Here is a 143,586-nt window from a genome sequence, read left to right on the forward strand (position 1 = left end):
TTTTGTTACTTCTAGGTTAGACTACTGCAATGCTTTACTTTCCGGCTACCCGGATAAAGCACTAAATAAACTTAAGTGCTAAATACGGCTGCTAGAATTCTGACTAGAACCAAAAAATGTGATCATATTACTCCAGTGCTAGCCTCCCTACACTGGCTTCTAGTTAAGGCAAGGGCTGATTTCAAGGTTTAACTGCCAACCTACAAAGCATTACATGGGCTTGCTCCTACTTATCTTTCTGATTTGGTCCTGCCGTACATACCTACACGTACGCTACGGTCACAAGACGCAGGCCTCCTAATTGTCCCTAGAATTTCTAAGCAAACAGCTGGAGGCAGGGCTTTCTCTTATAGAGCTCCATTTGTATGGAATGGTCTGCCTACCCATGTGAGAGACGTAGACTCAGTCTCAACCTCTCAGTGTTCTTTACTGAAGACTCATCTCTTCAGTGGGTCATATGATTGAGTGTAGTCTGGCCCAGGAGTGTGAACGTGAACGGGAAGGCTCTGGAGCAACGCACCGCCCTTGCTGTCTCTGCCTGGCCGGTTCCCCTCTCTCCACTGGGATTCTCTGCTTCTAACCCTATTACAGGGGCTGAGTCACTGGCTTACTGGTGCTCTTTCATGCCATCCCTAGGAGGGGTGCGTCACTTAAGTGGGTTGAGTCATTGATGTGATCTTCCTGTCTGGGTTGGCGCCCCCCCCTTGGGTTGTGCCGTGCCGGAGATCTTTGTGGGCTATTCTCGGCCTTGTCTGTTAAGGGAATTTTTATCAATGATGACTAATTATGTATACATTTCAATCAGGACTGACTAATCCGAATACTAGTATGTTACTATACATGTACTAATCAGAATACTAAATGTTACTGTATGTGTGTGTGTGTGAACGTGGGCAAAAGTTAGAACAATGATGGTCTGTTCCTTGGTACAAATGAATGAACTATCTCCAGACTGTCTAGAATGCTTATCTACACTAACTGACCTTGGCTCTAGGCGAGGAGGGAAGGCTTGAGAGCTATACGGCCTTTCTACCAGTGTCAAGAAGAGACGGAACATTTAGAAAACGCTGACGTCATTTTCAGTTTATAACCTGTGGTAAAATGTGTATGAACTCAGTACTCTCTTGAATAAAGGCTGTTACTTGACTTTTAAGACCGGACTCTGTCCATTCCTATAAAATAAGGGTCTTACAAATCGTTATGAATTGACAGTGTTTAATTTAATTGGGTATTAAAACAGAGGAATTAAATTCCTCTCTCCACTGGGATTCTCTGCTTCTAACCCTATTACAGGGGCTGAGTCACTGGCTTACTGGTGCTCTTTCATGCCGTCCCTAGGAGGGGTGCGTCACTTAAGTGGGTTGAGTCATTGATGTGATCTTCCTGTCTGGGTTGGCGCCCCCCCTTGGGTTGTGCCGTGGCGGAGATCTTTGTGGGCTATACTCGGCCTTGTCTCAGGATGGTAAGTTGGTGGTTGAAGATATCCCTGTAGTGGTGTGGGGGCTGTGCTTTGGAAAAGTGGGTGGGGTTATATCCTTCCTGTTTGGCCCTGTCCGGGGGTATCATCGGATGGGGCCACAGTGTCTCCTGACCCCTCCTGTCTCAGCCTCCAGTATTTATGCTGCAGTAGTTTGTGTCGGGGGTCTAGGGTCAGTTTGTTTTATCTGGAGTACTTCTCCTGTCTTATCCGGTGTCCTGTGTGAATTTAAGTATGCTCTCTCTCTTTCTCTCTTTCTCTCTTTCTTTCTCTCTCTTGGAGGACCTGAGCCCTAGGACCATGCCTCAGGACTACCTGTCACGGTCGTCCTCCTCTTCATCTGAAGAGGAGAGGCGAGAAGGATCGGACCAAAATGCAGCGTCGTAAGTGTCCATGGTAAATCTTTAATACCGAAAGTACTGACACTGTATACAAAACAATAAACAAATGACGACCGTGAAGCTACAACATAGACAATCACCCACAAACAAACAGTGCAACCCAGGCTACCTAAGTATGATTCTCAATCAGAGACAACTAATGACACCTGCCTCTGATTGAGAACCATACTAGGCCGAAACATAGAAATACCCAAATCATAGAAAAACAAACATAGACTGCCCACCCAACTCACGCCCTGACCATACTAAATAAATACAAAACAAAGGAAATAAAGGTCAGAACGTGACACTACCTGGCATGATGACTCCTTGCTGTCCCCAGTCCACCTGGCCGTGCTGCTGCTCCAGTTTCAACTGTTCTGCCTGCGGCTATGGAACCCTGACCTGTTCACCGGACGTGCTACCTGTCCCATAAAAATACTCTTAATGATCGGCTATGAAAAGCCAACTGACATTTACTCCTGAGGTGCTGACTTGCTGCACCCTCAACAACTACTGTGATTATTATTATTTGACCATGCTGGTCATTTATGAACATTTGAACATCTTGGCCATGTTCTGTTATAATCTCCACCCGGCACAGCCAGAAGAGGACTGGCCACCCCTCATAGCCTGGTTCCTCTAGGTTTCTTCCTAGGTTTTGGCCTTTCTAGGGAGTTTTTCCTAGCCACCGTGCTTCTACACCTGCATTGCTGTCACGTTCTGACCTTTATTTCCGTTGTTTTGTCATTATTTAGTATGGTCAGGGCGTGAGTTGGGGTGGGCAGTCTACAGTATGTTTGTTTTTCTATGATTTTGGGATTTGTATGTTTCGGCTGAGGAATACCTGTCGGTATACCTGTCGCAAGACCCACTGGTTGATGCTTATTTATAAAACCCTCTTAGGCCTCACTCCCCCCTATCTGAGATATCTACTGCAGCCCTCATCCTCCACATACAACACCTGTTCTGCCTGGGGCGGCAGGGTAGCCTAGTGGTTAGAGCATTGGACTAGTAACTGAAAGGTTGCAAGTTCAAATCTGTCGTTCTGCTCCTGAACAGGCAGTTAACCCACTGTTCCTAGGCCGTCATTGAAAATAAGAATTTGTTCTTAACTGACTTGCCTAGTTAAATAAAGGTAAAATAAATAAAATAAAAAATAGATTTGGAAGCACTCCAAAACCAGTCAGGCCATCATGCACCCTCAACAGAATTCAATATTGGTTAGAGCAGCCAGCTTGTACCACCTTTCAACGAAAAGGAGGCGCACATAGATTTTACTCTGTTGGAGCGGATTGCAACATTCCTAAAATGGCTGTGCGATACCTGGTCACTGCTCCTCCAAAGTGTTCTTATGGGAAAAGCTCAGAAAGTGTACGTTGCTATCCTTCGGAATTTCGAGTGTGTCCCCGAGGCATACAGACAACAATTCCCTAAATTACGGGAAAAAAAGATTGCAAAGTAATGTTGAATTCGCAAGGGGAAAAGCATGTCTATTTGATCGGTGGTGTGGTTCCCAAGAGATCAAGGACCTTGAAGATTTAAAGACATTCATACTGTGGAAAAGCCCACTGTTGATCGGCACGTGTTTTAGGCAATCACCGTTTGCACACGGCCCTGCACGCCCTCTCGTGGTTTTACGGACTTGAGTTTTAATACAAGCCTGCATCTGTCCACAGCTCCAAATCGACTCAGGAAACTACGCGTATGTCGCTCGTCCAGTGGTGACCTGTCATTCAGGGTAGGTGAGCCCCCCACCCTTTTTGAGCCCCACATTTTTTTTGAAAAACTCAATGATATTTTGGCATTAACACATATCCGTTTGCAAACAATGTAAAAATAAAAAATATATATCATTAAGTTAATAAAGCCGCATATGGACATGGTCTCTTTTTTGTTTTCTTGAGTAAGGCAGATCCAAAATACAGGTGTATCGGCCTAGCTCAGTGCTTTCTGTGGTGGTGGGGCAAACCAGCAGAAAATACGGAGCGTTGCACCGTGATTGACTCAGTGTTCTGTCAGTCATGGGGACACTAGCTCACCGCCAAGTCTAAGGTTAGACCTCGAAAATTCTAGCCCCCTGGGTGCTGCCATAGAGTTACATTAGAAATGCCGATCCAAGAAGGCTCAAGGTCATTGGCCATAGATAAAATGATGCCAAATCACGTTATATGTACAGTAGCTTAGATTGGACTGATCATGTCAACATCATACTTCCAAAATCTTAGCTAGCAGTCATCATTATGAATCAAGTCGACAATCTACTGGCAAATCCTTTTTAATCATTGTCATATGAAGAGAAATTATAGAGAAAATGTATCGGTGCTCATCGGCCATTGGACATTAACATTACACAACAAGTTGGAAATTGCAAATGTGGCCTGTGTGGTTCCAAATCTGGGATTAAGGGGCTCTTTTCCAACATTGGCCATGCTGTCAATGAAGCATGATTTGTGCCACTCACAAAACAACGGTTAACTCGGCACTGCAAAAACCTGACTTCAGTGAGTTCAAGACAACTGGGAAATTGGGAATAAACAAGCTCCGACTGGGAAAATAAGTTTTGAATGGTCATACAAATTGGAATTGTAAATCCGGCCACTTTCTAGAGCTTTGACCTGAAGATCAATGACGTCATTGTGATTGGACCTTGTTTTTAGTTCCCAGTTGTTTTGAAAGCACCATAAATCCAGACAATGCCAGACATTGACACAATTTGCCCACGAAGAACCACCGCATCACCTTCCTGTTCAAGTGAGCACAGCACAAAAAGGTGAATCCAAAAATGTATTGTATGCTACTTGTCGTGGAAATTTCCTGTGTTACCAAATCATGAGAGAGCAAACCACACACAAGTCAGAGTTATCATAAAGTCCATCTTTAATTATATGAGCTTCACCATAGCCCTGTGACTCTCAGATCAATTCAGTGTCTAGAAATGAATTCACTGAGAGTGCTCACAAAACAGTTCTTAGTATAATTTATAGCCAAGACACACCCATCTCAACTCACATGACGAATAACAGATCTTAGGAACATTACACAAAGGAATATTTACTTGAAAGAGGAGTATCCCATAGCTAGATAGCATTAGCTATAAATTATTGTTCAGTTTGGTCTCCTAAACAAAATTCTTATCTCGTTCTTGGTACCACTTAGGACCAAAACATTACCTCGTCCAATGGCATATATCAATAGTCAATTCTAGATACTCCCATCTTAAATATACCCCCTCCTGGACAAGATCAGAAAAGACAGTGAGCCTCCTAGGCCATATACTAAATCAAGATAAGGGCAACCTCAGAGGGGACATGTAATAGTAGAAGACAAGCCTGACATCTCCCCTCTCTGGGGCCCAAGAAACTTTTCCCACATAAGCATTATTATGTAAATAAAACATCTTATTTATCAATGTTAACTAACTAATTCTGATTCTGCTACCACATACTGCATAAATTATGTAATATGCCAGGAAGTTACAGTTGAAGTCGGAAGTTTACATACATTTAGGTTGGAGTCATTAAAACTTGTTTTTCAACCACTCCACCAATTTCTTGTTAACAAACTATAGTTTTGGCAAGTCAGTTCGGACATCTACTTTGTGCATGACACAAGTCATTTTTCAAACAATTGTTTACAGACAGATTATTTCACTTATAATTCCCTGTATCACAATTCCAGTGGGTCAGAAGTTTACATACGCTAAGTTGACTGTGCCTTTAAACAGCTTGGAAAGTTCCAGAATATGATGGCATGGTTTTAGAAGCTTCCGATAGGCTAATTGACATAATTTGAGTGAATTGGAGGTGTACCTGTGGATGTATTTCAAGGCCTACCTTCAAACTCACTGCCTCCTTGCTTGACATCATGGGAAAATCAAAAGAAATCAGCCAAGACCTCAGAAAAAAATGTAGACCTCCACATGTCTGGTTCATCCTTGGGAGTAATTTCCAAATGCCTGAAGGTATCACGTTCATCTGTACAAACAATAGTACGCAAGTATAAACAACATGGGACCACACAGCCGTCATACCGCTCAGGAAGGAGACGCATTCTGTCTCCTAGAGATGAACGTACTTTTGGTGAGGAAAGTGCAAATCAATCCCAGAACAACAGCAAAGGACCTTGTGAAGATCCTGGAGGAAACAGGTACAAAGTATCTATATCCACAGTAAAACGAGTCCTATATCGACATAACCTGAAAGGCTGCTCAGCAAGGAAGTGCCTCTTTGCTTGACATCATGGGAAAATCAAAAGAAATCAGCCAAGACCTGCAGACCTCCACAAGTCTGGTTCATCCTTGGGAGCAATTTCCAAATGCCTGAATGTACCACGTTCATCTGTACAAACAATAGTGCACAAGTATAAACACAATGGGACCACACAGCCATCATACCATTCAGGAAGGAGACACGGTCTGTCTCCTAGAGATGAACGTACTTTTGTACTTTTTTGTTAACAAAAATAAAACTGTTTGGCCATAATGACCATTGTTATGTTTGTAGTAAAAAGGGAGGCTTGCAAGCCAAAAAACACCATCCCAACCGTGAAGCACGGGGGTGGCAGCCTCATGTTGTGGGGGTGCTTTGCTGCAGGAGGGACTGGTGCACTTCAAAAATAGATGGCATCATGAGGCAAGAAAATGATGTGGATATATTGAAGCAACATCTCAAGACATCAGTCAGGAAGATAAAGCTTGGTCACAAATGGGTCTTCCAAATGGACAATGACCCCATGCACACTTCCAAAGTTGTGACAAAATGGCTTAAGGACAACAAAGTCAAGGTATTGGAGTGGCCATCATCAGGCCCTGACTTCAATCCTATATAAACTTTGTGGGCAGAACTGAAAAAGCATCTGCGAGCAAGAAGGCCTACAAACCTGACTCAGTTACACCAGCTCTGTCAGGAGGAATGGGCCAAAATTCACCCAACTTATTGTGGGGAGCTTGTGGAAGGCTACCTGTAACATTTGACCCAAGTTAAACAATTTAATGGCAATGCTACCAAATACTAATTGAGTGTATGTAAACTTCTGAAATAAAAGCTGAAATAAATCATAATCTCTACTATTATTCTGACATTTCACATTCTTAAAATAAAGTGGTGATCCTAACTGACCTAAGACAGGGAATTTTTACTCTGATTCAATGTCAGGAATTGTGAAAAACTGAGTTTAAATGTTTTTGGCTAAGATGTATGTACACTTCTGACTTCAACTGTATTTGTACTGTAGCTAAGAAAGTAATACTAAGTGTATATCGTGTAGTAAGATGTTAGTAGCCCATGTGGCTCACCCTAATAATTTGGCATATTTACCCCTCTTAATTTCGCCTTCTGTACTAACTTGGTGGTGCACATTTACTGTAGCCTATAACCTGTTTTAGAGAGATGTAGTCATTGAATAATATAAGAGCTGTCATTGTCTGTTCATATTCCCCCTTTATTTATCTTACTGTTCTGACTTGGTGTACAGGGCGAACACTGTAAGAACGGCCCATATTCTGAATTCTGTCGCTGTACATTTAAAAAGTGCCCATCCTAGCTCGCTTGTTAATGTCTTAATCGAAATTATGGATTGCCACTTATGCACTTGTCCTCGTGCGCCATAGTTTGTACATCTCAATTGTCATTAGAAACCACATTTGTTTAAGTAAGTTAGCCATATCAGCTATGTTTTTTTTTAAAGGCAGTAAATGAGGCTGAATTAACTGTTTCGCTGCCAGACAAGGCTCAGCTGATAGCCAGGTGTAGCAGTGGTAAGATGTTGGGACTGCTATTGGGACAGCTTTATGTAGGCCCTATTGTTCAGTGTTATTTTTTTGCACCACCAAGATTAACATGCTAAAATCGCCACTGCACGCATCACTACTTCACAGGAGTAGAATTTGAACTTAAACATTTTTTTAAATAAACATTTATTTTTGGGCAGAAATGCCTTCTGGAACATGTGAACTGTCACGTACGTGCCTTACTAACAAACTTGTATGCCATCTGTAAATACGAATAAAATTAAAAAGTTAAATTACGAGTATAGTTGGTTTAGCCACAGAAACAGACAGGAACCTTCCCACTGACATGCCGAGGGATGAATTTGGATTGGTATGCCATGTAGCACATGTCTGTCTATAACAACATGAGCTGCTCAGTATGTGTAGGTAATCCTTTCTAACGCAGCTTGTTTGAAAGATATCACAAAGAACTGCAAAAGTGTTGCTAATGCTCTTCACTTTCTGGAGGACTGAGTTTTGAAATCAGTGGAATGCCCGGTGGAAGCAGAGTATAATAGTTAATGAGATGAAGAAAATATAGGGGTTTGATTGTAAATATGAGGAGGGAGTCGAAGAGAACACACTGAAGGCTGTTGTATAAAACACGTCTCCCAGGATTACATCTTCAAACTAAGGGCAACCATGGCATCCGTGACAGAGAGGGAGAAGCGTTCATAAATGTATACAGTTAAGAGAGTCTAGCTAGCTATATTTTCAGATATTATACATTTGAATTTTTGTCAGTCATTTTCATTGCAAGTTGAAGAGTATTGTTAGCTAGCTAACGTTAGCTGGCCAGCTGGCTCTCTAGCTAACGTTATGTGTATGATCTGTATAGTAATATTATTTGTATCTCAGAGCCATTTGCATTGCTAGTTGTAGCCTAATGTTAGCTAGCTAGTAAACATTGAACCTAGTTGGTTAGCTTTAGCTACCTGTAGATTCATGCAGGGTAGTAACGCTATGTGTTGAGATTATGGTTCATTGTTTAGCTAGCTAGGTACATGTCTAAACAAGACTCCACTATGAGCAAACCGGTGAGGGCCCAAAAACGTGAAAATGCAGGTTTTAACTAATTAAACAACAAAGAATATGATTCACATGATCAGTCTGTGTGTAAAATAAAAAAAAGTGGTTAATGTGAACCTAACCCACAGCAAAAAAATGAAAGAAAGCAATCCAATGTCAAGTTCAACACAAACAAAAGCAATAGTTTTGGGCTACACTGCACATTATTACATTGTACACTTTCTACAATGTGCCAGCAAAGGTGAGAAAGAGGGAAAGTGTGTGATGTTCCTTTCACTTCTATAGTGGCATCCAGCTTTAGCCAGGCCCAGCTCCAGCTACACTTGATCCCTGAATCCACTTGTTAAACAAGCAACGCCTCATTTACACCTAATTCTCTCATTCTGAAAATTAATCACATACTGCAGAGGGAAAACATTAGTTAATAGATAGTGGTTAGTTCGTTAGCTAGTTAATATTTCACACAGATTGCCATGGTCCAGTAAGCAACTAATGTGTTATAACTTGAACGGCGAGGAGTCCAGTTAATACCAGTTAATACTATAGCGAATTGGTTAAGTTACTAATGTTAGCTCATCTGATGTTGTAACGTTAGCTAGCTGTCTGACTTTATTAGCAAGCAAATCTTCACACCATAAACTCAATTATTTGATCAGATAAGTTGGCTAATGTTGCTCAGCATTTCTCTGGCTAGCTAACGAAGAATTCGATGCTCTTCACTTTCTGGAGGACAAGATACTTAACAATGCTAATACTTGTTCCACCACACTTTCTCCCTCACCTCAAACTTTCAAAATGGCAGTAGTTTTTCGGTTACAGCTCATGAAGTACGCTTCATCACCTTCTCACCCCCGTCTCCTCGGTCAGGCTTCTCACCTAATGTTATCTCTTCGTTATCGTTCAGGGGACGCGCTGCTGTAACTGGCAAGCTACCTTTCCAGAACACGTGCTAATGCTGTAACAAGTAAGTTGATTCTCTTCTTTCTTCAGTCTCGTATTATCGGATGTACATGAATCAAGTAGGTCACCTATTTTGGATTCAAAATGCCAAATTTCGTCAAAAGGTGACTAGTTTGCATCCCTGCACGATGCAAGTAACCATTTCACTGTACTGTTTACACTGTCTGTATACTGTGCATGTGACAAATAAACATAGATTTTATTTGATATAGTGTGTGTTTACCAGAGATGGTAATGTGAAGAACAACATGACCAAAGTCAAATTAGGATATAACGTTAGGCCAACGAGACAGAGTCCAAGTTCAAAAATTCTCTGCAAGAAAGGCCTGCTTTTATTTCTTCGCAATTTTCTGTAATTAGCTTGCCATTAACTTGTAAATAATTTAGAGGTTTTGGATTATGTCAAATTGATTGTCTGCTGTTAATGTATTTTCTGGCCCTGCAAGAGAAATGTAAGATGTCTTTTTAATCATATGAAATGTATTGCATTTATTTCTATCAATCAAGGTGAGACTGAATGTCGACACGGTCCAGGAGAAACAGGAGAGCTACCGGAGGAGAATCAAGACCAAGTGCTATGACATCCGGGCGAATTACTTGGTTTGTAAGAAGGACCAAAGAATGGTGAGACCTGGGAAACCTTGCTGCTCTTTATCTCCTAGCTGGGGTCACCATCTATTAAATGAAGGTAAATATTAAAATCTCAGATAATAACTATTTGCACACAAAATTACCTGAAGCTAGTTTTAGTTTTCCTAACTCTTTATGTGGTATCCTTTCTTTTTTTTCTATGCCATTAAAATGATTGCATGGCTAATTAAAGACTTTGTTTAAATTAAATCAATCAATAACTGTATTTTTACCTGTAACCTGTGTGTTTGCATCTCTGTCTCTTCCCCTTTAACTCTGCTCCTATTCTCCAGGAGCTAGGGGTTCAGCCTAACACCCAGATGCAGATCCACCTGATGTCCCCCATTACCAACCACCCTCCAACTTTTCATTATATAATCTACAGCTACTCTTATTGGCATTATCTGCTAAGAAAGCTGGCTTGCTTTATCATACTGGGCATATCATACAGTATGTGAGATACACAGATGCACTAAAAACACTAGCACTGCAAACACTCAGAACGAAGAGAGCAGCAGTGCCTGGACTTCAAAGTCTCCTTCTTCAAGTCCTCCTACCAAGACTGGCTGCCTGTGGAGAACAAGTGACAGGCAGAACCACCCACACAGCACCACCCACCCACCCACACAGCACCCTACTCCTCTCTATTCCACACACCATAATTGAGTGTTTGAGTATATGATTGCCATGTGAGTGTAAGAAAAAATCTGCACAAAAATATCAAAGTTTATATTCAGTATTTAAATCTTAAATATTGCCAGCTGTTTCACAAGGTGTCCATTGTTGTTGTTGTATCCTAGGACCTGAAATAGGCAGAGGGGGAGGGGGACGTTTTCTCAAGTGGACATTATTTGGCATGACATGCCCGGGGCCGGGTCTTTTTTTACTGAGTCCAAATAGTTTTTAATAGTTTGCAGCTCAAACTATCTATGAAAAGATGAGACTCACAAACACAAACATGTTTTTCTCTATGGCGCTCACAAGCTACACAAGAGTCATTAGAAGGTGACCGGGAGTTGCATAGGGTGGCACATAATTGGCCCAGCATTGTCCGGTGGGGCTTTACTAGGCTCACCGCGCTCCAGTGACTCCTTGTGGTGGGCCGGACAACTGCAGGCTGACTACGGTCGTCAGTTGAACGGTGTTTCCTCTGACACATTGGAGCGTCTGGCTTCCGGGTTAAGCAGGCGGGTTTTAAGAAGCGCGTTTTGGCGGGTCATGTTTCGGAGGACGGATGACTCGACCTTCACCCCACCCAAGCCCGTTGGGGAGTTGCAGCATTGAGAAAATATTGTAATTGGATCACAATTGGAAATCACGAAATTGGGGAGCAAAAGGAGGTAAAAATAACATTTGGAAATAGAAGGTTAAGTGTTCTTCTACAAAGGAAATCCAAGGACAATAGTGTCTATAATACTATAATGAGCTCACAGTTGCTGTCACAAACTCCAAACAGTTTTTAAGTTTTATATTAATTTCCCATTGAGCAAACAATTTATGTACTTACAGCAGTCAAATACATTTTTTAATTTTTTATTACGTTTTCGCTTTGGTGGACCTTATTTTTGTGTTGTTGACATTTGTCAATAACACTCTCAAATGCAACTGTTTATGGTTGTCCTGACAATAAAATGATAAAACACTTCATTGTGAGGCTAAATATAAGCGCTGGACATTTAGATAAATAATGTGTCTAGTCAGTGAGATAATTTTTATAACTGGATGAATTGCGGAGCTGTGCCTCAGCACCACCATTTTTGCCCACCATTTGTGGATGAAATGACAAAGACTGTAGTCTACATGAAATGTTGGAGTATTTAGAAATCATAACGTGATTCACTTCACCTGTTTTTCCACAGAAAATTCTGTACTACTTATTAATTGTTGTTTGTGACTGTCTTTCTGCTGCTATTGACAAGCCTATTAAAAAGATTAAAATAAACTGTTATTGGTATTCTGGTAAACTTTGGTAAACTTTCATTGATCGTCTGCAACCACAGAGCTTAATGTTAACTTTTCTTGCACTGAACATTCCACATTCAATCCATTTAAAATGGAAGTGGAACTACACTTTTACATGTCTTTAAAATTGGATTGTATTGGAACCAAAACTGTAAACCATCTATAACTGACAGACAATGTAATTTTTGCCTGGATTAAGCAAAATAAAAACGGAAGTGCTAATCCACTGTGGGCTCTGCCGCCTCAAACATACTGTCAATCAATCATCAATTCATCCACTCCTATTTTCTGTATAGGGGCAGTTTCTTGGACACATATTAAGCCTAATCCTAGACTCAATTTCACTTTTAAACCGGACTGCCTGAAATTGCATTTCTTAGACATGTTTTTAATTTTCAATTGAACCTTTATTTAACCAGGAAGGGCTCATTGAGATTTAAAATCTCTTTTTCAAGAGCGTCCTGGCCAAGATAGGCAGCACCAAGTCATTACAAAAATTAAAGACAAAACAACATGAAAAACTAAAAGTAATCTAGTAAAAACCATAAAATTCACAAGAGTACAACAAAATCAAAAACAGCTCATTAAAAACATTGACAGGTCAGGGAATCAGTCTCAAGATCATTCATCAGTGATTTAAAAATACCAATCGGGACAAGTTCTTCCAGTTTAAAAGTATTTTGTAAGGCGTTCCAATAAATGTACAAAGTGTGTGCACTCCCAATTTGCAGTTCTCCAACATTGTTGCACATTGTAAAGGTGGAACTCATGCCTCAAGGATTTTCCAAAAATCCGCTTTGTATGCTCAGGTTGGAGGAGGACAACATAGTGGAATCATACTTGGTGACAGTGGGTATGCACAGACCAACTTCTTGTTCACCCCATGTTTTCATGCAATAGGACCTGAGCAACAACGATTACAACCAAGCTCACTACCAGAGGTGTAGTGGAGCATGTGTTTCTCTCCTCCTTCATAGCCAACTCAACATGAAGGATGAGCATCTTCATATCATGCTCTACCTTTAAATACATTAGTTTTCACTAATGAAATTCCATGGACAGTTTTTTTGGTGATACGCACAATTAATATTAGCAGCACAGATGTGCAGCACAGCTCTGTTAAGCAGTGGGAAGGACGTGCCACACCCGGCACACACAGCCTACATCAGCTGGTGAGCTACGGGGGAGCAAGCGATGAGTGTGGGCAGACAGCCACACTCTGTCTGCTGGCTCCGCATCGCGCAGGCGACTCTCTTGCTTCCCTGTAGCTAACCAGTCACCATCAGCCTTTTTGAATTTGTAGACTCAGTCAACCCTCCCAATTTCCTCACTGCATTTCATAGACAGGTTCTGTAGCCAATGTTACCCAGTCTCCCTCTTTTGCTCAGAGAATGCGGCTTGATTCTAACCCTTACTGTTCAAAAGATATGACCCATAATGGCTAAGTTTGTTTCTATCTTGCGACCTCAGGAGGTTGAAGAAATGTGGCTTGTCACCCAAAACCCTGACAAACATTTATAGATGCACAATCGAGAGCATCCTGTCGGGCTGTATCACAGCCTGGTTTGGTAACTGCACCTCCCTCAACCGCAAGGCTCTCCAGGGGGCGGTGCGGTCTGCAAAACTCATCACCGCGGGCAAACTACCTGCCTTCCATGACACCTACAGCACCTGATCTCACAGGAAGGCCAAAAAGATCATCAAGGACAATAACCACCCGAGCCACTGTCTGTTCACACCGCTATCATCCAGAAGGCGAGGTCAGTGCAGGTCCATCAAAGCTGGGACCGAGAGATTGAAAAACAGCTTCTATCTCAAGGCCATCAGACTGCTCTCCAGGGGGCGGTGCGGTCTGCAAAACTCATCACCGCGGGCAAACTACCTGCCCTACATGACACCTACAGCACCTGATCTCACAGGAAGGCCAAAAAGATCATCAAAGACAATAACCACCCGAGCCACTGTCTGTTCACACCACTATCATCCAGAAGGCGAGGTCAATGCAGGTCCATCAAATCTGGGACCGAGAGATTGAAAAACAGCTTCTATCTCAAGGCCATCAGACTGCTAAACAGCAATCACTAACTCAGAGAGGCTGCTGCCTACAATGAGACCCAATCATTGGACACTTCAATAAATGGATCACTAGTCACTTTAAACAATGGCAATTTAAATAATGCCACTTTAATATTGTTTACATATCTTACATTACTCATATCACACAATACTAACACAATACTTATTTTCCACCATAATTTGCAAAGAAATTCATAAAAAATCCTACAATGTGATTTTCTGGATAGTTTTTTCTCATTTTGTCTGTCATAGTTGAAGTGTACCTATGATGAAAATTACAGGCCTCTCTCATCTTTTTAAGTGGGAGAACTTGCACAATTGGTGGCTGACTAAATACTTTTTTGCCCCACTGTACATACTGTATTTTATACCATCTATTGCACCTTGCCTATGCCGCTCGGCCATCGCTCATCCATATACTTATATGTACGCATTCTCATTCACCCCTTTAGATTTGTGTGTTTTAGGTGGTTGTTGGGGAATTGTTAGATTACTTGTTACATATTACTGCACTGTCGGAACTAGAAACATACGTTTTTCACTATTCTCACATTAGCGTCTGCTAGCCATGTGTATGTGACCAATAGAATTTGATTTGATTTGGCTTGGAAAGACAGTACCGTGCAATATCGAAGAGCCCTTACTGCTGCTCAATCAGCCTATTCTTCCAATCTAATTTCTTTTTGATACTGTTGAAAAGCTAACCAAAAAGCAGCATCAAACCAGTTAGATAGAACTGTTTTTTATTGGACGGAAACGTGCATGTGAGAGTAATAAATTATACATTTAATAAAAACTGTTGCACCTACAAACTTAGTCCTCCTAAATGTTTAAAGTCCAATGGTCACTTTATGGACGCTATAGTCTTGTTTTAATCCAACGTCTAGAATTTGAGCGAGGTAGGCGGTGAAAATACTCTGAAAACTAAATTGGTAACAACCCTGTTAAAAAATCTGCTATGACGTTCTCGGCAATGTCTGGACGGATCACCAAGGAGTGTGTTGTATACCTCCAATGAAGTTGATAAATACACATAATATGCTAGGGGAATGATTACGATTGTATGTATTGTAGACTAGGGGCCACACTATTATTAGTGTGATTATTAGACCTTGGCCAGTGCACTGAGGGTTAGTCCTGCTACAGTTTGATTTATGACTTCCGTGAGTCAAGGCCTGGCTGAAGCCACATGTCAGCACTCGTCATCCCGAGATGGGTGAATTGGGATCTATAGTACTTGGACTAGAGGGAGGATGCCCTCTACTGGCTTCTCAACACCACTTCCTGCATTACGTGTACTTTATTAATGCCAGTCAGTGTAAGTCTACCACAGACAGAATCCACGAGAGAAAACGGAGCATGACATTAACATGGTTCTTAATATCCATTTGACAAAGATGTTTATTTGACATACATTGACGTGGGGTTCTGATCAAAGACGTCATACCCATAGGATGTCTTTCTTCCAGATGTTAAATTAATGACTAAACTTAAGTTATCACAATTATTTATAAAAATATCTCTCAACAGTATTTTGCGGAGGGGTCACACTGACTGGACCAGGCAAAGTCCCCCCCCCCCCCCCCCTCCCCCATTCTCCCTAGTAAGTGGTTTCTTCCAAGGTGCACAATGGGGCAAAGATATGCTAGGCAGAATGCTAGATACTCCAGTGCATGCAGACAGTATCGCCGGGGGAGTAGGAGATCCGGTGATAGGCAGGTCTTGCAGGAGGTATGTTTGTACATTTAGTTTTGATAAAGCTATGTAGCCTATTGATTCCTTCTTGATGAACAAATCAAATGAAAATGTTTTGTTTCCTTGTAATACTAGCCACCTAGCAATTTTATAAAGTTGGTTTAAGCCAGCCAGCTAGGTTCCCAACCTCATAACTAAGCAACCAAGCCATTTCAGGCTATCAATCAAGTAGTAGCTTGTCTAACTATCTTAGCCGGCATGCCTGTTGGCAAGGTTGCTAGACTTTAGAAAAGCAAGCAATTACTAAATGCACAGAATAAGGCTCATATTCCTTTCAATCTATTACCCCGATTTTAGCAACGATGCAGAGAAGCCTATTTTGTTTCTTTTAAAAAAGAACCACCAGTCAGGAGGATACAGACAGCTCAAGAGGTATGCTTAGATATGCAGAAAAATACTTGGTTTAAATGTTATCTGGCACCTTATAATATCATGATATTTGTGTATCAATTATGATGCCATGATATGTGCCTGTATTGATGATGCGTGTTATTATCCCATGTACTGTGTTGTAATTAGGATGTAATATTCTAAGCATGTTAGTGCATTATATTGAGATGTGTGATTTACAACAGTCAGAATGACACTGTCATTAAAATGACCTATGCAGAATTATATTTATGTATTTATACATAGAAATAGGCAAAATGATTATGGCTCTAGATTGCAGGAAAAAACTGTTTCAGGTGTTTAAGAAAATGTCAAATTCTTCAACCTCATATACTTTGTGCCCCCTCTAAAATAATGCATGCATGACACCCCTGGTTCTGATGAATTGAAACCGGTTGTGCCTTCAATTCAATACAACTATCAATCCCAGTAAGAGCATTACCCGCATGGCCACACACTGGTTGAATCAGCGTTGTTTCCACGTCATTTCAATAAAATGAAGTTGAACCAATGTGGAATAGACATTGAATTGACATCTGTGCCCAGTGGGTAAGCATACATAGCATGAATAAGTCTACACACAAGTCTATAAGTCTACACATAGCATGAATAAGTCTACACACAACTCAAACCTACTCATACAACTCAAATTCTTTAAGGTTTAAAATTTTTAAAATTATATATATTTTCAACCCTTTCCTGCCCTAAAGTTTTATATCTATAGAAGTCATTTGATCAAATCATCAGATTTTTTTGGTTACACAACTGACGTGGTATTTCTTGTCAAAGCATGTTTTAACCCTTCTGACACACCTGTGGCTTATCTGTATTGTGTCATCCCTTAGTGACATGCCCTTACTTGTCAGTCAAAGTTGTTTCCAAGTAACTATTAAGTAAATATGACTATTTTAGCCTTTTGGTCATAAATTAAAGGTACACAAATACATTTGAAATACTTTTTACAAAAATTGGTCAAATCCACCTCGCAGGGATCAGTGTTACGCCACTGCTTTTAACTATAAGTTGCGTATAACTATAAAGAAAATCTAAGATGTGTCAAATAAATGACATCCAACTCAGGACTCCAGCTATGCATTTGGTTTGTTAACTTGCTAGCTAAGTGGCTTATGTCAAGCTCAAGCTTCTTGGTTACAGCAGAGACATTCAAATCCCTCCTGGATCAAGATCCCTGTTGCCTAAATTGTTTTGTGCATCAATTTTTTTTGCTGTTGAAGTAGTGCCCCTTGTGTGCACTTCCGGTAATACTGTAAACCCCAGTATGGAAAAGAAATGGTATGACGGTATGAAAATCTGGTACTGTCCAACCCTAGTATGAGTAAAGACCTTAAAGCAGTAACTATAGAATAGTGAGAATTCACTATTCATGTGAGCAAAGAATGACCTCACATTGATTACATTCCTTCCTGGTAAAGGAAACAATATTTATCTGCAAAGCCAACCCCCAGGTGTGGTGGACAGTATCTCAACAGTTCATGTTCTAAGAAATCTATGCTCTATTTTCACCTTTTGTGAAACCTATGTTCTAGGTTTAATTTCTGAAAAAACTGACAAAGGAAGTGTAGTGTCATTGTTGCTAGGTAACGATCTAGTGGCTGTTGATCCACAGCATAAATACTGCAGCAGCACTTCCTGAAATGCCCACACAACACTGTGACTGACGTGTAGCACACTAGATGTGAGACACACCACAATGGTTTGGTCATTTTATACGGTGGGATCCATAACATGCAATACATGTGTTGGTGTCATCATTGCATGGGTGGGTAAGTGTGAAATATTGATTTGCAAAGTCAAACAGAAGGGATTCAGGGACTTTGTGGTAATCAAATCAAAATCAAATCAATTTATATAGCCCTTCGTACATCAGCTGATATCTCAAAGTGCTGTACAGAAACGCAGCCTAAAACCCCAAACAGCAAGCAATGCAGGTGTAGAAGCACGGTGGCTAGGAAAAACTCCCTAGAAAGGCCAAAACCTAGGAAGAAACCTAGAGAGGAACCAGGCTATGTGGGGTGGCCAGTCCTCTTCTGGCTGTGCCGGGTGGAGATTATAACAGATCATGGCCAAGATGTTCAAATGTTCATAAATGACCAGCATGGTCGAATAATAATAAGGCAGAACAGTTGAAACTGGAGCAGCAGCACGGCCAGGTGGAATGGGGACAGCAAGGAGTCATCATGTCAGGTAGTCCTGGGGCATGGTCATAGGGCTCAGGTCCGCCGAGAGAGAGAAAGAAAGAAGGAGAGAATTAGAGAACGCACACTTAGATTCACACAGGACACCGAATAGGACAGGAGAAGTACTCCAGATATAACAAACTGACCCTAGCCCCCCGACACATAAACTACTGCAGCATAAATACTGAAGGCTGAGACAGGAGGGGTCAGGAGACACTGTGGCCCCATCCGAGGACACACCCGGACAGGGCCAAACAGGAAGGATATAACCCCACCCACTCTGCCAAAGCACAGCCCCCACACCACTAGAGGGATATCTTCAACCACCAACTTACCATCCTGAGACAAGGCTGAGTATAGCCCACAAAGATCTCCGCCATGGCACAACCCAAGGGGGGGCGCCAACCCAGACAGGATGACCACATCAGTGAATCAACCCACTCAGGTGACATAATCAAGCAAGTGAAGTGAAATGGAATCCACAGTGGCAAGAAAAAGTATGAGAACCCTTTGAAATTACCTGGATTTCTGCATATATTGGTCATAACATTTGATCTGATCTTCATCTAAGTCACAACAATAGAAGAACACGGTATGTTTAAACTAATAACACACACACACAATTATACGCTTTCATGTCTTTTTTGAACACACTGTGTAAACATTCACAGTGCAGGGTGGGAAAAGTATGCGAACCCTTGGATTTAATAACTGGTTGACCCTCCTTTGGGAGCAATAACCTCAACCAAATGTTTTCTGTAGTTGTGGATCAGACTTTCACAACAGTCAGGAAGAATTTTGGACCACCTCTTTACAAAACTGTTTGGGTTCAGCAATATCCTTGGGATGTCTGGTGTGAACCGCTCTCTTGAGGTCATGCCACAGCATCTCAATCGGGTTGAGGTCAGGACTCTGACTGGGCCACTCCAGAAGGCGTATTTTCTTCTGTTGAAGCCATTCTGTTGTTGATTTACTTCAGTGTTTTGGGTCGTTGTCCTGTTGCATCACACAACTTCTGTTGAGCTTCAATTGGCAGACAGCCTTACATTCTCCTGCAAAATGTCTTGATAAATTTGGGAATTCGTTTTTTCCATTGATCATAGCAATCTGTCCAGGTCCTGAGGCAGCCCCAAACGATAATGCTCCCTCCACCATACTTTACAGTTGGAATAGGTTTTTGATGTTGGTGTGCTGTGCCTTTTTTCTCCACAGTGTTGTGTGTTCCTTGCAAACAACTCAACTGTAGTTTCATCTGCCCACAGAATATTTTGCTAGTAGAGCTGTGAAAAATCCAGGTGCACTTTTGCAAATTTCAGACGTGCAGCAATGTGTTTTTTTGACAGCAGTGGCTTCTTCCGTGGTGTCCTCCCATGAACACCATTCTTATTTAGTGTTTTACATATAGTAGACTCGTCAACAGAGATGTTACCATGTTCCAGAGAATTCTGTAAGTCTTTAGCTGACACTCTAGGATTCTTCTTAACTTCATTGAGCATTCTGCGCTGTGCTCTTGCAGTCATCTTTGCCTTACGGCCACTCCTAGGGAGAGTTGCAAAAGTGCTGAACTTTCTCCATTTATAGACAATGTCTTACTGTGGACTGATGAACATCAAGGCTTAGGTCTTCTCAGATCTCTTTTGTTCGAGGCATGGTTCACATCAGTCAACCTTTCTTGTGAGTAGCAAACTCAAATTTTGTGAGTGTTTTTTATAGAGCTAGGCAGCTCTAACCAACACCTCCAATCTCATCTCATTGATTGGACTCCAGGTTAGCTGACTCCTGACTCCAATTAGCTTTTGGAGAAGTCATTAGCCTAGGGGTTCACATACTTTTCCCAACCTACACTGTGAATGTCTAAATTATGTATTCAATAGGACAAGAAAACTACAATAATTTGTGTTTAGTTTAAGCACACTGTGTTTGTCTATTATTGTGACTTAGATGATCAGATCAAATAGTATGACAAATTTATGCAGAAATCCAGGTAATTCCAAAGGATTCGCATACTTTTTCTTGCAACTATGTTAGGAAGCGACAGTAGACCACCACCCCTTGTGCTCAGTCCAATGTTTAGAAACGCATGCATTTGTGTAAGGTCTGTAATAAGAGATTGGTGGCCAAATCAGATTTACACCCTGGAACAGATAATGTAATAACACCGCATACCATAACAACTTGGCATAATGTAATAACTTTTATAATATAATCAAACTGGTTAATGTAAAACATTGACGGATAACGTAGTAAACGTGAACAGATAATGTAATAACTTATTACATTTTCCGGTGGGTATTACATTCAGGTGAGTCCATTTTTTGGTGAATAAACAAACCACAGATAACGTAATACCATCCTCCACCCTGGTGACAAGGGTTTGAATATCCTCCTTTCATGTCTGTTTTCCTCTCTTCATGTGTAACCCACTCTACTTTCCTAGTTTTGTAAAAAACTAAAATATGAATAAAGGAAATGGAATTTTGATGTGATTAATAGAAAGCAGCTGACTTTCTTTACATTTCTTCACCACACTAACATCTAAAAGCGAAACAACAAGTCAAACAAAAGTGTCAACTGTTTATTACATCTTCATAATGTCATTCAAATAGGCTTTCAGCCTGATCATTGGAGATACTTTGCATACGTCACCAGGTTAGACAGAGTAAAAAGAGGGAGGATGCCGCTGGGGACACACCTATTCCCTAAATAGGGAATAGTGTTCCATTTGGGACTCGACTGTACACATACCACACACACACGCAATTTCAAACTATAAAACTAGTATTTAAACAGGTCCTGTCAATGAAAGGGAAGTCATTTATATATCGTTGACCCTCTGTACAATTCCATTATATGTAGCATCTTTGCATAATATAAATAACAACTCAAGGTTGTGCCAAGGTTCATCCTCTTACTTAAAAAAAAAAAAAAACTCAAGCATTGGAATGAAAAGTAAAATAATCCATATCAATTTGATTCTTATGATCTAAAAGGAAAAGTTGATACTAGATCAGCACCCTACTCTGGGACGCTTTATGAAGACGGATTATACTACTGAAGGGAAACAGAGGTACTTGAGCCAGATAAAACCTTTATCGACTTGACACTGTTATGCTTAAATCAGAATGCCTCAAAAAGCATTTCACCCAAATCAGAGTACATATCCAAATAACATACAATAATCAATAGTTTCCCAATTGTTTACCCCTGATGCTAAGCTGTATCTGAAAAATAGACTTGAGTTCACAGCACCCACTCAAATAGGATGAGAGAGAGAGAGAGAGAAGTTCATTGCCAGGGCATGGATAGAATCGATCTCGGTTTCTGAAAGTCACAATGTAGCAAAATGGGCGCCTGGGTCGTATTCAACAGGGCAGAACGTAGAAAAATCTTTTAAAGCATATTTCAACTGAAAATTATTTTTATTGGACTGGCAGTCTAAGTAGTCCCTTCTTGTTTCAGTACGTTTTCTACCATTTGGTGCCTAATGAATAGGACCCGGTTTCAGGAGCCCTAGTGGGGAAGCCATGGCTTGCTCTATGTGATGTCCTTCAGTCTCGGTGGCCGGTGAATGTTTCTGATGACGCACTTCACCATCCACTCGATGCCTTCGTTAACGCCCTGCCTGAGAGAAAACTCATTATGAGCAAAAAGTACTGCTTTTCTTAAAGCAAAGATGACAAATAGTAAATTTCACATTTCTCTCTCTCTCTCTCACACACACACACAAAGGAGTTCTCTCAGACCAGATGCACAACAGAGAGTAAAGTGGAATAGAAGACTGTTCTTACCCTGTTAGGGCTGTGCAAGGCTGCACCAGACAATCTCGTTTACCGATCTTTGGAGCGCAGTCGCTAAAAGCGGTTTTGATGTCCGGCACAGACATACAGTTCTACCAAAAAAACACAAAGAAATATGCCTAAATGGATACGATCTTAGAGATTTTCAAAGAGACAGAATTGACCTAGCAAAGGGATAGCTGTATGTGGTGGAAATTGTCAATCACATTTATTTCAAGAGTAAAATAACACCGCATTAAGGTGAGCTTGAACACTGAGTATACCAAACATTAGGTACATCTTCCTAATATTGAGTTGCACCCCCCTCCCCACCTTTTGCCCTCAGAACAGACTCAATTTGTCAGGTTATCCACAAGTTGGGATGCTGGCCCATGTTAACTCCAATGTTTCCCAAAGTTGTGTCAATTTGGCTGGATGTCCTTTGGGTGGCGGACCATTCTTGATACTCACGGGAAACTGTAGAGCGTGAAAAACCCAGCAGCGATGCAGTCCTTGACACAAACCGCTGCGCCTGGCACCTAATACCATCCCCCGTTCAAAGACACCTACATTTTTTGTATTGCCCATTCACCCTCTGAATGGCACACATACACAATCCACGTCTCAAGGCTTAAAAATTCTTCTTTCATCCGTTTCCTCCCATTTCATCTATACTGATTGAAGTGGATTGAAGTGAAATAAACAAGGGATCACAGCTTTCACCTGGTCAGTCTGTCATGGAAAGAGCAGGTGTTCTTCATGTTTTGTACACTCAGTGTATAGTACGGGTATGGTGTAACATATAACACAGAGTCATCTACGAAAAGTATGCATGAGGGATGGAGGACTACTTTGTTGTATTATATATATATATCATATTATAGGCCAAACAACTTCTGCTGGCAACAGGCCTTGTCATATTTTAGTTTATACAAGGCATGGTTAGTTTAGACTTCTTTTCAAAACAACCCCAGACTGGATTATATAGGCCTACCTCCACATCCTGCTTGTTGGCGAGCACCAGGAGAGGCACACCTTCCAACACCTCACTGCTGATCATTTTCTCTGAAAAAAAAAAAAAATGGAACCGTCAGTCCAAGCTATGGTTCAATACTAGATTGACTGGATTTGCTGACTCCCTCTCATGAGATGCTAAAACACAACATCACCGTTTTTGCTTTGTACTGCTCGATCTTGAAAACTTGACTGCTGACATGCACAATTAGGGTCGCTGCATTGCATTGTGTAGGATTAGGCTAGATTTGGCAGCCGGTTATAGTGGCACTTTGGTAATTGGCTGCCCCAGTCAGGCATCCCTCATCGGCTACTACACAGCCAATGGCGCCCCAGCCATCAGCTCATAGCCGTTGCTCATAGCCGCCCCCACCCCATTCCCGCTTCCCTCGAAGTTCACAACCACTAGCTATGGTGATGTGTTTTTTTGTGATTATCCAATTGTGAATCTCACACTCTCTCTGATTGTATTAACAGTGAATAAAATACTAAACGATTGAATGAACTATCCCTTTAAAGTCGTTATATTGGTGCAAGCAGGGGCTAGGGAGTTTCCACCATATTTCTCACACCAGTATATTCCTTTTACATCCATAATGTGGAGTGTACATTCAGTTAGTCCATCAGACTGTAGCCCATGACAAATACCACTCTATGTGCCCTGTTGACGTTTGGCATTCTTCTCTAAATGCTTCTGGCAAGCTAGTGAGGAACTCACCAAATGCCTCTTTTGATTCTGCTAGTCGCTCCTCATCGGTGGAGTCTATAACATAGATCACACCGTGGGACTCGGCGTAGTACTGTGGATTCACAAAGCCATGTTTCAGTAGTCAACCTCAAATCATTGTACTTGAATGACAAAAACAGACATGACATCTAGCTAGATATGGTGTGTGTGTGTGTGTGTGTGTGTGTGTGTAATTTGTCGGTGCTGCTCACTTTGTCCCATAGCGACTGAAGCTCCTCTTGACCACCAAGGTCCCAGAACATTAGACGAGCTTTGCCCACATCGATTGTGCCGACTGCGTGAAGGAAGCAGTCAGAAGAACATATTAGAATGGCATGGACTCCTGAAAACCAATGTGCTACAATTGAATGCAACACAACAAGCTCAGTCTTACTGGTTGGCTATACTTACTGTTAAGTCCAACTGTAGTGGTGATCTTGGACAAATTCATTCCCTTGTAGTTCTTACTGAACTTGGTCTTGGTCTGTTCCAAAAAGGTCTGTGTGTAGAACATACATGACTAAATCAAACAAGCAGCAGCAGTTCATCCAACAGAAACAAACAAGGGCAATGCGCGGTGCTCAGTGTGCTCTTCCAACGAGAGAAAACTGCTATGAGACACACTTACGGTTTTTCCTGCATTGTCAAGTCCTAGGATCAAGATGCAGTATTCGTCCTTCTGGAACGCGTATTTGTACAGACCAGATAATAAGGTGTACATCTTGGAATTGTAAAAAAATATATATATATATATATACAAAAAATAAACACGCTGATGATGCGCAAGGCAATAGACAACTCACATTGTGGAAATATTCAGCTGTGTGGCTAGCTACGTTAGCAAGTCAAGTTAGCTAGCTGTTGTTATGACTAGCTATTTGCCTGTGGTTTGAGGCAAGCAAGCTAACATTACCTGTCCGTAATCGATACTAGCTAGCTGACTTACTGCCACCAAATACTAAAGTGAAATATAATGCGCCAATCAAGGCACACATACCTGGCTAGCTACAGTGCAGTAGCTTGCTAATGCTAGCCAACGTTAGTTAACTGTCTAGCTCAAGTTAGTGCTGCTGCGTGTAAAACGAGATTTGCGAGCAGACAACCTTCAGCAACTTACAAACTGCGTAAGGAAATCAAGCTAAAAGGATGAGCTATGTCGACAAAATGTCATCTAGCTACCTTGACAGATGGATATTATTTTATCTCAACTAATTTGGATGTAAACACGGTGGCCATCAGTATTTAGGAAGTAGCTGGTAAAGCAATGCACTGTGGTACTTCTTCTTCGATGGGGTTTAACTGCGGTTGGCATCCAATGTTAATGATCCATTACCGCCGGCAGCTGGACGAGGCATTGAACAAGAAACAACAAAAAAACATTCCGGGAAAGGGGTAAAACGACTTCAAACAAAATAAAACACGTTAACAAAAAATTGTTTAAATAAAATAAAACATCATACTTCAATCACTGTCCACTCCAAAATACATCCCTACACAGGCTCAGGGGCCTGTGATGGGGCTACATTCACCGACAGAATTTATTGCACAGACCCAAAAACGTTCAGCGGCATTCTTTTCCGCTTGTGTTGTACAGTTTATGACCATTCAAATGAATAATACAAAGTCCCCTTTTTTAACATGCAGCATTTCACTATCCCTCGGTTGATGAGAAACCTTGTAGTGGTGGTGGCTCTACTACCTTTGCTTCTTCCCCGCCCCTCGTTACTTCAAATTTCATCACCGCCTCCAGATAGGAGACACGCTGAACACATGTTTTTTTTCCTTTCTCACCAGATATGAGTGTTTTGTCACATCCTGTCAGTATCATTTGTTTTCATTCATTTAGCGCGTTGGGCCAGTAACCGAGAGGTTGCTAGATCAAATCCCGAGCTGACAAGGTAAAAATCTGTTGTTCTGCCCCTGAACAAGGCAGTTAACCCACTGTTCCTAGGCAGTCATTGTAAATAAGAATTTGTTCTTAACTGACTTGCATATTTAAATAAAGGTAAAAAATAAATGCTGTGATGTTGTTTTTCAGCAGCAGGGACTGGGAGACAAGTCAGGATCGAGGGAAAGATGAATGGAGCAAAGTACAGCTCCTGAGCGCTCAGGACCTCAGACTGGGGTGAAGGTTTATCTTTCAACAGGACAACAACCCTAAGCACATAGCCAAGAAAACCCAGGAGTGGCTTGGGGACAAGTCATTGAATGTCCTTGAGTGTCCCAGCCAGAGCCTTGACTTGAACCCAATCTAACATCTCTGGAGAGAACTGCAAATAGCTGTGCAGCGATGCTCCCCATCCAACCTGACAGAGGTTGAGAGGATTTGTAGAGAAGAAGGGGAGAAACTGGGGAAAGGTCATGAGAGCCACTGAAACTTCTGAGTCTGTCTCACTAGTAACTATAAGCAGTTGTATAATTTCAGAAATTGTTATACAGTAAATGACCAGTATACTAAACACAAGACAAAGTGGAATCCACATTTATTCAAATGTAGTACTTTCTACAATGTCTGTGTGCATCACAGTTATCATAAAGATATCAATAACACATTTGTTTAAAACTGACTTACTTTGAAGAGCAAGCAGATACCATTAAAATTCCTACATGATGATAACACTACCGAAGACATTTTCTCAACTTTGTGAACTTCTCTTTTTACCCAGATTTGCTTCCATCCACTAATCTTCAAATATTTACATGTTCACCTTCTGTGCCATTTCTTTTCATGATACATTCACATTATTATTAGTGATATATTTTCTCTTTTCACTCTTCATGAGTGTCATCTCCCTTTGTATGTTGATTTTATTTTGACTACATTCCTTTGGAATTCAAACTCCTCTTTAGCACAAAATGCAGGTGGCACAAAAAACTGACTGCCATCCATTGTCACTTTGTGTCACCACGCTGTCAGATCATCTCGCTCTCTCTTTCTCTCTCTCTCTGTACACTATAGAGGGGACTGCCTTTCACTAAAACACAAGACAAATGCTGCCAGTCCCTGTCCTCATTCAACCCAGGACACTCAACCCTAAGGCACTTACACGATCACTTCAAATGGGTTGGTACATTGTACTGTATTGTATGCTTGCCATTATCTATTGAAAATGCATCCCTTTTAATATTTTTTCAATTTTTTTCATACAATATAATACTTTTTTAATTAGATGGAACATTTTATATACAATTTATAAAATTTCATCATGTGTTCAACAAATGCATTTCCCTGGTCAAAACTGTTCATTTGAATGTACATTGCACAAATTATATTGTTCAGTCCATCTTTACTGTACATCAACAAGAAATTATGTCACTGTTAAGGCATGTTCTGCATTGTCCTGATAGGAGTCATGCATTTGCAGTATTATAGTATACCAAGTCTTTCCATCAGCAAAAACAGTGGCATACTACTGTTTTGTTCACAGCTATAGGTGAAAACATCACAGAGTGCGCTTGAGAATAAGGAAAACCAGTTTTTGTTTTTCTCAGAGAAGAGGAAGATTGACTAACCCTCCATTTTGTGACAATACAGCTCAAGAGTGTGAAAATGTCCTCCCGTTGCCGTCGGGATTCTCCACCTTGATGACACAGTTTGGGTTTGGACTAGAAAACAACATGTAATATACTCACCTGTATGCTGCTCTGAAAGCTTGAGCATTTTGTTCAGAAAACAATATTGTGAAGAATTGAGTAATAGTCGACATGTAAACTCAGCAAAAAAGTAACGTCCCTTTTTCAGGACACTGTCTTTCAAAGGTAATTAGTAGAAATCCAAATAACTTCACAGATCTTCATTGTAAAGGGTTTAAACACTGTTTCCCATGCTTGTTCAATGATCCATAAACAATTATTGAACATGCACCTGTGGAACGGTCGTTAAGACACTTAACAGCTTACAGACGGTAGGCAACTATGGTCACAGTTATGAAAACGTAGGACACTAAAGAGGCCTTTCCACTACCTCTGAAAAACACCAAAAGAAAGATGCCCAGGGTCCTTGCTCATCTGCGTGAACATGCCTTAGGCATGCTGCAAGGAGGCATGAGGACTGCAGGTGTGGCCAGGGAAATAAATTGCAATGTCCGTACTGTGAGACGCCTAAGACAGCGCTACAGGGAGACAGGACGGACAGCTGATCGTCCTCGCAGTGGCAGACCACGTGTAACAACACCTGCACAGGATTGGTACATCCGAACATCACACCTGCGGGACAGGTACAGGATGGCAACAACAACTGCTCGAGTTACACCAGGAATGCACAATCCCTCCATCAGTGCTCAGACTGTCCGCAATAGGCTGGGAGAGGCTGGACTGAGTGCTTGTAGGCCTGTTGTAAGGCAGGTCCTCACCAAACATCACCGGCATTGATTTCTTTTTGCTTAAAGTATAGTCATTCTAAGAATTATTGTTCATGTAACACAACACATAGTTGTCGTCTTCCCGGTCCTGACCATTCTGCCTAACCTGACCTCGAGCCTGCCTGCCGTTCTGTCCTTGATTGATGCTGCCTTAGATTACTGACCTCTACCTGCCCTTGACCTGCCGGTTGCCTGCCCCGTTTTGTAATAAACATCTGAGATTCGAACTGTCTGCCTCCTGTGTCTGCATCTGGATCCTGAGTCATGTTAGTATGAACTGGCCATGACTGATCCAGCAGACTCGGACCAGCTCCGCTATGCTGTCTCCTCCCAAGGAGCCACCATTGGAAAATACAAGGAGTTACTTCAAAATCTTATGGAAGGATTCCAGACCTACGCGGAACGCCATGACTGCGCTTTCAATACATTGCTGGAGCATTTCTACTGATTATCTATTACGCAGCCAGACACAGTACTCTCCCAGCAACCCCGCTGTCAGCAGAGAGCCTCCCCAACCCCGGCTTCCCGAGAACCCACTCCAGAGCGCTACGCTAGAGATTGCACAAACTTCTCTCTTTGACGAAAGCCCAAGCACTTCCCCAGCGTTTCCCCAGATCAAGTATGCAGACATTTGCGCATCTCTAGTCAGAACAGGCCTTGCAAAAACCTTTTCCCCCTGGCACATTTTCTGGCTGGAGCCCACATTGCCTTCATTGTTGTTTTCCTTATAAATAATAACTTTGCATTCCTATCTACTGTAGCATACCATATGTAGGTACAGTGAATTCGGAAAGTATTCAAACCCCTTCCCTTTTTCCACATTTTGTTATGTTATGTCGAAACTGGCAGTTCTAAATAATCGTTCTAATCACATGGGTGTGATCACACGCTTCAGGGACCACTGTAGAATGATCACTCCTGTGTGATGGTACATGTGAAAGGGTTAATCAGAGAGGCAACAAAAGAGACCAAAGATAACCCTGAAGGAGCTGCAAAGACGTACACTCCACAGAGCTGGGCTTTAAGGAAGAGTGGCCAGAAAAAAAAGCCATTGCTTAAAGGAAAGAAATAAGCAAGCACGTTTGGTGTTCGCCAAAATGGATGTGGGAGACTCCCCAAACATATGGAAGAAGGTACTCTGGTCAGATGAGACTAAAATTGAGCTTTTTGGCTATCAAGGAAAACGCTATGTCTGGCACAAACCCAACACCTCTCATCACCCCGAGAACACCATCCCCACAGTGAAGCATGGTGGTGGCATCATCATGCTGTGTTGTTTATCGGCAGGGACTGGGAAACTGGTCAGAGTTGGAATGGAATGATGGATGGCACTAAATACAGGGACATTCTTGAGGGAAACCTGTTTCAGTCTTCCAGAGATTTGAGACTGGGACGGAGGTTCACCTTCCAGCAGGACAATGACCCTAAGTATACTGCTAAAGCAACACTCGAGTGGTTGAAGGGGAAACATTGAAATGTCTTGGAATGGCCTAGTAAAGCTCAGACTCCAACCCAATCTGTGGTATGACTTAAAGATTTCTGTACACCAGTGGAACCCATCCAACTTGAAGGAGCTGGAGCAGTTTTGCCTTGAAGAATGGGCAATTATCCCAGTGGCTAGATGTGCCTAGCTTATAGAGACATACCACAAGAATCTTGCAGTTGTAATTGCTGCAAAAAAGGTGGCTCTACAAAGTATTGACTTTGGTGAATAGTTATGCACACTCAAGCTTTCTGTATTTTTTGTCTTATTTCTTGTTTGATTCACAATAAAAAATACTTTGCATCTTCAAAGTGGTAGGCATGTGTAAATCAAATGATGCAACTCCCCCCCAAAAATCTATTTTAATTCCAGGTTGTAAGGCAACAAAATAGTAAAAATACCAAGGGGAGTGAATACTTTCGCAACCACTGTATCTATCCTGTTGACTAGTCACATTATCCCTACATATCTGCCTCGACTCGGTACTGGTACCCCATGTATATACCCAAGTTATCGTTACTCATTGTGTATTTACTCCTTGTGTTATACAGTAATTGTTACATTCTTTTTCCTCTCTGCACCTGTTGTTTACAAAGCATGTTACAAATATACTTTTATTTTATCCAGCACAGTGCTTTTTCTCTCACTCACACACTGCCTCACTGCTGGGAGTGAGAATGAAGCAGTCAGTGGAGGCGGGAGAAGTTACTCACTTTCTAGCAGCAGATGCCTTTTGAAAATAAATGTCCCTCGAGGAATACAGCGACTCGTTTTTTCAAAATTATTCATTTATTTATTGGGGAGGGCCATTTAAGCTCCTTCTAACAATTGGTGGAGCTCCAGCTCCTGTGCCATTGGTCAGAAGCATATCTTCAGGTTTTAATCATGTGTCTAATCTAATTCTGGGATGTGGTGAAACTCACCTTCATGAGATGAATTTGGAATAACTTGCACTCTGTGATTTTGTTTGTTTTCACATGTCGAGTCTTGTTTCTCTGTAACATAGACAGCAACTAAAACAGGAAACACCCATGCTCAGGTCTGTTCAACGCTGGTCCAACCAATCTGATTCCACGCTTCAAGATTGCTTCGATCATGTGGACTGGGATATGTTCCGGATAGCATCGAACAACAACATTGATGTATACGCTGATTCAGTGAGTGAGTTTATTAGCAAGTGCATCGGTGATGTTGTACCAACAGCAACTATTAAAACCTTCCCCAACCAGAAACCGTGGAGTTATGGCAGCATTCGCACAAAACTGAAAGCGCAAACCACTGCTTTTAATCAGGGCAAGGCGACCGGAAACATGACCAAGGCAATCAAACAAGTTAAGCATCAGTATAGAGACAAAGTAGAGTCGCAATTCAACAGCTCAGACATGAGAGGAATGTGGCAGGGTCTACAGTCAATCACAGACTACAAAAAGAAAACCAGTCCCGTCGCGGACCTAGATGTCTTGCTCCCAGACAAACTAAACAACTTCTTTGCTCGCTTTGAGGACAATAAAGTGCCACCGACACGGCCCGCTACCAAAACCTGCGGACTCTCCTTCACCGCAGCCAACATGAGTAAAACATTTAAACGTGTTAACCCTTGCAAGGCTGCAGGCGCAGACAGCATCCCTAGCCGTGTCCTCAGAGCATGCGCAGACCAGCTGGCTGGTGTGTTTACAGACATATTCAATCAATCCCTATCCCAGTCTGCTGTTCCCACATGCTTCAAAAAGGGCACCATTGTTCCTGTACACAAGAAAGCTAAGGTAACTGAGCTAAACGACTATCTTTGAGAGACTAGTTAAGGATCATATCACCTCCACCCTACCTGACACCCTAGACCCACTCCAATTTGCTTACCGCCCCAATAGGTCCACAGACGATGCAATCTCAATCACACTGCCCTAACCCATCTGGACAAGAGGAATACCTATGTAAGAATGCTGTTCATCGACTACAGCTCAGCATTTAACACCATAGTACCCTCCAAACTCTGGGTCTCGACCCCGCCCTATGCAACTGGGTCCTGCCTTTCTGACGGGCCGCCCCCAGGTGGTGAGGGTAGGAAACAACATCTCCACCCACGATGATCCTCAACACTGGGGCCCCACAAGGGTGCGTTCTCAGCTCTCTCCTGTACTCCCTGTTCACCCTTGACTGTGTGGCGATGCACACCTCCAACTGAATCATCAAGTTGCAGACGACACTACAGTGGTAGGCTTGATTACCAACAACGACGAGACGGCCTACAGGGAGGAGGTGAGGGCCCTCGGAGTGTGGTGTCAGGAAAACAACCTCACATTCAACGTCAACCAAAACAAAAGAGATGAACATGGACTTCAGGAAACAGCAGAGGGAGTACCCCCCTATCCACATCGATGGGACAGTAGTGGAGGCGGAAAGTTTTAAGTTCCTCGGCGTACACATCACAGACAAACTGAAATGGTCCACCCACATAGACAGCATGGCGAAGAAGGCGCAACAGCGCCTCTTCAATCACAGGCTGAAGAAATTTGGCTTGTCACCAAAAACACTCACAAACATTTACAGATGCACAATTGAGAGCATCCTGTCGGGCTGTATCACCGCCTGGTACGGCAACTGCTCCGCCCATAACCGCAAGGCTGTCCAGGAGGGTAGTGAGGTCTGCACAACGCATCACTGGGGACAAACTACCTGCCCTCCAAGACACCACCCGATGTCACAGGAAGGCAAAAAAGATCATCCAGGACAACAACCACCCGAGCCACTGCCTGTTCACCCCGCTATCATCCAGAAGGAGAGGTCAGTACAGGTGCATCAAAGCTGGGACCGAGAAACTGAATAACAGCTTCTATCTCAAGGCCATCAGACTGTTAAAACAGCCATCACTAACATTGAGTGGCTGCTGCCAACATACTGACTCAAATCTCTAGCCACTTTAAAAATGAAAAATTGGATGTAATAAATGTATCACAAGTCAATGCCACTTTATATAATGTTTACATACCCTACATTACTCATCTCATATGTATATACTGTACTCTATACCATCTACTGCGTCTTGCCTATGCCGTTCGGCCATCGTTCATCCATATATTTATATGTACATATTCTTATTCATTCCTTTACACTTGTGTGTATAAGGTAGTTGTTGTGAAATTGTTAGATTACTTGTTGGATATTAATGCATGGTCGGAACTAGAAGCACAAGCATTTCGCTACACTCGCATTAACATCTGCTAACCATCTGTATGTGACCAATAACATTTTATTTGATTTATAAATGAAGTCTGGTTAGTTATTCACTGCATTCACTGTACTCGCACCATATTGATCGAATCAATGAAAACAATCTTATGATAAACAACGTTTATTATACAGTTTTCATTAGGTTCATGGATTAGAGTGTTACTACATGGCAATGCTACATAATAAGTAAAATATATATTCAAGGTATACTTAAGCAATAAGGCACGGGGGGGGTGTGGTATATGGCCAATATACCACGGCTAAGGGCTGTTATTAAGCAAGACGCAATGCGGAGTGCCTGGATACAGCCCTTAGCCGTGGTATATTGGCCATATACCGCAAACCCCCGAGGGGCCTTATTGCTATTATAAACTGGTTATCAACGTAATTAGAGCAGTAAAATCTATGTTTTGTCATACCTGATATACCACGGCTGTCAGCCAAACTGCATTCAGGGCTCGAACCACCCAGTTTATAATAAGGTTCAAAACATGCCGGCAAGCATTGATTCCAAAAGTATTTCAGTTAAAAAAACTAAAACAATAATGACTGAAATCATAGAGTCAACATTTTCATAACAGCTTTGAAATGCTTACAGCAGTGTTAGGCAACTAGATTCAGCTGTGGCCCGATTTTTGTCAGAGTGAATGGTCGGGGGGAAGGAAAATAATAATAACTTGTACACTGCAAATTGACCACTACTAAGCCCAAAAAGACATTGCATTTCAAAATAACAATAATTTCATAGCTTGATTACATTGAGACACAATCACATGCCTCTTTTTTTATTTGTAGAAATACAGATGATATATTTTTGTTTTGCTGAATTCTTCGTCTTTTATTCTAAAAACTTTGGTGTGCCAAAAAAACATACAAATATTTGGGGGCTGCTTGATTGCTTACAGCATGTCACAAAATCCATGTGACTGTCAAATTGATACTTTCAGTAAAATAAAATGAATATATCCTGTAAACACATATATGCTGTACAATAAGTCCCCCCCACCTCTCAAAAAAAATGTAAGCTTGCAGGGGTTGAAAAATACAAGTGACATGAAGTATCGCTCTGTCTGTAGTCCTTTTCAGAACTTTGTCTTTCTAATACTTATTTGTTTCTGTTTTGCTCCAAATAACTATGTTTAAGCATGCTGTGTGCTAACAGTGATGGTAATACCTTGAGTGAGACAACATTCAAAAATACATTCACAAGCATATTTTGTGTTCAGAATAGCTCTTTCAAACATGGCCTGTAACAAAGGTTGGAAAAAAACAAACATAAAAGACATCCAAGGCATTTGAGAAGTATACTCTTTGGAAAATAATTAAATGTAAACAAGCAAGCAAGGCAGCATAGATGTGAAAATATGTAACAAACAAAACAAACAGGATATTTCTTGATGTCTTTGCGGAGATGATAATTGTTGAAAATGTGTATTCTTCCCTGCAGTAAATTGTGTTGCCAGTTGAACCTAGGAAATATAATTGCTTTGCGTCTCCTGGGTCTTTTCATTTAGAATGACAGGAGTGAAGATATGTCACCAGGACATTAACAAGGCAGTTGCTGAAAAGATCATTTTATCTCATGCAAGTCTGCATTTTAAAAGGGTTTGAAGGTAGCTCTCTATTTGATGATTCATTTAATAATTTATGGAGTAATTTAATCTCTGGATGAACCTATTTAGATCCAGTTGCAGAATGTATCTGTTCAATCATTGTGTATCCACAATACAGAGTGTGAATAAAAAATGTCTGCTGTCAGTAATTCATACGTGTGTACCTTTGCCATCAATATTTGTCTAGATATTCCGATCGGCACTGGAGAAAATGGAGGGAAAACAGCAGCAAAAATATTGGCAGAGCAAAGTTTGACTAAAATAATCATAAAGTAAAAGTAAAACATTACACATACATTCTTAAATGTTTATGCCTTGGAAAGGACACAGTTAATTAAAAAATATATATATGTTGAAATATCAATGGATAAAGGGACTTTTCAAAGGATAAAACAGGTTGTTAAATGCCCCCATTTGGCTTAAATCAAATATCATGTCAAAGCTTGTGAGTAAGTCTTTTGCAAAAAATATACAATGTTAATTAAATAACGTGCCTGAATATTTTGTTAACATTTCTATCATCATGAAATGATATTATAAAAACTTTCATAAAAATGTGATGCAATCAACAAAATATAAAGCGTTCATCTAACTATAGCTGTTGTAATTATATGTTAGTGAATTCTGTTAATGTTTCCAGTTGTGTCATATTATGGATGTAGTTGGCAAATAGTGCATTTGAATACTATTTGGCAAACAGCTGCAAGGTGTTTGTGCTTGCACATGCAGCTTGTTTTCCAAAAACGTCACATATTTGTCTTACAGCAAATTAATAAACAAATAAATATAATTACAATTATGTGATATAAAAAAAAAAATCAATAAAATACATCTTTACAGATCATAAAGACCAAACAAAATGTTCCAATATTGGTTGTACTCCACCACTTGCCAAAGAAAGCATCTTTGTGGATATCACAAATATAATATTGTGGGTATCGAATATGTACAATCTCTATAGTGAGTAGTGTAATGTGAACATCGTCAGTGCGTTTGTGCCTTGTGCACATTTATGCAAAGAAGCCTTAAAGGGTTGTGTACCACAATTACTGCTAAAATAGTGCATATAGAACTGGTTATCACATGTCCTTATATCCAATAGGGTTTATGGACACGAGCCATAATGTTGACTATAATATTACATTCCTTTGAAATAAATATATTTAGCTGATCAACCATAAAGCAAAACATGTCATCCACTGTAAATAACTAAGTAATTTGGGATGTAAATACAATACATGACAAGTTAGATGAAATTGGGAATCTCTTATGCCACAAAAACAATCAAATGCAACAAAAGAATATGGATGTCATAGTTTTGAACAAATTCAAGTGAATTCTTTAATTCTGTAACCATCTCAATGATAATATAAGGTTGGCAATTAATATGCATTCCGTTCCCGAGTAAAAGATCAAAACAATCACTGACAAACTTAACCTTGAGTTAATGAGTGTGCGAATACTTGAGAACAAATGTGTGTGCTTTAAGTCAAGTTGCCGCAAACATTCCCAGCATGAAAAACTACAGGCGCTTTCTCAGCAAAAACCGTTGGAGCGTGGTCTGATAACCTTTTTTCTCACTCATTCAAGAGGAGCCAGATTATTCGGTTCTCACAAGTACCATTGGTGGTAACACCTAGCATATTGGGCAGTCAACTCTGAACTCTAAGGCAGAGTGACCATTTATATGAGCAGTTCCAGTTTTGGCCTACTTGGATCCTGACCACCCTCTGCCCCCGTAAGCGCCTTCCCCGGTGGCAGAGTGGGGCGAGGGGGCACAGAGGTCCGAGTCAGTGTCGGATTCACCTTCTGCGATGTAGGGCCTTACTTTGGCGCAGCGGGCTACAACACTGAAGTAGCTGTTGTTCAGGAAGTCCAGATTTTCCTTGGACTGGGAGATGCTGAAGCCGCTGAACGAGCGCTCCAGTTCCTCGTGGTCCACCGAGGGGATAGAGATGGACGTGTCGCTGTCTGCCTTGCCCTCTCTTTCCCCCTCACCACTGCCACCACCGCTGTTGCGGTGGGACCCCCGATTGCTCCCACTGTGGCCTCCAGATGAGCGCTCATGGGCCGGTGGAGGAGGGATGCGGACCAGGGAGGGATCCCCTACGGGGGAGGGGGTGTTGTCCTGGCTGCGCTGGTGTACCTCACTGACGGGGTGCTGCTGCCAGGAGGTGGAGGGGGGGCAGTGTCCCCCTAGGCCGGAACAGGCTGGTGGGGGGTCGAAGTTCTTCTGTCCGGCCGAGCTGTTGGAGCGGATGATTTTGGTGATGGAGCCACTCTTCGCCATGTGGTCCACAGGGCTGTGGTAGGGCGGTGCCGGGTCGGGCTCTTTGGACCCAAAGTAAGCGTCAGTCTCCGACTGGGGGATGCCCATGCGCTGGATGTAGATGTTCACCAAGAAGTCCAGCTTTCTTTCCATTGACATGACCTGCCCAGAAGGAAAGACACCATGACATGATGGAGAATTGGAAAGCCCAAGGGACAGACATTGACACAGTCAATACTGCCATTAATTGCTAAATAGAATACCTTACCTTTTTCTCCACTTTCCCCAAACGCCCCATCATGCTTGGGTCCTCCTCAACCCCCCCGTCTGTGGTTCCTTTGGGACGGTCTTTATCTGTGATCGGAGTACCTCGACCAACAATCTGGTCAACTCTACCGGTTCAAAACACAAAACGGGAAATGTCTAGAATAAAGCCAATAGAGCCAACCTGTTTGAAATTGACACAGCCGGCAACATTTTTTTTAATCAACCTTCAAAAGTTATGTCCACAATTGTAAAGAAAAAGGATGTATATAACCCCAGACATTCTCTGACCCTATTGCAATAGGTAGATGAGTGCAGGTTTAGAGAGGAGAGCACCACACACTCAGGTATATATCTCTCACCTGCCTAGCGCTGAGCACAGTGGGAGTGGGAGTGGGATGGGCACATGCATGGGATGGCATACGGAGAGATGGAGGAGGAGGACCCAGGGCCTTACAGGGTGCAGGGTTAGGGTCATCTTTTCTTTCAACTACTCATCATTGTCATTCATTGGCTCTTGAACCCAGCAAGACAATACAGCAATACATTACTTTACGTTTGTATGCCTACTTAAAGCTGCTAAAAGAATGACATAATACCTGTCTTAAGTGGGTATTACAGGTTCTATCTAACAAAGGACGTAACACCCTATGAAGTTGCCAGGGATGGTAATATAGTTGCCACAGACGGTCTGCTTTATAACATTGTTATGCCAGTTGTCAGAAGTGTAAAGCAAGTTGTCACAATCAGTCATGACAAGGGATCTATGACTGCTATGACAAAGGTTCTGTACGCGTTCTGAAAGTAAAGTGTGAATCGAATGTTTACACTTCAAGGGAAGGTTGTTTCAAGTAAAGTGTCACTGAAAAATTGCTTGGACATATTGGATCAGCTATACTTATTGCCCTAAAGCACAGCCTGGTCTCAGACTAGAAGTAACATAGTAAATGTAAATCCGGGATACTCAAATATGAATAGATTCAGGAAACTAGGCGTATGTCGCAAGTCATGACTTAAACACGAGAGTCGTTTGACCATAATTATAATTTTTTTAAATCAAAATGTTTTTCTTGACAGAAATGCGAACTTTCATGTGCCTTAATAACAAACTTGTATATCATCTGTTAATACGAATAAAAAATTTCAATTACAGGCCTTGTTGGTTAAGCCACAGAAAAAGTTAGCAACCTTCCCACTAGCCATGATTGGCTGAGATAATGCGTGGGCTGGACATGTCGAGAGAGGAGTTCGGATTGGTCTGCCATAGAAGCTCGTCAGTCTGGGTTGGTAATTCTCTCAAATGCAACTTTTTTTTAAATGTATTGTGTGCAGCTGCATAAGTGTGGCTCTCCACTTTCTGGAGGATCACATTTTTTATGGAATTTGAGTATGATAGCGAAAGAGATGGAGGAAACACTTGTCTCCAGATTTCATCTTCAAACTAAGGGCAACCGTGGCATGGCATTCCTGACAGGAAGACGCATCCATGCACAATGATGTATACAGGTAAGATAGTCTAGCGATAGCTAGCTAACATGACATTTTCAGATATTACACGTTTTCTAATTTTGACAGAAAGGGGGTTAATTTAGAGCTAACATTAGCTGGCTGGCTCCCTAGATGATGTTATTATTTTTTTCCCAGAGACGCTTGCTGTTCTAGTTAGAGCCTAATGTTAGCTAGCTAACATTGAATATGGTTAGTTATCTTCCAGCACTGTGGCATTGTTGGCACTGTTCATTGTTGTTTGACTAGCAAACGTTAGCTGGCTGGCTCGTTAGTTAACGTTTTGTGACGTGTGTGAACTTACACTTTGTTTACCTAACTAGGTACATTGTTTACCTAGCTAGCAAGCTCTATGTCTTAAGCTAAAGTGTACTGTTAGCTAGCTAGCTAACGTTAGCTGGCTGGCTCCCTAGCTGACATTCTTTTCCCAGATATGTGTGCTGTTCTAGTTAGAGCCTAATGTTAGCTAGCTAACATTGAACATGGTTGGTTAGCTCCCAGCACTGTGGCATTGTTGGCACTGTTTATTGTTAAACTAGCTAACGTTGGCTGGCTGGCTCGTTAGTTGACGTTACGTGAAGTGTGTACAACACCCGCTGAATATGGCCGGTGTCAGTAAACGTCTGCAAAAAAAGCGTAATTAAATTGTTGCCAGCAGAGCTGGTTAGGCTGTTTTCATGTTATCCAGAGGTAAACAAATCATCGGCCAGAGCGTCAAGTGTGCGCTTTGAGATCGAAACGAGATGGATGGGGCTAAAGCTTAGGGTGAGAACAATGCTGAATGGGTGTAGACAAAGAAGAGTTCTTCACAAGATAGAAGAACTGGCGATTTTCTCAAAAGTGAGTTTACAAGTTTCAAAGCAGAATTACTTTCCTGTTGTTCCTCAAATGCAGTGTTTGATTTACCATTTTGTAGCTGAGTCTCTACTTTTCTAAAACGTTTTTAAAAAAATCAAATTTTGCTATATAAGACTGAATCCAGGTTGTGAGTCACAAATTAGTATGATATGCTACATTTGGTATGGCAGAAGACAGAAGGTTACCTAAGGCAAAACGGTTGGTCAGGTTGGATAGGTGGGCGGATATCGCAATCGCCTAGCAACCCGAAGGTTGCGTGTTTGAATCTCACCACAGATAACTTTACCATTTTAGCAACTTTTCAACTACTTAATACATTTTTATAGATTTTTTATACCCCTTTCTATCCCCAATTTCATGGTATCTAATTGGAAGGTACAGTCTTGTCTCATCGCTGCAACTTCCGTACACTCGGGAGAGGCGAAGGTCGAGAGCCGTGCGTCCTCTGAATCACAACCAAGCCGCACTGCTTTTTGACACAATGCCCACTTAAGCCGGCCGCACCAATGTGTCGGAGGAAACACTGCACAACTGCACTGCGCCCGGCCCGCCACAGGAGTCGCTAGTGCGACAAGGACATCCATGCCGGCCAAACCCTCCCCTAATCAAAACGACGCTGGACCACTGCGCCACTCAGGAGGCCCTACTTAATACGTTTTAGATACTTTGCAACTATCTACATTTTAGTTAACCCTTAAGCCTAATCTTGACCCTTTTAGCTAACCCTAATTTTAACCCTTGAACCTAACTCCTAACTACTAAACTTAACCCTAACCTCTAGCCTAGCTAACATTAGCCAGGTAGCTAATGTAGCTACAACAAATTGGAATTGGTAACATGTAAGTTTGCAAATTCGTAACATATTGTACATTTAGCAAATTGTAACACATAAAACAAATTGTAATTCGCAACATATCATACAAAATGGATGATGCACATCCACAGATTAATACATACCATACAAACGTAACATATTATACTAAACGGAGTGTTTCGGATTTACATACAGAATAATACTAAATGCTCTGAGACCAGGTTGTAAAGCACCATGAACCTTATAAAAAACATCCATAACATCTATGCAAGATTGAAAACTGACTGAGGCCTATTTATAAGAGAGTTGGCACTGAACTAGACATTTTAAACATCTGAATAAGAGAGCAATATCCTAGAAAAGAAAATATTCACAGAACGGCTCCATGGTCAGGCAAAACATGCTTACCAATTTTGCAAACATCCGAAGCGGCCAAGAATAGAAAACTATCCAACTTCTAAAATGTAGATTGTGCATCATGTGGCATGCTTCAATACACTTCATGCCAACATGCATCCAAAACCGAAGAATTTACTGTATTGTTCATAGGCGCCTCACAGGTCATAGGCTGTAAATGAATTTAGCTATCTTTACATATAAGCCCTTCACATTGTCAATGTGTTGCAGGCAATATCAATTAATCGAATGTATTTATAAAGACATTTTTACATCTGCAGCGCAACCTTTTTTTGCTCGGCTACATGACTTGACTACTTACCTATGAGCTTCACTTCTCCTATGTCCTACAGGAGCATTTACCATATTCTTAACTATTGGATAAACCATGCTAGTCTTCTTTTACTTTAATTGTACTTTCCATTAATTCTCTAGTACGATTGTCACAGTATAGTGCAAGAAAAATAGGAATTTTACGTGTTCGATACACCGAGTGCACAAAACATTAGGAACACCTGCTCTTTCCATGACAGACTGACCAGGTGAATCCAGGTGGAAACTATGTCCCCTTATTGATGTCACTTGTTAAATCTACTTCAAATCAGTGTAGATGAAGGGTTAAAAAATATATTGTTAAGACAATTGACACATGGATTGTGTATGTGTGCCATTCAGAGGGTAAATGGGCAAGACTAAACATTTAAATGCCTTTGAACATTGTATGCTAGTAGGTGCCAGGCGCACCGGTTTGAGTGTGTGAAGAACTGCAATGCTGCTGGGTTTTTCAAACTCAACAGTTTCCCGTGTGTATCAAGAATGGTCCACTACCCAAAGGACATCCTGCCAACTTAACACAACTGTGGGAAACATTGGAGTCAACATCAGCTTTCTACACCTTGTATAGTTCATGCCCTAACGAATTGGGCTGTTCTGAAGGTAAAAGCAGGTGCAACTCAATTTTAGGAAAGTGTTCCTAATGTTTTGTACATTCAGTATATGTGTATACTCCCGTATATAAAGCTGATCAGCACTCAAATGGCGTCAAAGAGACTATGAATCACTGAGTTTGAGTGATTTTATCCTGAGAATAACTGAATAATTGCTGCAAGATGCTTGCTACTTTGATCAAGTCACTGCATCACATTGCGATATAGACACAACTAGTCACACGCTGTCACAGTAGGCCGAGACAAAAAAAGGTTTCTCGCTGCTTGTCAAGAGAATAGATAATGAACTAAGGGATAAGCTCTTGATGAGAGAGATGTAGTCTGGTGAGGCCTAACCTAGGAGAGTTTTTTGGTGACTCTTTGGGTCCATCAGTTGAATACTTCTTATGGCGGGGAGTTGAGGGTCCAGGGGGACCAACAATCATATCTATCCTGGCAAAGTGAATAGAGAAGACACCAGCACAATGCAGGATGACGGCGCAACAAGGACCAGTCCGACAGGCACACATCAAATGAACGAAACCAAAACAACAGAACCAGGAGACAAAAGACAAGGACAAATAAGTGAAAATATATTCCAGACATATTTGCCAATAGTAAAACAGCAAATTGCTGTTTTCATTTGGTAAATTAAATTGGCCACTATACTGTAGCTGTATGATATGACAGTGCAGCCATCATTTTAAGAAAGTGAGGAGATTTTAAAGTATTTTTTTTTCGTCTTCTAAGTAGGAATATATTTACATATATGTGGTACCATTTGTAAACTCACAACATATATTGTACTTATTTGACAACGATGCCCCTGAGATGAGACTGAATGCTCAAGATCTCGCCTTGTGTTATCCATGGTGGACAGACACTTACTATTGTTGTGTAATGCGTATAGACGTTGAATTCAGATTCAATGCGTTCTGACCTTTGGGGGAACAAAACTCACAACTCTATAATTGCAACAACAACAAAAATGGCTGGGTTCACTTGGTAAGAACAACCTCATGGAAAATGAGCTTGGTCATGGTTATCAGGGTTGTGTCTATGGATATTGGACCCTTTATGGTAAGTCTCTTAACATCATAAAATATGCATCAAGCAGGTCAGGCCAAATGCTAATTGGCTTGATAAGAGTTGTATTAACATGCATACGGGACAGTTAGAAAGAAACAGACTACATCAACGTTTCATCGAAATAACCACTTATCGTCACTGAATCGTCATCCGTATCGTCATTCGTGAGTTGATCTTTTCTTGTAATTATTTGAGGTACAGTAGCCTATCCAGTGATGTGGGTGGGACTCAGGACTATCATGAATTATCAATCATCCAATGATTCCAGCCAACAGGGGCTGTTGTTTGCTCACGCCATTAACAACATGCCATTTGGTTTAGGAATATTTGATTGACAGACTATCATAACATAGTCAACAATAGGTTTAAGGAATTGAATTTAGCTATGAATTGTGTGACAGCAAAGCATGGCACTGACTCAAGTATAATTATTTTATGTTGTTATTATAAAAAGAGAATGTGTTCTCAGTAACTTACCTGGTTAAGTAAAAGTAACAGTATTTTATTTGGCCCCTGAATCTTTTTTTATTGTTGGACATAAGACTGTAAAAACACCAGAAAAGTGATTTCATTTTGGAAATCTGTTTCAAAGTATTCCCACGCATCATACAGTACATGTGATTGTCTACACATCTTTTGTAATTACACTACTGTTCAAAAAAGTTGGGGTCACTTAGAAATGTCTTTATTTTTGAATGAAAAGCAAAAACAAAAGTCCATTAAAATTACATCAACTTGATCAGAAATACAGTGTAGACATTGTTAATGTCCTAAATGACTATTGCAGCTGGAAATGGCAGATTCTTTATGGAATATCTACATAGGCGTACAGAGGCCCATTTTCAGCAATCATCACTCCTGTGTTCCAATGGCATGCTGTGTTAGCTAATCCAAGTTTATCATTTTAAAAGGCTAACCAGTCTCAACGTCAACAGTGAAGAGGCGACGGGATGCTGGCCTTTGGGATGCTGGCCTTTGGGATGCTGATCATGGACTCTGATTATTCTGACACTGTCTTTAAGGCCCTCGATTAGATCAATGCATTCAGTGATCGATATAGAGGGGGACTGGAGGGCCTTCATGGTAAAATCACTGATATCACATAACTTCGCAAATTCTTCAACATCCTTTTAACATTTTTAACAGTGAGCTTTGTTTGGACATTTAGCTAACAAGCTAACGGTGAGTAGCCTACACAGTGTAGCCTAGCCTACACAGCGATAGCTACTGTTTACTGCATATTGTATCAGTGCGAAGTGAACCCACTCATTATTTTGAAATTGATAAGATTATAGTTTTTTTTAACAACTTCCTTTTACTGTTTTTTCCAGGTAAATAATCAAGCATAATTCAAAAATAATTCAATACATAGCCCTAAATTAAATAGATTTTAAGTACAGCACTAGATTTTATGTAAGAAGTCCTTGCGTGTCCTGAAAGGCATCTGCCAAATACAATTTAGTATTATTATTGTCAATACATATCCCTTTTTGTTTTCCCACCCCTATCCCACTGCTGTGCATGTTTAGGCCAGTGCTTGACTTGGACTGAAATAGGTGTCGGTACCATTTATATTTAGGTGCAGAAACTCCTCAATACTTTTGAGCTAATATTCTATAGGAGGTGCAAGAAGTCAAGCAGAAGAAAAAGGTACTCAGTTCCGGTGAGCTCCTGCCCAAGTCAAGTACTGTTCTTAGGTAAAAAAATACAGTAGAGCAAAATAATGTATATTTTTTATATATATTTTTTGCTTAATCTGATTGGTTGGGCCTTTTCCCACCCACGCCCACGCCCCTGTGGAACACTCAGGAACACTCAAAACCTCTGGCAAAGCCATTCTGGTGTGTTTTTGGCATTCAAATCAAATCAAATGTTATTGGTCCCCTTCACGTGTTTTAGCGATGTTATTGCAGGTGTAGCCAAATGCTTGTGGAACTGACAGTGTTTTAACTATTTGAGGATATGAAATACACAGACAATCATAATAGCAGTCAAAATAGTACCGGCACCTATTTCAGTCCAATTGACTGGGAAGTTTGTCAGGATCAGAAGAAATTTGAAAGTAGCAAAGCACAGGTAAAAAGTTAGAAGAAAACCCACTGTAGTCTTCTGAAAACCTAACCCGGGGATAGAGTTAAAATAGCAGGACAATTACACATATTTTAATGCCACACCTTTGAATGGCTTTCCATGAGGTGTTGATTGTTCCTGAGTGCTTCAGTCTGAGTTCTGACTTAAATCTGCTTGAAAATCGGAGACGTGGTTTGAATATTGCTGTCCATCAATGATTCCCAACTAAATGTACTGAGCTTGAGCAATTGTGATGTACTTTGAAGGTTGGTAGAATCTTTTCAAAATGATTCACAGTTGCAATGGTTTCAAAAGGTGCTTCCACCAAGTATTACCCCTGCGGTGTGAAGACATACGCAATCAATACAGGTCTCAGAGTGAGATAGAGAATAAGAGAGAGAATAGGAGGGAGGGTATCTTGCCTGGACTGGAGATTTTTGATGCGGGCCAGCATGTCCAAGTGGCCGGCTGAATATTGCTCTATGACATCCATCACGTCGTACGGCCGCAGGCTCTCTTTGAACTTCCTCTTGGAGACCATGAACCTCATAATGCTGAGGAGAGAGACGTTTGCGATATGAACACAACCTCAATAGGATATTTTAATGGGACATTTCATCGATCATTATATTGGGTTGGGGACAACTATGTGGGCCATGAGATATCTCAATTCAACTTTGTACATGTCTGTATAACAGTGTAAACCGATTTTCCCAGATTGAGATTGAAGAGCAGGAGGTTGATAAGAATATCCCAAACTTGAATATACCAGCGCTGGGTAAAATAAATCATACACATAATGAGAGATAGAGATTGACCTGACCCAGACATACTCTGAAAGACAAAACTTGTCTTGGCTTACCAAATGGACCTGATAGTGACCTTGAGTCCGGGAGTTAGGTCCTGAGGGACAAACTCACAGTGGCAGCTCTTATTGTCGTCTGCTATGTCCTCTCCAGGGAGGCTGGCTTCTACGAAACACAACAAGCACACGAGAGCTCCGGTGTTAGCGTGTTCCTGTGGCATGGGGCGGATGGAAACACTGAACTGTCACCTGCACTCTCCCCTAACCTCGACTCATTCAGTCTTTAAGGATGTCAGTCTGCATGGAACCAAGCGAAGGCACGGCTATTAACTTGCACAGCCCAGGGTTACAGTGTGGGATTGGGCGTCGAATCGAGGGCAGGTTAATGGCAGTGTCGGTTCATCTCATTGGCTGATGCAGGATAAGGAAAAGGAAAGAGGTGGGGGGGGGGACATAGCGGTACCAGTTTCTGAGGTTAATGGCTTCACCCGACTACTGTGGCCCAAAAATATTAAATACGGAGGCGTGACGCGGCGGGTCGATGCCAGTGTGCTCTTATCTTAAGCTACGCTAGCAGCTAGCATCGTTGTGCATGACACTGAGACAGTCAGCAGACAGGCCACTGCAGTGGACCACAGCCTAGTCAATCTGCAGTTTGAGACACTTGAGTTCAAGGTGTAGGCCTATTCAGAGTGGGATACAGAGAAAGTTGTTACAGTATTTCAAACTGCTGAATGCCTATTATGGCAGAAGGGGGACTATGTGCCTATATGAGGTTCAATGCAGAGACATAACAGTACAAAACATGGATGTTCAATAAGCATCTATATACAAGCCATAGCAGGACAGCTAACTCCGCAATCAATATATCTAGCTATATCTTGAAAGTAAACTTAATAATGGAAACAGTGTAACACTGTAAACCGGTCCTACTCTATATAATTCATTATATTTGGCATAAAATATACTCCTTTCAATATCAAACTTTTTTATGTGTGTGGCTGAGTCACTGGATTTATTGTAAATTTGACTGGCAGGGGGGAGCAGAGAAGGAGTTTGGATATTGGTTTGTGCAGTCACACATTTAACTTTCAATTATTGTAATAGTTGCTTTTCTATTTTTGGGATCTAAAGGCCAGACTCAAGTTGGCAGCAATTTGCATCAGAGAAATAGTAGGTTCAGACTGGTGACAAGGCTGAGTAAATATTTCCCTATATATTTCAATGTTGGTGTTGTATTCGAGATGGTAAGGATTCCTCCCTTTTCAAGACCATAACGGTTCATGTGGTGCAAGAGGCTTTGTTCATCTTTAGTTCTGTGTATCTAGTGTATGTAGTATGTGTATCCAGCATAATCAAGTATGTCTATGAGCTCAAGTATGTGAACTCTGAGCTCAAGAAATTCGAGGTAGATATCTGTATTGACATATAAAGAGCTTGAACTTGCCTGAAGGTGTCAATAATTTTGGGCCACAGCATTGACCTATCCCAGTTTCACTCCAACAGACAAAAACATTGTGCGACAAATGCCAAAATACAGAGCCGTGAAACTGCATCACGTCTTCCCCAACATGGCTTCCATTTTTAGGGGAGGGGATCTAGTGTCACGGTTCTATAGTGCTGTGCTTAAAAGACCCTTAGTGGGCGCCGAAGGCCAACTGACAGATCAGACAGCTTCCTTCATGCAGGTTAGAATGCAACAGCGGCAGCCATTTTGAGTTGAGTGCATGGCTTTCGGGCTGCTTGCTTGTAGTTGGAGTGGGCTATTATGAAAATGATGGGGCCCACCCATTACTGTGCTCATGGAATGGGTCTACAGTTGGGCATGCATTATATTGCTTCAATCATATAAACACTTGTTTTTATTCATTTTGATCTGGTGGCCATCCCCCAAGCAGACATGGGATTTTTTTCTTACTGATTAACCCCTCAATTGCTGCAAAGGAGGTGGAGAGGAGAAGGAAAAGACAATAAAATAAACCTGGTTAAATTGTGGGATAAAATCATAATACAATCACCAAAAACCAGGCTTATTAGGAAATTATATACAATGTCATGATGTAAAGAACCCGAGGGCAGTGGTGATATTCAGTTGTCTCAGTGGGTATCTTGTCATGTATTACAGAATCTCTCTGAAGGTACAATGCAATATGGACAGCAGGGGTATTGGCCAGATCTGCATCGTGGGGTGATGAGTAACAATTATGGGCATCAAATGTAGTTTGGGACAGTAATTAATGGAATGGACTGAAGAAGAAAGGACTGCTGCAACAGGATTTAATAACCCCTTAAGAAATACGCAAAATCCATTATAATGCAAAACATAGGCGCTTACATTTCCTCATGATTAGGGCATTCACAGAAAGTGTTACCAAGATTTTCATACTAGTTGCAGTCACTGTTTCTAAAGCAAAATTGTGAAAAGGAATGTTGTGACAATGGTCATTTGACAGTGAAAACCCTACACTGTCATGCAGCAACCAGTGACAAAGCTGTGGAAATTTGCATCGGGATGTTAAAATAAGTTACCAAGCAAACTCAATTAAAATGTCACTCTGAAAACAAGGTTCCAAAGCCGCTTAAGCTATGGCTTCATATGAACATGACCCAACTGATACAGTATCAAAATGAGGCTAAAGCAGCAACTCTGTAAAGCAGCCAACTTATTTAGAAGTATACACATTGGTATATTTGTCAGATTTGACTTCATTCCAATGCTCAGATATGACAAGATGTGATATATTGTACAATAGTCAAATAGTGCCAAATCAGTATATTCAAAAGCATTTCCCCAAAGGATGGATCAATCTAATGTCACATACTTGAACATATTATGTGCATAGTGTTACAACTATGAAACATATTTGTAGATTTTGTGATAAATGATCAGTAGGTAACTCATAACTGCACTTTGTAACATGTAAGCATGTCTGATCTTTTGTTTTCCAAAGGTGTGCAGTTGAGGATTCCTCCCAAGTCACAACTGGTTGCTGCATTAGAGTTACAGGCAGTGGAAATCAGTAAATGCAGCATCATAATGCCTTCATAAGGCTGCCATAGAAGTGGCATAAGGCCTGCTACAGTATACCATTACATGTAAGCCCAGATGGCATTATGAAGTGTCGAAACATACAATCAGATTAAAATGTCTCACAGTTCTCGCTTTGTAAGTGTTACATCACTTTGCAAAATGGTAATGACATATCATGACAGGCTTTATGTCATCATTTTGACACTATAATTTGTCATGATCGTGTTGTGTTATCAATTTAAAATCAATTTCAATTTAAAAAAAATTGTTTTACTAGTCTGGGAATCCAAAATGAATTGCTGTTTTACCAAGCTAATAATTATCATGACGTAACAGACATATCAACAGAGGTCAGTAACAGTCATTACTATAAACTGACAGATTGTTATGGCTTGTTACTGAGGTTGAGATGTTACCTTAACCATGCTACTAAATGATTGCTGTAATTTAGCCAAATAATTTTGCAACAGTTATCAGCTAATGGCATGAGACTGAAATCAATGAGAGACTGATATGTGCACAACACTGATTACATGCACACTCGGTTTTTGGCACTAATTTAACTCCATATAATAACTTTAGAAAATTGTTTTAAGCATCATTTAGCATTATTTTGATCTGGTTGATCACCAGAACATATGTGAGAAATCGGATTTAGGCAGATCTCTCATTTCATGTCCAAATCCTCCCAGTGTCTAAAATGTATTGTGTAGCTCAATGGTTCCCAAACTTTTATAGTCCCATAACCCTTCAAACATTCAACCTCCAGCTGCGTACCTCCTCTAGCACCAAGGTCAGCGCACTCTTAAATGTTGTTTTTTGCCATCATTGTAAGCCTGCCACACACAATATACGATACCTTTATTAAACAGAAGAATGAGTGTGAGTTTTTATCACAACCCGGCTCGTGAGAAGTGACAAAGAGTTCTTATAGGACCAGGGCACAAATAAAGTAACTTTATTGAGCTACACCAGGTATTCCCTAACCCCCCAGGGGTACATCAGGGGTACACCAAGTAAAAATGTGATTCACAATTATTTTATTTTTTTAAACAAAAAACTTTAAAATAAAAAATAATTCCACCATAATTTGCAAATAAATTCATAAAAAATCCTACAATGTGATTTTCAGGATTTTTTTTCTCATTTTGTCTGTCATAGTTGAAGTGTACCTATGATGAAAATTACAGGCCTCTCTCATCTTTTTAAGTGGGAGAACTTGCACAATTGGTGGCTGACTAAACACTTTTTTGCCCCACTGTATGTTGTTAGCCCAGCTAGCATGGACACTGAAAGTTGTGAATCTGGTGCCACCAAAGAGCTACTGCCCCCTTACCCGGGAAAGCACCGAACAACTACATTGTTCTGGGGTTCACTTATATTGGAAGTAGAGCCTTTCCTCAGCACAGTGTGTTATATGTGTAAAAGTACTATCTCACAACTCGATGAAACCTTCACTCTTGCGAAGATATTTAGAAACAAAACATGCCAATTTGAAAAACAAAGCCACAGGAGTTTTTTGAGCGAGAATTAAGACACATTTCGAGTAGTAAGACATGTATAAATCCAACAGATACTAATAAGAAGGGACTAGAAGAGTCTTATATGGTGAGCTAAAGAGTGGCTAGGACACTGTCATGACTTCCTCCGAAGTCGGTCCCTCTCCTTGTTCGGGCGACGTTCGGCGGTCGATGTCACCGGCCTTCTAGCCATCGCCGATCCACCTTTCATTTTCCATTTGTTTTGTCTTGTCTTGTCTTATCTTCCCACACACCTGGTTTCAATTCCATCATTTACAGGTTGTGCATTTAAACCTCTGTTCCCCCCCCCCCATGTCCTTGTCCGGTATTGTTTATTGTAGTGCTTGTGCACGTTATGTCTGGTATGCGTGGGGTTTTGTACCCATTTATTGATTGTTCTGGTTTCCGGTGGGTTTTTATTATTAAACTGCGCCGTTGGAAACACAGTTTTTGCTCTCCTGCGTTTGACTTCTCTGCCGCCAGTACGCACCCAATACAGACAGGCAAGCCCCATGCTATTGTGGAGGACTTAATTCTTCCTGCTGCCGTGGATATGGCTGGGAAACTGCTGGGGGAAAAGGCCAAAAAAACTATACAGACAATATCTTCATCAAACAACACTGTTTCACGACGCATCAGTGACATGGCAGGAGATGTTTTGAAACAATTACTGCCTTGCATATAAGCCAGTGAATTATATGCGTTACAGCTGGATGAGTCAACAGACTTGGCAGGCCTGGCACAGATCCTGGTATATGTCCTTTATGTTTATGGGGGGTTAATTAAGGAAGACATCCTCTTCTGCAAACCACTGGAAACCAGGACAACAGGAGAGGATATTGGACAGCTTTGTGACATCAAATGGACTTTGGTGGTCAAGATGGCATCTGTACTGATGGCGCAAAAGATATGACAAGGAGACATAGTGGAGTGGTAACGTGCGTGCAAGCAGTTGCTCCTGATGCCACTTGGGTACACTGCAGCATCCGCCGAGAGGCTCCTGCTGCCAAGGGAATGCCTGACAGCTTGAAATAAGTTTGACACTACAGTGAAATGGTTAACTTTGTTAAAGCAAGGCCCCTAAACTCTGTATTTTCTGCACTCTGCAATGATATGGGCAGCGACCATGTAATGCTTTTACAACATACAGAAGTGTGCTGGTTATCAAGGGGCAAAGTACTGACACGTTTTCTTTACTGACCATAATTTTCACTTGTCTGAACACTTGCATGACGATGAGTTTCTCACACGACTGGCCTATCTGGGTGATATTTTTTCTTTCCTGAATGATCTGAATCTAGGATTACAGGGTTCTCCGCAACTATATTCAATGTGCGGGACAAAATTGAGGCTATGATTAAGAAGTTGGAGCTCTTCTCTGTCTGCACTAACAAGGACAACACACAGATGTTTACATCATTGTTTACATCATTTTGTGTGCAAATGAGCTCAAGCTTACAGACAATGTCAAATGTGATATAGCGAAGCACCTGAGTGAGTTGGGTGCGCAATTACACAGGTACTTTCCTGAAACGGATGACACAAACAACTGGATTTGTTATCCCTTTCATGTCCTGCCTCCAGTCCACTTACCGATATCTGAACAAGAGAGCCTCATCAAAATTGCAACAAGCTGTTCTGTGAAAATTGCCAGATTTCTGGACAGGGCTGCGCTCAGAGTATCCTGCCTTGGCAAATCGCGCTGTTAAGACACCGATGCCCTTTGCAACCACATACCTATGTGAGAGTGGATTCTCGGCCCTCACTAGCATGAAAACTAAATACAGGCACAGACTGTGTGAAAAATGATTTAAGACAGACTCTCTCCAATACAACCCAACAATGCAAAGTTATGTGCATCCTTTCCAGCACACCCTTTTCATTAACCTGTGGTGAGTTTTCACAATTTTCAATTAACAAATACGTTTTTTTTAATGTAAGATGGTTAAATAAAGAGCACAATTATTGATTATTATTTGTGCTCTGGTCCTATAAGAGCTCTTTGTCACATCTCACGAGCCGGGTTGTGACAAAAACTCACACTAATTCTTATGTTTAATAAAGGTATCGTATAGTGTGTGTGTGGCAGGCTTACAATGATGGCAAAAAACAACATTTGAGAGTGCGTTGACCTTGGTGCAAGAGGAGGTACGCAGCAGGAGGTTGAATGTTTGAAGGGGTACGGGACAATAAAAACAGTTTGGGAACCACTGAGCTACACAATACATTTTAGACACTTTGGGAGAATTTGGACAGGAAATTAGAAAAATATGTCTAAATCTGATTACTCACATGAGTTCTGGTGATTAGTATTGACAGTACATGGTTTATGATGATGTTATCATATTCAAAAACAAAGTAAATCAAACAGACAACAGGAAGGTGATGCCATTGCCAGCAAATAAAAATAGACGTTATCCTGTACTATATTCTAACGCTTTTACAGCTGTTTGCCAAATGGAACAAATAAAAAAAACTAATTCCAAACCTAATCCTGGACTGGAAGACACTTTAAAAATGGAGATTCTTCATTGAGCATGCTTTTTAGTCAGAGACTGGGCTTCTGTGTCTGGGAAATCAGCCCACAATGCACACCAAACCAAAAACAAAACATGATAGCATATCTGTACATGAGGTAATAAATCCTTTTATATATTGCTTAACGGTGTGTTGATCGTGGATGTTGAAACAAGCATCTCTGTTTGCCTGACCTGGTGAGCTCTTCTGTCTGAATTCTTCATCCTGCATCTCAATCAGCACTTTAGCACACCATCAAATAGAGAAACGAAAAGGAATCGATGAGGATTGCGTTTTGCCTAGCGTGCATCAAATGATTGTTTTCTGTCAACGTACAGAGAAAAACGCCATCAAGAGCAACAATTGGATGAACACAGACACATAAAACAGACAGGACATGTTTAACAGAACTGCCTCGTGTAGGGCAAACATATGCTGCCATGCTGTTTAATTCATGATTCATATCTATGCTTAATTAACAGTAACACTTAACCACTTTAAGACTTGAACATCTAAATATTTTAAGGGGTGGTGACAATGCTCATAATATACTACCACTAGGATTGTTATAAGACATGTAATGGGAATTCATGAGTTCGTCATGAAACTGTTTTATAGAGCTATATAGAGGACAGCCGTTATTACACTGTCATCATCAGTTCAAAGGTTTGTTATAACCTGCTATATTCAGAGTAATGTAGCCAACCAAATCCTTATGATAGCATTAAGTGGCATTATGACCATTGTTATAACTGTCTCTCTGTCACCTAACTTTAAAACATCAACGACATCAGCAGAACATAATCACCACACTGTATGTCTTTCTCTAATTGTACTGTTCCAAGTCTGTTTCAAATGAACCAAACAGAAAGGTGACAAAGATACCACAGATAATAGACAAAAAAGTGTGACACTCGGGAAAGAACAGGGCCACAATAGATACAGCACATAACACAACATGCAATTTGAACTCTCACAGCACAGCACATCACACCACACCACAAACTCATTTCCAAGACGGCCGCTTGGATGACATTGCAACACTAAAGCCACAAGGAACAACACATCATTCAAAAGCTAGACGGAACTCAACATATCAAGTACCACAGAAACACACTGTGTAAAGATACTCCTACCTTCCGAGTTTTGGCGCGAGGCGGCGCCCTTAATGCGGGAGGCTTGACGTGCCCGGCTGCGTTCTCCGAAACTCCAGCTCTTGGGCACTTTGTTGGGGCTGTCTTCATTGCTGTTGTCGGCGCTGGGGGACCTGTGAATGGGTTGGCCTTGGCCTTGACCCTGGCTGCCTTGTCCACTGGGGCCCTGGGGTGAACCTTTCCCTTTGGTCCCTGAGCTCCGGGGACTGGAGAAAACACGCTCCTTCAGGCTGACCTTCTGACTGGAGGGGTCAGGGGATCAAGAGACGTTGAGAGGAGATGTCATGTGATCGCCACTCAATCAATACAAGTCAGTGTTGTTCTGTGTATTCATGCAGATCTTGATTTACCAACTTGCAGTTATGGTAATCAGATGCTATTGATGTTGCAAAATTTAGTGGTTTACTAGCTGTACAATGTTTTGGTATTGCATTCATTCAGACCCAACTGAATATTGTCGGAGTATCACAACAGACGCCTGTATCACAAGTTACTCTAATTACTTGGCAGTAAGTAATCAGTTAAAATATGCTTTTCAATAAATCTCATTTTATAGGACTTGTCTAAAACACAAACACCTTACCCAGGCCTTTTCACACTCACAAGCTCAACATATTGGTGACCGTATGACTAAATCTCCTGAGTAAGTATGTGCACTACTTATGAGCATGGCCACGAGTTCATGAGAGGACAAGGTCAGAGCACAACATTGTGCCACGCTCATAAATAACGTTGCCATTGACGCCACGCCGTCATGCAGCATTAGTCAGAAATTTGATGGGTAAAAAAAAAGGAGTGTCAGTAGGTACCCCACAGGCTCTCTGTGTTGTTGTGTCCTTGTTTGTGTCCCAAATAGCACCCTATTCCCTATGTAGCGAATTTCCAAGTAGTGCACTATATAAGACTAATACGTCTGAAACCTGTTTTCACTTTGTCATTACAGGGTATTGTGTGGAGATGAATGAGGAAAAAACAAACAATTTAATTCATTTCAGAATAAGGCTGTAACGTAACAAATTGTGGAAATAGTCAAGGGTTCTGAATACTTTCCGAATGCACTGTATGTGTATTAAAAGTAGTTAAATGTTTAGCATTTGGTCCCACATTCCTTGCACCCAATGATGACATCAAGCTTGTGACTCTACAAACATGTTGGATGCATTTGCTGTTTGTTTTTCCTGTGATTACACTTCTACATTAATGTGGATGCTACCATGATTATGGATTGTCCTGAATGAGTCGTGAAAAATAATAATATTGAGTGAGAAACAGACGCCTCACAAGTCCTCAACTGGCAGCTTCATTAAATAATGCCCCCAAAACACCAGTCTCAACATCAACAGTGAAGAGGCGACTCCGTGATGCTGGTCTTCTAGGCTGAGTTACAAAGAAAAATCCATATCTCAGACTGGCCAAAATAAAAGATTTAGATGGCCAGCATCCCTGAGTCGCCTCTTCACTATTGATGTTGAGACTGGTGTTATAAATCCAAGTTTATAATTTTAAAAGGCTAATTGATCATTACAAAACCATTATGTTAGCACACCTGAAAACTGTTGTACTGATAAAAAAACGTTTTAAAAACTGTGTGTATGATGAAAATTACAGGCCTCTCATCTTTTTAAGTGGGAGAACTTGCACAATTGGTGGTTGACTAAATACTTTTTTGCCCCACTGTATATACACACATATATATATCACATTTACATAAGTATTCAGTCCCTTTGTTGAAGCACCTGTGGCAGTGATTACAGCCTCAAGTCTTCTTGAGTATGGGAGTTTCTCCCATTCTTCTCTGCAGATCCTCTCAAACTCTTGTCAGGTTGGATGGGGAGTGTCGCTGCGCAGCTATTTTCAGGTCTCTCCAGAGATGTTAGATCAGGTTCAAGTCCAGGCTCTGGCTGGGCTACTCAAGGACATTCAGAGACTTGTCCTGAAACCACTCCTGCATCGACTTGGCAGTGTTCTTAGGGTTGTTTTCCTGTTGGAAGGTGAACCTTTGCCACAATTTGGAGGTCCTGAGCACTCTGAAGCAGGTTTTCATCAAGGATCTCTCTGTACTTTGATCCTGTTCATAATTTCCTCAAACCTGACTATTCTCCCCGTCCTTGTCGCTGAAAAACATCCCCACAGCATGATGCTGCCACAACCATGCTTCACCATAGGGATGGTGCCAGATTTCCTCCAGATGTGACGCTTGGTATTCAGGCCAAAGAGTTCAATCTTGGTTTCAGCTGCCCAGAGAATCTTGTTTCTCATGGTCTGATAGTCCTTTAGGTGACTTATGGCAAACTACAAGCAGGCTGTCATGTGCCTTCTACTGAGGAGTGGCTTCCGTCTGGCCACTCTACCATAAAGGCCTGATTGGTGAAGTGCTGCAAAGATAGTTGTCCTTCTGGAAGGTTCTCCCATCTCCTCAGAGGACCTCTGGAGCTCTGTCAGTGACCATCGGGTTCTTGGTCACCTCCCTGACCAAGGCCATTCTCCCCCCATTGCTCAGTTTGGCCAGGCGGCCAGCTCTAGGAAGGGTCTTGGTGGTTCCAAACTTCTTCTATTTATGAATGATGGAGGCCACTGTGTTTTTGGGAACCTCCAATGCTGCAGACATTTTTTGGTACCCTTCCCCAAATCTGTGCCTTGACACAATCCTATCTCGGAGCATGCACAGTCAACTGTGGGACATTATATAGACAGGTGTGTGCAAGTTGTAGAAACATCAAAGATGTTCAATGGAAACAGGATGCACCTGAGCTCAATTTCAAGTCTCATAGCAAAGGGTCTGAAAACATATGCAAATAAGCTATCTGTTTTTTCTTTGCAATACATTTGCAAAAATGTCTAAACATGTTTTCGCTTTGTCATTATGGGGTATTGTGTGCAGATTGAGAAGGGCAAAAAAATATTACATCAATTTTAGAATAGGATGTAATGTAACAAAATGTGGTTAAAAGGGGTACACTGTATATACAAACAAGTTATTTAGGACAGAGCGGGGAGAGGCGTGGGTCATGTGGTACTGTTTTATTTGTTTTTTAAAGCTCATTTTGCAGATTGTAAAATGAGATGGGAGTTCCATGTGATCATGTCTCTATATAAAAATAATTCAGAAAGTGTTCATACCCCTTGACTTATTCTACATTTTGTTGTGTTACAGCCTGAATTCCAAATAGATTAAATTGATAAAAAAACATTCTCCCATCTACAAAAACATTTTTGCACATATATTGAAAATTAAACACAGATATATCTCATTAACATAAGTATTCACACCCCTGAGTCAATACTTTGTAGAAGCACTTTTAGAAGTGATTACAGCTGTGAGTCTTTCTGGGTACATTTCTAAGAGTTTTCCACACCTGGATTGTGCAACATTCTTCAAGCTCTGTCAAAATGGTTGTTGATCATTGCTAGACAATAATTTTCAGGTTTTGCAATAGATTTTAAAGTAGATTTAAGTCAAAACTGTAACACGGCCAACATTCTTCTTAAGTAACTCCAGTGTAGATTTGGCCTCGTGTTTTAGGTCATTGTCCTACTGAAAGGTGAATATATCTCACATTGTCTCGTGGAAAGCAGACTTTACCAGGTTTTCCTGTAGGAATTTGCCTGTGCTTGGCTCTATTACGTTTCTATTCATCCTGAAAAATGTGCCTGTCCTTAACGATTACAAGCATACTGATAACATGATAAAGCAACCACTATGCTTGGAAATATGAATGGTACTCAGTAATGTGTTGTATTGGATTTGCAGCAAACATAACACTTTGTATTCATTCCATCCTCTCTGGCAACTGAGTTAAGGACTCCTGTACCTTTGTAGTGACTCTGTGTATTGATACGCCATCCAAAGTGTACAGTCGTGGCCAAAAGTTGAGAATGACACAAATATTAATTTTCACAAAGTCTGCTGCCTCAGTTTGTATGATGGACATTTGCATATACTCCAGAATGTTATAAAGAGTGATCAGATGAATTGCAATTAATTGCAAAGTCCCTATTTGCCATGCAAATGAACTGAATCCCCCCAAAACATTTCCACTGCATTTCAGCCCTGTCACAAAAGGACCAGCTGCTATCATGTCAGTGATTCTCTTGTTAACACAGGTGTGAGTGTTGACGAGGACAAGGCTGGAGATCACTCTGTCATGCTGATTAAGTTCGAATAACAGACTGGAAGCTTCAAAAGGAGGGTGGTGCTTGGAATCATTGTTCTTCCTCTGTCAAGCAAGGAAACGTGCCGTCATCATTGCTTTGCACAAAAAGGGGGCTTCACAGACAAGGATATTGCTGCCAGTAAGATTGCACCTAAATCAACCATTTATCGGATCATCAAGAACTTCAAGGAGAGCGGTTCAACTGTTGTGAAGAAGGCTTCAGGTCGCCCAAGAAAGTCCAGCAAGCGCCAGGACCGTCTCCTAAAGTTGATTCAGCTGCGGGATCGGGGCACCACCAGTACAGAGCTTGCTCAAGAATGGCAGCAGGCAGGTGTGAGTGCATCTGCACGCACAGTGAGGCAAAGACTTTTGGAGGATGGCCTGGTGTCAAGAAGGGCAGCAAAGAAGCCACTTCTCTCCAGGAAAAACATCAGGGACAGACTGATATTCTGCTAAAGGTACTGGGATTGGACTTCTGAGGACTGGGGTAAAGTAATTTTCTCTGATGAATCCCCTTTCCGATTGTTTGGGGCATCCGGAAAAAAGCTTGTCCGGAGAAGACAAGGTGAGCGCTACCATCAGTCCTGTGTCATGCCAACAGTAAAGCATCCTGAGACCATTCATGTGTGGGATTGCTTCTCAGACAAGGGAGTGGGCTCACTCACAATTTTGCCTAAGAACACAGCCATGAATAAAGATTGGTACCAACACATCCTCTGAGAGCAACTTCTCCCAACCTTCCAGGAACAGTTTGGTGACGAACAATGCCTTTTCCAGCATAATGGAGCACCTTGCCATAAGGCAAAAGTGAAACTAAAAGTGATAACTAAGTGGCCCAGACCTTAATCCCATTGAGAACTTGTGGTCAATCCACAGGAGGCGGGTGGACAAACAAAAACCCACAAATTAAGACAAACTCCAAACATTGATTATGCAAGAATGGGCTGCAATCAGTCAGGGCGGATTGCAGAGGTCTTGAAAAAGAAGGGTCAACACTGCAAATATTGACTCTTTACATCAACCTCATGAAATTGTCAATAAAAGCCTTTGACACTTATGAAATGCTTGTAATTATACTTCAGTATTCCATAGTAACATCTGACAAAAATATCTAAAGACACTGAAACAGAAAACTTTGTGGGAATTAATATTTGTGTCATTCTCAAAACATTTGGCCACGACTGTAATTAATAACTTCACCATGCTCAAAGGGATATTCAATGTCCGCTTTTAAAATTTTTACTACCAATAAGTGCCCTTCTTTGCGAGGCATTGGAAAACCTCCCTGGTCTTTGAGGTTGAATCTGTGTTTGAAATTCACTGCTCGACTGAGGGACCTCACCGATAATTGTTTGTGTGGGGTACAGAGATGCGATAGTCATTCAAAAATCATGTTAATCACTATTATCGCACACAGCGTGAGTCCACTCAACTTATTATGTGACTTGTTAAGCACATTTTTACTCCTGAACTTATTTAGGCTTGCCAAAACAAGGGTGTTGAATACTTATTGACTCAAGACATTTCAGCTTTACATTTTTATTCATTTGTTAATGTTTTGTTTTGAAAAACATAATTCCACTTTTGACATTTTCAATTCAAGCTGTAACACAACAAAATGTGGAAAAAGTCAAGAGGTGTGAACGCACTGTAACATTGTGCGTTGCGTTAAATTTGTATAGTGTTGATATGAACCCACTAAGTACAGTGAAGGGCAAGGTGTGCTGCTCTATTCTGGGCCAGCTGACGCTTTCTTATGTTATTCTTTGCTGCACCTGACCATATAACCGTGAAATAGTCCATATGTGATAAACTAGAAACAGTAGGACTTGTTTGGTCGACTGTTGGTCACCTCAGTGACATGGCTGGTACTCTCAACGTTGGTGACTGTTTTGAACAGTCTTCAGGTTCAGTGTCGACTTTGGAACTGACCAGAAATTTGGGTTGGAGATGAGTGAAATAGATTATTTTGACCTCGTTGTAAAATTATGTTTTGATACTGACCTTGGGGAGGACTCCGGTTGGGGTTCCTTCCTGTTTGGTCAGGAAACACAAAAGACACACACAGAGTACATTATATTGTCAATAATCTGTCAAATCTGATATAGTAGTATTGATGCTATATTTTTTATAGATATAGTAGCACACTATATTTTCCATGAATGATGAATTCAGATTTTGTTTCTGACCTGAATGACAGTCCCGACTTGCTCTTCAGATTTCTTAGTAGATCCAGTTGATTTAGTGGCGGGATCAGTCTACTTATAAATAAAAGACAAAAGATGTGTTGGTGTTACAAGGAAGAAGAGAAAAACATACCCCAGCACAGCTTTACTGCATATAGAATGGCTTGGTTTTGTTTCAAATGTTCTATATGAACGTATATTATTCCCGATGCAATCACTGCCATGTATGGGTAGTAGGCCATTTATGGGTAGTAGGTAGTAGATTTCAATTTTACTTGATTTCAAATGCCTCCTTACCAAGAGCTTGAATTCTGTGAGGATGTTTTCAATTGCCCTGTAACCAGAACTAAGGCATGTTCATAATTTTTTGGGAATGCAGATAAGAGAATGTGACACAGTAACAAACAACTGCAATTACTATCCCATTCATTAATCGTCCAAAGTTTTGTAAAAGATACTTGTCTTACGTTATATAATGTTTCATTAAACTTCACTGTAGTCATACAGCATTTGAATTCAATTTGACACCCCAAATTTCAAAGTAGCCTGTTGTTCTTTATGAGACAGGCACATTCATTTATCGAAGACTTGCAGTACCTATCCAATGGAAACCTTTCTCTGCAGATGAGATAAAAAGTACCCAGTCCGCACTATGCGACAATCAGATATGGCCCAGTTGCAGTCCCGTTTGCCTTTTTCCCTTCAGCAATCAATCAATACTCAAGCTCAAGTTAGCCATCTATACACCTGGCATAGAACATTCACATTAACAAAGACTAAACACTACCAATACACTTAGACAAGCCTGTGACATCACACAGGGGACCAAATAGTCACAAACTAACTACAATTATGAACCAGAATTCATTAAATTGGAAAACATCAGTCTTTTTCATTTGTCTGTCTGTCTGTCCGTCTGTGTGTAATGTTATGTCGTGCTGTGTGTGTGTGTGTGTGCTATGCCAAGAAAGCGAGAGCAAGATAGAGAGAGAGAGCGACAGTGAGTGTGATTGTGTGCGTGCGCTACTGGATATCAAATATGATAAGATGGTGCTGCAGTGGATAGCTGACCAATTCTGCTATTTTGTGTGCTTTCTTTATGCTGATCTTAACTTTTTTCGGACATAATATTTGTACCATAATTTCCTAAGTTTGACCAAAAACATCTCCTGGACAACAGAACAGTGATCATTAACCTCAGTTCTTAACTATATTTTCTTAAAACTGCATTGTTGGTTAAGAGCTTGTAAGTAAGCATTTCACAGTAAGGTCTACCAAAAACTTTAACAGAAAGTACCAGTGACGCGCTCAATATGGAAGTGGCCCGATGAAGCGAATGTTAGGCTACAGAACCATTTCGATAGCACAGACTGGAACATGTTCCGGATTCATCTGATAACATTACTAAATCAGTCACCGACTTCATTAATAAGTGCATTGACAACGTCGTAGGAATTTACCAGAAAAGCTATATTTGTTCTATGCTCGCTTTGAGGCAAGCAAACATGCATGAGAACACCAGCTGTTCCGGACGACTGTGTGATCTCGCTCTCCGTAGCCGATGTGAGAAAGACCTTTAAACAGGTTACTATTCACAAGGCAGCAGGGCCAGACGGATTACCAGGATGTGTACTCAGAGCATGCGTTGACCAGCTGGCAACCTCTCCCATTCTGTAATATCAGCATTCAACACCATACTGCCCTCCAAGCAGCTCAGGACCCTGGGACTGAACACCTTCCCTCTGCAACTGGATCCTGCACTTCCTGACAGGGCCCCCAGGTGGTGAGGTTAGGCAACAACACATCCGCCACACTGACTCTCAACACGGGGGCCCCTTAGGATTGCGTGCTTAATCCATTCCTGTACTCCCTGTTCACCCACGACTGCATGGTCACGCAAGACTCCAACACCATCATTAAGTTTGCTGATGAGGGTTGTCCTGATCACTGACGATGAGACAGCCTATAGGGATGAGGTCAGTGAGCTGGCAGTGTAGTGCCAGGACAACAATCTCTCCCTCAACGTCAGCAAGACAAAGGAGCTGATAGTGGACTACAGGAAACGGAGGGCCGAGCACGCCCCCATCTACATTGAAGGCTGTAGTGGAGCAGGTCGCGAGCTTCAAGTTCCTCGGTGTCCACATCACTAAGGACTTATCATGGTCCACAAACACCAACACAGTTGTGAAGAAAGTATGACAATGCCTCTTCCCCCTCAGGAGGCCGAAAAGACTTGTCATGGGCCCTCAGATCCTCAAAAAGTTCTACAGCTGCACCATTGAGAGCATCTTGACTGGCTCCATCTAGGGCTGTGGCTGTCTCACAGTAATAGCCTGTTAATTAACATAAACAAGTTAAGTATCTACAGGCCTTCACCCATACAAGCTGCATTCAAGCCGCCGATGTGCACCTTTAGAACATCTACATTTAAAAAGTTGAATAAATCTATTTAATATACACCATCACAATAAATCCATTATTTATTTATTTGGGTCTAAAGAAACATTATGATATGAATCAGAATTTATTTCATAAGAACAGAATATGAGTTGGTCTACTGTATGTTATCTGGCAAAGCTCAATGCCATAGGCTTGTTCATTTAGCTGAAAAGATATGCTTAAAATCTGCGTATTTCTCCAACGCTCAGTTGTCCTGAGTCTGCACAACACTGCCAGGACCTAGAATCAAGGGAGACACTCAAGTTTTTTAATCCTATATCGCTTGACACATTCATGAAAATAGTAATGGCCTCTAAACCTTCAAGCTGCATACTGGACCCTATTCCAACAGAACTACTGAAAGAGCGGCTTCCTGTGCTTGGCCCTCCTATGTTGAACATAATAAATGGTTCCCTATCCACTGGATGTGTACCAAACTCACTAAAAGTGGCAGTAATAAAGCCTCTCGTGAAAAAGCCAAAACTTCACCCAGAAAATGAAAAATTATCTAATCTCCCTTTCCTCTCAAAAACCTTTGAAAAGCTGTTGCACAGCAACTCACTGCCTATCTGAAGAAAAACAATTTATACGAAACGCTTCAGTCTGGTTTTAGACCCCATCATAGCACTGAGACTGCACTCGTGAAGGTGGTAAATTACCTTTTAATAGCATCAGACCAAGGCTCTGCATCTGTCCTCACGCTCCTAGACCCTAGACATTCTTTTGGAGAGATTGGAAACCCAAATTGGTCTACAAGGACAAGTTCTGGCCTGGTTTAGATCTTATCTGTCGGAAAGATATCAGTTTGTCTTTGTAGATGGTTTCTCCTCTGACAAATCAACTGTATGTTTCAGTGTTCCTCAAGGCTCCGTTTTAGGACCACTATTGTTTTCACCATATATTTTACCCCTTGTTGACGTCATTCAGAAACATAATGTTAACTTTCATTCCTATGCGAATGATACACAGCTGTACATTTCAATGAAACATGGTGAAGCCCCAAAATTGCCCTTCCTGGAAGCCTCTTTCTGACATAAGGAAGTGAATGGCGGCAAATGTTTTACTTTTAAACTCGGACAAAACAGAGATGAAAAAAAGAGAACTGCTGTTGGATCTGACAATTAATCTCGATGGTTGTACAGTCGTCTCAAATAAACCTGTGAAGGACCTCGGAGTTCCTGATCTCCCTTTTGACGAACATATCAAGACTATTTCAAGGACAGCTTTATTCCCATCTTCTTAACATTGCAAAAAAATCAGCTTTTGTCACTTCTAGACTAGACTACTGGAATTCTCTACTTTCTGGCTACCCGGATAAAGCAGTAAATCAACTTCGGTTAGCTCTAAACACGGCTGCTAGAATCTGGATTTTTTTTTGATCATATTGCTCCAGTGCTAGCCTCTACACTGCCTTCCTGTTAAGGCAAGGGCTGATTTCAAAGTTTTACTGCTAACCTACAAAACATTACATGGGCTTGCTGCTACCCATCTCTCCGATTTGGCCCAGGAGTGTGAAGGTAAACAGAAAGGCACTGGAGCGACGAACCACCCTTGCTGTCTCCGCCTGGCAGGTTCCTCTCTCTCCACCTGGATTCTCTGCCTCTAACCATATTATGGGGGCTGAGTCACTGGTGCTCTTCCATCCCATCCCTAGGAGGGGTGCATCACTTGAGTGGGTTGAATCACTGACGTGATCTTCCTGTCCGAGTTTGGCGCCCCCCTCAGGTTCATGCCGTGGGGGAAATATTTGTGGGCTATACCCTGCCTTATCTCAGGGTATACAAGTTGGTGGTTGAAGATATCCCTCTGGTGGTGTGGGGGCGTGTGATTAAGCAAAGTGGGTGGGGTTATATACTGCCTGGTGGGCCCTGTCCAGGGGTTTTCTCGGACAGGGCCACAGTGTCCCCTGACCCCTCCTGTATCAGCCTCCAGTATGCAATAGTTTATGTGTCGGGGGGCTAGGGTCGGTCTTATATCTGGAGTATTTCTCCTGTCTTATCCGGTATCCTGTGTGAATTGAAGTATGCTCCCTCTAATTATCTCTCCCTCCCGGAGGACCTGAGCTCTGGGACCATGCCCCAGAACTACCTGGCCTGATGACTCCTTGCTGCCCCTAGTCCACCTGGTCGTATTGTTGCTCCAGTTTCAACTGTTCTGCCTGCGGCTATGGAACCCTGACCTGTTCACCAGACATGCTACCTTGTCCTGAACCTGCTGTTATCGACTCTCTCGCTCTACGGCACCTATTATTATTTGACCCTGCTGGTCATCTATGAACGATTGAACATCTTGGCCATGCACTGTTATAATCTCAACCCGGCACAGCCAGAAAAGGACTGGACACTACTCAGACTCTTGTTCCTCTCTAGGTTTCTGCCTTTCTAGGGAGTTTTTCTTAGCCACCGTGCTTCTAAAGCTGAATTGCTTGTTGTTTGGGGTTTTAAGCTGGGTTTTTGTAGAGCACTTTGTGACATTGGCTGATGTAAAAAGGGCTTTATAAATACATTTGATTGATTTAATTGATTTATATTTAAAAACAATATAACTGAACTTCGCTGAATCAAATAGAAAGGATATTATTCCCATTCTGGAGCATGTTTATGTTTATGAAGTGTTTATGTTGAGCATAAAAGTGACCATTTGAAACAGGTCCTAGATGCTAGTGCGTATGGTCCAGTACATCATTATTTTCTTATCAATCTACAAACAATACCCCATAATGACAAAGCAAAAACAGGCTTTTAGACATTTTTGCTAATTTATTTAAAATAAAAAACTGAAATATCACATTTACATAAGTATTCAGACCCTTTACTTTGTTGAAGCACCTTTGGCAGCGATTCCAGAATCGAGTCTTCGTGGCTATGACGCTACAAGCTTGGCCCACCTGTATTTGGGGAGTTTCCTTCCATTCTTCAATGCAGATCCTCTCAAGCTCTGTCAGGTTGGATGGGGAGCATTGCTGTACAGCTATTTTCAGGTCTCTCCAGAGATGTTGGATTAGGTTCAAGCCCAGGCTCAGGCTGGGCCACTCAAGGACAATCAGAAACTTGTCCTGAAGCCACTCCTGCGTTGTCTTGGCTGTGTGCTTAGGGTCGTTGTCCTGTTGGAAGGTGAACCTTCCCCCACAGTCTGAGGTCCTGAGCGCTCTGGAGCAGGATTTCGTCAAGGATCACTGTACTTTCCTATATTCATCTTTGTCTCGATTCTGACTATTCTCCCAGTCCCTGCCGCTGAAAAACATCCCCACAGCATGATACTGCCACCACAATGCTTCATAGTAGGGATGGTGCCAGCTTTCCTCCAAAAGTGATGCTTGGCATTCAGGCCAAAGAGTTCAATCTTGGTTTCATCAGACCAGATAACCTTGTTTCTCATGGTCTGAGAGTGCCTTTTGCCTTATGGCAAACTCCAAGTGGGCTGTCATGTTCCTTTTACTGAGGAGTGGCTTCTGTCTGGCCACTCTACCATAATGGCCTGATTGGTGGAGTGCTGCAGAGATGTTTGTTCTTCTAGACGCTTCTCTCATATCCACAGAGGAACTATAGAGCTCTGTCAGTGACCATCGAGTTTTGGTCACCTCCCTCATAAAGGCCCTTCTCCCCCGATTGCTCAGTTTGGCCATGCGGCCAGCTCTAGGAAGAGTCTTCGTGGTTCAAAGCTTCTTCCATTTAAGAATGATTGAGGCCACTTTATTCTTGGGGACCTTCAATGCTGTAGAAGCTCTATGGATAATTCCTTCGACTTAATGGCTTGGTTTTTGCTCTAACATGACCTGTCAACTGTGGGACCTTATTTAGATAGGTGTGTACCTTTCCAAATCATGTCACTTCAATTGAATTTACCACAGGTGGACTCCAATCACGTTGTAGAAACATCTGAAGGTTGATCAATGGAAACAGGATGCACCTGAGCTCAATTTCGAGTCTCATAGCAAATGGTCTGAATACTCATGTAAATAAGGTATCCGTTTAAAAATAATAATAATACAAATTTAAAAACTTGTTTTTGCTGTGTCATTATGAGGTATTGTGTGTACATTGCTGAGGAAAATGTTTTATTTAATAATTTTATCACCAAAGCCCCATATACTACCCACCATTGCGACCTGTACGCTCTCATTGGCTGGCCCTCGCTTCATATTCGTCGCCAAACCCACTGGCTCCATGTCATCTACAAGACCCTGCTAGGTAAAGTCCCCCCTTATCTCAGCTCGCTGACCACCATAGCATCTCCCACCTGTAGCACACGCTCCAGCAGGTATATCTCTCTAGTCACCCCCAAAACCAATTCTTTCTTTGGCCGCCTCTCCTTCCAGTTCTCTGCTGCCAATGACTGGAACGAACTACAAAAATCTCTGAAACTGGAAACACTTATCTCCCTCACTAGCTTTAAGCACCAACTGTCAGAGCAGCTCACAGATTACTGCACCTGTACATAGCCCACCTATAATTTAGCCCAAACAACTACCTCTTTCCCTACTGTATTTAATTTTAATTTATTTATTTATTTTGCTCCTTTGCACCCCATTATTTTTATTTCTACTTTGCACATTCTTCCATTGCAAAACTACCATTCCAGTGTTTTACTTGCTATATTGTATTTACTTTGCCATCATGGCTTTTTTTGCCTTTACCTCCCTTCTCACCTCATTTGCTCACATTGTATATAGACTTGTTTATACTGTATTATTGACTGTATGTTTGTTTTACTCCATGTGTAACTCTGTGTCGTTGTATCTGTCGAACTGCTTTGCTTTATCTTGGCCAGGTCGCAATTGTAAATGAGAACTTGTTCTCAACTTGCCTACCTGGTTAAATAAAGGTAAAATAAATAAGTAAAAATTTTAGAATAAGGCTGTAACTTAAATAGTGGCAGAAGTCAAGGGGTCTGAATACTTTCCCGGAGGCACTTTATATCTACTTACAGTTGAAGTCGGAAGTTTACATACACTTAGGTTGGAGTCATTAAAACTTGTTTTTCAACCACTCAACAAGAAATTTGTGAACAAACTATAGTTTTGGCAAGTCGGTTAGGACATCTACTTTGTGCATTTTTCCAACAATTGTTTACAGACAGATTATTTCACTGTATCACAATTCCAGTGGGTCAGAAGTTTACATACACTAAGTTGACTATGCTTTTAAACAGCTTGGAAAATTCCAGAAAATGATGTCATGGCATTAGAAGCTTCTGATAGGCTAATTGACATCATTTGAGTCAATTGGAGGTGTACCTGTGGATGTATTTCAAGGCCTACCTTCAAACCCAGTGCCTCTTTGCTTGACATCATGGGAAAATCAAAGGAAATCAGCCAAGACCTCAAAAAAAGAATTGTAGACCTCCACAAGTCTGGTTCATCCTTGGGAGCAATTTCCAAATGCCTGAAGGTACCATGTTCATCTATACAAAACAATAGTACGCAAGTGTAAACACCATGGGACTACACAGCCGTCATACTGCTCAGGAAGGACATGCGTTCTGTCTCCTAGAGATGAACGTACTTGGTGCGAAAAGTGCAAATCAATCCCAGAACAACAGCAAAGGACCTTGTGAAGATGCTGAAGGAAACATGTACAAAAGTATCGATATCAACAGTAAAACGAGTCCTATATCGACATAACCTGAAAGGCAGCTCAGCAAAGAAGAAGCCACTGCTCCAAAACCGCCATAAAAAAGGCAGACTACGGTTTGCAACTGCACATGGGGACAAAGATCATACTTTTTGGAGAAATGTCCTCTGGTCTGATGAAACAAGAATACAACTGTTTGGCCATAATGACCATCGTTATGTTTGGAGGAAAAAGGGGGAGGCCGAAGAACACCATCCCAACCGTGCAGCAGTTGTGGGGGTGCTTTGATGCAGGAGGGACTGGTGCACAAAATAGATGGCATCATGATGATGGGAAATTATGTGCATATATTGAAGCAACATCTCAAGACATCAGTCAGGAAGTTAAATTCAGGCTGTAACAACAAAATATGGAAAAAGTCAAGGGGTTAAATACTTTCTGAAGGCACTGTATTTCTATAATAATGATAATAATAATAATAATGATGTCATGCTTTAGAAATGAATTCACATGGTCCTTTGTGGTTGAGCTGATAGCGCACGGTTGTTGTGAGTTACCTCGGATAAAAGCAGCTAAATGGAATTTATTATAATAAATGAGGTAAATGTCTATTGGCTTGGACTAGGAATCCATCAGCCCCTTAGCCCCTACGCAGATCCTGATTGGACGGCTTCATTAACCTTCAGTTTGAGGGGGAAAAAGCAGTGGGCAAAGGTTAAAGCTGGGATCGATCCTGGACACTAGAGAGGTGCAGACAGGCCCAATGTAAATCTTGCCGCTGATTTACTATATGATCAATACCTGTACATCGGCACGGACACGGTGCGCTCATAATAATCCCACGTCGACTCCAGGTCTGGCCGGGTGAGATTGGTGGCGTAGAAGCGCCACGCGGCCTGAGGGGGGAGAGAGAAAGAGACAGAGAGAGAGAGAGAGATGAAATAGAGAAGGATAGAGAGATGGATGAATAATACATGGAAGAGATAGAGACAAATAGAGAGAGTGAGGGAATGGGAGTAAGAAAAATAGAACGCGAGAGAGAGCAGGTCATGGTTTTGAAGGGTAGGTAATGAATACAACGGTTTCTTTATGTTCACTTTGCTGCTATCTATCTCGGTGCTCTGAGAGTGCTTTGAAATGAACGAGATCATACAAATCTTTACGTGTACAGTATTACCTTTTTTTGGAAGTAGTATTGTAGTAGTATTGTAATTAATTACAGGTCATATTTCATAGAAATCTGGAAACGCTGGACAGTTACTTTAAGGTAGCGAGGTGTGACAACCACATATCCCAGTCATAGCAAGAAAAACTTTTCAATAAAGCAGCTATCAGTGCTTTATTCAGTGCTAGAAAAGACAAGGCATGAGTGTCAGTGCAAGAAAGGCAAGGGTGTTAGGTTTTTGTAAAAAATAAATAAAAAAAGAATACTACCCAAAAATGAATTATAGAAGTTGACTAAGAGGTGGGTCCAGGATCCAGGACTAGAGTACCAGGCATTGTGACAAGGTGTGTGCCACATGGAACTTTTTGCGACATATAAACAAGTGAGCATGGTAACATCATGTACAATGCGTCTTGAAAAGTGGACCCTGAAACCGTTATTTTCAGCTCTTGTAGATCAAAGAGTATATTGTGAAATTCCCAGTAATGGTCTAAGGTACTCCGTCCGGATACCAACACTCTAAATGTTGTTGTTTTTTAGAGTGGGTAAGCGCCCTGCTTTGTTCACCTGAATAAGCCCTGCCGCAGGATTCCGACGCTTCTCAAAGTGTTTTTGTCGATGTTGCTCCTGGACCTTCAAGGCAAAGCCGGAGCCCAAGATCCCCTTAAAGATACAGAGAAACCATTAGTCACAACAACAAGCCTTTGGAAAACATTATCGATTCACAATTCAAATTGCCAAGTCCAGTGAATTACTTCAGAGTAACACTTGACTATCAAATTGCAGATGCTTCAGGCACTCATTCTGAGTTTCCTATCAGCACTCCATTTCCTTGCATTCAGTGCACATTAATAAGTTAGCTCAGCCATTTTTTCACAAATCAATAGTCTTTAACTTACTGCTGGAAGTGCAAAGAAAGACACTCCAATCAAGGTGAAGGTTGCGGCCAGAAGACGCCCGTTCCACGTTATGGGAAACTTGTCTCCATACCCAATGGTAGTCAGGGTGATCTGAGAAGGCAATCGGCAGACATCTTGAATGACATCCTTTATCAATATTCAAAGTGTTTCTTCATCTGGGCTCCCGAGTGGCACAGCGGTCTAAGACACTGCATCTCAGTGCAAGAGGCGTCATTGGGAGTCCCATAGGGCGGCACACAATAGGCCCAGCATTGTCCGGGTTTGGCCGTCATTGTAAATAAGAATTTGTTCTAAACTGACTTGCCTAGTTTAATAAAAAAAATAGCTATTAAATGGAATTCACTTTCATGGTAATTGTGGAAGTGTGACACAAGTGGGTTAAATACCACCGGCATGTTACGTCCCAAAGTTGAATCACACTAGTATCCTTCAGATTTCACACAAATACTGGGTGTTTTATGAGGACCTATAGAAATGTTCCGATTAAGAAATGCTGGGTTGTGGGGACATGATGAAATTCTTCTGTGAAGCACTGGATATTTTTATGGGGACATGCAAATATTTGGCTTTAAACAAGCGTTGAATGCTTTGTGGAGACCCGCAGAAATTATCTTATAAAAATTGAGCGCTGAATGTTTTGTGGGACTTGCTGACAATCTCCTGTCCAGCCACTGAGTGTTTTTTTGGGGGGGGACATGCTAACATTGTCCTATTAACAACTGCTGAGCGTGGTTTGTGAGGATCGGTGAAACAAGGCTTAGAGTGATGACTTACCAGGCCCCACCACAGTGCGTCTGCGTAGGTCTCAAACTGGTCGTTGTCCTCTTTCTCAGCCAGATAAACCAGGAAGGACGCCAGGATGAGGCAGAGGAAGCCAATGTACCACGCTGTGATCAGCTCCTGCAAAAAGTCAAGGTGTCAGGAAGGACTAAACAATATACTGTAGCTCTTTCATTTAGTTCAGGGACAGATTATCGAAGCAATAATACTTATGAGCAAGGAAAACCTTGCTTTATCAAATCAATATATGCCAGGTATCGCGTATTTACGTTATGACCAGAGTACCAAAGCAATATTAACTTAACCTTTTACACTCGTGGAAATCGACCTATATGGAGAGGGACGAATTTAAACGTTTCTAAAAGAAGGACTATTAAAAGCACAAGCAGTCTGCATGTCATCCTTGTAACTGTGGATCAAACATAGCGATCATAAATGTTGATACTGTAAATCACATGAGCTTTTAAATAAGGAAAAGTGAAGTGCACATTTGGACTAATGGGGGCGTGTGGTTTGTTTGTATGGTATTTATTATAATCCTCAACGTGTCATCTTTCAGAACACATTGATTTACAGCATTTCCCTCACAACAACATGTGTAGAAGTTGCCTAATCAGTGGCAGGAATGGAGGCACTGCATTGCAATTTAGGCACTTATCAGTGACAAAATTGGACATTTTCAACCCTTTATGGGATGACACTGGCTGTGAGTGGAAAGGGATACAAAGTAAAAATACATTTAAAAAATGGTTGTATGGAACAAGAGGATGGGAGTGTGGTTACATTGAATTTATAATTTCATGAAATTGCCAGAGGAGTCATACACTAAGAATGAGTTCCTATAGTCTAAATGGACAGTTCAACAGCTCCAAGTGTTCCCAACACCAGTCCCAAATGTGTATGAAAGTATTTATTGCACACCGTATCATGTCCCAAAACAATTGATGTAACTAAGACATTTTATCACGGTTATATTCACCTACGTGATCAAATATTGAGAGAACAGAATGCCACAGCTACATGAGGTTATACACTGAGTGTACAAAACATTAGGAACACCTGCTCTTTCCATGACATAGACTGACCAGGTGAAAGCTATGGTCCCTTTTTTGGTGTCACCTGTTAAATCCACTACAATCAGTGTAGGTGAAGGGCAGGAGGCAGGAGACAGGTTAAAAGAAGGATTTTTAATCCTCGAGACAATTGAGACATGGATTGTGTATGTGTGCCATTCAGAGGACAACATTTTGAAGTGCCTTTGAACGGGGTATGGTAGTAGGTGCCAGGAACACCGGTTTGAGTCTCAAGAACTGCAACACTGCTGGGTTTTTCCACACTCAACACTTTCCCGTGTGTGTCAAGAATGGTCAACCACCCAAAGGACATCCAGCCAACTTGACACATATATGGGAAGCATTGGAGTCAACATGGGCCAGCATCCATGTGGAATGCTTTCTACACCTCGTAGTCCATGCCCCGACAAATTGAGTCTTTTCTGAGGCCAATAGGGGGTGCAACTCAATATTAGGAAGGTGTTCCTAATGTTTTGTGCACTCAGTGTACACGGTATAGTAAACACTATTAGTCCATTGATTAATCAATATAAGAACAACCTGATGTAATCGGTTTGACCTACAACTCACATACACAGAGGGACCATGTCCTTCAATAAAACGGTCAACCCAAAGAATGAGGTTTAGTAGTAAATACCTCCTTTAGTGAAGTTCCTACATGAGGGAAATAAAGGTCAATATCAATTGTCAAAGTGCTGTAAAACTCAACGCTTTACTATTGATGAGAAACAACCCTTTTATTGGGCATCACTGAGCAGCGACTAACATGATAAAAACCTGTCCGTAAACCCAAAATGCATAAACTAAAAGTCCGATTTTGTACCACAGGAAATTCTCTGAAACCAAATGTGTTTTTCAATCCAGCAAATGTTGTAACCTAGAAATATGTCAGGTTATAATTTGGTAATAAAAGATCCAGTGCTGGATAGAGTATCAGGTCCACTTTGTTTGAGGGACTGACTGGTGCTGAAGTCAACACAAGGAAATACTGTGGTTGGCTACTCTGAGAAATGGGCACTTTGCCCCTCTTCAAAGAGAATGGCATTCCCTGGCATTACCTATCATTCCGGCTGCTGAGGCAGCTCCCCCGATGCCACTGTTGTCCATATTTAACCATGGGGAGGAGAGAGATAGAGAGACAGAATTGGGGATGAGATGGAGAGAGAGGGAGGAGGTAAGCGAAAGGGAGACAGAGGCAGAATAAGTGACAGAGAGACAGAGATGAGATGGAGAAAGACAGAGAAACAGAGAGAAGGAGTGAGAGAGAGAGGAAAGAACGACTGATTGAGGGGGCATCCTGGATGTGAAACATTAATGTGGCAAAATAGTCATGACCCTGACAGATGGCTGTCTGGTAATAGGCACTGCTCAACATCACAGAGACAGACATGGTGGTTAATTATCCCTGATTCCCTGGCTTATCCCTTCAGTGTTGGCAGAGTTGGGATTTTTTTTACACCTAAAAAGGACACGTAGAAATGTACTGGGTTTTTTTCAATGACACAACAGCTTCCCTATTCCCCATGTGGCAAGCGCTGGTTTAGAAAAGACGGGAAACTGCTGAGACGACAAAAACGAACTAGCAAACAGAATTAGTTGGGCTAAAAATAGCCTCCACTTTCTGGGCTGGTTCACGTGGAATTCTGTACCAGGTTTGTGAGGACACAACGTGTAAGAGAGCCTGCATCAGTCATTGATAGATCATAGTCTACATAGTCTATAGATCATAGTCTACAGTGCGTTCAGAAAGTATTGAAACCTCTTTTGTTTTTCCACATTTTGTTATGTTACAACCTGAATTTTAAAAGGATTCAATTGAGATTTAATGTGTCACTGATCTACACACAATACCCTATAATGTCAGTGGAATTTTGTTTGTAGAAATGTTAGGAATTAATAACAAATGTAACGGTGAAATGATTGAGTCAATAAGTATTCAACCCCTTTGTCGTGGCAAGCCTAAATAAGTTCAGGAACAAAATGTGCTTAACAAATCACATAATAAGTTGCATGGACTCAGTCCATGTTCAATAATAGTGGTTAACATTATTTTTTAATCACTACCCTCTCTCTGTACCCCACACATACATATTATTGTAAGGTCCCTCAATTGAGTAGAGAATTTTAAGCACAGATTCAACCAGTGAAGTTGTTCAATGCCTCACAAAGAAAGGCACCGATTGGTAAATGTGTAAAACAAACAAAAAAAGCAGACAATGAAAATCCCTTTACCTTTCAATCAATATACCAAATCATTAAAGATACTGGTGTCCTTCCTAACTCAGTTGCTGGGTAGGAAAGAAACTACTTAGGGATTTCACCATGAGGTCAATGGTGATTTTAAAACATTTACAGAGTTTAATGGTTGTGATATGCTAAAACTGAGGATGGATCAACAACATTGTAGTTAATCCACAATACTAACCTAAATGACAGAATGATAAAAAGGAAGTCTGTACAGAATAAATATATTCCAAAACAGGCATTCTGTCTGCAACAAGGCACTTTTTAGGATAAAACTAAACGGAACAAAGCTAAGCACAGGCTAAATACGAGAGGAAAACCTGGTTCAGTCTGCTTTTCAACAGACACTGGGAGACAAATTCAACATCAACAGTGTTTATTGTCTGCTGCCAAAGGTGCTTCAACAAAGTACTGAGTAAAGGGTCTGAATACTTATGTAAATATTATTTACGTTTTTAATATTTTATACATTTGCTAAACAGATGAATGAATACCGTTACGGGGTATTGTGTGTATATTGATGAGGGGGAAAAAAACAATTTAATCCATTTTAGAATAAGGCTGCAACATAGCAAAATGTGGAAAAAGTCAAGGGGGCTGAATACTTTCCGAATGCACTTTGTTTTAAGACTAAACAGAATGCGCTCTTAGGCCTACAGCTCGATGGTGGTTATACAAGGCTGCTATTTTAAGCCTACTAATGACAATGACCTTACTTATTATTATTATAATAATAAATGATGATCATAACAATAATAACAATAAGTAGATCAATAAAAAAAAAAGGATTTATTATTAATAGTTTTTTTTAAACACTAAATCAATTATAAATAATACTAAAGATATCAGTAGGCTATTAAACAAACACTCAAACAGGCAACATGAGCAGGATTTGTCACTATATATGGATGATTTATAAAGCCAGGCTCATTTAACAGTTAGGCTATTGATTATAGACTTAATTAAGTTTGGGTTTCTTCTCTTCTCACTTTTCTTAGACGATTAAAAGGCAAGGGATGTTTTCTCGTCTTCTAACTCCGCTGCTGCCACCACATCATTATTCTCAACACCAATATGCTGGTGAACTTTGCTATTATGCACCTAGCAACATGGAAGGTTCTCCCCTCTCCACAGAGGAACTCTGGAGCTCTGTCAGAGTGACCATCGGGTTCTTGGCCACCTCCCTGACCAAGGTCCTTCTCCCCCAATTGTTCAGTTTGGCCGGGCGGCCAGCTCTAGGAAGAGTCTTGGTGGTTACAAACTTCTTCCATTTAAGAATGATGGAGACCACTGTGTTCTTGGGGACTTTCAATGCTGTAGAAATGTTTTGGCACCCTTCCCCAGATCTGTGCCTCTACACAATCCTGTCTCAGAGTTCTATGGTCAAGTTCTTTGACCCCATGGATTGGTTTTTGCTCTGACATGTACTGTCAACTGTGGGACCTTATATAGACAGGTGTGTGCCTTTCCAAAACATGTCCAATCATTTGAATTTACCACAGGTGGACTCCAATCAAGTTGTAGAAACATCTGAAGGATGATCAATAGAAACAGGATGCACCTGAGCTCAATTTCGAGTCTCATAGCAAAGGGTCTGAATACTTAAGTAAATAAGGTATTAATGTTTTTTATTTTTTGCTTTGTCACTATAGGGTATTGTGTGTAGATTGACAACTTTTTAAAATTCATTCATTTTAGAATAAGGATGTAATGTAACAAAAAAAGGGGTCTGAATACTTTCCGAATGCACTGCATATGATGAGGTAATCAATTAGCAACAATATGCATTAAGCTTAGACAGAACACCAGTAAGAACGCTCCCAACCACCTGCCTTGGTGCATTCTGCTCATACTCCCAAGGCTCTGTTAAAGATCAACTTACAGTAAAAACACACTGCCTTCATCATTGTTAATGTATTAGATCACAACAAGGCTGCACAGCAATCTAGCTGTTCGATCTCACAGACAGACAGAAGAAAGACACGGTGTGACGAGCCAAATTCAATAAGAGGAAACAGTCCATGGCCGCTTCGGCTTCTGTCTGTGTCAGACTCCGGACCTGATCCATTTTGCCCTGACACTCCTCTAACAGAAGATCCCTTTAGGTTCTCTGCACATCACCGCCCTCTGCTCTTTCTCTCTGGCTCTCTATGGGGATTCTGCTGCTATGCATCTCTGGGACTGGGAGAGGGAGACACTCTTAATTCCCAATTGAGAGTGCTCCATTTATCAGACCAAGTGTGTGTCCCGAATGGCACCCTATTCTCTATATGGGGTACTACTTTTTACCAAAGCCATATAGGTCCTGGTAAAAAAATAGTGCACTACATATGGAATAAGATGCAATTTGGAATACAAACCTAAACTTCATGAGCTTTTGACAAATTGGAGGGTACATTTAGTCATAGTGGGTATGGAATTGGTCACAGCATGTCTCGTGGAGAGCTCGATGATGAGTGTGTTGTTTTCTGTGCTACGGGTGTAGTAGAACAATCTGAGAGCCGTAATGTTTCTAGAAGTTATTATTTGTTTGAGCAGCCTGTCAATCAATCTGGTTAGGGGGAGGGGACAGTCATATGGCAGTGTGATCAATGAACTTGGATAAATACACTTGACATGTGGTATCAGTTGGCTTGACTTGTCTGTGGAAGCACAAGTCCAGATATTGGATTTATAGACACATGCTGCAATGCGGGCAAAGAGCCAGATTGGAGTGGCGAGGTACACGCATCAGTTCAATGAATCAAATCTCACACACGTGCACACATAGATACACGTGTACGCACACACGCAAGCACCCACCCAGTCATTTATTACCTTGCTGTGAGCGTAAACAACAGATCCCAGGAGTTTCCAGGTGCCTCCACGGCGGTCCATCCGGATCATGCGCAAGATCTGCAGGAACCTCAAACTCCTGATGGCAGAAGTAGCAAAGACATTCCCCTGGGTTCCAGCCGCCAGCACAGAGATGGACGCAATCAGAACCATGACGTCTGGGAAAGAAACATTTCAAAAGTTTGGGGTCACTTAGAAATGTCCTTGTTTTTTAAAGAAAAGCAAAAAAATGTGTCCATTAAAATAACATAAAATTGATTAGAAATACAATGTAGCCATTGTTCATGTTGTAAATGACTATTGTAGCTGGAAACGGCAGATTATTTATGGAATATCTACATTTTCAGCAACGTTCACTCCTGTGTTCCAATGGCACTTTGTGTTAGCTAATCCCAAGTCCATCATTTTTAAAAGGCAAATTGATCATTAGAAAACCTTTTAGCACAGCTGAAAACTGTTGTTCTGATTAAAGAGGCAATACAACTGGCCTTCTTTAGACTAGTTGAGTATCAGCATTTATGGGTTCGATTACAGGCTCAAAATGGCCAGAAACAAAGCCATTTCTTCTGAAACTCATCAGTATATTCTTGTTCTGAGAAATTATGGCTATTCCATGTGAGAAATTGCCAAGAAACTAAAGATCTCGTACAACACTGTGTACTACTCCCTTTACAGAACAGCACAAACTGGATTGGGATGAGTGGGAGGCCCCGGTGCACAACTGAGCAAGAGGACAAATACATTTGAGTGTCTAGTTTGAGAAACAGATGCCTCACAAGTCCTCAACTGGCAGCTTCATTAAATTAAAACACCAGTCTCAACGACAACAGTGAAGAGGCGACTCCGGGATGCTGGCCTTCTAGGCAGAGGTCCTCTGTCCAGTGTCTGTGTTCTTTTCCCCCCATCTTAATATTTAATTTTTATTGGCTTTTTCTTTGCAACTCTGCCTAGAAGGCCAGCATTCCGGAGTCGGTTGACGTCAGAGCTCAGACTGCGCTTCACAGCACTGTATGGGAATTGACTGATAGCCGTTCTGAACATGAGCACCGCATGCGACAAAATGTTGCCCCATCCCTCCTGCTAATTGGTAAACTTTTGCACATTTTTTGTTGTCGGAGTGAAGGAAAATGCTGTAAATTAAGAGGACTCAATGTATTTTGAAAGATGAGACATTAAGGGATTATAATAAATACTGCTTTGATGTCATACAAGCAAGCCAAACACCTACGAGTCCAAATGTGCACTTCACATTTCCATATCATAAAGCCCTTCTCATATACAGCGTCAACGTTTATGATCACTACAACCAATGGTTGTTCTGAAAAGTACGAGCCTACAGTGGGGCAAAAAAGTATTTAGTCAGCCACCAATTGTGCAAGTTCTCCCACTTAAAAATATGAGAGGCCTGTAATTTTCATCATAGGTACACTTCAACTATGAGACAAAATGAGGAAAATAAATCCAGAAAATCACATTGTAGGATTTTTTACGAATTTATTTGCAAATTATGGTGGAAAATAAGTATTTGGTCAATAACAAAAGTTTATCTCAATACTTTGTTATATACCCTTTGTTGGCAATGACAGAGGTCAAACGTTTTCTGTAAGCCGTCACAAGGTTTTCACACACTGTTGCTGGTATTTTGGCCCATTCCTCCATGCAGATCTCCTCTAGAGCAGTGATGTTTTGGGGCTGTTGCTGGGCAACACGGACTTTCAACTCCCTCCAAAGATTTTCTATGGGGTTGAGATTTGGAGACTAGCTAGGTCACTCCAGGACCTTGAAATGCTTCTTATGAAGCCAGTCCTTCGTTGCCCGGGGGGGGGGGGGGGGGGGGGGTTCCTGGTCCCTTTGCAGAAAAACAGCCCCAAAGCATGATGTTTCCACCCCCATGCTTCACAGTAGGTATGGTGTTCTTTGGATGCAACTCAGCATTCTTTGTCCTCCAAACACGACGAGTTGAGTTTTTACCAAAAATTCTATTTTGGTTTCATCTGACCATATGACATTCTCCCAATCTTCTTCTGGATCATCCAAATGCTCTCTAGCAAACTTCAGATGGGCCTGGACATGTACTGGCTTAAGCAGGGGGACACGTCTGGCACTGCAGGATTTGAGTCCCTGGCGGCGTAGTGTGTTACTGATGGTAGACTTTGTTGCTTTGTTCCCAGCTCTCTGCAGGTCATTCACTAGGTCCCCCTGTGTGGTTCTGGGATTTTTGCTCACTGTTCTTGTGATAATTTTGACCCCACGGGGTGAGACCTTGCGTGGGGCCCCAGATCGAGGGAGATTATCAGTGGTCTTGTATGTCTTCCATTTCCTAATAATTGCTCCCACAGTTAATTTCTTCAAACCAAGCTGCTTACCTATTGCAGATTCAGTCTTCCCAGCCTGGTGCAGGTCGACAATTTTGTTTCTGGTGTCCTTTGACAGCTCTTTGGTCTTGGCCATAGTGGAGTTTGGAGTGTGACTGTTTGAGGTTGTGGACAGGTGTCTTTTATACTGATAACAAGTTCAAACAGGTGCCATTAATACAGGTAACGAGTGGAGGACAGAGGATTCCCCAACTGGCGCCATGCGGGCCAAGGTGGTTTTATTTGGCCCATGTTTTCTGAGCACCAAAAAATGTTTTTTTCTTGAATTTTCATTGTTGGACATAACACACCAGGGAATCAGCTCCAAGGGATTTGGGAAATCTGTTCCCAAGAACTGTATTTCCACCCATAAGAGAGAGACACATGATGATATGCAAATGTGTGCAAGGTTCGAAATGATTACGTTTTAATCAAATATTATATCTGTTTGGGCTTCTTGCAGTTTACAAATTATTTGTCATTATGTTCCGGCCCCCCGACCATGCGCTCAAGAAAGAAATCGTCCCGCGGTTGAATCTAGTTGATGAACTCTAATGTATCCTGAACAAAAATATAACACAACATGTAAAAGCGATGGTCCCATTTTTCATGAGCTGAAATAAAGGTTCCCAGAAATGCTCCATGTGCACAAAATTGTTTACATCCCTGCTAGTGAGCATTTTTCCTTTGCCAAGATAATCCATCCACCTGGCAGGTGTGGCATATAAAGAATCTGATTAAACAGCGTGATCATTTCATAGGTGCACCTTGTAATGGGGACAATAAAAGGGAGCCTCTCCATCAATAAAATGTGCAGTTTTGTTACACAACACAATGCCACAAAGGTCTCATGTTTTGAGGGAGCGTGCAATTGGCATGCTGACTGCAGGAATATCCACCAGAGCTGTTGCCCGAGAATTGAATGTTCATTTCTCTACCGTCGCTGAGTAAATACTTTTTTGCCCCACTGTAGATACTTTTGTACCTGTTTCCTCCAGATCCTTTGCTGTTGTTCTGGGATTGATTTGCACTTTTTGCACCAAAGTACGTTCATCTCTAGGAGACAGAATGCGTCTCTTTCCTGAGTGGTATGATGGCTGCGTGGTCCCATGGTGTTTATACTTGCGTGCTATTGTTTGTAAAGATAAACGTGATACCTTCAGGCATTTGGAAATTGCTCCCAAAGATGAACCAGACTTGCGGAGGTGTCCAATTTTTTTCCTGAGGTCTTGGCTGATTTCTTTTGATTTTCCCATGATGTCAAGCAAAGAGGCACTGAGTTTGAAGGTAGGCCTTGAAATACATCCACAGACATACCTCCAATTGACTCAAATGATGTCAATTAGCCTATCAGAAGTTTCGAATGCCATGACATCATTTTCTGGAATTTTCCAAGCTGTTTAAAGGCAGAGTCAACTTAGTGTATGTAAACTTCTGACCCACTGGAATTGTGATACAGTGAATTATAAGTGAAATAATCTGTCTGTAAACAATTGTTGGAAAAATTACTTGTGTCATGCACAAAGTAGACGTCCTAACCGACTTAGCAAAACTATAGTTTGTTAATAAAAAATTTGTGGAGTTGTTGAAAAACAAGTTTTAATGACTCCAACCTAAATGTATGTGAACTTCCGACTTCAATGTACCTAAAAAGGTAGGGCCGTGGATCAGAAAACCAGTCAGTATCTGGTGTTAGCACTATTTGCCTCATGCAGCGAGATACATCTCCTTCACATAGAGTTGATCAGGCTGTTGATTGTGGCCTGTGGAATTTTGTCCCACTCCTCTTCAATGGCTGTGCGAAGTTGCTGGATATTGCCGGGAACTGGAACAGGTTGTCGTACAGGTCGATCCAGAGCATTCCAAACATGCTCAATTGGTGACATGTCTGGTGAGTATGCAGTGTCATGGAAAAACTGGGACAATTTCAACTTCCTGGAATTGTGTACAGATCCTTGTGACCTAGGGCCGTGCAATATCATGAGGTGATGGCCATAAAAGTAATTTGAAATGACTTAGGAACTGTGCACACTTGTAGACACTCTTTAGTCCTCTCACTCAAACTCTTGTAATTTTTGTTGTCTTGTTTTGCACCTACCCCACATTCTCCAGGAATATTCTTATGTTACTGAATGTATCTAGAGTATTTTCAAATTTCTTTATCAACAAATGCAGCTAAAAATACAGTAAATGTAAGATGCATATCAAATCAACAGTGTAATGTTTGGATTCAGTCTTGTGTCAGTTGTACTGCTGTCTCCTCAACATTGATCTAATAATTTCCCCATATTCTCCAAACTGTTCCCTTTTTAATTGCTACCATGCTAATGCATATGCATTTTATATTTCTCTGTACGAAACATTTACATTTAGCCCTAACCATATAGATCAATTCCCACGAGTGTGAAGGGTTACGTGACCACTAGTAGACAGTTTTATCTCACTGACGACTCAGAACAGGCAGGGGTGACACAGAAGACCACAGGGGTGGTTGCATTCAAACTCACCGATCACACAGAAGGGCTTGCGGGAAAATTTCAGACGGCCACTCCATCCTCTGTATCTGCAGCAGCATCCGGCGGCCCATATCCTCACGATGTACTCCACACCAAACACTACGATGGTGACTATTTCCTAAAGACAAAAGGCTTCCTGTTATCACAGAGTTGCCCAAACATATTAAATATTATGATAATGCTTTGCTATATGCTTTAATTTTGAAGGTTGTCAAAGTTATTTTGTAAGTAGATTCATATAATATATTACATATATAGCCAACTGAGGTAAACAATAAGCAACGTGGTATGAATAGGTGACCTAATGAACAGCTAATACATGCCATTCACCCCATGTGTCTGTGTTACTGGTGTGTTTTTTGTTGTTGTTACATGTGCATTCTACATTTTACATACATATCACTTCTCTTTCTTTTATTCACAGTAGTTACCTGGAAAGAATATAGTTACTTGACATGAATCACATTTGGATAGACAGTACCCAAACACATACTGGTATAGCAGGGGTACTCAACTCTTAGCCTACGAGGTCCGGAGCCTGGTGGTTTTCTGTCCTAGATGATAATTAAATTGCACCCACCTGGTGTCCCAGGTCTAAATCAGTCCCTGATTACATGGTAACAATTAAAATGCAGTGGAATTGGCATCAAGGTCCAGAGTTGAGTTTGAGGGCTGTACAGTATAAATGATCTATCATGTTTTTTTTCTCATTACTATTATACAATATGAGCTTTTAAACCCCACCCCTCAGCTACTCTCAGTCCATCCCACCCATTTCTATAAACCGCCTTCTTTTGATTTCCATGTGTCATATATTTTTCAACTTTGCTGTTTCACATCAATTCTTAACCTTTCTAATCACATAGTATCCGCAGCTTTTAAAGTTAAAGATTAATATTTTTATATTGTTGATTGTTTGACTATGTCTTTCCAAATCTATCTATTTGTAGGGTTTCAGCCATTCAATAACTTGTGACCAGAAACAAGCCCCGTACTGGCAATACCAGAATCAGTTATCTAATGATTCTGTCTCTTTACAGCAAAATCTGCAGAGCTGAGATGGTTGTATGCACCCTATACATCAGTGTTACTTATACATTTCATGAACTATACAGTAAGTGGGAGACAAAGTGCCTACCAGTATGTACAAGGCATCTTCAGAGCTCTTCTCATACTCCTTAATGGTGGAAAACACAGAGAGGACCAGACAGGAGAAGACCAGCAGAAAACTGTGGATAACAAGATAAGAGAAAACATATTAAGGTCAATCTGTACCATGTCCAATCCAATCAAAATACACTTCAATTACAAATAGTCTTCGGTCTCCACCGATAACAACTATGAGTACCCCTATATATCACAGGCAAGTCAATAAACCTGCAAGTAATACCAATTTCACACACTGAGAGGTCTGATGGGGTTTCAGAGGCTTAACAAATGCAATTGATTAATATGGAATTGCTGAGCTTCACTGTATCCCTCTCCCAAGTCATGAAGAGACATATGAGCTATTGTAGGAGATACAAGAGATTAGTCTGACAGTAGACGGTTAGGAACCCAAGAGGGTTTGAGTCCTATAGATCAGAGCTGGGGAGGAGGGAAAAAGTCAATATATTGACAGATATGTCATTTTTCACTCTTTGGTGAAATAGATTTAAATGGTGAGTAGTGGGTGTTACAGTAGACAGTGATGTGAAGGTCGGGGTTGGGGTTAGGGCAAGGGGGATACAAGGAAATTTGAGGAGAGGAAGCTAAACTGAAAAAGGCAAAGGAAATAAAATAAGAAAAATATTGAAGACAGTATTGGTATTTCCAGAGTACTAGACCACAGGTGTAGAACTTTCTGGTAAAATAAATCAATTGTGAAACGTCCACGTCTGTTTTGGGATATTACAACAAAAAGTTATGACAAACACCGAACATTGTTTTCTTTCCCCCCAGACGTCATTTCTCTCGCGATAGTACAGCAGAATATGTACTGCACTTTTTCTTTTACCACACTGCGCTCCTCAGCTCCGTTTAGTCAACAACAACAAAAATAAATAAATGTGCCTAGGGCGACCAGTGGTGCTTTCACCTTATGCAGATCTAATCTTTACATAAACACATATTAAACCAAAATGGATCCAAAATAGAGGACCCCACCCCATAACAATTGCAATTAACTTTCCCATTACTCGTTGACACTGCTTTGGCAGATACAGTGGCTTGCGAAAGTATTCACCCCTCTTGGCATTTTTCCTAATTTGTTGCCTTACAACCTGGAATTAAAAAGGACTTTTGGGGGATTAGTATCATTTGACTTACACAACATGCCTTCCACTTTGAAGTTGCAATATATTTTCTCTTGTGAAACGAACAAGAAGACTAAAAAAACACAACACTTAAGTCAATACTTTGTACAGCCACCTTTAGCAGCAATTACAGCTGCAAGTCTCTTGTGGTATGACTCTACAAGCTTGGCACATCTAGCCACTGGGAGTTTGCCCATTCTTCAAGGCAAAACTGCTCCAGCTCCTTCAAGTTGGATGGGTTCTGCTGATGTACAGCAATCTTTAAGTCATACCACAGATTCTCAATTGGATTGAGGTCTGGGCTTTGACTAGGTCATTCCAAGACATTTAAATGTTCCCATTAAACCACTCAAGTGTTGCTTTAGCAGTATGCTTAGGGTCATTGTCCTGCTGGAAGTTGAACCTCTGTCCCAGTTTCAAATCTCTGGAAGAATGAAACAGGTTTCCCTCAAAAATGTCCCTGTATTTAGCGCCATCCATCATTCCTTCAATTCTGACCAGTTTCCCAGTCCCGGCAGATGAAAAACATCGCCACAGCATGACGCTACCACCACATGGATGGGGTTCTCGGGGTGATGAAGTGTTGGGGTGTTGGGTTTGCACCAGACATAGCGTTTTCCTTGATGGCCAAAAAGCTCAAATTTAGTCTCATCTGACCAGAGTACCTTCTTTCATATGTTTGGGGAGTCTCCCACATGCCTTTTGGCAAACACCAAACATGTTTGCTTATTTTGTCTGGACACTTCTGTAAAGCCCAGCTCTGTGGAGTGTACGGCTTAAAATGGTCGTATGAACAGATACTCCAATCTCCGCTGTTGAGCTTTGCAACTCCTTCAAGTCATCTCTTGGCAGGTTTGTAGTGGTGCCATATTCTTTCCATTTTTTAATAATGGATTTAATGGTGCTCCGTGAGATGTTCAAAGATTTTGATATTTTATTTATAACCCAACCCTGATCTGACTTCTCCACAACTTTGTCCATGACCTGTTTGGAGAGCTCCTTGGTCATCATGGTGCCACTTGCTTGGTGGTGCCCCTTGCTTAGTGGTGTTGCAGACTCAAGGGCCTTTCAGAACAGGTGCATATATACTGACATCATGTGACACTTAAATAATGTCCGCCTGTGTGCAATCTAACTAATTATGTGACTTCTGAAGGTAATTGGTTGCAGCAGATCTTATTTAGGGGCTTCATAGCAAAGGGCGTGAATACATATGCACGCACCATTTTTCCGTTGTCCATTTTTTAAATAGTTTTTGAAAAAAGTAATTTTTTTAATTTAACTTTTTTTTATTTTGTGTATGTCCATTATATGAAATTCAAATAAAAATGACAGGTTGTAATGCAACAAAATAGGAAAAACGCAAAAGGGGGTGAATACTTTTGCAAGGCACTGTAGCTGCTACTTTGAAGGTTTTCCTTGCAGTGATAGAATCTTCTGGCCAGTATCAGTCAATACACTTATTGTAAGTTGCTCTGAAGACTTTCTAAGAGCGTAACTTCATTGTAAAATGTCAAATGACTTCATTGTAAAATGTCAAATGACTTCATTGTAAAATGTCAAATGACTTCATTGCAAAATGTCATATCCTTCAAGGACATTGAGCGAGACATCTGCTAGGAAGTATCTATTATGACTGACAATGTTTGCCTTGGCACATCGACGTGTGACGCAAAACATTACAAACCAGGGTAAATGGATACTTGCTCGTCACCATGACAGAGGCAGAGTCCCAAAAGGCATCCTATTCCCAGATTTATAGTGAACCATATAGGGAATAGCGTGCAAATTGGGATGTAACCATATAGTACAGCCAGTGCTCTAGCAAGCACATGGTCGCTGCAAGATGATTCATTAAGCCTCCCGATAGGTCACTCGACACCTCGGAAACAGTTGTCGGGTATGTCGTTAAAAAAATCCCACGTCAGTGTGTTTACAGTGTCACCATTTGAAAAATAAACTGATGAATCATTGGATGAGCAGTGCTATGTCAAGGAAGACTAGAGAAAAAAAAAGTTAGAACACTAGTTAAAACCTGTACATATAATCAACTTTTTATAAGACTGTATGAACATTTACAATGGCTTGTAATAACTATTATGTGTTATGTTCATATGTAGCAACATTTCAACTGAATCAAAAATGCCTGCAGGCTAGGAGACCTGGGTTCAAGACCCACAAAGGGTGGTGCAATGTAACTGTTTGCTACAAAACATTTAAAAACCGAAGATAGTAATTACTTGATCTTTAGAAACACTTGTTTTGGGATTTCCATATTTGAACCATACAGTGGATCAGTTTACAGTGAGCATTTTGGTGTGGGTCAATTCAGATAGAAGTGCAACTGAATACAGACATAGTGAACACTGTATTAAATGACTCCAGATGAGAAGCGATATCTCCTCTAATTTTATCCCATTGATTCTGAACAGATGACATTGGTTGACCTGAGGGCACTGGACACAGGAAACAGCAGATTGGTCCTTGACCCATTGGAGTGCACTGAGTACACCAAGGTGGTCACCTTCTCCTGGTCGTATTCATTAGGGCACACCGTAACAAACTGTTTTGCACGGTAAAACGGAAACGAGCGTCTTATTGGGCAAGTTCAGGTAGTTTCGATTCCATGTTTCAGTCTGTTTTCTTCCGTTTGGTGCCTATTAAGAATCTTACATTTGTCTTTGAAAACACTGTCTACTGTATGGACCACAACCAAGAAGATAGAGGCTTGGATGTGAAACATCAAATAACTTGGCACAGATGCTGGATGCTAAGTGCAATTACACTAATAAAATCAAAAGATAATGGATCGGTGCACTGCCGTCATTGATAAACAGATCCTTTTCAATTTTTTTCATGACCAGCCAGACTGTCTTGGTTGTGGTTCATGTCTCCCCTGAAAAAGAGATACTGTGGCTTTACCATTCTCCAGAAGTGCACACTCGTTCACTCCCCTTCAAGCATTTAAAAGCCTTAGCTTGTTGCAAGTTTAGCTGGAGGGAGATAATAGGAATATAGCCTAAAGCTCTATAGGCCATGCTCTGTTTCATGTCTGGGCCTGCTCCTCTGTAAAGGATGACTAACAGGGTTTTAACGGATGGGGCCTTTCCTTTTGTATCACTTATCTCTGCCTTAGCGTATTAGTCAGGGTCCTAGAGAATGGTCTCTCTTTCTCTCGCTCTCTCTCCCTCCCTCCTTTTATTTTGTCTTTTTTTAAATGTTCTCCCTCTTTTGGTCTTGTTTTCTCTCCCTCTCTATCTCCCCTCTCTGTTATCTTTCACCAGGCTCTGGTCATTGATAAACCACTTCCTCTGGCTGTTTCTGAAGTAGTAGAAGGATGTTCTTTCTCTCTCACAGTGCCGGTGTGGTGAGCTAAAGTAAGCAGTCACGCCCTCTCGCCTCGGGCTCAGACAGATTCTGCCAGACAGGCTGGAAGAAATACAGCCCACTCAGCAGCAGCAACAGAATCAGTACCGTGGCAGCAACAGCAGTAGCACAGGGAGTACAAGGATCAGGAGCCAGAGGAGAAGCCTGGCCTGTTTCAGACCTGCTCCACTCCATCCCTGCCAGCCCCGAGGGGAGAGGGGGGGGGGGCAAGGGGAGAAAGAGAGAGAAAAAAAGAGAGTGAGTGCACTCCACACAAGCCCCCACAGTGCTCCAGTTCCAGTCCTCCAGCTAGGAGCTCGGGGGACCAAAAACAATATTTCAACTCAACGCACCAAAAAAATAACAGACAGCTGAAAATCCATCACCCCCTCAGCAGGGTAGCCCTGCAGTGTTGTCTCACTTTGGTTTGTGTGTGTGTGTGTGTCTTCCGCCCATGAATGCGTTTGTGTGTGTCTGTGCACAAATATGTCGGCACAAATACGTGTGTATTCGAATGTGTGCGTGTATCAAAATAAATTGTGTTGGTCACATACACTTATTTAGCAGATGTTTATAAGGGTATAGTGAAATGCTTGTGTTCCTATTTCCAACAGTGCAGTAGTATCTAAGAAATCACACAAATCTAATAGTCAAATGATGGAATAAAGAAATATACAAATAATAGATCGAGCATAGGTGTGTTTGTTTTTAGTAATCCCAGACATCAATTTCGCCCTGTGACACTGTCTGTGGTTAAGCAGGTGACTGGTGAAGCAGCAATCAATTACTGCAGCCACAGCCACAAGCTCCTGGCTGAGTCCCCTCAGTAAGCCGAGCACTTCTCCGCCGCAATGTGCCATGCAAATGAGTTCATGGAAAAGCTCTCTCCATCAGGGAATACGAGCGTCGTGTCAGGTTAAAGGTTTGCGCTCCCATCTTAGCACAGCGACTCTGGCGAAGCCTTGGATTGGATTTGAGGACACCGAGCTAATTGGTGCCACCGCCAACGTTTCTGTCTGAAGTATTTTTGTACATGTCGAACACAGCCCGGTTTAAAATGGAGGCCCGCTTTGAACTCCGAGGGAGTGTTGCTCGCTGGGGCGATCGATCCGCTAGGTTTGGTGCTGTGAGGTTGTTGTAGCATAAGCCGGAAGGTGGAAATGGAGAACGTGGTAGTGAACTGTGTAATCTGATGGTCAAAGACTAACATGGGGAGGATTCATGAAAAACAAAGCACTCTGTACATTGAATCGAAGGCTAGTTGTACGATAGGTTTGTTTTGGAAAGTGTTGTAGTATCAAGATGCATTAGGTGTACAGTGTATATATATATATATACAGTGGGGCAAAAAAGTATTTAGTCAGCCACCAATTGTGCAAGTTCTCCCACTTAAAAAGATGAGAGGCCTGTAATTTTCATCATAGGTACACTTCAACTATGACAGACAAAATGAAAAAAAAAAAAATCCAGAAAATCACATTGTAGGATTTTTAATGAATGTATTTGCAAATTATGGTGGAAAATAAGTATTTGGTCAATAACAAAAGTTTATCTCAATACTTTGTTATATACCCTTTGTTGGCAATGACAGAGGTCAAACGTTTTCTGTAAGTCTTCACATGATACATGGCCCCATTCATTCTTTCCTTTACACGGATCAGTCGTCCTGGTCCTGGTCCCTTTGCAGAAAAACAGCCCCAAAGCATGATGTTTCCACCCCCATGCTTCACAGTAGGTATGGTGTTCTTTGGATGCAACTCAGCATTCTTTGTCCTCCAAACACGACGAGTTGAGTTTTTACCAAAAATTCTATTTTGGTTTCATCTGACCATATGACATTCTCCCAATCTTCTTCTGGATCATCCAAATGCAAATCCAAAACTTCAGACGGGCCTGGACATGTACTGGCTTAAGCAGGGGGACACGTCTGGCACTGCAGGATTTGAGTCCCTGGCGGCGTAGTGTGTTACTGATAGTAGACTTTGTTACTTTGTTCCCAGCTCTCTGCAGGTCATTCACTAGGTCCCCCCGTGTGGTTCTGGGATTTTTGCTCACTGTTCTTGTGATCATTTTGACCCCACGGGGTGAGATCTTGCGTGGGGCCCCAGATCCAGGGAGATTATCAGTGGTCTTATATGTCTTCCATTTCCTAATAATTGCTCCCACAGTTAATTTCTTCAAACCAAGCTGCTTACCTATTGCAGATTCAGTCTTCCCAGCCTGGTGCAGGTCGACAATTTTGTTTCTGGTGTCCTTTGACAGCTCTTTGGTCTTGGCCATAGTGGAGTTTGGAGTGTGACTGTTTGAAGTTGTGGACAGGTGTCTTTTATACTGATAACAAGTTCAAACAGGTGCCATTAATACAGGTAACGAGTGGAGGACAGAGGAGCCTCTTAAAGACGAAGTTACAGGTCTGTGAGAGCCAGAAATCTTGCTTGTTTGTAGGTGACCAAATACTTATTTTCCACCATATTTTGCAAATAAATTCATAGAAAATCCTACAATGTAATTTTCTGGATTTTTTTTTTCATTTTGTCTGTCATAGTTGAAGTGTACCTATGATGACAATTACAGGCCTCTCTCATCTTTTTAAGTGGGAGAACTTGCACAATTGGTGGCTCACTAAATACTTTTTTGCCCCAATGTACCAGGATTCCCCAACTGGCGCCATGCGGGCCAAGGTGGTTTTATTTGGCCCATGTTTTCTGAGCACCAAAAAATATGATTTTTTTTCTAGAATTTCGATTGTTGGACATAAAACACCAGGAAATCAGCGCCAAGGGATTTGGGAAATCTGTTCCCAAGAACTGTATTTCCACCCATAAGAGAGAGACACATGATGATATGCAAATGTGTGCAAGGTTCGAAATGATTACGTTTTAATCAAATATTATATCTGTTTGGGCTTCTTGCGGTCAATTTGCAGTTAACAAATTATTTGTCATTATGTTCCGGCCCCCCGACCATGCGCTCAAGAAAGAAAGCGTCCCGCGGTTGAATCTAGTTGATGAACTCTAATGTATCCTGAACAAAAATATAACACAACATGGAAAGCAATGGTCCCATTTTTCATGAACTGAAATAAAAGTTCCCAGAAATGCTCCATGTGCACAAAATTGTTTACATCCCTGCTAGTGAGCATTTTTCCTTTGCCAAGATAATCCATCCACCTGGCAGGTGTGGCATATAAAGAATCTGATTAAACAGCATGATCATTTCATAGGTGCACCTTGTAATGGGGACAATAAAAGGGAGCCTCTCCATCAATAAAATGTGCCGTTTTGTTACATAACACAATGCCACAAAGGTCTCATGTTTTGAGGGAGCGTGCAATTGGCATGCTGACTGCAGGAATATCCACCAGAGCTGTTGCCCGATAATTGAATGTTAATTTCTCTACCATAAGCTGCCTCCAACATCGTTTTAGAGAATTTGCCAGTACATCCAATCAGCCTCACAACTGCAGACCACGTGTAATCACGCCAGCCCAGGACCTTCACATCTGGCTTCTTCACCTGCGGGATCAACTGGGAAGGGGGAGAGGGGGTGCTGAGGAGTTTTTTTTTCCTGTAATAAAGCCCTTTTGTGGGGAAAAACTCTGTCTGATTGGTTGGACCTGGCTCCTAAGTGGGTGGGCTTCTGCCCAGTCATTTGAAATCCATAGATTAGGGCCTAATGAATTTATTTCAATTGACTGATTTCCTTCTATGAACTGTAACTCTGTAAAATTGTTGAAATTGTTGCGTTTATATATTTTTTCAATATATGATGTGACATGGATCAATGTTGTCTGGCATTCCCTAAGCTATAAGAGCAAAACCCTTGAGGTGATGTGCATTTGAGGTGTGTGTGTGCCCTCTCCTTGATACGGCCACCTCTGAGGACAGAGAGGCATTATTACATCCCATGACAAGGCTGTCATCAATATTCAGGCTTACCTTGACCTCTCTGACCATATGATGTTAATATCAACAACAATAAATATAGATTGAGGCTTCTGACTATACTTAAAGGAACATTTGTTTGTATTTGTTAGTGGTATTTGTTTCACTAGTCACTAGTCCAAAAATGTTGAGAATTTTTGGGGGAAGATGTGAAAAATTTACTAATGGAACAAATACCAAAAGATTTAGGAGTTTTCCTTTAAGGGAAAACAGTATGCCTTTGTCCCAAACTACACCCTATTTCCTACATAGTGTACTACTTATGACTAAGGCCAATAGGGCTTGGGTCAAAAGAAGGGCACTTTGTAGGTAATAGGGTGTCATTTATGATGTAAAGTATGACTAAGACAATGGAGGTTAAAACCAAAACAGGAAAAGTTCTGAAAATACCTCCATGAAAATTGAATCCTGCTGTTACAAATAACAGCCTTAGGAAAACCAAATGGCCAAGAACATTGTAGAGAAATTAATCATTTTGTTAATCAAAATTATATATATATATATATATATATATATATAAAAAATGTAACTTTTAGTGATATCTCAAATTACTTCTGTAATCTCACCGAGTCAGAACTCTTTCATTTACTGAGGATATTGCCTTCTACTCACTTCCTGAGCATACAGCCGTCTATAACTGTGATATCATTTATTCCAATGGGAAAAACACCATGTAAATAAATAATACCATCCATCCAAATACTTTAGTAATTCTACTCTGTGATAAACATATTCATATTCAAAACTCATTAGTCAACAGTCCTCGAGCATTCACACCCCCTTCATCTGTAAGCAGCTGGTCGGAGATTGAGGGATGGCTTAAAGATATGGCTTCTTCTAAAGGGAAGCAGACTGTTTTATATTCCGAGCATGCTGAAGTACTCTCGGGCTCGTGAATCTACAAAACACCTCAGATGTGGATGGCCATGGAGTGCACTCTGTGTTTGAATAGACAATCAGGTGCGGGGTCAACATTGAGGTGTGTGTATGGGTGCAGGGTAAGTTACTTTCTAAATGTAAATATGTTAGAGTTACTAGTTACCTGTCCAAAATGTTAAATCTCCAAACTCCATAACGTAATCTGATTACTTTCAGTTAATTTTGCATTACTCTTAAAAAGCATTACAAGAAGACAAAACGGATCCATCAAATGCATTTTTGTGTAATCAGAGTGGTCTCTGAGTTGTCGTCAAACCGAGTAACCCGCTATTTCCTGACAAACCTGGAAATGTCACTCTAAAGCATACACATATGTCTGGATATGATTAGAGCTTTTATCAACATGAAAATTCAAGCCTGATGCAACCTGAGCCCTACATTAAAGACATTTTATGAGGCAAAGCCCAAATAATTTCACTGATACTGTATCCAATACATAGGTTATAGGCTCATTACAGACGATAGAAAAACATAAAAGCCCATAGATGTGGCTATGCTCTCTTGGGTAAGTACATGAAACAAGCTCCAGTAATATTTGAGTGTTTTATTTATTTTACCTTTATTTTACTAGGCAAGTCAGTTAAGAACAAATTCTTGTTTTCACTGACGGCCTAGGAACAGTGGGTTAACTGCCTGTTCAGGGGCAGAACGACAGATTTATTTTTTAAACAAGCCATAGAAAGTTGGTTGCAATTTCAGTTTAAGCCTCAAACTCAAATATACTAATTGATTTTTAAAAAACTTTATTGGCTGTACTAGATTTTCCGTTCCTCCTGAAAGCCCTAATCTACTCACTTAAATTGAGATCCTGGCCATGGTGCATGGTGTTGTTACAGCATAATCAAAGTGAGGACAATAGGTGATCTTCTGTATACTTATGGCCTATAGTTAGCTGAAAGTCACACCTTTCCAGTACTCCTCACCCTGCCCCTAACTCCACCCTTAACACAGTTACCATTCAAAAAAGAGCTGTTTATCCAAATAAAAATGTGACCAATTGTGACCAAAGAGAACAGACAAAATGGACATTACTTTCATCAACCAGCTTCTTTCTATGCTGCCACCCATTCCAGGGTTAGGACAGTAACCACCAGAGGACTTGAAAATGAGCCGGAGCTGAGAGGATCATCAAAACTAGAGGTATTTTGGTTTCAGTGCATTTTCTTAAACAAATATGTATATACCCTATCAATGTGTAGTCATACTGTGTAATAAAATAAATAATAAAATAAAGGTTTAAAAAAATAAAATTCTAAATAATTGTGTACGAAAAACAGGAATGTGTTTTTGCAGAGCGTACAACCATGCCGACAACCATGTGTGGAGATCAGTGGACAAAGGGCTGGACAGCGGGCCGCACCAAAAAAAATGCATGGTTGCCAAGAAAGGGGTTCGTTTTGCTAGATTCTTAAAATGTGTACACAGCTTTTGTGTGTTGGAGTCACTTTTAATTCTTAATTGATCTACCGTTTCTATCATAGGCCACTGTAATCGATGGGGGCTCAGGGCTGTACCATTCTGCTCATCTGATGAAGGTGCACATGGATCAGATTAAAACTTTGAAGACTGAGACGAGACTGAATCGAGTCATTGAAGGCAGACCAGCAGAAAGAGAAACATTATCTGAGGGTAGAGATACGGGCGGCAGCTGATGCATTGGTCCAGAGCCAGGCGGTATTGGCAGAGAGTCACTCGTCATTGGCAGAGAATCAGGCGGCATTGGCGGAGAGTCAGGCGGAGAATAATGTTTTGAAGAGGGTGAGGAATGAGATGGAGTCACAATCCATGCCAGGCACACCTGTGAGCTCTGGAACTCCACCTCCAACAGGCAGAGTCAACATACCTGGCGGGTTCGTCAGGTCATCGGTTCACACTGATATTTCCATTCCTCTTCTGACAAAATAACTTGACAAACTGCTTACCAGGCACAGCAAGGTCTGTCTGTACCGTTATGATGTTCTGCTATTCCAAGGATGTGTAACCGAAGCAAGATACCACGAGTGGACACAGAATACCAACTGGGATGGATCCCGAGGCAAATGTGGCTTACCAGTGAACATCCAGGTGTTCATCATTAATACTGTGTCTCAGAAGTTTCTGCCCAAGACTGGTGCAACCCGAAAAAGCATTATAGACAGAGTTAATGAGTACTTGAGGTCACCGAGAAAGTCTGGACATGGCCTGCTCTCCCTTATGTAAGAAATTAGGCACTATACCATGTTTACTACAGTATGTACTGTAGGCTGTTTACTTGTCAGACTACACAGTAGCCTAATAAACAAATGCAAAAACTATCTTCAATATGCCTTAAATGCTTTATCATCCAAATGTTTAAAGTGTGTGTGTGACCTCATGCAACCGCAAAATGTCGGATAAAGCATATACTGTACAGTACTGTCTCTTCATCAGCATCTGTATTCTTTCATTAATAAAATAATTATAAAAATGCTCATACTTAAGTAAACCAAATGCAGATGTTTATTTCGTTATGGATCCATAATGAATTCCTATGGGAATAAATATCACTGAATGACAGAAATATTGGAACAAAGTAGGCTAATGAAGGTACACAAATAGTTGCTTACTGGAAAATACTCTGTCTAAATTAATGAAAGAGACAGCATTCAGAGGTCAAGACAGCGCTGCTTTCAGACAAGCATGGGGACTGGTCTTGATAAATCAAGATTTGTATTTTCCCTGAATCTCGGTTAGACTACAATTAGGGTGTGAAAATGTTAGGACTATTTTGCTCTTACTATAGTACTGTAGCCTACTCCCGACCAGACACGTTGTTCAGCGCCATTATTGGCTATTAGCAGGACAATAGACTCTTGCCAAGAAGGAGGATAGGGGGAGAATTGTATCGTCAAATGTATTTCTTAGTTAGGTTGGCTGTATCACAACCGGGCTGATTGGGAGTCCATTAGGGCGGCACACAATTGGCGCAGTGTCATCCAGATTTGGCCAGTGTAGGCAGTTATTGTTCTTAACTGATTTGCCTAGTTAAATAAAGGTCATGTTGTACAGCGCCATATTTTTTTTATTTTTTTTTATAGAAACACCATAATATTAATCATATTAATAAAGTTAGATTTCATAAAATGAATCCCATATACTATGTTCTTACAAAAAAAGCTTTTATGAGGTCGCTGATGTAGGGTTTTGGTTTCTCTCCCTCTAAAAACAGAAATAAATCATTCTAAATAAACTGGCTTTATTTACAAATGAGTAAGAATGTCTTGAGGGTCATGTGACGTACAAACGCAATGGTCAGAAGACTCTGAAGCTCCTGCCGATAATTCCTCATTCTATATTTTGTTGAGGTTATCTACTTCAAGGTTTTATACTTTCTAGTTTAAATGTTGGTGGAAATGTCTGGGGCCAAGAAACATACGGGTTCACCCACCAAAATGGCAAATAAATGCCAGAAAACTGAGCTTACTAATGATGCTTTAGCAATGCCATCTCATTAGCTGAACAACAAGAGAGGATGAGGTGGTTAAACGTGCTGTTGGTGCAGCAATTCAAGGAGTGAAGGAACAAGTTGCTACCTTGCAAGATAAACTGGACACCCACGTGGGATCAGTTCGAGCACTAATAGAAAAAGTGTATCACATTCAAACTGAGGCAAAGGGCCTAAAAAAGGAGGTGAGCATCTGCATTTCTGAACTTGAGAAGATGAGTTTCAAAATGGCGTCGCTTGAGGTTCAAAACAGACGCAATAACGCAAGGGTCACGGGGATTACTACAAACTGGGAGGGAGGTGATGCAATTGCTTTCCTGCAAGAAATGGATTGCATCACGTGGTACTACTCCGATTCAAATGGAAAGGTCCCACAGGATCTACAACCAAAATGCAAAGAAGGTCAAGCCCCAGACCATCGTCTTCAAGGTTCTCAGAGACCAAGACCGCAATGCTATTCTACAAGGAGTGCGGGAAGCAAGAAAGAATGCGCCCATCCAAGATGCCGGGAGAACCATACGTTTTATGCAGACTACAGTGCCTTCACAAATGAGCGAAGGAAAGCATTTGAAGATGTCCAGAGTGTGTTGTACACGCAGGGCATACCCTCTTTTCTGATCTATCCCGTTACCCTGCGACTTACTTTCAACAGACAGCAGGTTGATAAGGAGGCGGAGAATGAAACGGGAGCAACTGGGCGCTAAAGATGCAGTTAACCGGGTAGCTAACGTTTAGTTGACTACTCAACTCTTATATACAGCGGGGAGAACAAGTATTTGATACACTGCCGATTTTGCAGGTTTTCCTACTTACAAAGCATGTAGAAGTCTGTAATTTTTATCATAGGTACACTTCATCTGTGAGAGACGGAATCAAAAATCCAGAAAATCACATTGTATGATTTTTAAGTAATTAATTAGCATTTTATTGCATGACATAAGTATTTGATACATCAGAAAAGCAAAACTTAATATTTGGTAGAGAAAGCTGTGTTTGCAATTACAGAGATCATACGTTTCCTGTAGTTCTTGACCAGGTTTGCACACGCTGCAGCAGGGATGTTGGCCCACTCCTCCATACAGACCTTCTCCAGATCCTTCAGGTTTCGGGGCTGTCGCTGGGCAATACGGACTTTCAGCTCCCTCCAAAGATTTTCTATTGGGTTCAGGTCTGGAGACTGGCTAGGCCATTCCAAGACCTTGAGATGCTTCTTACGGAGCCACTCCTTACGGTGCAGTCATCCTGTCCCCTTTGCAGAAAAGCATCCCTAAAGAATGATGTTTCCACCTCCATGCTTCACAGTTGGGGTGGTGTTCTTGTGGTTGTACTCATCCTTCTTCTTCCTCCAAACACAGCAAGTGGAGTTTAGAACAAAAATCTCTATTTTTGTCTCATCAGACCACATGACCTTCTCCCATTCCTCCTCTGGATCATCCTGATGGTTATTGGCAAACTTCAGATGGGCCCTGGACATGCGCTGGCTTGAGCGGGGGAACCTTGCGTGCGCTGCAGGATTTTAATCCATGATGGCGTAGTGTGTTACTAATGGTTTTCTTTGAGACTGTGGTCCCAGCCCATCTTCAGGTCATTGACCAGGTCCTGCTGTGTAGTTGTGGGCTGATCCCTCACCTTCCTCATGATCATTGATGCCCCACGATGTGAGATCTTGCATGGAGCCCCAGACCGAGGGTGATTGACCGTCATCTTGAACCTCTTCCATTTTCTAATAATTGCGCCAAAACTTGTTGCCTTCTCACCAAGCTGCTTGCCTATTGTCCTGTAGCCCATCCCAGCCTTGTGCAGGTCTACAATTGTATCCCTGATGTCCTTACACAGCTGTCTGGTCTTGGCCATTGTGGAGAGGTTGGAGTCTGTTTGATTGAGTGTGTGGACAGGTGTCTTTTATACAGGTAACGAGTTCAAACAGGTGCAGTTAATACTTCTTAAAGAAAAACTAACAGGTCGGTGAGAGCCGGAATTCTTACAGGTTGGTAGGTGATCAAATACTTAAGTCATGCAATAAAATGCAAATTAATTACTTAGAAATCATACAATGTGATTTCTGGATTTTTGTTTTAGATTCCGTCTTTCACAGTTGAAGTGTACCTATGATAAAAATTACAGACCTCTACATGCTTTGTAAGTAGGAAAACCTGCAAAATCGGCAGTGTATCAAATACTTGTTCTCCCCGCTGTAACTTTATTTTGGACAGGAACTTCACCTAGTGCCGGGACCGAAAACGGAGGACGCTTTCCTTCACTGTTGGAGCTAAGGATTAACATTAGCTGGCTAGTGAAGCTGGAGGCAGGTTCAACCTGTTGACTTTATTTGGGACGCTTTATATGATTTCTTCATTATTATTATTATTTAGTACCGGATTACAGAAAATATGGTTGTTTTCACTGTTTGAACTCTTGGATTTACAGCAATCGTCAGACTACCTAACGTTTCAACAACATTTAAATAGAGGTATGTTGAAGTTGGAACGTAATTAGTAGGGGTTGATAGCTTTGGAGGTGATTAACATTTATCACTTCATTGTGTCCCTATTTTCCTAAACCACTGTAGCCAGGTTTTGTTTTCATGTTTGGCTACACAGATTCACAAGTGTCATTTCGTTTGGTTATATCACCCTGAACTTGTCTACTTTAAAATATTTTTTTGATATTTTGGATAAACTGATTGGAATATATTTTATTTAGGAGGAATAGGCCAGAGTTCTAGAGAACTACAGAGCTGCGTTGTGTGGATGTCACACTTCTGAGAAACAGGGCGGGGGTTCTGGCGGCAGGTGGGGGGAGGGTACTTAATCTCGGTTACATGTCACTACTTATCGAAATCTAAACCACTTTCAGTTCAACTCGTAATTACCAGGATTGTTTTTGACAATGGTTAAACTGTCTCTTTTATGCCTGAATGTCAGTGGGTTGAATGCAAAAATTAAGAGAACTCAAATGTTTAGACCAAAAATATTGATATTGCATTCATCCAGGAATCTCTTTTTTTGTTTGAATTTTACCCCTTTTTCTGCCCAATTTCGTGGTATCCAATTGTTGTAGTAGCTACTATCTTGTCTCATCGCTACAACTCCCGTACGGGCTCGGGAGAGACGAAGGTTGAAAGTCATGCGTCCTCCGATACACAACCCAACCAGCCGCAGTGCTTCTTAACACAGCGCGCATCCAACCCGGAAGCCAGCCGCACCAATGTGTCGGAGGATACACTGTGCACCTGGCAACCTTGGTTAGCGCGCACTGTGCCCGGCTGCCACAGGAGTCGCTGGTGCGCGATGAGACATGGACATCCCTACCGACCAAGCCCTCCCTAACCCGGACGACGCTAGGCCAATTGTGCGTTGCCCCACGGACCTCCCGGTCGCGGCCGGTTACGACAGAGCCTGGGCCCTTAACCACTGCGCCACCCGGGAGGCCCTCATCCAGGAATCTCATTTGCTTACAGGATAAGGTGTATAAAGTTGCTGCTTCGACTAGTGGAGCCTCTAAGTCCAAAGGCGTGGTTATTTTGATGAAAAGGAATTTAAACTTTAGTTATCGAAAAGACTAGCAAAGATACTTCAGGCCGCTTAGCTTACATTTACAACTCTATATATGGCAAGAAAGTAGCATTTGTGTCTATCTATTCACCCGCTGTTTTTGAGGACAGCATTCTCCCTGGGCTTATATGAGAATTGTTATCACTTTCAGAGTACGAATTGGTCATAGGGGCAGATGTGAATGCAGTTTTCAATCTCAAGCTTGATAGATCCACGCAAACGTTTTCACATGCCCAACAATCAGCATCATTAGCGTTGAACACAATGACGGAACATCTCAATAATCTCTGATGTGTAGCGAGTTCAGAATCCGGGCATCAAAGATTATACCTGCTTTTCTGCACATCACAAATCATACTCTAGAATTTATTGTTTTCTATTCTCGCGTACTCTAAGTATGTGCGTCGTGCCAATACAAATAGTGCCTGTGACGCTTTCAGATCATAATCCCAAGGTTACTCAAGTGGATCTGAGCTTTAAGGTAAATAAAACATACAACCCTTCTTCAAAACAAATTGTTCGTGGCTGAATTTCAAGCCAAAGTAGTTGAATTCTTAGCAAAATAATTCTGCCCTTGAACAAGGCAGTTAAGCCACTGTTCCTAGGCCGTCATTGAAAATAAGAATTTGTTCTTAACTGACTTGCCTAGTTAAATAAAACAAAGGACTCTGTAGAGGACCCAAGGTTTACATGGATGGCTACTGAAGGGTTTATCAGAGACTTTACATCTTCTTGTGCATCTCACCTCAATAAAGCCAGGAATCACAGAATTCCCCCAGAAAAGAAAATTGAATCACTTGAACAGAACCTGAAAAGGAATTACTCAAATCATGTCAGCAATGATTTTAGGGTTGTTAAACTGGAACTGAATGATTTAATAAGGAGGAGAGCTGAGTTCATCATGCATAGAGTGAGGCAGAACTATTATTTTAATGGGAGAAAACCAAGCAGGCTTCTAGCCTTAAAATTGAAACAAAGTGAATCTTGTACTTCTCGAAAATCTATTCAATCACCAATTAAAGGTTTACTTTCTCATCCACAGGAAATGAATGCAACATTTCAGTCTTTTTACCAGGAGTTATATAAACCTTCTATCCAGTTTGAACCAGACAACTGCAAGCAGTTTTTAGATAATCTTGATTTGCCCATATTGGAGGAGATGCCATCTGCGGATCGGGGCCGACCCATCTCATTAGAGGAACTGGAGTCAGCACTGAAAGGTGCTAAAAGGGTAAATCACCTGGCCCGGATGGCATTCCACCTGAGCTGTTACAACATTTTTGGGACATTTTAGGACCAGTATTCAAGTCAATTCATTCGGCCATCGACAAGGGTTAAAAACAAATATATATATATATATATATATATTAACCTCTCTACTGCCAAAGAAAGGGAAAGATAACACAGACTGTGCAAATTATTGCCCGATATCTTTAATTCATTCGGACCAAAAATGTTGTTTAAAAGTATTGGGGTTACGGATGGAAAAGTATTTGGATCAAAGTCGATTCGCATGGACCAGTCAGGTTTTATTAAAGGTCGCCTTGCAGCGGACAATTAATGCACGATTAATGCATGTAATACATGAACCACAACAGCTGGACACCGTGTGCTGTGTTGTCTCTAGATGCTGAGAAGGCTTTTGACAGGCTTGAATGGCAGTACTTGTGAGCTGTTTTGGAAAAATTTGGTTTGGGAAATAATTTTATCGATATGGTTCGTGTGTTATATGCTAACCCTGTTGCTATGGTTTCTACTAATGGCATACACTCAAGTTCATCCCCTATTTTTCGGGGATGTAGACAAGGAGATGGCCTATTCCCAACGTTATTCATTTTGTCGCTAGAGCCTTTAGCAAAACATTTAAGGCAGAATGTAGTTGCTACTCCTATTCTGATTAAATACTCCTCTCATACCATTTCACTATATATTCTATCTTCATTATCCACATTTCCCTGCGGTGAACAGAGGCAATGGGATTCCGGTCAGACCTCCTTTACTAGACAGAACACAGCGGCATACATGCTGCAGGCATGGCGCCGGTAACTCTGCTGAAACACAGAGGTAAACAAGACATTACATAGAACTCTGACTGTTTGTTTGAGAATAATAATGGTTAAATTATAAAGTTAGATGCGTTAAATTACACCAGTGACTGTTACCACGTAAACTATGAAGTGTGCACTCAACATAGAGAAACAATGATAACAAATGTCATGACTTGTCATTCTGCAATAAAGTTATGGGGAAAGCGTTATAAGAAACAAAAACGGGACCATACAGATAATTGTATGCATTCATATACGTGTTTTATATGTTATGTGTATCGCCATGTGTATAGTGCAAAGTGAGTGTTAACGTGCATGAAATTAAAATGGCCTGGGTTTTACCACGCGGTCCAAATTGTGGCCATCACACACATGAACGCACACATTAACACACGAATGTCAGTATGGTTGCACACTCAGAGGTATAGCCTCGCACATAGACTGTACATACGCACAAACATACGCACAAACACACAACTACGTATAGTAAAACTACCACTAACACTTACTTAAAGCCTTCAGCTATCATAGTTTAGAACTTGTTATAATAAAGCTTATACTGTATGGTTTGGTCTGTGTATGTGTCAGCACTTCAACTGATTCAAAATGGCCGGCATTTAGTTATTATGAGAAGACACTAAGTCATTATAAAACGGTCATGCATGTTAACAACAAGTCCACCAATGAAAGTGGTCCTTTGTAGCTCAGTTGGTAGAGCATGGTGCTTGTAACGCCAGGGTAGTGCATTTGATTCCCGGGACAACCCATTTGTAAAATGTATGACTGTAAATCACTTTGGATAAAATCGTCTGTTAAATTATTCAAAATGACCGGCATTTAGTCATTATGAAAAGATACTAAGTCATTATAAAAGGGTCATATATGCTAAGGACAAGTCTTACAATGCATAACCACATCATGATGCATTATAACCTACCTGTTGGCTTTAAGTAAAGTGTTGTCACACTACAAAACCTTGTCCCCAGGCTACTGGGCAAAGCATTTGGCAGAAGTGTCTGGGAACGGGATTGCCACACTACCACCTGCAACATACTGCACACATCTTCCTTGTTAGCAGTGAGAGTGCCTGGAGTCTGAGCTCGGCAAGCACACCAGTCCAACTGGGAGACTGGAGCTGGTAGCACCCTTACCCAATGGCAGTCACTGTTTTTCAGCCTCATTAGGCACTTGGCCCACAGCCTTTTGCCAGACAGATGTTGCCTCTCAGCTGCTATTACGCCTTCTCAATGCTACCTCCTGGTTCCCAGGAAGATTTTTGTTGTACATTTTGGTAATTTAGTTTAAATGACTCACACTTCGGCTGCATTATAATGAGACTTCCCAATGGTACTAAATCAAAGTAGGACCAATGTGGGCCCGTCCAATACTTTTCTTTGGCCCCAGTCATGGAAACACAAAAGGCTGAATCTTTAGGCCAAGCACCAATGTAAATCCCAAAAGGTGGAAAAAGGACATGAAACCTGAATGTTCTTTTGAGCTCCTTTTTTTTTTAGCTTAAGGCAGAATGGGGCAAAATGTTTATTTTGGGATGAGTGAGTGTGCATTAAAAAGTTTTAAAATACTTATCAGTATTGGGTGATTAGGAAACAAAAACAGAAATGCCTGGACTAATTTGACAGGAGTACCTGGACACAGAGATTTATATCACTCAAAGCTTTAATTGTGGAAGCAGTCCCCCTCTAGATACAATCTGTTGCATGCTGGCAATAGTCTCCTGTATCGAGACTGCTGTGAAACTCTCCTCTCATCCCTCAACAATCTTGTCAGACAATTCCTTATCTCTCTCTTTCTCCTCTTGCTTTATCACTGCAAATGCCAATCAGGCTTTCAGGCACGGTTCTCATGTTGAAGGGGGAATCAATGTGTCCCGTCGTTATCTCCTAGGCGGTGTGTTAGTGTTCCAGGCAGCCTGATGTAATATTCAGGCTGGCAGGCAGTGCCTTGGTCTTATCAGTTCTACTCAGGTGAGCTCACTATCTACCTCCCAAATGACTCATTAATCAGTAGAGTGCTGAGGCACCACTAGCTCAGACCCAGCACAGCCCAGGATAGACCTCAAGGCCCCCTGGGACCATAACTGCGCCAGCACTGTAAAATAAACCATGCGGCGACATTGGGTTGGTCACAGCAAGCACCCAATACAAATTCATGCATGTACAGTATGCGCACACGCCTAGCTATACATAGGTGTTTGTTTGGTCAATGCAAAGGGTCCATGTTGCCGCTTGCACACGAGTGTAAGCGGCAACACAGAGTTCTAGCAAAAAAAAACTAAAACAAAACAACATTCACAGTTATGTTATTGTCAGCTTGGAATCGATAGCAGTTTTATGCTAGATAAAGGCATGTTGTTTGTTTTTTATTTATTTAACTAGGCAAGTCAGTTAAGAACAAATTCTTATTTACAATGACGGCCTACACATGCCAAACCCAGACGACGCTGGGCCAATTGAGTGCCGCCCTATGGGACTCACAAACGCGGGCGGTTGTGATACAGCCTGTATTCTTGTCATTAGATTTTCTGTTTGATAAGCATTTCCACATGGACCATTTCACCCCTGGGCAGGTTAACCTGGGTTCAAAGCGAAAATGCCAAGGAGTCTGAACCAATGACATATATAAACCATGGATTGCTGACGCCATGTATTGGACATTGAGAGGCCACATTGGCACTCCCAAGTAGAAGCAGTCCTGCATAGGATTGAATGGAATTCTACCAGTTGAGGCTGCTAAGGGGAGGACAGCTCTTAATAATGGCTGGAAAGGAGCGAATGGAATGGCATCAAAACACATGGAATCCATGTGTTTGAGGTTGTTGATACCTTTCCACTTATTCCACTCTAGCCATTACCACATGCCCGTCTTCCCCAATTAAGGTGCCACCAACCTCCGGTGAATTTTATAGTATTTCAATGAAATTCTTCAATGACAAAATTACATGTTTTTAAGCATTTTCCTGTTGTAGTGGGGACAATAACATTAGCAATCTCTGAAAATTATACTTTAAGGAAAATGTTATGTATATATTTTTTATCTATGTTTAGCTGACATAATCTAATTTAAAAGTATGAATTAAGCTGTCTGCAATATAATACATGTGGCAAAAACAAATGTAGACATTAATAAATGCATTTCTAGAGCTTCCAAAATATTTTTTACAATGGTGGGCGAGTGCCAAGATGGAGGCACGGTGGCTTTAACACAGCGTCAGTCTAGTGCAGTGGTTCTCAAACCTCTCCTCGGGGACCCCCAGCCATTCCATGTCTTTGAACTATTCAACTTGTCTACAAATCATTATAAGCCCTTGATTAGTGAATCAGGTGTGCTAGTTCAGGGCTACACTAGAACCACGGATCGAGTGTATATATAAATCATTGGTCTGAACCTACTAGCCTGTTCACCACAGGGAGAACTCTGTGCCAGTGTGAAAACGCCCATATCATTTGCAAGACTTTTAATTTGTCTCTAATCAATGTTTTATTCATCCCCAGACTGACTCTAATGCATTGGCTGTACACTCCATTTGCTAGGACCAAGATTGCAAATGAGTATATGTAGTGATTTTGCAGGAAATAATGTTGATAAAAGCCTGTTACTGTGATTGTCTATGGGAAGGAGGAAGAGAAAGACTAACTGCATATGACTTGATAAAAGTATACTATGTTCAATCTATAGGAAGGAGGAAGAGAGATAAACAGCATAGTCGTATTATTGGATATCAGTACTTGACAAAAGCCTACTGTATTCATTGGTAAAGAGAAAGAGAAAAACTGCCTAAGGATGTGAATCTCATGTTTCTGACTTAGGCCACAACAGTATTTATAGAGGAAATAGGATGTGAGCGATGGCAAGACAGAGAGACAAAGTGTATAAATGCTCATTGATCAGAAGCTCTACTCTGTTACAAAAAATATCCATACTGCATTGAAAAACAAATGAAAACAGCCAGACAGAAAAAAAAGCCTCATATCATGATTCAATCATTTGGTTCCTAACATAGGAACCATTTGCCTCTAGGCGCAAATGCAATAGTGTTCGAGCCATGTGCTTTGCTTTACAGGAACACAAAGTAAGGGCTAGTGGAGCTGTCCAGTTGCTTTTGGTGCTGAATTAGGAAAAGCCCTGGAAGGGTTACAGCAGTACACTCAATTAGCTCAGTTAGAATCACATTAAATCAACAGGCTATTAACTATAGTTAGAGGGGAAATTCTGGCGTGACTGCCACTGGTAAAGCGTTGACAATTCAACATATCTGTGTAATTTAAGGAATTCACACTGACACAGCAGTAGTGTCACACCCTGACCATAATTTGCTTTGTATGTTTCTATGTTTTGTTTGGTCAGGGTGTGATCTGAGTGGGCATTCTATGCTACATGTCTAGTTTGTCTATTTCTATGTTTGGCCTGATATGGTTCTCAATCAGAGGCAGGTGTTAGTCATTGTCTCTGATTGGGAACCATATTTAGGTAGCCTGTTTGGTGTTGGGTTTTTGTGGGTGATTGTTCCTGTCTCTGTGTTTGCACCAGATAGGGCTGTTTTTTTTATATATTTATTTTTACATTTCTTGGTTTTGTTAGTCTATTCATGTGTAGTTTCTTTATTAAAGAACCATGAGTAATAACCACGCTGTGTTTTGGTCCGCCTCTCCTTCAACTCAAGAAAACCGTTACAAGTAGCCTATGATCTGATGTAAAAATGCATAATCCACGTTCCTAAAAGCATAAACGCATGGATCACCTAGATTGCCATTTAAATGGATAAAGAACTATCAAAAGGCTATGTCAACAACATTAACAAAAATGTAAAGGAATGACAGATTTCAAAGTGATGCCAAGTAGCCCAGATTAGATTGTGATAACAAACTAATAACAATGTAGCCCATACCACCATTTATGTATGGAAAAGGCTACATACATGCCTAATTAAAGTATGATGATATTGAAATGATTTCTGCTCGTGCCAACCCACTGGGCACAAACTGGTTGGATCAATGTTGTGTCAATGTCATTTGTCAATGTATTGTGACGTGGAATCTAAGTGGAAAATACATTTGATTTGAAAAAAAGTAATCCAAAGTCAAATCCATTGTTTTGAGTGTGACATTTTAACCACAGGATTATGTCATCATTGTAACTAAATTTCAACAGAGACAATCCTTGTATAAAATATGTTTAATTTGTACCTTTGAAACAACGTCAGATCTTCAACGTTATATCCAGTATATATATTTTTTCAACTATAACTTGGGCAGTACCTCCTACTGGATCTATAGCTACCCTTTGGTCTCCCATCCAGGGTCATTGTCTCATGGCCATCTGCACTGATCTGTCTGATAACTCGCAAATACTCATGGGGTAGCGCATAAGGAGGGTGGCTACAATGTGCTGTTCTAACACTAAAAAATATCACCGAGGCAACATCATCCTCTGAAACCCCTTTCATCATCAAAAAAGTCAAGAGTTAATCTTCCCCCTAAAATGTTTTTGCCATGAGCAAATTCACTACTTAATCCTACATTTAGCTAAGGTGTTTGGTGGTTGTAGAATCAGTATTTATGTGCTACCTAGCTAATGTTAGCATCTGTTGGGTAGGTTACTTTCTAAATGTAAACTATACTAGTTCGTTACCTGTCCAAAATTGTAATCATTAAGGTAATTTTTGGATTACCCAAATTCAGTAATGTAATCAGATTATTTTGTTACTTTTTGATTACTTTCCCCTTAAGGTGCATTAGAAGACAAAAAGGATTTACTCAGGTGGAACAAACTTCAACTTGCACCTTTTTTCAAAGCTGAATTCAAAGAAAACAGAAAGGTGTGATAATGTATTTGTTTTTTTTCACAAACATTTAAAAGTGATCCAAGAAGTAATCATCTAGTTTTTCAAAAATATCTGTAATTTGATTGCAATATTTTTGCTGGTAACGTAACTGATTACAGTTCAAGTTTTTTTTGTAATCAGATTACATGTAAACAGTTACTCCCCAACCCTGCATCTGCTTGCTGGCTGAACCAGTCTCATATCAATCCACAATGAAAATGAAAGGGATGCTAAAAAATGCCAGTTCCCACACAATGCTGAATACTCCCTCTAGCTAGCTAGTGTAGTGACATGCTAGCTAATAGCACAAATGAGTTTTCATGATCAGGCAGTTTCTGTTCTGCCGTGATAAGTGTGCCGAGTGCTGCATCACACAACTAGCTACTGTACGCGCACTGGCTGTGACGTTATCGTGTTGGCCAAATGTTATAAAGAAGTGAGGCACAGTGCCAGCTGTCAGAGTCAGATACATGCTGATTTTTGAGAACATTCCCATAACTTGGGTACCATACAAACTTCATCAGCAAGCAGACAAATTAACTACCGTAAAGGATATTAAAACAAGCTCACACTAGGCTGCTTGATGGTGAAAGTTTGCTCAGGTGATCGAGCATGATTTGCCATAGTAGCCATTAGCCAGTGTGGCATAGCTACAGAGAGCGGAGTGATTTTCAGAATAAGGAACTAGTGTTAGGCTGAGCTAAATCTAGATTTTTTGGGGGATGGGTTACACATTAATACTGGGGCGGCAGCGTAGCCTAGTGGTTAGAGCGTTGGACTAGTAACCGGAAGGTTGCGAGTTCAAACCCCCGAGCTGACAAGGTACAAATCTGTCATTCTGCCCCTGAACAGGCAGTTAACCCATTGTTCCCAGGCCGTCATTGAAAATAAGAATATGTTCTTAACTGACTTGCCTGGTAAAATAAAAATAAAAAAAAATACTTGACATGTTGAATCTCAACCAAAAATCGAAGTCATAAAGAACAGGACTAAATCAAATCTAACTTTATTTAAATTGTAAATGTTTGATTTGGTCCTACTCTTCAGCTTAGATTTTTGGTTGAGATGAAGGTGTGAATTCAACATATCAATGATTCATTTGTAGATAAAGTGGAAATAAAGCCAGACCAAGTTCCACAGATTGAAATATCCAAGCAGAAGATGAATCGCCTTTAAATGTTGATATTTGGTTGCATTGACAACCAAACAGAATTCAATATCACATTTCAAATACAATGAGTAGCCTATTAACTTGTTGACAAGTTAACAAATGATATGTTGGATTCACGTCTCCAACTCAACCAAAAATACAATTAATATTAAGCCGGTGGCTCAGATGGAACTATCCAAGCAGTAGATTCAGTGCATTCAGGAAAGTATTCAGAACCCTTGACTTTTTCCACATTTGTTACGTTACAGCTTTTTTTTAAATGGATGAAATTGTTTTTTCCCCCCCTCAATCTACACACAACACCTCATAATGACAAAGCATTTTAGAAATGTTTGCAAATGTATATTAAAAAATTTTATAAAATGTATTTTAGAAATGTTTGCAAATGTATAAAAAAAAAAATTATAATAAATAAATAAGACATTTACATAAGTATTCAGACCCTTTACTCAGTACGTTGTTGAAGCACCTTTGGCAGTCTTCTTGGGTATGACTCTACATGCTTGGCACACCTGTATTTGGGGAGTTTCTCCGATTCTTCTCTGCAACTCTTCTCAAGCTCTGTCAGGTTGGATGGGGAGCGTTGCTGCAAAGCTAGTTTTAGGTCTCTCCAAAGATGTTCGATCAGGCTCAAGTCCGGACTCTGGCTGGGTCACTCAAGGACACTAAGAGACTTGTCCTAAAGCCACTCTTGCATTGTATTGGCTGTGTGCTTAGGGTCGTTGTCCTGTTGGAAGGTGAACCTTTTCACCCAGACCTGAGGTCCTGAGTGCTCTGCAACAGATTTTCATCAAGGATCTCTCTGTACTTTCTCTGTTCATATTTCCCTGGATCCTGACTAGTCTCACAGTCCCTGCCACTGAAAAACATCTCCACTGCATGATGCTGCCACCACCATGCTTCATCGTAGGGATGATGCCAGGTTTCCTCCAGACATGGCGCTTGGCATTCAGGCCAAAGAGTTTTTGGTTTCATCAGACCAGAGAATCTTGTTTCTCATGGTCTGAGAGTCCTTTAGGTGCCTCCAAGCAGGATTTCATGTGCCTTTTACTGAGGAGTGGCTTCCGTCTGGCCACTACCATAAAGGCCTGATTGGCAGAGTGCTACAGAGATAGTTGTCCTTCTGGAAGGTTCTCCCATCTCTACAGAGGAACTCTGGAGCTCTGTCAGAGTGACCATCGGGTTCTCCCCTGATTGCTCAGTTCCACTCGGCAGCCAGCTCTAGGAAGAGTCTTGGTGGTTCCAAACATCTTTCATTTAACCTTTTCATAGGTGAGTTCCAAATATTTCTAACGGTTGCCCCAGCATGAGTTGTTTTAAGCACGTGATGTGAGAACGCACTCACTATTCCAAAACGTGATTGTTACGCAACATGTTAGTTAACAAGCGCTACATGCTCATTATCTATAGGCTATGTTTCAACTTGTTCATTTCTAATTATTTTCTAACAAGTTGTATTTTTTAACAACAGTTTGAATTGAGGTGTGTTCCGCCTCCTCATTAATTCACATAGAAGTAGTCCATTTCAGTGTTCACGGACAATTTATGTTTGAGGCTTTACTGAGCCGGACAAACTTCCCTTTTTGAGGAGGGCTCTTCCCCATTTCTTCCGCACATCAAGTATGCAGACATTTGCGCAGTCTTTCATAAACTGGCACATTTTCTGGCTGGCGGTCACATTGTTCCATTGAAGTTTTCCTTACAAATAATAACTTTGGACATCTGTGCATTGCTATCAAAGTAAGTGCCTTATTTTCTGTATATCGTGTTTTCGTTTCAACTGTATCATACAGTGTCTGTATGTATGTATGTATGTATGTATGGAGCATAATGCACAGTACCAGTCAAAAGTTTGGACACACCTACTCATTCAAGGGTTTTTTTTATGTAAAAAAATATTATCTAGACTGTAGAATAATATTGAAGACATTAAAACTGTGAAATAACACATTTGGAATCATGTAGTATCCAAGAAAGTGTTAAACAAATCAACATATTTTCTATTTAAGATTCTTCAAAGTAGCCACCCTTTGCCTTGATGACAGTTTTGCACACTCTTGGCATTATTTCAATCAGCTTCATGATTTCAATCAACAGGTGTGCTTTGTTAAAAGTTCATTTGTGGAATTTCAATCTTTCCTTGAGCCAATCAATTGTGTTGTGACAAGGTAGGGGTGTTATACAGAAGATAGTCCTATTTGGTAAAATACCAGGTCCATATTATGGCAAGAACAGCTCAAATAAGCAAAGATATACGACAGTTCATCATTACTTGAAGACACGAAGGTCAGTCAATCGGGTACATTTCTAGAACTTTGAAAGTTTCTTCAAGTGCAGTCGCAAAAACCATCAAACGCTATGATGAAACTGGCTCTCATGAGGACCGCCACAGAGGATTGCAATGGATAAGTTAATTAGAGTTACCAGCCTCAGAAATTGGAACCAAAATAAATTCTTAAAAGAGTTCAAGTAACAGACACGTCTCAACATCAACTTCAGAGGTGACTGCGTGAATCAGGCCTTCATGGTCGAATTGCTGCAAAAAAACACATGACTGAAGTACACCAATAATAAGAAGAGACTTGATTGGGCCAAGAAACACGAGTAATGGACATTAGACCGGTGGAAATCTGTCTCTGCATGTGTGGTTCCCACCGTGAAGCATGGTGGAGGTGGTGTGATTATTGAATCAATTTTAAAATAAGGCTGTAACATACATTTTTTGGGAAAAAGTCAAGGGGTCTGAATACTTTCCGAATGCACTGAATCTACTGCTTCTCCTTTAAAATGTTGATATTTGGTTGCGTTGTCAACCAAACACAATTTCAATAGTACTTTTGTAATACTGTGAATTAGTCTTACAAACTAATGTAACATTGAACCTTAAAATGATTTTAGGTTACTGTAACTACACATTTCTTCTGTAATCATATTCAAGATAAGTTCAAGATCGCATGCATAGGTCGTCGCAGATTCTGTGGGGACCTTCAGAATTGCTGCAATAATAATAATGTGCAGAATCTTAAACGGCATTGATCCCTTGCACCCAGGGAACCTCAACTACAATCCAGGTAATTGGTTCTGCTATTAGATGCAGCACTGTTATAACACCTGTTGTATAAATAAACAAACTATCTGACTTTGTATTCCCATTTAAACTTTGCTGTGCTTTTAAATGGTTGAAAGTGCAGTGAGACTAAACCTAAAATCAGACATTGTTTTTCCATTGGAATTTGGTTGAGCTTTTAGATGGTTGAAAACATAGTGATAACTCATTGGCAATTCAACTAACTTTTAGCTGTCTTTTTGATTGGGTGAATATACAGATAACTGCTAAAATAAAGGAAACACAAACAAAGTGTCTTAATAAGACATTTGGCCACTACGAGCTACCAGAACAGCTTCAATGCTCATTGGCATAGATTCTACAAGTGTCTGGAACTCTACTGGGGGGATGCGACACCATTCTTCCGCAATAAATTCTATAATTTGGTGTTTTGTTTATGGTGGTGGAAAACACCATCTCAGTTGCTGCACCAGAAATCTCCCATAAGTGTTCAGTTGGGTTGAGATCTGGTGGCACACACACACACACACACACACACACACACACACACACACACACACACACACACACACACACACACCCTTTAAACCCCCTAAATCATCTGGCCTTTGCCCGGAAGGCCACTCAGCCTCTGGAAGAGAGTGATTAAATGTAAAAGGTTGATATAAATTATATTGGTTGAAAAAAAGGTTTAGTACTGTACACACACACACACACACACACACACACACACACACACACACACACACACTTTAAACCCCCTAAATTTCCTTAAGACCCCCCTTTCAATGTCACTGAGATCTCTTCTTCTAGCCATGGTAACACAAATAATGGGCAACTGGACATTTTTATACACGACCCTATTCACGAAGGGATGTTAATTGCTTAATTAACTCAGGAAGCACCTGCTTTCAAAATACTTTGTATCCCTCATTAACTGGAATGTTTCCTTTATTTTGGCAGTTACCTGTCAATTGTAATCTCATTGCTCAATGTCTTAACCAGATATCACCCAATATACACGTTGAAATGACCGTGGTATGCCCAGTTGGGAAACTATACATGAATGACTGCACGCCCAACAACCCTCACGCTACACTTCCCGGTGAGTCCGTCGTTTGAATGTCTTCACCGCCTATATTAAAAAGACAATAATGAAACAATGTTTCAGACGCCTCCCGAGACAGTGTTGGTGGCTGGGGGCATTTTTTTTTATCACCCTGGTCTTGCTTTTAACCCATTAAAAAAAATACTTACACGTATGCGTGATAAATGAATGCCCATCCTCTTGGTCTCTCCAAAACATTGTAAAGAAAATTTTGCAGTCTTCTGTAGAATACAGTTCTCTTTGGAGGCTTGGGTTTGCCGGAGAGGCTGGATCTCGGTTTGCTAAGGATGCTTCCCCGTGTTGTTGCCTTGGCGTCCGCACCTGCTATGAGCAGCGCCGCATCTTTGTTTGAGTCCGTAGCCCCAGGTTCTATCCCGACAAAGCCTACTTTGAGTTTTTTCTCCGCAGCTGGACCCGGGTAAACACCGCCGTTGCCGGATTTCTTGACCATTCTGCCGAAATACTGTCATGTGGAGCTTGGAGATTTTTTCCGCCCTTTACCAGGTAACATCATCGCAGTGCTGGGCGTATATAATGATTCGTAGAGCGCCGGAGACCCTGACTGTGCACGTTGCTGAGGCTACCCTGCCTGTCTGAGAAGCCAATTGAAATGCAGAGAAGAATCTGCAATGAACACAATTCTCCTACCTCAGCGTCTTCCGGCCACCTGACAACAAAAAGGAAATTGGGTGAAAACAAATGTTTTTCTTATAGCCTATATATAAACAAAGTAAACACTGACAGTCAATAGTTTGATTTGCAGTGTAGCCTAAAGGCTACAAACAAAAAGTGTACATATGATTTCCTCCACGTTTGGCAATCTATCTTTAAAAATTATATTACCGAATGAAATAGACTATGTTCAAGGTTAGAACCACTCATCACAAGTCTTTTTCAAGCAATAATAAGTTAGTGTTCATGTGGTAGGTTACTGTCCCACAAACTAATGCCATAAGCAAATAATGCAACTATTCTATAGTGCTTGAATTACAGTGTGTCCAGTAGTAGTACTGATCTAGGATCATCCTAGATAAGCACTTTTAGTCAGACGCTTTATGAGATGCATTGGATTGCTACAGTATTCAGATTCTTCATGTGTTTGATCCAAAACCCCCCCCCCCCCCATCTTCCCCTTAGGGACACAGACCTAATTACACCTAATGACAGGCCCTTAAAGAGATGTTTGGGAACTTTGGCTACTATGTAAGTATACTTTTTTTAACACCAGAAGAAATCCACTTTTTTCGAGCTGAAAGACGATGTCCAGAGCTTACCCATGATGTTGCACAATGATTTGTCAATAAGTCATCGGTTTAGTCAAAGTACCAGGTATTTGGGCTTGAAGTGACAAATTCGAACTGCCCACTTCGTGCAAATCCATGTCAATGTTGTGTCTTTTCCTATGAGATGATGTAGAAATTATTTTTAGCCTATGTTTTCTTTCAGGGCTGGGTTTTATTTGAATGTTATCACCCACCAGCATGGTATTGTTTATTTATCAGAAACACCTGCAAAGTTGTTGATCTTCGCGAGTTGCAAATGAGCCTAAGGCGATGGTCAAGTCATGCATCATCCAAAACATGACCCACCAAACCGCACTTCTTAACACCCGCCCGCTTAACCCGGAAGCCAGCTGCACCAATGTGTCAGAGGAAACACCGTTCAACTGACTACTGAGGTCAGCCTGCAGGCGCCCGGCCCGCCACAAGAAGTCGATAGAGCGCAATGAGCCAAGTAAAGCCACCCGGCCAAACCCTCCTCTAACCTGGATGACTCTGGGCCAATTGTGCGCCGCCCTATGGGACTCCCGATCACGGCCGGTTGTGATACAGCCAGGAATCAAACCCGGGTTTATAGTGACACCTCTAACACCGCAATGCAGTGCCTTAGACCGCTGCAACACTCGGGAGGCCCACACCTCCACTTTTTTACCTAAAAATGAACAATCCATTTTAAAATGTGTAAATGTTCACAAAATGACAATTTTACAAAAGGTATAATTGCATGATATTATTGTATTTTGCAACCCTGACCAGGCACCCACTAAAAAAAATTCAAGGAACATGTTTATTTATTTTGTTGTACTATTGTTACATTTGCAATGGTGTTTTGTGTCCGATGCGCTCAAGATGTTGTCACATGTCATTAGTAAAAATTGTCAAAATAAAGAAAAACCCTGGAATGAGCAGAGTTTGTCCAAACTTGCCATTTGAGTGACAGCTAGCATGATGCACATTGACAGTTGCACAGTGAAAGAAGGCTGGCCCAGGCCTACCCCGCATTATCCAATGATGTTCCAGGTCGGGCCCAACGGCTCAGTAACACAGCAGAGAGAAAGAGAGAAAGAAAAATTTATATTTGCAGATATGTACGCAATTTTCGGGGACCCGTTTCAGCTCGAGCGCTACTTTCAGAACTACTGGCTAAAAGTTTGCAAACCTTCTGGAAAGTCTCTTTAAGAACCCATCCCCCCAGAGATATAAGTTGGAGTAGGGTGATCTTGGATTCATTTAACATTTTCACCAATAATGGTTAAAGCTGAGATCCCCAAAAGGTGAAACAGCAACACAGTTTGCCCAAGACTAAAAAATAAATAATCATATACAGTGGGGCAAAAAAGTATTTAGTCAGCCACCAATTGTGCAAGTTCTCCCACTTAAAATGATGAGAGAGGCATGTACTTTTCATCATAGGTACACTTCAACTATGACAGACAAAATGAGAAAAAAAAATCCAGAAAATCACATTGTAGGATTTTTAATGAATTTATTTGCAAATTATGGTGGAAAAAAAGTATTTAAAGTACAGGCCTCTCTCATCTTTTTAAGTGGGAGAACTTGCACAATTGGTGGCTGACTAAATACTTTTTTGCCCCACTGTAGTACATACTCTCATGTTGTGTCGCGCCTGCAATGATGTCCAATAATGTCAGAGGAATTTAAATTGTTTTAGTAACATCTTTGTTGTTGTCATGTCACAAAAACGGCAGTGGCAGGGGGGTTGATGGCTTTGAATTTAAACACAGGACAGCCAAAAACAGTGTTCCTCTAGGAATCTCCTCCACGCACTCATAATTTGTTAGCACTAATACACTGTAGAATGGAGGTTAAAGCTAAGAGTAAGCTAGTTGAAGCATTTTATTCAATTTATTCTACTGAGTCTTCTACTATAGGTTGATACAGTGTCTCTCGGGTGTAATTCACAGGTGTGTGTGTGTGTGTGTGTACAGTACTAAACCTTTTTTGTCAACCAATATAATTTATATCAACCTTTTACATTTAATCACTCTCTTCCAGAGGCTGAGTGGCCTTCCGGGCAAAGGCCAGATGAGCATAATGATATTTGGCTAATAATGGAGGCCTGGAGCAAAAAAATAAGACCAGTATATTAAAAATTCCTGTGCCAATTTCTGGTCCCAGTCCGTCCCTGACCTCTTCTCTAAAAGAAACCACAACCAAAGACCCAGGGCTTCAATCTATATTCATTATGTTTGTTTTGTGGTGGGCACATAAACCGAGGACTGAAAACCAACAATTGAAGAAGACTTTTACATGCATATATTCTGCATAAATATGGATTTATGGTCTCTGTGGCCAAACTTTACAACTTGAAATGGAATAAGTATAGTTATAGATATATTGGAATACTGTACTTCCAACCATGTAATATGGCAATAATACCACGATAAAAAGGGAAGTTAGTTATAAAAAATATTTGCTAGTAATATATATTTTTTTTACATTGAGCCATTTATTTAACTAGGCAAGTCAGTTAAGAACTATTTTTTTTCTTCAATGACAGCAAACCGGGAGTGGGTTAACTGCCTTGATCAGGGGCAGAATGACAGATTTTTACCTTGTCAGCTCAGGGATTTGATCCAGCTACCTTTCAGTTACTGGCCTAAATCGCTAACCACTAGGCTACCTGCCACCCCAACATTGTTGTTTATCTTTAAGACCTTAAAGAGGCAATCTGTGATTGGTACATATATGCATTTTTAATTAATGATATAGTCCTTATTGTTTTGTTGAACCAAATTTCCAAAAAAAATTTTTTTGATTATCTCCAAAGGGTAAAGGACGGAATCAGCTCACAATGCGGTAAATACTGACTTATGATTTGGTAATCCTTTAGTAAAACTATATGGAGCATGATATATCGTAACATACATAAAAGCTGTCTTACAGAAATATGAATATTTATTACAAGCAAATGTAGATCATATTTGGAGTAAAGTCATTCAGAACTTTGAATATACACTACCGGTCAGAAGTTTTAGAACCCCTATTCATTAAAGGGTTTTTCTTTATTTTTACTATTTTCTACAGTGTAGAATAATAGTGAAGACATCAAAACTATGAAATAACACATGGAATCATGTAGTAACCAAAAAAGTTTTAAACAAAATATAAATTTGATGTCAGAAGTTTACATACACCTTAGCCAAATACATTTAAACTCCGTTTTTCACAATTCCTGACATTTAATCCTAGTAAGAATGCCCTGTCTTAGGTCAGGATCACCACTTTATTTTAAGAATGTGAAATGTCAGAATAATAGTAGAGAGAATTATTTATTTCAGCTTTTATTTCTTTCATCACATTCCCAGTTGGTCAGAAGTTTACATACACTCAATTAGTATTTGGTAGCAGTGCCTATACATTGTTTAACTTGGGTCAAACATTTTGGATAGCCTTCCACAAGCTTCCCACAATAAGTTTGGTGAATTGCGGCCCATTCCTCCTGACAAAGCTGGTGTAACAGTCAGGTTTGTAGGCTTCCTTGCTGGCACATGCTTTTTCAGTTCTGAGCACAAATGTTCTATATGATTGAGGTCAGGGCTTCGTGATGGCCACTCCAATACCTTGACTTTGTTGTCCTTAATCCATTTTGCCACAACAATTCTCTTGGGGTCATTGTCCATTTGGAAGACCCATTTGCGACCATGCTTTAACTTCCTTACTGATGTCTTAAGATGTTGCTTCAATATATCCACATAATTTTTCTGCCTCATGATGCCATCTATTTTGTGAAGTGCACCAGTCCCTCCTGCAGCAAAGCACCCCCACAACATGATGTTGCCACCCCCGTGCTTCACGGTTGGGACGGTGTTCTTCGGCTTGCAAGCTTCCCCCTTTTCCTCCAAACATAACGATGGTCATTATGGCCAAACAGTCTTATTTTTGTTTCATCAAACCAGAGGACATTTCTCCAAAAAGTATGATCTTTGTCCACATGTGCAGTTGCAAACTGTAGTCTGGCTTTTTTTATGGCGGTTTTGGAGCAGTGGCTTCTTCCTTGCTGAACGGCCTTTCAGGTTATGTCGATATAGGACTTATTTTACTGTAGATATAGATACTTTTTTACCTGTTTCCTCCAGCATCCTCACAAGGTCCTTTGCTGTTGTTCTAGGATTGATTTGCACATTTCACACCAAGTACGTCTCTAGGAGAGACGAGCGTGTCTCCTTCCTGAGTGGTATGACGGCTGCATGGTCCCATGGTGTTTATACTTGCGTACTATTGTTTGTACAAACTCTTTCGGGAGGATGGAAATTTCTCCAAAGGATGAAATTTGGAGGTCTACATTTTTTTCTGAGGTCTTGGCTGATTTCTTTTGATTTTTCCCATGATGTCAAGCAAAGAGGCCCTGAGTTTGAAGGTAGGCCTTGAAATACATCCACATGTACACCTCCAATTGACTCAAATTATGTAAATTAGCCTATCAGAGGTTTCTAAAGCCATGACAACATTTTATGGTATTTTACAAGCTGTTTAAAAGCATAGTCAACTTCGTGTATGGAAACTTCTGACCCACTGGAATTGTGATAGTGAATTACAATTGTTGGAAAAATGACTTGTCATGCACAAAGTAGACGTCCTAACCGACTTGCCAAAACTATAGTTTGTTAACAAGAAATTTGTTGAGTGGTTGAAAAATGAGTGTTAATGACTCCAACCTAAGTGTATGTAAACTTCCGACTTCAACTGTATTTTATATTTGAGGTTCTTCAAACAGCCACCATTTGCCTTTATGACAGCTTTGCACACTATTGGCATTCTCTCAACCATCTTCACCTGAAATGCTTTTCCAACAGTCTTGAAGGAGTTCCCACATATGCTGAGCACTTCGTTGGCTGCTTTTCTTTCACTCTGCGATCCGACTCATCCCAAACCATCTCAATTTGATTGAGGTCGGGGGATTGTGGAGGCCAGGTCATCTGATGCAGCACTCCATCACTCTCCTTCTTAGTAAAATAGCCCTAACACAGCCTGGAGCTGTGTTTGGTCATTGTCCATCCTAAATCAGATGAGATGGCATATCGTTGCAGAATGCTGTCTTAGCCATGCTGGTGAAGTGTGCCTTGAATTCTAAATAAATCACAGTGTCACCAGCAAAGCATCACCACACCATAACACCTCCTCCTCCATGCTTTACAGTGGGAAATACACATGCGGAGATCATCCGTTCACCCACACCTCTCACAAAGATATGCCGGTTGGAACCAAAAATCGCAAATTTGGACTCCAGACCAAAGGACAAATTTCCTCCGGTCTAATGTCCATTGCTAGTGTTTCTTGGCCCAAGCAAGTCTCTTCTTATTATTGATGTTCTTTAGTAGTGGTTTGTTTGCGGCAATTTGACCATGAAGGCCTGATTCACGCAGTCTCCTTTGAACAGTTGATGTTGAGATGTGTCTGTTACATGAACTCTGTGAAGCATTTATTTAGGCTGCAATTTCTGAGGCTTGGAACTCTCCAGTTTCATCATAGCGCTTGATGGTTTTTGCGACTGGTTTTGAAAGTTCTTGACATTTTCCGGATTGACTGACAATTATGTCTTAATGTGATGATGGACTTTAATTTCTCTTTGCTTATTTGAGCCATTCTTGCCAATATATGGACTTGGTCTTTTACCAAATAGGGCTATCTTCTGTATACCCCCTACCTTGTCACAACACAGCTGATTGGCTCAAACACATTAAGGAAAGTAATTCCACAAATTTACTTTTAACACGGCACACCTGTTAATTGAAATGCATTCCAGGTGACTGCCTCATGAAGCTGGTTGAGAGAATGCCAAGAATGTGCAAAGCTGTCATCAAGCCAAAGGGTGGCTATTTGAAGAATCTCAAATCTAACATTTTATAACACCTTTTTAGTTACATGACTCCATTTGGGTTATTTAATAGTTTTGATGTCTTCACTATTATTCTACAATGTAGAAAATAGTACAAAAAAAGAAAAACCCTTGATTGAGTAGGTGTTCTAACATTTTTGACCGGTAGTGTATGCAAATGTAGATGCAGTAGTAATGCATTATTCAGCAATTAATGGTAGTAGTAGGCCTCCTACTGTAGCTACACACATGTATCTTATCACATAGAGAGAGCGAAAGAGAGAGAGACCGAGTAGGAGAAAGAAAAGACAAGACCAGGTTTCCATCCAACTGTAACGGCGTTCGTCTGTTGAAGGAGAGTCGGACCGAAATGCAGCGTGGTGGTTACTCATGTCTTTTAATGAAGAATAGCGATACATGAAATAACTCTATATATACAAAACAACAAACGGAACGCGAAAACCTATTACAGCCTATCTGGTGAATTTTTTTATAAAAAATAATTTATTATCTTCAATACCATTCATTCTTTACAACTCATAATTTTCATACATACTCAAATAATGGTATTTTAATTTAACTAATTTAACTAAACATAAACCCCAAACAAAACCTCAGGGGAGCATCTTCCCTCCCGTCACCCTACAAAATACCTTTCCCTATCTCCCCATCCCTAATCTATCCCCTTACAAATCTAAATGACACCCAGCCCTAAACCCCCCTTCCACCTCTCCCGAGCAGCATGCTGCCCCCACTTCCTCTCCTCCCTCTTCATCCTCCCCCTCAAATCTCCTTCCACCCTCCTCACTATCCCTTCCACCCCCCAATCTCTCCCTGTCTTCACCATGTTCTGCCTGGCTTCCCACAGCCCCCGTTTAAAGAGACTCATGAGAAGCCAGAGCAGAAACCTGTCCCTATCCGTCCCTCTCGCTCTCCCTACACCTCTCTCTAACCTGGCCCACGTCAATACAAAATCCCCCCTTACCAAACCTAACAACACCCGTGCCCTAGACCATACTACTCCGGCAAAGGCACAGTCCCAAAAGACATGGCGCACAGTCTCCTCCCTGCCACAAGAGGATCTTGGACAGGTGGGGGATTGCACCAAACTATACCGGTACATGATGGAACGTACCGGCAAGCACCTATGGAGGCTCAACCAATTCAGGTCCTTGAGCCTGTTGTCTGCACTCCCTCCCAGACCACTTCCGAGATGCCCACTACAGGCACCGGACTCCCTGCCTTTCTGGCCTCCTCGTACAGGTGCCTGTGATCTAAACCTACTCGGGCAACTTCAACCTCAGGGTGCGCACGCAGCCACTTGGCCCCATGACCAAAGTGCCACGGCAGCTGTTCTGCCCGAGGACCCGTGTTAGACCACACCATTACGCTTCTCGCCTGATACGAGAAGAACACCCGCAGGAGGTAACCGGATGGGTGTATCACTGGATGAGCAAGCTCCGTTAACAAGAAAGAAACAAAAATTGTGTCCAGCTTGAGGGGGAAATGTGGTACCCCCCTACCTCCCTCCCCGATGGGACAGATCATGCGCGCCCTGGCGACCCACTCGCACCTGCCACTCCACATGAACTGAAACACAAGCCTCACTAGAGGCCTCCTCAGACAAGCCGGCAATGGGTAGATGTACGCCAAATACAAAAGAGACGGCAACACATCCACCTTTAGGACCAGGACTTTGCCCATAAAAGACAAATACCTAGCCTTCCACATTGCTAGCTTCCTCTGTACCACTGCGATACGCATGTTCCAGTTCAGCGTCGCTGAGCCGGAGGTCTCAAAATGGACCCCGAGAATCCTCAGGGCCCCCTCACAGAGAGATAACCCCCCGGGCACATCCGTTCTACCGCGCCATCTACCGAAAAACTTGACGGAAGACTTTGCATGGTTCAGAACCGCTCCCGACGCTCGGGTGAAATCCCCAAAGATGGCAAGGAACCTTGTCAGGCACGAGTCCTTGCACAGCAGCAAGGAAGTGTCGTCGGCGTACTGCGTCATCTTAACACGCAGCCCACCACTTCCAGGGATCAACAAGCCTTCCACCCCTGTGTCTGCCCTAATGGCAGCCCCCAGAGGCTCCATGTACAGAACGAAGAGGAGAGCCGAGAGTGGGCACCCCTGCCTGACCCCAGACGAGAGGTCAAAAACGTCACCCAAGTGACTATTTACACTAACTCGGCACCCCGCTCCGACATATAATGTACGATTCCATCCTATGAACTTCTCCCCAAATCCTAATCGACCTAACACTCTGAATAAAAAGGATCTATTCACGCGATCAAAGGCTTTCGCCTGATCTAGCGCTGCTACCATTAAAGGCAGTCCTCTATCTTCAACCCAAGCGATGGAGTCCCTGATTAACTGTAGGTTCCATCTAATAGAGCGGCCCTCTACCCCGCACGTCTGATCCTCATGAACGACGTAGGGAAGGGCTGTGCGCAACCGGTCTGCTAAAACCTTTGCAAGTAGCTTGTAATCTACGCACAGCATGGTCAATGGCCGCCAGTTGCCAAGGTCTGTTACTTCCCCCTTCTTATATAAAAGTGACAGCACACCAACAGCCATTGATCCCCCCGGGACCCCCGTCTCAAGGATGGCCTTCAAGACTTCGAGGACCACTGGTCCAAGTATACCCCAAAACTTGAGATAAAACTCAGCCGGCAGCCCATCCATCCCAGGCACCTTCCCTTTTCCCATCCTCCTAAGAGCGCTCTCAACCTCTTCTAGTGAAATCTGGGCCTCCATCACTTCTCTAATGTCCTCCGGCAACCGCCTGGACAAGTGTTCTAAAAACACATTTCCCTGCTCTACATCTATTTCCCTTTCCTTAAATAAACCTTGGAAATGATCAGTTGTCACCCTGACCATATCCTCTGGTTCTCTAACTATACTACCATTTTCTTCCCTAATGCCATGCATTACCTTCCTACTCTGTCTGGCCCTAACCGACTTAAAGAACATAGCGGAACAAGTCTCATTGTGTTCTAGAAAGCCAGGAAAGCTCGAGCCTTCCGCTCCTGCAACTCCTTGAGCTGCGCCTTTAGGGTAGCGGATCTCTCCCAGTCAAACGACCCGCCGAGGTTGCCTGCCTCATACTCGAGTTCAATTAACCTTTGGATACGATCCACCTCCCTCCTCTCCTCCCTTTTTTTCCTCTTGCAATACCCTATTATAAAAGCCCTAATCCTCACCTTAACTAATTCCCACCACTCTAACACCCCCTCGCACATGGACCGGAGGCCTTCAAGCCTCCAAAAGAAATCATAAAACCTGTCAACAAAAGCCTGCTCCTCCAGCACATCCCGATCTAACTTCCAGTACCCCCTACCAAAGAGGCAGACTGGCGACCCCACCTGCAGGAGCACCCCGTCGTAATCCGAAAAGAAAACAGGCAACAGCCGCCCAGACAACTTACCCAAAGACCTGGGTACAAAAATATAGTCGAGCCTCCGCTCAACCCCCCTGGAGTTGCGCCATGTAGGACCGGCCATTTTCGGAGTAGTGTGCAGACCACCATCAACCAGACCATGGCAAGCCATTAGCCTGGTAATGGCGCCTGCACTGCTATCCCCCCCTATTCCTAAATCTGTATTAAAATCCCCCCCTATCACTAATTTCCTATTTGTGACACACAGGGGCGTCAGACAGTCCACCATCTCCCTCCTGTCTGCCACCACCTGTGGCCCATACACCACCACTAATCTAAATTTACAATCCCTTATCGTGACATCCACCCCTATAACCCTCCCCTGCATTACCACAAAAGAATCCTCCACTTTTACCTCCCTGTGCCCACACAAAATCCCTACCCCCGATGAGTGCACCCCCCCAATACCCCAAACCGACTCCCCCTTGTCCCACTCCCTCTTAAACCTACTAACATCCCCTCCATCCCTCAGGTGAACCTCCTGTAAAAAACAAAAATCAAACCCCACACCCTCCAAATAACTAAAAACCGCCCTCCTCTTAACAAAATCCCTTAAACCCCTTACATTTAAAGTAACAAAAGTGAAATTAGACCCCATGAAAGAATCAAATAAAAACATGTAATACACTCGAATTCTAAACCCAGACAGAAAAAAAAATCAAAAACAGGAGACTCACCCGATGCTCCCCTGCTCCATATCTACCGATGAAAACACCATCCGTACTCCCGACATCCCCCCCACTTCCTCCATCTCACCAACCCAGGATGCAGGAATAGTGTTTGGCTCTGGGGTGCCCTGCACCCTGGGTCTACCCCCACAATCCTCCCCCTCCCCAGTGCTGCAGCTGGATTGGAAAAAAAAATCGGGGAGGCTGAGTCCCCAAACAAAAAACTCCCCACCTCCTCCTGTACCCAGTCCTGAGTCTTGTTAGGTGTGTCCCCACCCAACAGAAGTTGAGGGCCTGGGGAAACCAGCAGCAACCCAGAGGTTTCTCCCACCCCCATCACTCTCTTGGCCATCCCCTCCCTCTCACTGTCGGCCAATCGCACCCTCCTCTTCATTCTCTTCTTTGGTGATGGCGGTAGTGGAGAGATACCACCCTCCCCCCCCACCAGCTCCTCCACCATACCCCTCATCTCTTCCACCAGGGCACTTTCCCCCCAGTCCACTTGCTCTTCCACCGTCTCCTTCTCCAACACTCCTCCCTCGCTTTCTTCTCTCTCATGCTCCTCCACTCGGTTGCCTTCTTCCGCCGCTTTTCCTGGTTCTCCTACTCCCGTGCCTTCCGTTTCCTTCTCTCTTCCATCCGCCGCTTCTTGCTCCTCCTCCTTCCTTGCGGCCTTCCCCTCTGGACCTGTACTCTGGTCATGAGGCTTGCTTCCTTCCCCTCCTCTTCTTCCCCCATCCCCCGCTCCTGCTCCCCCCCCAGCCGCAGACGCATATGACCTCTGACGAGCCGGGCACCCCCGCCACAGGTGTGCTGACGAGCCACACCCGTGGCACGCCTTAGGCTTGTCACAATCGTTCGCCTCGTGTTCCTCAGATCCACAAAATCTGCATTTTCTTGTGCTGCACGAGGTGAATATGTGGCCGTAGGCCATACAGCGCCTGCAAAATGGGGGCTGACGTGCATAAAACAACGTCCCCCTGTCAGCCCCTAGGGAGAACATAGCAGGAGGATGGAGGTAGCCACCATGTCCCTTTGGGTCCTCTCTGAGGAGGGCCTGGAAGCCTCTCCTCCCATTCTAAAACCCAAGGGAGTCTTTGAGGTGCCTTGCTGAGGAGACGTTATCCATGTATCTCCCCAGAAAGACCCTCACCTCTTCATCCTTAACGTATGGGTTGTAAATGTTGACAGTTACAACCCTAAAGTTATTCTTCGCCAGGCTTGTTATTTCATAGTGGCTCATCGGCCTCTCGCCTCCCACTGCTCTTGCCCTTCTCAGGATATCATCGTGTTTCTCCTCTGTATATAGTGCCACGTCGTATGCTCCCTCCAACGAGTTGCCTTGGAAACAAAACACGTCCTTCACCGTCAGCTTTAGAATCCCCATCAATATTATCCTTCCAAAAGTTTCCCGTCCTAAAGGCTCCAACTCCTTTTCCTTCCAAGCAAAACGAATCGTGTTGGCCAGCCCAATCCCAGGGACCGACCGTGTTGATGTATTTAGCACCATCTCCGCAAGGAGAATGGCGCTCGTTCTCTTCTCTTCCAAAACAATGAAAAAATAAAATCCAAAGTGACTGAGCCTATCTGGTGAATTTTTTTTTTTTATAAAAAATAATTTATTATCTTCAATACCATTCATTCTTTACAACTCATAATTTTCATACATACTCAAATAATGGTATTTTAATTTAACAAATTTAACTAAACATAAACCCCAAACAAAACCTCAGGGGAGCATCTTCCCTCCCGTCACCCTACAAAATACCTTTCCCTATCTCCCCATCCCTAATCTATCCCCTTACAAATCTAAATGACACCCAGCCCTAAACCCCCCTTCCACCTCTCCCGAGCAGCATGCTGCCCCCACTTCCTCTCCTCCCTCTTCATCCTCCCCCTCAAATCTCCTTCCACCCTCCTCACTATCCCTTCCACCCCCCAATCTCTCCCTGTCTTCACCATGTTCTGCCTGGCTTCCCACAGCCCCCGTTTAAAGAGACTCATGAGAAGCCAGAGCAGAAACCTGTCCCTATCCGTCCCTCTCGCTCTCCCTACACCTCTCTCTAACCTGGCCCACGTCAATACAAAATCCCCCCTTACCAAACCTAACAACACCCGTGCCCTAGACCATACTACTCCGGCAAAGGCACAATCCCAAAAGACATGGCGCACAGTCTCCTCCCTGCCACAAGAGGATCTTGGACAGGTGGGGGATTGCACCAAACTATACCGGTACATGATGGAACGTACCGGCAAGCACCTATGGAGGCTCAACCAATTCAGGTCCTTGAGCCTGTTGTCCAGACCCCGCGTCTGCACTCCCTCCCAGACCACTTCCGAGATGCCCACTACAGGCACCGGACTCCCTGCCTTTCTGGCCTCCTCGTACAGGTGCCTGTGATCTAAACCTACTCGGGCAACTTCAACCTCAGGGTGCGCACGCAGCCACTTGGCCGCATGACCAAAGTGCCACGGCAGCTGTTCTGCCCGAGGACCCGTGTTAGACCACACCATTATGCTTCTCGCCTGATATGAGAAGAACACCCGCAGGAGGTAACCGGATGGGTGTATCACTGGATGAGCAAGCTCCGTTAACAAGAAAGAAACAAAAATTGTGTCCAGCTTGAGGGGGAAATGTGGTACCCCCCTACCTCCCTCCCCGATGGGACAGATCATGCGCGCCCTGGCGACCCACTCGCACCTGCCACTCCACATGAACTGAAACACAAGCCTCACTAGAGGCCTCCTCAGACAAGCCGGCAATGGGTAGATGTACGCCAAATACAAAAGAGACGGCAACACATCCACCTTTAGGACTAGGACTTTGCCCATAAAAGACAAATACCTAGCCTTCCACATTGCTAGCTTCCTCTGTACCACTGCGATACGCATGTTCCAGTTCAGCGTCGCTGAGCCGGAGGTCTCAAAATGGACCCCGAGAATCCTCAGGGCCCCCTCACAGAGAGATAACCCCCCGGGCACATCCGTTCTACCGCGCCATCTACCGAAAAACTTGACGGAAGACTTTGCATGGTTCAGAACCGCTCCCGACGCTCGGGTGAAATCCCCAAAGATGGCAAGGGACCTTGTCAGGCACGAGTCCTTGCACAGCAGCAAGGAAGTGTCGTCGGCGTACTGCGTCATCTTAACACGCAGCCCACCACTTCCAGGGATCAACAAGCCTTCCACCCCTGTGTCTGCCCTAATGGCAGCCCCCAGAGGCTCCATGTACAGAACGAAGAGGAGAGCCGAGAGTGGGCACCCCTGCCTGACCCCAGACGAGAGGTCAAAAACGTCACCCAAGTGACTATTTACACTAACTCGGCACCCCGCTCCGACATATAATGTACGAATCCATCCTATGAACTTCTCCCCAAATCCTAATCGACCTAACACTCTGAATAAAAAGGATCTATTCACGCGATCAAAGGCTTTCGCCTGATCTAGCGCTGCTACCATTAAAGGCAGTCCTCTATCTTCAACCCAAGCGATGGAGTCCCTGATTAACTGTAGGTTCCATCTAATAGAGCGGCCCTCTACCCCGCACGTCTGATCCTCATGAACGACGTAGGGAAGGGCTGTGCGCAACCGGTCTGCTAAAACCTTTGCAAGTAGCTTGTAATCTACGCACAGCATGGTCAATGGCCGCCAGTTGCCAAGGTCTGTTACTTCCCCCTTCTTATATAAAAGTGACAGCACACCAACAGCCATTGATCCCCCCGGGACCCCCGTCTCAAGGATGGCCTTCAAGACTTCGAGGACCACTGGTCCAAGTATACCCCAAAACTTGAGATAAAACTCAGCCGGCAGCCCATCCATCCCAGGCACCTTCCCTTTTCCCATCCTCCTAAGAGCGCTCTCAACCTCTTCTAGTGAAATCTGGGCCTCCATCACTTCTCTAATGTCCTCCGGCAACCGCCTGGACAAGTGTTCTAAAAACACATTTCCCTGCTCTACATCTATTTCCCTTTCCTTAAATAAACCTTGGAAATGATCAGTTGTCACCCTGACCATATCCTCTGGTTCTCTAACTATACTACCATTTTCTTCCCTAATGCCATGCATTACCTTCCTACTCTGTCTGGCCCTAACCGACTTAAAGAACATAGCGGAACAAGTCTCATTGTGTTCTAGAAAGCCACTATGCGCACGCTCCAGGAAAGCTCGAGCCTTCCGCTCCTGCAACTCCCTGAGCTGCGCCTTTAGGGTAGCGGATCTCTCCCAGTCAAACGACCCGCCGAGGTTGCCTGCCTCATACTCGAGTTCAATTAACCTTTGGATACGATCCACCTCCCTCCTCTCCTCCCTTTTTTTCCTCTTGCAATACCCTATTATAAAAGCCCTAATCCTCACCTTAACTAATTCCCACCACTCTAACACCCCCTCGCACATGGACCGGAGGCCTTCAAGCCTCCAAAAGAAATCATAAAACCTGTCAACAAAAGCCTGCTCCTCCAGCACATCCCGATCTAACTTCCAGTACCCCCTACCAAAGAGGCAGACTGGAGACCCCACCTGCAGGAGCACCCCGTCGTGATCCGAAAAGAAAACAGGCAACAGCCGCCCAGACAACTTACCCAAAGACCTGGGTACAAAAATATAGTCGAGCCTCCGCTCAACCCCCCTGGAGTTGCGCCATGTAGGACCGGCCATTTTCGGAGTAGTGTGCAGACCACCATCAACCAGACCATGGCAAGCCATTAGCCTGGTAATGGCGCCTGCACTGCTATCCCCCCCTATTCCTAAATCTGTATTAAAATCCCCCCCTATCACTAATTTCCTATTTGTGACACACAGGGGCGTCAGACAGTCCACCATCTCCCTCCTGTCTGCCACCACCTGTGGCCCATACACCACCACTAATCTAAATTTACAATCCCTTATCGTGACATCCACCCCTATAACCCTCCCCTGCATTACCACAAAAGAATCCTCCACTTTTACCTCCCTGTGCCCACACAAAATCCCTACCCCCGATGAGTGCACCCCCCCAATACCCCAAACCGACTCCCCCTTGTCCCACTCCCTCTTAAACCTACTAACATCCCCTCCATCCCTCAGGTGAACCTCCTGTAAAAAACAAAAATCAAACCCCACACCCTCCAAATAACTAAAAACCGCCCTCCTCTTAACAAAATCCCTTAAACCCCTTACATTTAAAGTAACAAAAGTAAAATTAGACCCCATGAAAGAATCAAATAAAATCATGTAATACACTCAAATTCTAAACCCAGACAGAAAAAAACAAAACCAGGAGACTCACCCGATGCTCCCCTGCTCCATATCTACCGGTGAAAACACCATCCGTACTCCCGACATCCCCCCCACTTCCTCCATCTCACCAACCCAGGATGCAGGAATAGTGTTTGGCTCCGGGGTGCCCTGCACCCTGGGTCTACCCCCACAATCCTCCCCCTCCCCAGTGCTGCAGCTGGATTGGAAAAAAATCGGGGAGGCTGAGTCCCCAAACAAAAAACTCCCCACCTCCTCCTGTACCCAGTCCTGAGTCTTGTTAGGTGTGTCCCCACCCAACAGAAGTTGAGGGCCTGGGGAAACCAGCAGCAACCCAGAGGTTTCTCCCACCCCCATCACTCTCTTGGCCATCCCCTCCCTCTCACTGTCGGCCAATCGCACCCTCCTCTTCATTCTCTTCTTTGGTGATGGCGGTAGTGGAGAGATACCACCCTCCCCCCCCACCAGCTCCTCCACCATACCCCTCATCTCTTCCACCAGGGCACTTTCCCCCCAGTCCACTTGCTCTTCCACCGTCTCCTTCTCCAACACTCCTCCCTCGCTTTCTTCTCTCTCATGCTCCTCCACTCGGTTGCCTTCTTCCGCCGCTTTTCCTGGTTCTCCTACTCCCGTGCCTTCCGTTTCCTTCTCTCTTCCATCCGCCGCTTCTTGCTCCTCCTCCTTCCTTGCGGCCTTCCCCTCTGGACCTGTACTCTGGTCATGAGGCTTGCTTCCTTCCCCCCCTCTTCTTCCCCCATCCCCCGCTCCTGCTCCCCCCCCAGCCGCAGACGCATATGACCTCTGACGAGCCGGGCACCCCCGCCACAGGTGTGCTGACGAGCCACACCCGTGGCACGCCTTAGGCTTGTCACAATCCTTCGCCTCGTGTTCCTCAGATCCACAAAATCTGCATTTTCTTGTGCTGCACGAGGCGAATATGTGGCCGTAGGCCATACAGCGCCTGCAAAATGGGGGCTGACGTGTATAAAACAACGTCCCCCTGTCAGCCCCTAGGGAGAACATAGCAGGAGGATGAAGGTAGCCACCATGTCCCTTTGGGTCCTCTCTGAGGAGGGCCTGGAAGCCTCTCCTCCCATTCCAAAACCCAAGGGAGTCTTTGAGGTGCCTTGCTGAGGAGACGTTATCCATGTATCTCCCCAGAAAGGCCCTCACCTCTTCATCCTTAACGTATGGGTTGTAAATGTTGACAGTTACAACCCTAAAGTTATTCTTCGCCAGGCTTGTTATTTCATAGTGGCTCATCGGCCTCTCGCCTCCCACTGCTCTTGCCCTTCTCAGGATATCATCGTGTTTCTCCTCTGTATATAGTGCCACGTCGTATGCTCCCTCCAACGAGTTGCCTTGGAAACAAAACACGTCCTTCACCGTCAGCTTTAGAATCCCCATCAATATTATCCTTCCAAAAGTTTCCCGTCCTAAAGGCTCCAACTCCTTTTCCTTCCAAGCAAAACGAATCGTGTTGGCCAGCCCAATCCCAGGGACCGACCGTGTTGATGTATTTAGCACCATCTCCGCAAGGAGAATGGCGCTCGTTCTCTTCTCTTCCAAAACAATGAAAAAATAAAATCCAAAGTGACTGAGCCTATCTGGTGAATACTACACAGAGACAGGAACAATCACCCACAAAATACACAGTGAAACCCAGGCTACCTAAATATGGTTCCCAATCAGAGACAACGAGAATCACCTGACTCTGATTGAGAACCGCCTCAGGCAGCCAAGCCTATGCTAGACACACCCCTAATCAGCCACAATCCCAATGCCTACAAAACCCCAATACGACAACACAATAAACCCATGTCACACCCTGGCCTGAACAAATAATTAAAGAAAACCCAAAATACTAAGACCAAGGCGTGACACCAACTTTATTCTGCAAGTAAAGTACGTCGGATAAAAAGGATGGAAACAGCTAATTAGTTAGTAAACTTTCCAAATGTCGACAAAACAAAATGCAATAGACAAGGTGTGATTTTTTCAAATTTTATTTTATTTTTCTGTATTTTGCGAAAAATGGCAGTGGAAACGCCTTTATGAACAAATGTTGATATAATAACCAGTGAATTGAAGTGAATTGAAGTGAATTTGAAGTCCCGTGATGACATGCTGTGTGGTCCTCCCACTTCGACTCGGGGAAAGCATGCAGTTTATTAGGCTACAGATTAAATAAATGATGATGAACTTCACAGGGTGGTGAAAGTGCACAGTAATGTGCTTGATGCTTCTTTCCAATAAATATAGAGGGTCTTATTCTGGTGACATGATGATCGATCTCATCATGTAAGCTATATCTGCAGTGTATCTGCGAGCTGTTAGACTGCACCTGCCAAGACCAGAGTGGGCACATTCGCTATATAACACATTTGTACCGACAAAACCATCAGTAGAGTTGAAAATGCGATGCAAAACCATTTTTTATTCATTACATGGAAATTTAAATGTTTACGTGCACTACGTCATCACTCACAGGCTTTTATCTGCAACAATTCAGTTTGATGGAAACACCCCTCTGGTGGGAAAATGCGCATATTACTTTTATGCAGATTTTAGAATATTCACAATCTGTCGCCTATTAGATGAAAATTTAACTAGTGAAGAGAAAGAAAAGGAAAGAAAGATGGCGATAGAGAGAATTTGAGATATTTGAGCCACCCTGGTTTTAAGGTGCTGGGTTTGGTTTTCATCTAGTAAGGCTGTGTTTCCATGACAACTAACCCAGTGAACAATAAGGCCTCTTCCTCTCTGTGCCTCTTGTCCCTGACAGCCAGATGTGACGAGGTGAGACTCCACTCCAACCCACACTGGTGCCCATCTTGTCAATACACAGTCCACAGATGCACCAGCTGCTTTCCACAGACTGTCTTTCTAACAGGACTGACAATAACGTCTATACCTGTAATAGTCAATTACGCTGTTCCCAGAAACATTTTAAAATTATATAACTACTAAGTAGACACCTCTTTTCACAGCCTGGTGAAAAGAGGTGTCTGCTCATATAGTCTCTTTTGCGAGAGAACGTTGGTTGTGATGATTCACAGTCGAGTTGAGAAGATCCTCTGTATGTACTGAGCCACTGATAGAGAATGATCGAATAGAATAGAATAATTTTTTTCTTCCAGATTGGATACAAAGCTGGTTGGGGATGGTAACCATGGAAACTATGTATGCCTCATTCGCCATCACCACTTCAGCTTCAGGTAATGATTAACTATATTGAAAAAAGTATAAACACAACATGGAACAATTTCAATGATTTTACTGAGTTATACAATTCAAATAAGGAAATCAGTCAATTGAAATGAATTCATTAGGCCCTAATCTATGGCTTTCACATGACTGGGCAGGGGCATAGCCATGGCTGGGCATAGGCCCACCCACTGGGGAGCCAGGCACAGCCAATCAGAATTAGTTTTTCCCCACAAAAGGGCATTACAACAGACAGAAATACTCCTCAGTTTCATAAGCTGTTTGGGTGGCTGGTCTCAGACAATCCTGCAGGTGAAGAAGCCGGATGTGGAGGTCCTGGGCTGGTGTGGGTACATGTGGTCTGCGGTTGTGAGGCCAGTTGGACGTACTGCCAAATGATCTAAAATGACGTTGGAGGTGGCTTATGGGAGATAAATGAACATTATATTCTCTGGCAACTGTTCTGATGGATATTCCTGCAGTCAGCATGCAAATTGAACTCTCTCTCAAAACTTGAGACATCTGTGACAAAACTGCAGTATGGCCTTTTATTTTCCCCAGCACAAGGTGCACCTTTGTAATGATCATGCTGTTTAATCGGCTTCTTGATATGCCACACCTGTCAGGTGGATGGATTATCTTCGCAAAGAGAAATGCTCACTAACAGGGATGGCAGGGTAGCCTAGTGGTTAGAGTGGTGGACCAGCAACCGGAAGCTTGCAAGTTCAAACCCCTGAGCTGACAAGGTACAAATCTGTCGTTCTGCCCCTGAACAGGCAGTTCAGTTCAACCCACTGTTCCTAGGCCGTCATTGAAAATAAGAATTTGTTCTTAACTGATCTTGCCTAGTTAAATAAAGGTAAAATAAAAGTAAACAAATTTGTGCACAAAATTGGAGAAATAAGCTTTTTGTGCGTATGAACACCAAAGTCGTGAAGAAGGCACAACCAAACCATGGGTCCTCAGATCCTCAAAAGGTTTTACAGCTGCACCATCGAGAGCATCCTGACAGGTTGCATTACTGCCTGGTATGGCAACTGCTCGGCCTCCAACCGCATGGCCAAGTACATCACCGGGGCCAAGCTTCCTGCCATCCAGAACCTCTATACCAGGCGGTGTCAGAGGAAGGCCCTAAAAATTGTCAAAGACTCCTGCCACCCTAGTCATAGATTGTTTTCTCTACCACAGTACTGCATGGCAAGATACCGGAGCGCCAAGTCTAGGTCCAAGAGGCTTCCAAACAGCTTCTACCCCCAAGCCTAGTGGTTAGGTTGCTGGATCAAATCCCAGAGCTGACAAGGTAAAAATCTGTCATTCTGCCCCTGAGAAAGGCAGTTAACCCACTGTTCCCCAGGCTCTGAAGACATGGATGTTGATTATGGCAGCCCCCTGCACCTCTCTAATTCATACGGGTTGGGTTAAATGACACATTTCAGTTGAATGCATTCAGTTGTACAACTGACTAGGGATCCCCCATAAGACTACTGAACATCTAAACATCTAATACCCAGACTAATTGCATTGCTCCCCCCCTTCTACAATGCTGCTACTCTGTTATTATTTATACGTAGTCACTTTAAAAACTCTACCTACATGTACATATTACCTCGACACCGGTGCCCCCGCACATTGACTCTGTACCAGTACCCCCTAGATATAGCCTCGTTATTGTTAATTTACTGCTGCTCTTTAATTACAGTGCCTTGCGAAAGTATTCGGCCCCCTTGAACTTTGTGACCTTTTGCCACATTTCAGGCTTCAAACATAAAGATATAAAACTGTATTTTTTTTGTGAAGAATCAACAACAAGTGGGACACAATCATGAAGTGGAACGACATTTATTGGATATTTCAAACTTTTTTAACAAATCAAAAACTGAAAAATTGGGCGTGCAAAATTATTCAGCCACCTTAAGTTAATACTTTGTAGCGCCACCTTTTGCTGCGATTACAGCTGTAAGTCGCTTGAGGTATGTCTCTATCAGTTTTGCACATCGAGAGACTGAAATTCTTTCCCATTCCTCCTTGCAAAACAGCTCGAGCTCAGTGAGGTTGCATGGAGAGCCTTTGTGAACAGCAGTTTTCAGTTCTTTCCACAGATTCTCGATTGGATTCAGGTCTGGACTTTGACTTGGCCATTCTAACACCTGGATATGTTTATTTTTGAACCATTCCATTGTAGATTTTGCTTTATGTTTTGGATCATTGTCTTGTTGGAAGACAAATCTCCGTCCCAGTCTCAGGTCTTTTGCAGACTCCATCAGGTTTTCTTCCAGAATGGTCCTGTATTTGGCTCCATCCATCTTCCCATCAATTTTAACCATCTTCCCTGTCCCTGCTGAAGAAAAGCAGGCCCAAACCATGATGCTGCCACCACCATGTTTGACAGTGGGGATGGTGTGTTCAGGGTGATGGGCTGTGTTGCTTTTACGCCAAACATAACGTTTTGCATTGTTGCCAAAAAGTTCAATTTTGGTTTAATCTGACCAGAGCACCTTCTTCCACATGTTTGGTGTGTCTCCCAGGTGGCTTGTGGCAAACTTTAAACGACACTTTTTATGGATATCTTTAAGAAATGGCTTTCTTCTTGCCACTCTTCCATAAAGGCCAGATTTGTGCAATATACGACTGATTGTTGTCCTATGGACAGAGTCTCCCACCTCAGCTGTAGATCTCTGCAGTTCATCCAGAGTGATCATGGGCCTCTTGGCTGCATCTCTGATCAGTCTTCTCCTTGTATGAGCTGAAAGTTTAGAGGGACGGCCAGGTCTTGGTAGATTTGCAGTGGTCTGATACTCCTTCCATTTCAATATTATCGCTTGCACAGTGCTCCTTGGGATGTTTAAAGCTTGGGAAATATTTTTGTATCCAAATCCGGCTTTAAACTTCTTCACAACAGTATCTCGGACCTGCCTGGTGTGTTCCTTGTTCTTCATGATGCTCTCTGCGCATTTAACGGACCTCTGAGACTATCACAGTGCAGGTGCATTTATACGGAGACTTGATTACACACAGGTGGATTGTATTTATCATCATTAGTCATTTAGGTCAACATTGGATCATTCAGAGATCCTCACTGAACTTCTGGAGAGAGTTTGCTGCACTGAAAGTAAGGGGCTGAATAATTTTGCACGCCCAATTTTTAAGTTTTTGATTTGTTAAAAAAGTTTGAAATATCCAATAAATGTCGTTCCACTTCATGATTGTGTCCCACTTGTTGTTGATTCTTCACAAAAAAATACAGTTTTATATCTTTATGTTTGAAGCCTGAAATGTGGCAAAAGGTCGCAAAGTTCAAGGGGGCCGAATACTTTCGCAAGGCACTGTATTTGTTACTTTTGTCTCTCTTTTTTGTATTTTCTTAACTGCATTGTTGGTTAAGGGCTTAAGCATTTCAATGTAACCTGTTGTATTCAGCGCCTGTGACAAATAAAATTTGATTAGAAAATTTCTGGGATCTTTTATTTCAGCTCATGAAATATGGGACTAACACTTTAAAATGTTGGGGATACATTTTTGTTCAGTATAGATTTGTGACCTTGGAGCTCGCACAGGTCTCTGAAAAATTGTTCAATCATTATATGTGGATTAATCGCATTTCTCAATAGACCCTCTATATGTCAAGTGTTCCCGAACAGTCCAAGTAGGCCTATATATACATGCATCCTTTACGTATTTTGTTATTGCGATGATATTGAGTGGATAGTCTGTCATATTATTACAGAGTTCCAGGGTTCAATCTGATTGTCAGGATATTGTACAGTAGGAAAACATGTTTGAATGTATGTAGCTGTATGTCACACAATAAGCATGATTTTGTTGCGTAGGCAACATGGATCCAAACAATAATTTTTGCAGCTCAAGAGGAATATTGTTGTTGACTTCTCCCTGAAACCCAGTACTGTAAATGTATTTATTGTAGATGGGTTTCAGAGTGTTTGATTGAATAGGGGCCTTAGGAAATAACGTCCATAAGACATATGAATAATACCAATGTTCACATTGTATACTCTTGTTTCAGTGGCAGGCTGGGTCTGGCTGGTGCCTCTGGCCTTCCTGCTTTCCCAGAATCCTTTGCCAGGATACTGTTCTGCTCCGCAGGAACGTAGCCGGAGTGCACATAAAGGAGGAAAATAGACAGGCTGTTTACAGGGTGAAAAAAACAAAATGTTCTCACATTTGGAATGAAAGCGGAAGAGTGGTCATATTTGGCCTTTTTTATTTTATTTTACCATTTATTTAACCAGGCAAGTCAGTTAAGAACACATTCTTATTTTCAATGATGGCCTGTGACAGTGGGTTAACATGGCTATAACTTCCTGTTCAGGGGCAGAACGACAGATTTGTACCTTGTCAGCTCGGGGGTTTGAACTCGCAACCTTCCGGTTACTAGTCCAATGCTCTAATGTGTGTGTGTAGTTAGAATAAATAGTACAATAAAATATCAGTGGACCTCTTTCAGTGTCAGAAAAATACTTGGGCAGGCAAAAAAAATCCATAGAACTTCTGTTTTAAAATGTAATAAAATGGAGATGTATGAAGAAAATAGGAGGGTTTGGCCTCACGAATAGAAGCTGCGCTTTAATTAACCATACTGGCACAAAAATAGAGAAGTGAAAGAAAAGTGAACGGTAACACTTCACTCATATGGCCCCTTTAATGTAGGCAGGTGTACTGCGTTATAATGCATTATGAGACTTGTCATAAGCACCTATGACCCACCTTTGAGCCCATATACTGTCTTATCTATAAAAAAAAAAGTAAAAAGTTCAAGTGAAACTGACAGCGGTTTAACTACTTTGCAGATATGAAACAAACACTTGTAATATCAGTCAAAAATATCAAATTCCCAGTTTATGCTACAAAACCAACTACATAAGAGGTTTTAAAAATAAGTTCTATTTGACTCAACATTCCATGACGTACACCAAGGCATTGTTGGAAGAATAGATGGATGCAGTTCAATGCATGATTTAATATAATTCACCAATACATTTCTTGGTAGTCCAAAAAATATTGCTATCAGGTTGTAAATCACAGCTGGCCTGAAATTGTTTGCTGCCTCCATTCGGGATGCACTGTTTCATTTTCAATGACTCAATATTTTGGACAAAAACGGACAAATGTAACTAAGACTGGGAATGTCAATATAATCAAACTAGTAAGGGCATTGATCACAAGTCCGTCATAATGTGGCTAATAGACTAGAGTATTTATTTATGTAGCAAGCTAAAAACACAGAGCCTAACGTTAGCTAGCTAGCTGCTAGGAGGATGTCATGTCATTGGAGGAGTGGGTGAGTGACTTTTTTCCTCCCAATATCTCTTTTTGGTGGGTATACACAGCTAGAGATGCAGGTGTCATTTGGTTAATAACTAGCACGAACTTGAAAGACTGTTATCCAGTTAGCATATCTCCTGCATTCGTAAATTCACTCTGGCTATCTACTCCGATTTCAGAGAACTCTTGTCTGAGTGTAGAATAACAGATTTTTTAAAATGTATTTTATTTCATCTTTATTTAACTAGGCAAGTCAGTTAAGAACAAATTCTTATTTACAATGACGGCCTACCAAAAGGCCTCCTGCGGGGGCTGGGGGGAGGGCTGGGATTAAAATTTAGATACAAAAATATAGGACAAAACACATCAAGACAAGAGAGACAACACTACATAAAGAGAGACCTAAAGACAACAACATAGCAAGGCAGCAACACATGACAACAAAGCATGGTAGCAACACAGCATGGTAGCAACACAACATGGCAGCAGCACAACATGGTAGCAGCACAAACAGGGTACAAACATTATTGGGCACAGACAACAGCACAAAGGGCAAGGAAGAGACAATTAATTTACGAACGCGCAACACCTGTTGAATATGACAGGTGTCAGTAAATGTAGGCAAAAAAAATGTATAGTTAGTCACAAACGCTCTAGATAACTCAAACTGGAAACACTTATCTCCCTCACTAGCTTTAAGCACCAACTGTCAGAGCAGCTCACAGATTACTGCACCTGTACATAGCCCACCTATAATTTAGCCCAAACAACTACCTCTTTCCCTACTGTATATATTTTATTTATTTATTTTGCTCCTTTGCACCCCATTATTTTTTATTTCTACTTTGCACATTCTTCCACTGCAAATCTACCATTCCAGTGTTTTACTTGCTATATTGTATTTACTTTGCCACCATGGCCTTTTTTTGCCTTTACCTCCCTTATCTCACCTCATTTGCTCACATCGTATATATACTTGTTTATACTGTATTATTGACTGTATGTTAGTTTTACTCCATGTGTAACTCTGTGTCGTTGTATGTGTCGAACTGCTTTGCTTTATCTTGGCCAGGTCGCAATTGTAAATGAGAACTTGTTCTCAACTTGCCTACCTGGTTAAATAAAGGTTAAATAAAAAATAAAATAAAAATAACATGTAAACAGCCTAGCTAACCAGCTCTGCTAGGGCGAGTAAAATGTTCAGAGTGAGGTGTTCTCTCATTTGTTTGGCAGTAGCTAGCTAGCAAGCTAGACAATTTTAGCCAGTTAGCTTGGGTGCAGGCAAGCTGCAGAAGGAGGAGTAGGCTACACTTCCCCACCGTTAATCAGTGTAATTTTGATGGTCAACTAGCTGAAAAGGTGTATTTTGTGGCTTTTGACGAATGCGTTCTAATGATCTGAAGTCGCGCTGTTGCAACTGCCTGTAAACACACAGCCCAGTTCAGTTTCTATTAATTGTCCAAACGCACTGCCGCTTTCCCACTCTATATATTGCTGTAGAATTTTCACAAATGTCTTAGTATACATCATTCCCAAACATTAAGAATTTATGAAAATGACCATATTTAAGCGCTTACTTGCCAGAAAATGTTTATAAAAAGTGTAATTCTTCCTGGGGGTGTAGTATATGAACAGATTTGAACAAGATTTCATGTTATTAAAATGCTGTCAGTTCTACTTTAAGGAATTGGTGCATAAAATGTATCATATTAACCTTATTATAAGACATTATAAAGGCTGCTTATAACATGTAATATTGTAGTCCTTTCCCTCCATCCTCTCTGTCCTCCTGGTTTTATCAACTCTGTGGTCCCAGGGACCGTAGCGTACCTCCACTTTTCAGCTATGCCCATAAAACTGAAAAGAGGGCATTTTTCCACCCCCTTCTTCATTTTAAAATCCGCTAAAACACTGCTGACATTGGGAAGAAAAGGGGTGATTTGGGGGTAGAAAAGTGTAGCATAACGGGTTGCAGCAGTGCTTCGGAGGGCTAAGATGATGTAGCATGGAACTGGCCCAGGCCTTTGCAGACCTTGCCAAGATGCTGACCCATCCCCACACTGGGAGAGAGAAAGCAAGGCACCGCCACTGCAGCTATACCACTGCTGTGGTTGCCAGGTATTGTGGGAGTCGACTGCGGGTTGCCAGTTAATGTGGGGTTTTGACATTGACGAAGGGGCCGCATCAAGCCACAGAGGTTGACCGGGTCAGGAAAGACTGAGGGGGGGTCGTGGACGGGGTGAGGGGTGTGCACATTCAGCAGGAGCGTACAGTGGGGGGCAGGGAGGTGGAGGAGGAACGTAAATAACGATAAACTACTCCCCAAGAGGCAGACCATGACTCAGCAGCTTTGCCTGAATGTCCCTTGGGATAGATACTGTAGGTAGGTGTACTGTACACAGCCAGATAAGGAGTATAACAGACACATTCTGGATTTCAATCTGGATTTGGAGGTAAAGACTACTGTGGAATAGTGAAGTCCCCAGGTGGATTGTTCAATACCTAAATTGAAAAAGCAAATGATACAGCTTCTTACCCAATTAGGGGGAGTTGTTGTCTCTGACAATGTTTACCTTGGTTACCGGTATTCATGTAGAATATGAAGAATAGTGGATAAAAATTCCTCCGGCATCAGTTTCGCTGGAGATTGACTGTGCAAAAAACATTCAGTTATTTAGCTAACTATTCCCTGTATAGTGCACTTGCTCTTTTCAAAAGTAGTGCACTATATAGGGGATAGAGACGGTATATTTGAGACACAGACTGTATATCTTCTAGTATTTCTCGCCAAACTCCGCTACAGAAAGCATTGCCATGCTTTTAAGTACAGCTAGAGAGTATGTTATGCATTATAAACTGGGTGGTTCGGTCCCTGCTGATTGGCTGAAAGCTGTGGTATATCAGACCATGTACCATGTGACAAAACATTTATATTTACTACTCTAATTACATTGGTAACCAGTTTATAATAGCAATAAGGCACCTTGGGGGTTTGTGATATATGGCCAATATTCCATGGCTAAGGGCTGTGTCCTAGCACTCCGTGTTGCATCGTGCATAAGAACAGCCCTTAGCCTTGGTATATTGGCCATTTACCATACCCCCTCGTGCCTTATTGCTTAAATATAAGCCACTAAAATTGCAGCTAAAGATGAAAAGATTTAAATCTTACCAACTTAGCTTTGTTCAAATCTTACCTTTGACAGTACCTGCTCAATGTCATTTTGTGCAGCCTCCCTGTCTCTCATCATCTATATTAATCTACAAACACTGTCACATTCTGTCTGTCACATTCCTACCAGCTATGTTGGATGGCCTTAATGGTAACACTTTACTTTGAGCATATAGTATTAATGCATTGAGCACGAGGCCTTATAATGCTTTATAAATAACTGTGCGGTATAATATGCTACGTCTTTCTATTTGGCGATATTCCAACTGGCTCAGAATTAATGATAAAAAAAGGAATGTAGTTATTTGAAGGTTACCTGCATAGTTAGCCACCCCCCGCTCACACCAATTCTAGGCGTTATGAGCTGCTGTGAGTGTGAATTAACACTCTTGAGCTGCATAGGGCTGTGTGTGAAGGCCGCGGGGACCACTTAAAAACCATAGAGAAGAGAAACATGCATTAGGGGCGTTGTTTGGAGGACAAAGTCGTGTTGTTTAGATACATTGCAGTTATGGTGTCAGCTCACATTTCACTTTACATTATGGTCCTAAAGACAAGGTAAAGTGCCATCAGAAAATATTCACACAAAGGTTGAATGGAGGGAACCCGGTTTCCGAGATCCCACGGAATTTACCGCTCAAAAACAAATTTTAGCCAGATAAATATCTAATTATGATAAATGATTTATATGAACAGCATTTGCGTGAAATGTAACTGTTAAATTACATGCAATGTCTAAATCTGGCTTCTCTACGGCCTATGCATGATGAATCAATGTGCAGGGTGGGGACATCCATCTCTGTATGGAGCACTGTTCACAATGCATGTAGACCTACAGTATCATCTCATCATGGTAACTTATTTTCTTGTGATAGCCTATGCTACAGTAATATAAAGACCACATTTGAGTGTAATTTATCCATCTCCATCTGGCTTTCAGGAGTCACCTTGTTTTTTTAATTGCAAAGATTATATATAATTTTTATAAATAGCTGCAGAGTTTTAAAACAGCCTCATTGCTTTAAATCAGTGCACGCATGTTCACTCTCTCGCAGTCTTTCTGTCAACTCCATTCAAATTGCATCCAAAATAGATACTCCTGTTCAAGATTGATATATAGCCCTATATATAGATGTTCTAGCCTACCTCTTTCAGGTAATACATTCAATGCAGTATTAGCCTTATATTTGTCTAATTAATGATGGGTTATGCATAATAGGCTTCTAACTTATTGCCTTTGACTCTCCGCTGGCCTAACCTTAAAAAAACGCTCCTTAGCTCTTGGAGTTCCAGGCAGGAAAAGATAGACTAGAATAACTTGCTGGACATAATTGTTTTAAGCATGTCTTATACCAATAGACCAGTGGTTCCCTAACTTTGTATAGTCTGCGTACCCCCCTCTAGCACCACGGTCAGTGCACTCTCAAATGTTGTTTTTTGTCATCATTGTAAGCCTGCCAAACACACACTATACGATACATTTATTAAACTTAAGAATGAGTGTGAGTTTTTGTCACAACCCGGCTCATGGGAAGTGACAAAGAGCTCTTATAGGACCAGAGCACAAATAATTATTTAACCATCTTACATATAACACCTTATTTGTTAATCTAAAATTGTGAATAACTCACCACAGGTTAATGAGAAGGGTGTTTTGGAAAGGATGCACATATCTCTGCAATTTTGGGTTGTATTGGAGTGAGTCTCAGTCTTAAATAATTTTCCACACACAGTCTGTGCCTGTATTTAGTTTTCATGCTAGTGAGGGCCTAGAATAAACTCTCACATAAACTCAGCAAAAAAATAAATGGACCTTTTTTCAGGACCCTGTCTTTCAAAGATCATTTGTAAAAACTTCACAGATCTTCAATTAATGAACATGCACCTGTGGAATGGTCATTAAGACACTAACAGCTTACAGACGGGTGGCAATTAAGGTCACAGTTATGAAAACGTAGGACACTAAAGAGGCCTGTCTACTGATTCTGATAAACACCCCCAAAAAAGATGCCCATCTGCGTGAACGTGCCTTAGGCATGCTGCAAGGAGGCATGAGAACTGCAGATGTGGCCAGGGCAATAAATTGCAATGTCCGTACTGTGAGACGCCTAAGACAGTGCTACAGGGAGACAGGACAGACAGCTGATCATCCTCACAGTGGCAGACCACGTGTAACACCACTGATGAGCGTGACATCAGTGCTCATCAGTGCTCAGAATGTCCGCAATAGGCAGAGAGGGGCAGGACTGAGGGCCTTTAGGCCTGTTGTAAGGCAGGTCCTCACCAGACATCACCGGCAACAACGTCGCCTATGGGCACAAACTCACCGTCGCTGGGCCAGACAGGAATGGCAAAAAGTGCTCTTCACTGACGAGTCGCG

The 143,586-nt window shown here is 41.9% G+C and overlaps 2 protein-coding genes across 7 annotated transcripts; both read right to left on the minus strand.

Annotated features, from left to right (window-relative positions):
• Nucleotides 1-21,187: 21,187 nt before the first annotated feature.
• On the minus strand, nt 21,188-25,744 carry LOC109891428 (ADP-ribosylation factor-related protein 1-like). 6 transcript variants are annotated; one of them, XM_020483977.2, is made up of 8 exons: nt 25,324-25,744; nt 24,773-24,865; nt 24,556-24,643; nt 24,357-24,439; nt 24,136-24,217; nt 23,398-23,468; nt 22,416-22,516; nt 21,188-22,249 (listed from the first exon to the last, which is right to left on the minus strand). In XM_020483977.2, the coding sequence occupies exons 2-8, from the start codon at nt 24,863-24,865 to the stop codon at nt 22,162-22,164; spliced, it is 606 nt and encodes a 201-aa protein (XP_020339566.1). In that variant the 5' UTR covers nt 25,324-25,744; the 3' UTR covers nt 21,188-22,161. The 6 variants fall into 6 exon arrangements, with proteins under 6 accessions (XP_020339566.1, XP_031682719.1, XP_020339584.1 ...); XM_031826859.1 differs by having other exon boundaries at nt 25,142-25,499; XM_020483995.2 differs by having other exon boundaries at nt 24,773-24,823; nt 25,324-25,485.
• An 8,349-nt stretch (nt 25,745-34,093) lies between these two features.
• On the minus strand, nt 34,094-113,750 carry LOC109897977 (potassium voltage-gated channel subfamily KQT member 2). The gene is made up of 15 exons (XM_020492720.2): nt 113,233-113,750; nt 83,426-83,516; nt 82,279-82,405; nt 77,400-77,575; nt 71,260-71,385; nt 70,465-70,575; nt 70,133-70,228; nt 69,202-69,296; nt 60,392-60,460; nt 60,207-60,236; nt 54,031-54,290; nt 45,884-45,992; nt 45,444-45,575; nt 37,367-37,490; nt 34,094-37,260 (listed from the first exon to the last, which is right to left on the minus strand). The coding sequence occupies exons 1-15, from the start codon at nt 113,532-113,534 to the stop codon at nt 36,538-36,540; spliced, it is 2,571 nt and encodes an 856-aa protein (XP_020348309.1). The 5' UTR covers nt 113,535-113,750; the 3' UTR covers nt 34,094-36,537.
• Nucleotides 113,751-143,586: the final 29,836 nt, after the last annotated feature.

Source organism: Oncorhynchus kisutch, linkage group LG1 (genome assembly GCF_002021735.2).
Source record: "Oncorhynchus kisutch isolate 150728-3 linkage group LG1, Okis_V2, whole genome shotgun sequence".
NCBI lineage: Eukaryota > Metazoa > Chordata > Actinopteri > Salmoniformes > Salmonidae > Oncorhynchus > Oncorhynchus kisutch.

Coding starts and splice junctions, on each gene's coding strand:
- LOC109897977 (XM_020492720.2), bottom strand. CDS start 113,534: ATGGTCAAGAAATCCGGCAACGGCGGTGTTTACCCGGGTCCAGCTGCG. Junction 71,386..77,399: donor TTGTTTACGCTCACAGCAAG/GTAATAAATGAC, acceptor GACTTTTTGCAG/GAGCTGATCACAGCGTGGTA. Junction 70,576..71,259: donor ACGCACTGTGGTGGGGCCTG/GTAAGTCATCAC, acceptor TTGCCTTCTCAG/ATCACCCTGACTACCATTGG.
- LOC109891428 (XM_020483977.2), bottom strand. CDS start 24,865: ATGTACACCTTATTATCTGGTCTGTACAAATACGCGTTCCAGAAGGAC. Junction 23,469..24,135: donor AGAATCAAAAGAGGCATTTG/GTGAGTTCCTCA, acceptor TTTTTTTTTCAG/AGAAAATGATCAGCAGTGAG. Junction 22,517..23,397: donor CCAACAAGCAGGATGTGGAG/GTAGGCCTATAT, acceptor TTTTTTTGGTAG/AACTGTATGTCTGTGCCGGA.